Source organism: Kogia breviceps, chromosome 1 (assembly GCF_026419965.1).
Source record: "Kogia breviceps isolate mKogBre1 chromosome 1, mKogBre1 haplotype 1, whole genome shotgun sequence".
Lineage (NCBI taxonomy): Eukaryota > Metazoa > Chordata > Mammalia > Artiodactyla > Physeteridae > Kogia > Kogia breviceps.
In genome coordinates, this window is record NC_081310.1 from 156,483,307 (window position 1) to 156,610,311 (window position 127,005).

The following is a 127,005-nucleotide window of genomic DNA, read 5'->3' on the forward strand; positions in this document are numbered from 1 at the left end:
AACATCCTCTGCTGACTCTTAATGTGCTCAAAGGTCATTTTGAAGGTGGCAGGATTTTCTGCTTGACCCGTTAAGATCCTGGGAGTGAGAGGGGAGGAGGAGGAGGAGGGCGGGAAGGTAGGAGGGGCTTCAGGAGCTGTCTTCTGGGACATTTTCCTGGCCCGCGGCGGGGGGGGGGGGGGGGGGGGGGGGAGAATTAGGTGCTGCTAAGGCTCCTGCCTCCCATCCAATCCTAGCTCTGAGAGCCTCAGGAGACTCTGCACCACGAGGAGTGTGGGGCATTTCCCAGAGAGGGTCATCATGGCCTACAAGAAGGGGTGCTCAAAGTGGGCCCTTGTCAGCAGTGCCAGTGTGGCTCTGGTGTTCACCATCGGGATGATCCTGTACTTCTCGCTGCAGCAGGGCATCCTGCCAGGTAGGAGCCTCCCGGTCATGCCATCTGGTCGGCTTCCCCCATCCCTCATCCTTGCCCCCAGAAAGTTCTGTCCCCATTGACAGCCCTGATGGCCTCCTCCCCACTCCCTACCAAGACTCTCCTCCATCCACAGCTCTACCTGCCCCTCCCATCACCAACCCCACCAAGACTTGATTCCCAACAGACAGTCCCATTAACTTTCCCTTCCTTCTTTACCAGGCTTCAGTTACCTGAGGACCAACGAAACTTGGTCTTCAGCCCAGACCTTCTTCTGTGCCCCCAGATGAACATTCCTTCTTGCAGGGTCACGCAGGCATCTCAAATTCAGCTGACTAAGCTGAGCTTTCCCTCTCCCCTCTGCGCCCTCTCCTGGTGAAGGGTCCTCCATCCACACAGGGACCTGGGAGCAGCCTCCTCTCTTCCTCCTGCCTCATGCCTGTATCTTCAGTCCTGTGCCTCGAGGCTCTTCCTTCCCATCCTCAACCCTCCATCCCTGCCCACCATGACCTCTCAAGCCTCTGTCTCCTGCTGGACCCCTGCAGCAGCCCTCCCCTCCAAACACAGTCTCTGCTGCCAGCCTGCTCACACCAGCCCATGCTCGGTCTGCCACCAAGGAGATCTCTCCTTTTTTTTTTTTTTTTAATTTTTATTTATTTATTTATTTTTGGCTGTGTTGGGTCTTCATTGCTATGCACGGGCTGTCTCTAGCTGTGGCGAACAAGGGTTACTCTTCGTTGCAGTGTATGGGCTTTTCGTCGCAGTCTCATTGCAGTGTCTTCTCTTGTTGCGGAGCACAGGCTCTAGGCACACAGGCTTCAGTAATTGCAGCACGTGGGTTCAGCAGTTGCGGCACGTGGCTCAGCAGTTGTGGCACGCAGGCTTTGTTGCTCTGTGGCATGTGGGATCTCCCCGGATCACGGCTCGAACCCGTGTCCTCTGCATTGGCAGGCAGATTCTTAACCACTATGTAAGGAGATCTTTCTAAACATAAACCTAGTTTGCTGTCTCCAGCACACACCCAACTCCTTTGCTGGCTCCCAAAGCCATTTACAACTGGATCACAGCCCTCTTCCAATCTTGCCCTATTCCATTTCTCTGCATTCTGTACCAGGCCAATGGCCATTCCTCTAGGCAACCATATATTTCCTATGGTCAAACCTTTGCTTATACTGTTCTCTCTGTCTGAAATAACCTAGTCCCCTATTTAGGTCAAATTTACACACCCATCCTTCTAGGTCTCCCTGAAGTGTTCCCTTATCAGTGAACTTCCCAACATCCGCAGGCTGGTTCAGAGCATCATTGTGCTCAGGACCCCACGTATTTCTCTCTCTCCCAGCACTGATGAATCTGGGGTCCACTGTCTCTGCTAGATGGTGTGCTAGACACTCTCCGGGACCCAAGGAGGGTTAGTAGGATGTACGGATGAGGGTCTTGGTCTGGGGCAAGTACTGATGCTGACAGTTCCCTTCGCCTCGATTCCAGGCTGTGAGCAGGATGCGGCCTGCCGCTCCGACGCGGACATGCTGGACTACCTGCTGAGCCTGGGTCAGATCAGCCAACACGATGGCCTGCTGGTCACCTGGTACCATGCTGCCAACAGCCAGAAGGAGATGAGGGCTGCCCTCAGCAGTAAGTCCAGTTGCCAGGACTGAGGCAGGCCGGGGCAGAGGTGGAGGCAATGGAGGGAGAGCGGAGGTGGGGCTAAGACAGCACTACCTATGAGGTGGCATTAGGATGGGTATCGCCGCATTCTTGCCATCCTCCACTTGAGAAAGTGGGGGCTCAGGGGTTAAGTGACTGGCTCAGGTTGTGCAGAGACGTCTGGTTCCAAAGTCACATCCTGCCCATCCTCCCAGGCCTTGTCAGGAGACAGCTTCCCTGCTAAGGAGGCCTTTGTCCTCAAAGTCTAAAGAGCCAGAAGATGTTTGAGTGACAGCGCTACCAAAAACGAGCTGTGGAAGCCTGAGCAAATTGTGTAACTCCTGAGCCTCTGATTCAGAATGATTACGGCAGCCAGTCGGCAAGCACTCCCTGTGGGGACACACACTCACATTCCACGTGGGTCTCCTGGGACTACGAACAGCCTGTTTTGTGGGTGCCATTTGACAGAAGAAAAACGGAGGCTCAGAAAAGTTAGGTGACTTACCTAACTTCACACTAAGGTCACACTGTTTGAAAGTGGCTAAGCCAGCACTGGAGCACCCAGTGGTCACCTCCCACGCTCTAAACCACTGCATTATGCCTGGCCCAGTTCAAAAGGGAAGATCACTCTTCCAGGACCATGGGGAAGCTCGTTAGATCATGTTCATGCATGTGCTTGTAAACTCTAAAGCAGTGACTATTCAAGATAAAAGGAAGGGTCCTCAAATTTGAGCATGCTTCAGAAAACACATTGCTAGCCCCACCCCTAGAGTTTCAGATTCAGTGGTTCTGGGGTGGGGGCCTGAGAATCTGCATTTCTAATAAGTTCCCAGGTGACATTGATGTTGCTAGTCCCAGGATCACACTTTGAGAACCACTGCTCAACCAAAATCCCTCAATTTTAGGAAAGTGAGATCCAGAGGGTCTTGTCCAAGGTCACACAGTAGGTCTGAAGCAGAGCAAGACCTAGGCGCCAGGCCTCTCGCTCTTACTCCTTCAGAGTCACCAGCAGAGAGCTTGGGAATGAGCATCTGGGAAAGGTTTGCTGAATGAATGAATGAGACCTTAGGGTCTGAGACTTCCTGGAGGAGGCAGGCTTGGCGGTCAGCAGAAGAGAGGCCATCACAGGCTGGGTGGAGCCAGTTTGCTGCTGCTTCAGGATCGGGAGGCTAGTGACCAGACTTGGGTGATAAGAGGCCAGAGAACTCCCTGGCAAGAGGGAGGGCTCTTATCTGGCAGATAAGGCCTGAGGGAAAGCAAAGAGCATCTGCCAGCCCCAGGCTCATCCTAGGTCAGCCCTGGGGCAGCAGGTAAGGGATCAGGCCCCACCAAGTTGGGATCTTGGCCAAGAAGAAAGCTAAGGGCCCCAACCAGGCAGTGCCCAACAGCATGGCGCGTGCAGAGGCACCCCTTAGCATAGCTGCAGGGGTGCGGAGGACCCCAGGCCCAGTTTTCTCCCTGAGGGTCCTACTAGGCCCCTGGGGTAGGTCTCTGGGAGGAGGGTGGCTCCACAACTGAGGTGGGGACCCTCGGGGGGAGCCAATGGTAGGGCCAGGGTTAGGCCAGTGAAGTCACCTTGAACGTGACTGGACACCCATGTGGAGGGGAGGGGCCACAGCAAAGGCCTAGGAGGCAGACAGACTGGGTTCAAATTCTACCTTTTATCATTTACCAGAGGAGTGATTTGGGACAGTTTTTTGCTCTGCAAAATGTGGGCTGGTAGGGTGACCATATCATTTATCATCCAAGCCAGGGCACTTTTGATAGTGAAAGAGGTCATTATTAATAATTATGCTGAAACAACAGGAATACACCAGACAATCCCAGGCAAATGGGGACATGTGCTCACCCTAGTTAAGTGAGCTACTCCACATAAATGATAATTAATACTTAGTGAATGCCTAACAAAGGATATTTTATTACTTACTTCTAGTAAATGAGGGGACAGGAAGCACAGAGAGGTCCAGTAACCTGCCCAAGGTCACACAGCTTGCAAGTATTAGAGCTGGGACTGGAAGCTAGCAGCCTTGGGTTCAGGATCTGCACACTCAGCCACAGCGCTCTCCTGCCAGATGTGATGCATAGAGCTCCTGGCGTGTGGGGGAGGGGAAGGAGGGTCTGGTAACTTCCTATGGGCTCCCTCTGGAGGACATCACTCTTTCCCACCTGACTGTGCCCCTGAGGACCAGGACTCCTACTGTGGCTGCAGAAACCTGATCCTTTCCTCATCTCCTGTTCCTTCACACCCCCAACCAAGCAAGTTGGCCCCCCAGATTCAGCATCTGGAAGGCACACAACAGGTGTAAATGACAAGGGAGAAGACTTCGGGAGGAAGCTGGATCCAGGTGGCGATCGCAAGGAGGCAGGTTAGGTCCATCAGTCTTTAGTCCACTTTACTGAGCGTTTGCTGGGCCCCTACTCTGCACCCAGCTCAGGAGGAGGTTTAGAAATGAGTAAGATGTGGCCCTGTGTTCAAGGGGCTCACAGTGTCTCAAGGAAGGCACCTAGTGAAAGTCAAGCAAGGCAGCAGCATCGGAGGTTCACCGGGACTCAGAGACCTGGGTTCCAGCCCTGGCTCCCTCCCAGCGTGCCCCCCCACCACCTTCCCCAGGCCAGAACTGGCTCCCATTAGATGGGGAAGGAGACCCCCTCAGTATCCATTCTCTTGAACTACCCTCTTATCTGCCCAGCTGCCCCCCTCAGGACTGGCTTCTCTGGGCCTTGATGGGCCCCAAACCCTTTGGACCCCTCTTTGCATTCCCAGGTCACCGAAAGTTAAGAAAAGAAAGTGCTTTGTGTTCAAGCCATAAAAATAAAGGCTACCTTCATATAGCCCTTCACAGTTTACAACGTGCCTTTATGCCCATGTCCTGTAGTCACGGCCCAGGGAGGCTCATCCCCATCTTGCCAGTGAGGACTCCAGCGAGTCCAGAGCTCTGGGCAGGAGGTATAATATGAGGATGAAATGGGACAATGCAAAGTGCCTGGCTCAGTGCTGGGGACAGCCTGGCACTCAGCTTCCTCCCCCTCCTGGAAATCCAGACACCTAGATTTTAAAGAAATCTGCAAAAATTCTCTGCGACTTTGGGCAAGCTCTATCACCTTTCTGAACCTGCACTGGTTGATCTTAACTTTTCTATCACCCATTCATTCAGTCTTTTATCATCCAACAAACATTTCTGAAGCTCCTTTTTTAGGTCTAGTATTGTCTTGGCACTGGAAATCCAAGTGACGGGCAACACAGACCTGGACCCTGCTCCCTGACACTGACACTCAGGAAAGCTGGTGCTAAATGAGTAATTACATGGGGGCTGAGCATTCAGAGGAGAAACTGGCAACCTAATGTAGACTGGATGTGTAGTTTAGGGATGGCCTCCTTGATATTTTAAGCCAACACCCATGGATGAGCTGGAGGTGGCCTAGTAAAGTTGTGGAGGGAAGTGTTGCCAAGACAACAGCCATGTGTAAGAACCCAGAGAAGGGAAGATAAGATATTTGAACATCGATACTCAAAGTGTGGGCCACGGACCAGCAGCATGGGCATCACAGGGGAGATGGTTAGACATCTTGGGCCCCACCCCAGACCTACTGAGCAGAACTTGCATTTTAACAGTTCCCGGGTGATTTGTGTGCACGTTAATGTCGGAGAAACAGGAGTGGCTGGAAGCTAGAGATTGAGGGAGAGAGGGACTCGACATGAGATGGGAAAGTTTGCCAGGCCTGGTCATGCAGGACCTCACAGACTGTGGTAAGGCATTTAGCTTGGACTCTTAGGACCACGGGCGGGGACGATTTTGATTTTTTAACAGAAGTGACACGATCAGGTACATGTTTGGAATACTCACCCTAGTGGCCGTGTGCAGAATGGACTTGGAGGGGAGCAGAGCTCAAGTCACGAGGCTGCGAGTGTCAAACACAAGAGGCCCTCTGATGCCAACTGTCTGTGATGGGGCAGGAGCTGAGAGCGACCCCTCCTGCCCTCCACTCCATTCCTTAGACAGAGACCCTGGCCGGCTATTCTGGCCTGCTTCTCACTGAAAGGCCTCAGCTCCCTCCTGGAGCGAACTTTCAGAGCAGGCGTCACACAGCCACCTGATGGAGTTATCTGTGTGCATTTAAAAGTTGAAAATAACGATGCTCGGGGTTGTTAAGTGTGCCGGAGATGGGCCAGCTTACGTATTTCTGGCAGGAACATGAGTCAGAAGAATTTTTCTAGACAGTAATTTGTTAGTATGGGCCTTAAAAACATCCTGCATGGCCCTGACTCAAATTCCTTGTCAGGATAGAAAATAATCAGAAAATCAGAATAAAACATGCATCATTATTTGTTAGTAGCAAAAATTTAGAAACTACTAGGATGTCTCAGGAGTGGGAGAGTGGCTAACTAAAGCAGGGTGAGTGCCCTCAATCTGGGTTTTTGCAGCTTTTTTTTTTTTAATGAAACATAGAAAAGATTGTAAAAAATGTCACAATTGAAAGAAAAAGATTAAAATTATAAATGCAGAATATTCCCAACTGTGTAAAAACTATACATAGATAAAAGTGGAAGAAAATACATCAAAAAGTGAACTATGAGGGAAATGCTTTCCTCAAGTCAGGATAAAAAATAATCAGAAAATCAGAATAGAATATGCATCATTATTTGTTAGTAGCAAAAATTTAGAAATGTGGGCAAATATTTCTCTTTCTGCTTTTCCGTATTTTCCAAATGTTCTATAATAAATGTGTAATACTTTGATGATGAGAAAAATTGCCTTCAAAAAGGAAATGATCTGGGAATTCCCTGGCAGTCCAGTGGTTAGGACACGGCCCTCTCACTGCCGGGGCCCAGGTTCAATCCCTGGTCAGGGAACTAGGATCCCACAAGTTGTGCAGCAAAAAAAAAAAAAAAAAAAAAAAAAGGGGAACCAATCAAGATGGAGGTTGTCCTCTTACACAGGTGACGCTGTGGCCCTGGAGGCAGACGTCACGGTAGAAGGGCTCGGCACAGTCAACGAGACAGGGGTCCCCATCATGGCGCACCCCCCAGCCATCTACAGTGACAACACCCTACAGCAGTGGCTGGAGGCCGTGCTGGCCTCTTCCCAGAAGGGTAAGGACCTCTCTCAGCCTCTCCCCAGCTGCCCAGCCCTCTGGTCTTAAGGCCGCATGTGCAGGGGTCCTTCCACTAGGAAGCTAGTCCAGTGCTCATCAGGAGTTGCTCGTTGCCTTGCCTTGGCTTTCCAGCCCACTGCTCTAGGGTCCTGGGCTTGGGGAAGATCAGGGAGATGAGGGACGAAAAAGTGCAGGGTAAGCTGCAAAGGACCAAACATGTTTGGGCCCTGAATCTGTGGAACTGGATACAACATGCTCAAAAGCCAAATTCCACCTTCCCCTCCCATGTCTCTTTGCCAGTTATAGTCAGAATCCAGGCATCACCCTAATGTCTCTCCCTCATCCCCCACATCCGCTCAGCTGCTGCACCTGTCAATTCTAACCCTGAACCCTACCCCCTGATCCAATCCCAGTCACATCATCTTTCCCCTGGACCTCCTTCCTCACTGGCTTCCTGCTTCCAAACTCAGCCCCTACCTGAGTGAGCTTTCCAAAATGCCAATTGTCATGTCACTCCCCTGCTTGAACCCTCCATGGCTCCCACTGTCCTCAGGACAAAGTGTGATCTCCCTGTCCTGTCTTTCAACATCCTGCTCTAACTTCTCAGCCTCATCTCCTGCTGTTCAGGCTCAGGTGGCTTAGGACCCCCTGAGCCTGCCTGTCCAAGAATCACAGTCCCTTTTCATCCGATGCTTGACAACCCCTGAACCAGCCCCAAGTCCCAAGCCCTTACCCGTCATCTGCTTCCTCCCCTTGGTGATGGGGGACAGGAGCTCATTCCTACAGAGGCAAGTCCTTTCTCTCCAGGTTAGCTCTGCCTGTTTGAAAGCCCTTCTTCACACCCAGCGAGAATCTGGTCCCTGTCTTCCCTCCCTGCCCCCAACACGCATACCATACCTGCTCTCTCTGTCCCAGGAAGTCATGTCTTCTGTTTCCTTCTGCCTTGAGCACGAGGGACCAGTTCCCCAAGCCCTTGGCCCTCTCTCCACAGGCATCAAACTAGACTTCAAGAGCATCAAGGCCGTGGGCCCCTCCCTGGACCTCCTGCGGCAGCTGACCGAGGAGGGGAGAGTTCGGAGGCCTGTGTGGATCAATGCTGACATCCTGAGGGGCCCCAACATGGCCATCCCGATAGAAGTCAATGCTACACAGTGAGTGTTCGCCTCTCTGCCCCAGCTGTGTCCAGTCCTCTTCCATCAACATCTGGCACAGGAGGTGCTCAGGGGACCTTTGCTGAGTTTGCTTCCAGCCACACCATGTAGTCTGACCTCTGAGCCTTCACACGTGCTATTCCCTCTGCCTTGAATGCCTTTCCCCCGTTTCCTGATGGACTTTTGCCCAGTCATTACCTGTCCCAGCAGCTTCCCTGACATCCAAGGCCGCTGAGGGCCTTCACTCACACTTTCTCCTAACAGTCCTGATTTCGCTGGACTATCACTGTCGGATTACAGGTTTGTCACCCTTACTACACTGTTTATTCCTGGACGGCAAGCAGGGCCTAGTCCAGTGACAAGGGCAACACTTGGCCTGCTAGAAAAGTATAAAGCACTGACTCCTTCCCTAGCCCCCCACGAAATCCCAGCACTACCACCAACCGCCCTCACGTAACACCAGCTGCATGGTGTGCTCCAGTTTACAAAGGGCCACTTAAAAGGAGAGCATATATCTGAGTTGATCTTCACATAGCAATGCCAGGTTAGGAGCATTTTTTCTCGCCATTTTGCAGATGAGAAAGCTGACAATAATTGAGGCACAATCTGTTGAATGTTTATTATGTGTCACAGGCACTGTTTTAAGTACTCTAGTTGTAGAATACCACTTAACTCTTACTTGAGAATGAGGTAGGTAATATTATTTTCATTTTATTAATACAGGAAATATCTCACTGAAGTTAAATGACTTGCCTAAATATCTAGTAATTGGCAGAGGAAAGATTCAAAACCAGGCCTGTCTGACTCTAACCTCCATGCTCTTTACCGTCCATCCATCCATCCTTCCGTCTTTCCAGCCAGTCAGCCAACAATCCATCCGTCCAATATTTATCATGATTATCAAACTGAGGTGCATTTGGAAAGCAGCAGTTTGAAAATGTAGTCAGTGGCCCAAGATAAATAATGGTTCACCTTCTTGGAGTGAGGAAAATTACTCAATAATTTGGGGAGAGGGAGAGGGTAACCTTATTTGCCTATTAAAATTTGCATCAAGGCAAAATTTGAATGAAATTTTTAAATAAATATGAAAGTTCAGAGACGCTCACAGCTGGGAGAACCCACATCCCACACCCGGGGCTTTAGATTGCATCCCCCCGTCCAGGTGGGTATGTTTATGAAGGCCTGTCCTGCCCGAAAGGATGCCATCTTTGAGAATCAAAGGGGCTGGGTGAGCTGCCCAAGGTCACAGAATCAGGACCCAAACCCAGACCTCCCTGGCACCAAAGTCCATGCCCTACCGTGGGACTTTGAGCAAGCCATTTCTCTTCTTTAGGACTGTCCCCTTAAATCATAGATGCAAGAGATCCTGCCTCTTCTTAGCACTGTGATGGGAACCCGGGAGATGAGGAAGGGCCTCTAAAAGACCAGCGTCTCTGATTCTCTGCAGGTTCCTGGCCTTGGTCCAGGAGAAGTATTCTAAGGCAACCCTGTCTCCAGGCTGGACCACCCTCTACCTGCCCCTGTTCCCAAACGGGACGTATACCCGAGCCATGGTAGAGAAGATGCAGGGGCTGGTGGAAGGACTGCCACAGAAGGTCACCTTCCCTGTGCGGGCTGTCATGGTGCGGGCTGCCTGGCCCCACTTCAGCTGGCTGCTGGGCCAATCTGAGAGGTGAGGACTCCCAGGGCCCTGCCACAGCTCCCACTCCCTCCAAGCCCGCTCCCAGGCACTGATGCCCCCGGGAGATCCCAGAGGCTCATGGCTAGAAGGGTCTTATTGATCATCTGGTCCAACCTCTGCTGGTGCTCACATGCTCTACAATGTCCCTGCTTTCTGCTTGTATGCCTCCGGTAATGGGGAGCTCACTATCATCTGAGGCAGCCCGTCCATTGGCAGACAACTCTCTGCCCGTTGGAAAGTGTCTACACTGAGACACAATTTGCCTCCCACAGCTTCCTCCCACGGAAGCCAGCTGTTCCCTGGGGCTGCACGGATTGCACCTACAGCCTCTGCCCCAAGATAGCTCTGTAGGGACCGAGGAAGCCCCATCCCCACCCCTGTACTCTGTCCCCAGCTGCCCAGAACCACCTTCCTCAGCCTCTCCCCACTGGAGGCCACCCCCTTCCCCTCTTCATACCTGACCTCTAGCCCCACCCCCTGTGCCCATCTCTTCTGTCCTTGTCTCCTTCCTAAGACAGGACCCAGAAATAGACACTCCAAGTGAGGAGGCAGGGCAGTCTATCTCCCCTCCTCCTCAGCCTCTACTCTCAGTCATCGTTCCCGAGGCCTCTGTGGCTTCTTCTGCCCCCAGGAAGCAGGGTAGTGATCCGCCCCCCCGCCCAGCTCGGGTCCAGCTCTGAGCACAGGAGTGGGGCTAAGGGCTGCTGGGCCCAGGCAGGCACTGAGCTGGCTCTCTGGACCCCAGGTACAGCCTGACGCTGTGGCAGGCCACCTCGGACCCCGTGTCGGTAGACGATCTCCTCTATGTCCGGGACAACACCGCCACCCACCAGGTCTACTATGACCTCTTCGAGCCTCTCCTGTCGCAGTTCAAGCAGCTCGCCAGTAGGGAGGGGTCTGGGCAGCATGGGAAAGGGTGGTGGGGCCGGATTCTGCACAGGGCAGCACTTGGTAGACACGGCAGCAGAGTTAGGTGGGATGGGGCGCTGGAAGGGGAAAATCCTAGGAGGGATCAGAGGAAGGAATCGTTTTAAGCATCAGTTGTATGCCAGACCCCAGTACGGTATGCTAAGCTTTATAGATCTGTGAAGCAGGGATTCCATTTTACAGATAGGGCAACTGAGATTCAGAACAGTTAGGTAATTTATACAAAGTCATTCAGCTTGAACGTGGCACAGCTCCTACTGGAACCAGCAAATTCCAAACCCCGTATGCTTCCCCTTGCAATACAGTTCCTCGAAGGTTTACTCTAGCATTTCAGAGAATGGCCCCTCCACTGTACCTGCTCATCAGTGATGCAGACACTACCTTGTCCAAACACCTCACTCCCCTGACTCCAAACCTGGGAGAGCCTGCAGTTAGGCCATCTCAAAGGGCACCCATCAGACCCAACATTCCTGCCTTGGGAGCCATCTCGGTGAGGGGGAGGAATACCAGCTTTGGGGTCAGACGGACCTGGTGGCTCCATCAGGTTCCAATCCCAGCAACCCTGCCTACTGGCTGTAGGACCTTGGGCAAATCACCTGTAATCTATAAAACAGGGAATTACAGCTGCCAGGAAGCTTGCTGTGAGGCTTAGAGAGGATGTGCGGCACACAGAAGGGCTCTGTGACCAGCGGTCTCTTCATCCTGGCAATTTGCCCCACAGTGAACCCCTCACGGAAGCAAAGCTACTACACGGGAGGCAGCCTGATCCCCCTTCTCCAATTCCCTGGGGATGAGGGTCTGAGCGTGGAGTGGTTGGTTCCTGACATCCAGGGCAACAGGAGCACAGCAACAGTGCGACTCCCAGGTAAGGTCCACCTGCAGCCCCTGTGCTCCTAGCTCAACCACGAGAGTTTCCTACACTTGGGGAAGCTGCCTCGGCTCTCCATTACCATAGCAACATGGCTGCAAGGTAGGGAGTACGGTGCCGTCAAAAGTGCGGGGCTCCGGGCCTTCAGCACCTGTGGGCCCTCAGTCACATCACGCTGCAAGAGAGGCGGGCATGGGCCCCAGGGCTGAGCCGCAGGCAAGGGCCCAGAGCCGAGCTAACAACTCATTGAATCATTCTGACGAGTCCCGGGCACATTCATAAAGCAGCGCTCCCACCTGGAACCCAGATCTGATCGACAGATCCCATTACCCCGCTGCTGCCTCCATTGCCTCTTCCAGACAGAGAAGGCATGATCCTGCTGAAAGTTGGCCTCCAGGAGCCTGCAGCTGGGGACCCCGTGCCCATCGTACGTGCCCGAGATGGCCGTGCCCTGACACTGGAGTTCTGCCTGCTGCAGCTGGCCACGCGCCCCGGACGCTGGGGCATCCATGTGCACATAGCAGAGCCCACAGCCCTCCGGCCATCCCTGGCCACACTGGCCACCCTCTCCACCCTTGGCCACCTGCCTAGGCCTGTGTGGGTCGGGACCACAGTCTCCCACGGGAGTTTCGTGGTCCCTGGCTACGTGACTGGCAGGGAGTTGCTTACAGCTGTGGCCGAGGTTTTCCCCCATGTGACGGTGGCACCAGGCTGGCCCGAGGAAGTGCTGAGCAGTGGCTACAGGGAACAGCTGCTCACAGATATGCTGGAGCTGTGCCAGGGCCTCTGGCAACCCGTGTCCTTCCAGCTGCAGGCTGGGCCGCTGGGCCAGAGCACGGCTGGAGTCGTGGCCAGGCTGTTGGCAGCCTCCCCCCGGGCCACTGTCACAGTGGAACAGAGCCCTGGCTGGGGCAGCTATGCATCTGTGCGGGCAGTGCTGCTGGCAGCCAGGGCCGTGGAGAGGACCCGAGTCTACTACAGGCTACCCCAGAGTTCCTACCAAGACTTGCTGGCGGATGTCGGCAGAAAGTGACCACCCAGGGGTGCTGGGCTGGTGGACCCTTGGGTCCAGGCTTCCCACTGGGGTGGTAGGAAGGAATAAATGCCTCTGCCTTCCTCAGTGCACTGCGTGTGTGTCCTCAGGGCAGGATGGAGTGGGAGTTGGGCGTGAGGTGGCCACTGAAGTTGCCTAGAGGGTCTGGAGGCTGGGGGCCAGATCATTCCGGTTGTCCAAGAGGAACTGCTCACAAGCCTTGAAGGTGGTGTAGAACTCAGAGGAGAGGCCAGTCACATTGGTGGTCACGTACTTGAGAAAGCCTGGGGTGGCCTGGTTATAGTAGGACACCTGCAGGATGGGAAGCCACACTCAGGGAGGCTGGGCCGCGGAAGGGGTGGGAGCTGAGAGGACACGAGGCACGCGGGAGGCAGCCTTGTCGCCTGCTAGGAAGGCAGCAAATACCAGCCAACACCTGGGGCCTTAGAAGACTGCGTGACTGGCGGGTGTGACCTCCTCCAGCTGGTCTCCCCCGACCCCTCACCCCCACCCCGGGTGCTGACAACCCTGGCTTCCCTCTGTCACCACACACTGCTGTCATCACATGTCTCCCCTGTCAGCCAGGAGGCCCTGGAGGACCGGAGCTGGGTCTCCAGAGCCCAGCACGGAATCCCTTTTAAATGAAGGTGCTCTAGGGCCATATGCAAGTTAGAATAAGCCCAAGGATTGCCCTGAGGAGCTCGTCAGTTTAGATGTGTTAACTTAGCTAGCACTGTCCAGGTCCCTACCTGGGGGGAGTCTCAGAGCCACTGTGAGCTGAGGAAGGGGCAATGGGCACCCCCAGCCCAGCCACTCTCAGCCTTCTCCCCTACGCTTCAGTTAACACTGACCGCCCTGCTGAGTTTTCTGGGCCCTGAGAGCCATATAAAGCCTTCCTAGACAATAAGTAAATGAGGAGATAGAATTTTAGATCAGAACCCAGGGCTTCTGCCCTCTGTGTCCAGTGCTTTTTCCAAGACCTTGCAGTGGCCTCGGACTTAGTACAGATGAGGTCTTAATGAAGGCTCATTTTCAGCCCCTGACACTCTTAGGCTCCCCCGAGCTGGAAGAGAGAGACTGCTGGCAGGCAGGGGAGCCTGGGTCTGGAACTGTCTGAGCGAGTTCTGGACACAAGTGTGGCTTTGGGGTGAATCTGGGTGGGAGGGGGGAAAGGAGACACCCAGCCTCACCTTGGTCAACTGGTCCCCCTCGTGCCAGAAGCAGAAGCCTGAGCAGATGGTCTCCCCACGCCTGTACTCCGAGGTCTCGAGGTGCGTGGGCAGCGTAACTGACCTCATCGCAATGACATAGGGGTCCCTGGAATGGAGGAAGGGTGTGGAGGGGACACAGGAGAGGGTGAGGGCCTGGTTCCAGAGCCCTCCTCTGGCACTGACCCAGAGTCTGAGGCACACAGAGCCTGGCTCTGGGCCAAGCTGGAAAGAGGAGATACCTGTGGGTTAGCAGCTCTGAACTCACCATGAGCCAGCGTGATTGCACTGTGGACTTTCTGGGAAAGCCCCTCCACTGCAGACCCTCAGGAAGCAGTGTTGCGCTTTGGGATTTTTGTGCTTCTTCTTTTTGCCTGTCTCTAGCAGAAGTGATGCCGTCTCTCCACCATCCCCACCATGACACACCCGACAGCCTCACCACCCTTCAGCCAACACGGGGCCTTCAGAGGCTGGAGGCCAAGGAGTTGGCCATGTGAGAACTGGCCTGTCTGTGGCCTGGGGCAAGGCGCCCTCACTACCCCAGGGACAGAGACCACCCCGCTTTAGAGCATGAGTGACTAGAGGGGCCATGCATCCCCATGACCTCCATTCTATCCACAGTAAGACCACTGCGGCCAGTAGGAAGCAGAGGGCTGACTCTAGGCTGATGTCCCCTCCCTGGGGAGGAAGACGAGCCCTGCCCACCTCCCACCCCAGAAGGCAGGCACGCACCTGTTGTCACAAGGCTTCCGCCGAGAGGCCAGGATCACAAAATCCTGGGGCTTGGGGTCACCACCGAGGGCGGGGCTGACGATATGGTAGATGGCATCATCCTCGTCCACCTGCTGCACTAGCTCCACGCTCCTGTACAAAACCCACGGGCGTCACACCAGCTCCTCGTGTGACAGCAGGTCTGACCCAGGCCCTCCTATGCTTCAGCTGCCCTGAGCAGATGCTTGGGGGATATTTCACCCCCAACACTGCTCAGCTGGGACCACAGGAGGGCAGAAAAGGCTGGCAAGATAAACACACACACAGGCACACAGACACATACACCCGCAAATGAACACACACACCCGTGGGCACACATGTGCACAGATACATAGATAGACACCCACCGATGCACACACAAAACTATGGGTGTCTGTCTATGTCTGTGCAGATGCACATACCCTACACAGATGTGTGATGATTTAGTAGTTGTACTGAATATTTAGTGAGTGCCCACTGTGTGCCAGACACTGTTCTAAGAGCATTATGGGTACCATCTCACTTAACCCCACATCAGCCCATGCAGTTGGTACTCTTAGTATCCCCATTTTATAGATGAGGGGGCTGAGACTCAGAGAAATAACTCACCTCCGGCCAGAGAGCTAATAAGGAAGCAGGTGTGGGACGTGCTTGGGCGGTTGGGCGCCAGAGCTGTGCCCCTCAGGCCCGGGCACACTGCACACATGTGCCCAGGTAGACACACGTAGGCTTACACCAACACGTGTACACACACAAGGACATCCACGCAGAGACAGACACAACCATGTCCAGACCCGTCGCCTTTTCCCTGCTCTCCCGCCCACCCTGGAAGCTGCCTCGGGAACAGGGCAGCTGTGGGCAGGGTGGAGGAAAGCTGCTAGGGCCTCCCTTCCCCTCAGGACACACCCCCCAATCCCATCAGGCATCAAGATCTGATGGGGCCTTCAAGGCCCACACCAGCCCGCCTCCTCCAAGAAGCCTTCCTACCACACGCCCAACCCCTTCTCCCCAACATCCACCACCAAATCACCTCTCAGGCTTCCAGGATGGCATGGCCAGCAGGCCTGGGGCCAACCTAGACCAGGGCTTTTTAAAGCAACTCAGCCCTTTTTGCAAAGAAACCTTATGCAGAAAGCCTGTGTGTGAACAACTATAAGCAGGCCTGCTTTGGTGAAGAGAGATGGGGAAAGGTAGGGGAAGGCCAATTTGTCAAATATCAACTCACCAAATGACCTGCTTACTGAATTTCCAAATACACAGATCCTCCTTATGGATACACTCAGGAATATAGGCTCCTCTTAATAAGCCATTGGAGAAATGATCAAAGAACCCCCAAAGGAGGGTGTTGGCATAACAGAAAATGACTTGAAAGGGATTTGAAAAAATACCAGTTTCAACTTTAACATTCCCATATTAAACACTGAAATTTTGGCTATTTTCCTAAGCAAAAACTTACATGGAGAGTCAATAAGTTTGGGGAACAAATGCATTTATAGGAATAACATTTATATTCAGTAACTCACTACATTAAAAAATAACATTCCTGTACATTCATGTACATATCCATACGAAGAACTGGCAAACTTGAAAAATTCAGCAAATTGGCCATTCTCTGAGTTACCCTGAGTCTGGGAGGGGCTCCCACCCACCCCCTCCACTTCCAGCTATCACCCCAAGCAGTCCCTGAGCCCCCTCTGGGAAGGCAGAACTCCACAGAACATGCTTTGAAAATCACTGATCTATCCCTGGGTGCAAATCTACAACCCATGCCTCAAGTACCCATTTTAAGAGGAGGGAAACTGAGGCCCAGGAAAGACATAACTTGTCCATGGTCACACAGTTAGTTAGGCCAGGAACAAGACTTAAACCCAGGCCCCCGACTCCAATTCCAGGCTCACTCTCTTCCTTGAGGGCTTGGACTACCCTTGACTCTGACGCTCACCTAACACAAAACCAAGTGCCCCACCCCCATCCTCCCTGCTAAAGGCTGGCAGGGGCTGAGCACAGCGGGGGGACGGCTCAGGAGGAGACACCTGAGGGCCCACCTCTGCACCCCACCCTGCTGCCCTCACCGGTAGTGCTTGTCCCATTCGGGCCTCCGACGGAGGTCTGAGAGCAGCAGGAAGGCCCGGGCGGTGTCCACGTGCACCAGCATCTCCATGTGGAAGGAGAGGAACTTGTCCTCCTCTAGAGTGTACAGGCGGACCTGCATGGGCCAGAGGGCAGCCTCGTTCCCATGCCTCCTCCTCAGCCTATGCTGGGGACGGGGGCTGGAAGCTCAGGGCTGCCCCTGATTGCTGTGTGACTGTGAACAAGCGACTCAACCTCTCTGAGCCTCGGTCACATTCCCATGAAAATGGGAGATTCAGCACAAGTGGATAGGAAGGTGTCTGAAGGAGCAGTGACTGCCTGCATAAGCACAGGATGGAATGGTACTCACTACGAAATGCAACAAACTCAAACAAGCACTCAACACGAGTGAATGCCTTGTGCCAAGAGAAAGAAGTCAGATTGAAAGGTTATATACTGTGTGACTCCCCGTACTGGACATTCTCAAAATAGACAAAACTAAAGGGACAGAAAACTGATCCGTGGTTTCCTGGGGCTGGGGGTGGGAAGAGGCTTGACCACAATGGGGAATGAGAGAAACTGGGGGGAGGATTATGGAAATGTTCTGTATCTTGATTATGGTAGTGATTCTGTAACTTTATGTGTTTTCCAAACTAGTAGAATTATACACTAAAAAGGGGACATTTTACTACATGTAAATTATACCTCAATTTTTTTTTTTTTTTTTTTTTTTTGCAGTACGCGGGCCTCTCACTGTTGTGGCCTCTCCCGCCCCGGAGCACGCTCCGGACGCGCAGGCTCAGCGGCCATGGCTCACCGGCCCAGCCGTCTCGCGGCATGTGGGATCTTCCCGGACCGGGGCACGAACCCGCGTCCCCTGCGTCGGCAGGCGGACTCTCAACCACTGCGCCACCAGGGATGCCCTCAATTTTTTTAATGTGGAAAAAATTTTTTAAAAGAAGATAAAGAAGCAAGGGCCGACACAACAACAGAATGAATCCTCAGAGCCAGGTGCCATCCAGCCCCCTAAAGTCACAGGCCAAAGTGGCAGAGCTCAAGTCCTCCCTCAGCCCGCGCTTGCCCCAGGCCCCCATCCCAGCAGCGCCTCACTGTAGAAGGAGCAGAGAGAGGGAGGACACAGTGGGGGAGGATGAAATGGGGGGCAAGAAGGTGGGTGGGCGGGAGAGGATCCGGAGTGGGGCACCCCCACTCCAGGCCCTGGAGGGACAGGTTTGCTTCTATAACTGGGCTGGTTTCATGACCTCATCCAGCTCCTTTTAGGGGATCTCCCTTTGACTGGAGTGCTTTGAGAGGGTTTTTGTGTCTCACAGTCAGTCACCTCTGGTGGCTCCGAGAAGGAAGGAAAGCTGGGAGGGTGGGGTCACCTACCTGGCTGATCTCTGAGGACAGCACCCAGTTGTCCCTGGCCACGAGCATCTTCAGGGAGGAGACGTTGTTGTAGCTCAGGTACACCTGGACAGAGCACACAGAGAAGCCTCAGCTTCCGCCTTCCTCGGGGTCTCCGTGCCGGGCTGCGCTGGGGCGGGGAGAGGAAACTGGACGTGAAGGAAGGAGCCCTTGGCTTTGGGAAAGGAGGCCAGGGCTTGGCAGACTCCTCCTCCTCCTCTTGGGGCCCCAGCTCCCTCCTGCCAAGCAAGGAGGACACAGGAAAGCCCTTGGCTACCTGCGCCGGTCTTGCGGCAGCAGTATCCTGGCCCCTCTGGGTCTACCTCCAAACCCACTCACAGGAGGGGAGGATCGGGGATCCCGAGAGGCCTGAGAACGGTCCGCTCAGACCAGAAGGCCTCACCTGGTTGCTAGGGTCCCAGGGGACAGAGAGGGGCATCTCCGCCTGCTTACAGGACACGATGTACTTCCTGGGAGAGAGGGAAAACAACAACCTTGTTCCCTTGGGAGCCCATCTCTTTCCACAGACTTCACTGCTGGCTTACCGTGTGCCAGGCCCTGGCCCTGTACTCAGCCCAGCGGCGTGGGAGAGACTCCTGTCCGGCCAGGGAGACTGGATGGGCACACAGAAGACAGCAGCTGAGGACATACACACTCAGAGGCGGGGACGGGCTGGGGGAAAGGTACAGACCCCCAACTCCCTTGCTGAGCGACTTCACTCTGGCTAGAGAGACTTCACCCTTATGCCTCAGTGTCCTCAGCTGTAAAATGGGCTCAGTGGTCACACCTGCCTCCTCCTGGGGTCATCACAGGGAGAACAGTGCTTGGCATATGGTAAACCCTCCATATATGCACATTTTTCTTATTAACATCGGATGGTGAATCCTGGTGCGTTAACAGCCCTTTCAAGCTTGCAACGTGCTTTCACAGCAGAGTCATTCACACCTGGATTTCCTTCTTAAGCAATTGCATCTCCTCTCAGATCCTTTCTTTCTTCATCTGCCAAACGGGCATCAGAGTCAATGGAAGGAACACAAGAAGTAAAACTGGCCACACCTGGCCAGGTTCACATTCTCATTCCACCCATCATTCCTATCTGAGTGCCCGTGGCCACCTAATCCCTCAGTGTCCTCGCCTGTACAAGGGGCCAGTAAGACCACTGTGTCGTGAGGCCAACACCACAGGCTGCCTGGATGTAAAGGCCCAGCCCAGGGGCAGCACCGAAGAAACACAAGTTCCCAGGGCCAGGGAGCAGACAGGGAAGCCCTAGAGCCGCGTCCACTCCCACCGCCCGGCCCCCACTTTCCTGTCCAGGCGGATCTTCTTCCTGGCACTGGCCTCTCGGTACCGCCGCTCGCCATCCTGGGGAGAGGAGCAGAGACAGACAGTGGTGCAGGAGGGACAGACAGCTTGCCCCCGCCCCCATTACTGCCTGCCCCCTTCCCCAAAGGGCCCAAGGAGACCCTCCCTGCAGCCCTAAAGTGAAGTTCAGATCTCACTGGGGCAGCCTGCCCAGGACAGTGCCCCGTCACTGAGCTCCAGCCCCAGCTTCCCCTGAGGCTCCCTGAGTGACTTTGGGAACACCACCTGCCCTCACTGGACCTGCTTCCTCCTCTGTAAAAGGGGATCCCCAGAGGGCACTTACAACGCTAAGAACCCACATTTATTGAGCACTTCCTATGGGCAGGCATGCTTCTGAAGTGTTTTCCATGCAAAACTGCACCTAAGCATTATGACAACCCTCTGAGGTTGGCACTAGTACTATCCCCAATTATTTTATTTCATTTCATTTTATTATTTTAATTGCCTGCACTGTGCAGCTTGCGGGATCTCAGTTCCCCCACCAGGGACTGAACCCGGGCCACGGCAGTGAAAGCCCAGAATCCTAACCACTAGGCCACCAGGGAACTCCCAGTACTATCCCCATTTTACAGAGGAGGAAACTGAGGCACGGAAAGGCTAAGTGGCTCAGCCAAGGTCACAGGGCTAAGGAGTGGGGACAGGAACAGAACCCAGATGGCCTGACCCAGAGCCCACCCTCTGAACCACTACTTCTAACATCTCCCGACTCGTGGACATTAAGTGGCAAAGGCCTGAAAGGGCCTCGTGGACTGTCCACTGTCCCATCGCCTGCCAGGCTCCCTGCTCCTCCGGCCACCACCCATCTTGACTCCCCAACGCCCAGCTCTGGAGCGGGGGTCTTCACAGCCCATGCTCAGTCTTGTAAGGTGGGCAGGCTGGGTGGGTGACCTTCCTGGAGAGAAGGGGCAACCTCTCCAAGGTCACTCCCTGGCCCCCCAGAAGCAAGGCCGAGCCAGACTTGGAGGCACAAGGGAACATTGTTTAGAGCCAGCCTTGAACCCAGGTCCCTGACTCTCATCCCTACGCTTTTTGCTCCCCTGTCACCATGGTCAGAGCAGTCACCACTTACTCAGCCCGGAGCAAGGTCAGTATCTCCCCAACAGCCCTGCGAGGTAGGAACTGCAGATACACCCTCTTTACAGATGGGGAGTGAAAGCTCGCAGAGGGCACCCGCTAGAACGTGGCCAAGGTGGGGTTCCAACCCACCTCTGACCCCAAAGCCAGTGTTCTTACAGCTCTGCAGGCTCACGAATGCCTGTTAACACCCAGCACGTGGTCTGAGTTCTTCCAGGAAGCACAGGGTGCCTTCCTTGCACAAGGAGCATCACCTGGGGGCGGGTTATACCAGGGCACTCGGGACTGGCTATGCCCCAGCAGAAGGACAGAGCTGGGTCCACTCCCCAGTCCTATCACCCTGGGCAGAGAGGAAGGTGGGCTGGTAGTGGGGCACTCACCCCAGGCTGGGGCCGAATCCAGGGCAGCATCTGAGGCTGGTTATCTGCATCCAGGACCACAAAGGTCATGAAGGCACTGTTGATGTGCCGCCGCTGGGTCTCGGCCTCCTGGCGGTAGGCCTCCACACACACGCCCACCTCCATACTGCGGAGAACGGAGGGCTGGTCTCAGCTGGACAGACCTTCCCGAGGCCACCCCCTCCCCAACACGCACGCACACATGCACAGATGCACACACATACTCCTGCAGTTCCTCCCACAGCCCAGATCAGAGTCCGATGGGCAGGAAACCCAGAACTGTTCCCTTTCAACAATGTTTACAGAGTGCCCCCTGCACCCCTGGCCCCATGCTTGTCACCAGGGTCACAGAAATGAATAAACCGGTCCAGTCCAGGTCCTCATGGGCTAATAGGGGATGGGGCAACAAACGTCTATATAAAATACGTCACGTAAGCTGCAAAGGGTGATGGAAAGACATAAGAAAGGAGGTGGAGGGGCGAGAGCCTAATTTGAGAAAATGTTCATCGTACACCTATTCACCAGCACTCTAATAGCCGTAGCCATGCTCCTGACAGCTCAGTCGCTGCTGTTTCTGTATCTCCGACTGTCTTTATGAATTATAAAATAGCAGCCACCTCCATTCCCCCTCACTTAGGAAGGTCTATGATCCCAGAATGTGGACATTATGCAGATGGGGAAATCAAGACCTAGAACAGGGCACTAACTTGCCCAAGGTCACACAACAGTCAGGAAGAGAATCTGAACTAGAAACCAGGCCTCACATCTCCTAGTTCAGGGCTTTCCCCCTGCATGATAGTACAATGTGTGATAGTGAGACTGTGAATAGTAAAATAATAATAATAATTTTTAAAATAATAATAAACAACAGGAATGGCTGACCTTCACTGAATGTTTTCTCTGGCATTCTACCAGTAACCCCTCATTGAATCCTCACAACTCTGAGGTAGTTGTGGTGAGCCCCATTTTACAAGTGAAAGAACTGAGACTCAGAGGGGTTAAGTAACTTGCCCAAAGTCACACAGCTGATAAGCCACGAACCAAATTTGAACCCAGGCAGCCTGGCTCCAGATCCCTCATTTTTAACAACTACACTATCATTGAAAATGACCAAATCTTTGAAATCACCAAAAAAGCTTTCATGGGGGTATCAGAATTCATTGCAAAGGTAAGGGCTCTGGGAACTAACTGCTGTTTTAGGAAAAGGGTAGGAAAGGGTTTGATAAACAAGGGAACACTGGCAAGAGGTGGCCCTGTGACCTGAGCATCCACAGTGTGGCAGGACCAGAGACAGGAGCCAGGGAGAGAGACAGAGACACACCAAGCACATGGTGTGACCTGTGATGGCGGCAGGCACAGGGCTCAGGAGGCCAGAGAAGAAACATCAGAGCTGAATCTTGGTGATGGTAAAGGGACCCAGCAGCCAGGCAGAGTTCAGATCTCATAGACCTCGTCTACAGGGCAAACGGTTCCTGCAGTTTTGCGGTAAGGTCACTTCTCAGGTCAGGAAGAGCCCTCAACCCCAAGAGGCCCCATCTCACCCATCCCAGCCCCACACCTGTGCTTGAAAGCGTTGTTCACGATGGCCTTCAGCACCAGGCGGTCCCCAACCTGGGATGGGCCCCGGAAGTGGAACATCTCAATGGCCTTCAGCGTAGGGTGGGCACGGCACAGCCGGCTAGAAGAGGCAGGGGTCAGTGGGACAGGACAAATGCCTCCAGTGCTTCAGCCACTGGCTTGGGCCAGCCTTCTCCTGCTGTCCCCATCCCCAGACCCAGCCCAGAACCACATGTACCACCCTCTGGCCCACCCACTCCCACCCAACCCAGTGACAGCTCTGCCCAGAGGAAGAGAACTAAAGTCCAATATCACAGCTTAGAATACTGAGGTCTACTTGCGTAGCTGGAAAAAAGCTGAATTTGAGGTGACATAGGAAAGGGCAGGGCTCGTGGTAAACCTTTTCCTTCTAACTTTTACACCCTAGCACCTGCTGTTCCTACTATCTGGAAGCCGTCCCCTTACCCAAAGCTACTCGTCATTCAAGGCCCAGATGAAGTACTCCTCCTCCAGAAAGTCTTCCCTGACTATCCACACTCTGACCCTCCTCTGAGATCTTATTACTCTCATAGCCTGGGCTGCCCAAAATAGCATTGCTTATGTACTGTGTCCACAGGTTAAACACAGAGGAGGGGCCATTGGAGCTGGTCTCTAAAGGGTGAGGAAGAATTTGCCTGGCTGAGGAGAATGTGGGTTGGGGAGGGAACTCATGGCTGAGCGAACAGCAAGTACAAAGTCATGGAGGTATAAGAGTGTCAGTTAGTGAATGTCAGTTATCATGACTATAAAAAAAAGCCCTGATACTTGGAGCAGAACAAGACCCGGACAGGCACAGAAGTTATAGGAAAAGGAGGTAATTATTTCCACCTCTAGGGAGAAGGGAACAGTGAAAGAGGCTTCATGGAGGAGATGGGCAGGATTTTAGCAGACAAAGAATACTGGAGTTGGTTGGCATGGTGGGAAGTCAGCCAGGAGTGAAGGCAGGGGATGGGAGCATGGAGGATTGGAAGGGGAAAGGCAAATGGCTTGATCTGCAAGAAGTGTTAAGATCCAGGAAGCAAGCAAGCAGGGCCAGGGCAAGGGGAGGCCCTGGTGCCAGCCAGGGGGGCTTGGCACTTCCCATGCCATGATGGGAACCACGGAAGGAATGGTGAGCTCACAGAAAATCATTCCTCTCTGCTTCTCTGGGTCTGAAGTCCCCAGGTTACCCTGAAAGAACAGCCAAGCTTCTGAAGCCTTGAATGCCAGTACCAAGCTGGGGTTTCTCCCGCAGAGGGAGCTGGCCGAGGGAAGGAGGAGGAGAAAGGAGGGGAGGCACAGGCAGGGCACTGCCCTCACCTGGCTGCAATGGTGGCCACGTTCTCCATCCAGGCCATGATCTGGCCCCCGAAAGTATTGCCCTGGTGATTGGCGTGTGGGGGCAGGACCAGCTCCACACTCTCCACTCGGGTCTTCTCGGCTGGCACCATGCGGCTACAGTCTCTGCTCTCCAGATCTGACCAGAGAGGCACAGAGCGAGGGAGGCGGGGAGGTGAAAAAGTTCCCAAGGGCAGACCCTCCCCACGGGCAGCCCAGGACCCCCATGCCCACCAGTCCACCCCACGCAGATTCTTTTATTTATTCAGCACCAAGGAGGTGCCGTGCACCTCCCATCTCCCGGCGGGAGAGAGCTCATCAGGGAAGGCCTGTGAAAGAGGTAGCCTTTCACCCAGCTTGCAGGCTGCTCAGAGATGCCACAGGCAGGGAGGAGGGGAGGTTGAAGGCCTGAGCTAAGTTCTGGAGACCAGACAGGCAGGACAGTCACAGGCAGGACAGTCACAGGGAGGCCTTGGCTTAGCTGGAGCTGAGGGCAAGTAAAGCAGCACCAGATGAGGCTGAGTGGTCAGCCAAGGGCCCGGATGCCAGGCTCAGGCATTTGGACTGATGCTTGGGTAGAAGGGCTGTCAAGACAGGAGGGATCTACAGGGGCTGCAGTGGGATGGATGGTTCCCATGGGCCTTGACCACTGTAGGAAGAGCTGGGCCTGCCCAGCCAGGGCTTCCGGGCCCAGCATAAACAACAGCACACGGAATTCAGAGCACAGCTCACTGCCTCACTGGTGTTTGCTACTTCTGCCTGCTCTCTCTCCACTCTGGGCAGCTGAACTACCCTTGGTGGGTCCTAAAATTGCCTCCTTTAGGTTTCAAGGATGACTCTGCATTCTAGTGTTCTGGACATCCGTGAACAAATCCAAGGTCACCCCTCTAGGCCTGTGCCCAGCCTGTGCCCTCTGTCAGAAAACCCTGCCTCACCTCTCCACCTGTCAAAATCCTCCCAGTCCAAAGTGGACCTCTGTGTGCTGGTACAGGACACTCTCCAAGATATGCTTTTAAGGGGAAAGGAGCAAGATACAGAACAGCATGTACTGTATGTTTACTTTTGGGGAAAAAGAGAGGGCAAACTGGTAGGTAGTATGCTTAAATATGCAGAGAATACTTCTGGAAAAATGCCCCCAAATGACGAATAGTAGCTGCCTCTGGAGGGAGCCTTGGTTCTGGGGTAGAGAGAGTCTTGCTTTTTACTCTATCTCTATGCCTACACCTATCTCTAACTACCTACCTACCTAGCTACCTATCTGTTTGTTTTTTGAAAAGTCCTAGAGTTTCAAGGCCAAGCTCAACACTACCTTCCCAAATACCTTGACTCCTAGAGACCCAAATGCATTTAGCGGATTAAAAGGCTTTTCTGGGTCTTCCCTGGTGGCTCAGTGATTGAGAGTCCACCTGCCGATTCAGGGGACACGGGTTCGTGCCCCAGTCCGGGAAGATCCCACATGCCGTGGAGCGGCTAGGCCTGTGAGCCGTGGCCGCTGAGCCTGTGAGTCCGGAGCCTGTGCTCCGCAACGGGAGAGGCCCGCGTACCGCAAAATAAATAAATAAATAAATAAGGGTTTTCTGTATGTCCCAGCTCCATCTTCATGGCTCCCGGGAGCTGGGCGAGATGTCCAAACGCTCCCTTTTCCCCGAAGGAACCTTGAGGCAAGAGGGCCATCCAGGCCTGAGGCCACCCGTGGGTGGACATCCCAAGAAGCCTCCCTTCCTCCCTCTGCTCGGTAAGGGCCCAGGACAGAGGGGGCCATGCAGGACATGGGCTGCCCGCCCCACGCACGGCGCTCACCATCCTGAATGACGCAGTTGGCCAGGAGGTCCTTGATGGTGTCTGTGTAGACCAGCCGCATGCGCCGGCGCTCGGCTGCCACGCTGTGCTCTGTCTTCTCCTCCTCGGTCCGCAGCGTGATCTGCTTCAGCTTCACCTGTGGCAGGGGGTGAGGTGGGGGGGTGCTCAGGACAAGTTTCCTGAAATAGCATGAGAGCCTGTCCCCCAAACAGCCATCTCACGCCTGGGGCTGCTGGATGGTTACAAGTCTTGTCCCCTCTTTGTCCTCATCTTCCATCTCCCTGTTGACTGATACATCACTTTCATCCTCCAGTATCCCCATCCCCATTCTTGGGCAAAGGCACTGTGGATGGGGGGTGTTGATGCAGGACATGGGAGGCAATGGAGAGAACTGGAGGATCCTGGGGTGTGAGGTGCACAGGGAGAGGTGGGGAAAAGCAGAGCGGGGAGGTGCCTGGGGTTCAACCACAGCACGGGGTGGGCCTTCTGGGGATTCCCTGCTGTGCCCCCACCTCTACCCCTCCACCAACCCCCAGAATCACCACGTAGACAGGTACCCAGGTGGTCCGGCAGCATCGGGTGGTCAGGTGTAGCGACCTACCTTGGAGAGCTCCCGGTGGGCCACAAAGGTGGCCAAGGCCTTGCACACGCTCCACTGCTTGTCAGAGCAGAGGTCCTCGGAGGCCACCTGGATGCCCACCTGGAGAGGAAGAGCAAGGTGGACGACTGAGGAGGGAGGAAACAGAGATCACCAACCCGAGGCCCCGCAGGTGGACACAGCAAGTCCCACCCCAGGTCTGGCCTCTGGTGCTTTTGTATCACCTACCAAGTCCAGGGGGCTAGAGACCTGGGGTAGGTTCTGATTCTGCCCCTGGCTCCCTGGGACACCTTGGGCAAGTCACTTCCTTTCTCTGGGCCTCAGTTTCCTCATCTGTAAAATGGGAATGATGAGGCCCTCTTCCAGAGCTCACAGAGCCCCATGCATCCCCAAAGAGTCCTCCCATTAAACCTTCAACAACCCTGCCGCATAGGAATCATGTTCCCATTCTACACATGTGCAGACAGAGGCTGAGGGAGGTAAGCTAATGGACGGAAGTCCAGCGCCCTCCTCCAGACCACTGCCTTCAAGGTCAGGCACAGAGGTTATCTTCCCTGCATTCCTGAGACCACCTGGCTACTGAAGAGACGGTCTGAGACTAGGTGTGAAGACCCAGGAAGCTGGAAGTCAAGGCTAACATTGGAATCTACATGGCTTGGTGACCTGGAGCAAATCCCTTCCCCTCCCTAGCCTCCGTTTTCCCTTCTATGTTATGGATATTGGACATTGCCCTAGGAATCCCCCCAACCCTGCCAGCCATTTCAGAACTGTGCTGCCTCCATCGGGGCACTGTGAGTGTGAGTGTGAGTGTGCCCGAGCTGGCGGCTGAGAATGAAGAGGCGGTAGAAACCCACCCACCCACCTGCTCACCTCCATACTGGAGTTGAAGGCCCGGTTCACCTTGGCCTTGATATTCACCACTTGTCCAACACTGAGGAGAGAAAAGCAGGAGGTAAGCCTCCAAGAAGGGACAGAGGGAGAGAACAGGTGTCTCTGCTGAGAGGAACAGGCAGGAGAACGTCACAGCATATGGAGCATATTCACATCTACCATGTCACTGAGTCCTCAAAGCAAGCTGGCAAGACAGTGTTAGCACCTCATTCTACAGGTGGGGAAGCTGGGGCAAGAGAAGTGACATGATGTCATTCATCTCTCCCTTTCCCCTGCTTCCCCTTGTCCAATGAATGCTCAAACTTCTCTTTGCTCTCAGCTCCTTCCTAAGGAAAGCTCTCCTTGCCCTCCCGGAGCCCCATAAGGTTCACCCTCCTAACACTTCTTCCAACAGATTGACCTCTGTCTCCCCCACAGTCCTTAAGCTCTGCTGGGGCAAGGATCATGTCTGTTTTGCTCACCACTGAATCTTCAAGTCCTTGCACACGGCACAAGGTAAGCCATGAATAGTGGCCTACTGAATTAATGAATTCCACAATTATTGAATGCCTACTAAGCACAAGATAACTATAAACACAGGGTAGGAAGGGAAATAAAAACATGTAAAGAATACCTACTATGTGCCAGGCACTGTGCATGACCTCATTTGAACCTCAGAACAAGTTTGGCAGGTAGGTTTAGGGGGGACTGAGTATCAGAGAGGGTAAGCCATTTGCCTAAGGTCACCCAGCTAAAGATGGACAGAGCCAGGATTCTAGACTGATTCTACTGACCACCCTAGCCCTGCTCTTTCCAACTGCAACTGTCCCTCTGGAATGACTCCCAGGTCCAGATGAACATCAGAATCCCTGAGGGAGCCACTTTGCTGCCCTGTGCTGACTTTTAAATTATTATTTATTTATTTTTGGCTGCGTTGGGTCTTCATTGCAGCGCGCAGGCTTCCTCTAGTTGCGTCCAGAGGGGCTACTACTCTTTGTTGTGGTGCATGGGCTTCTCCTTGTGGTGGCTTCTCTTTGCTGTGGAGCACGGGCTTAGTTGCTCCGTGGCATGTGGGATCTTCCTGGACCAGGACTCAAACCCATGTCCCCTGAATTGGCAGGCAGATTCTTAACCACTGTGCCACCAGGGAAGTCCTGACTTGTTCATTTCTGTTATTATTATTGTTTTTTAGTAGTTCTAATAGTCAGGTAGAGGACTATCATTTTTAGGAGATGCATGCTGACATATGGAGGGATGAAGTGTCATGATGTCCGCAACTTACTTTCAAATAGTTCACACAACACTGATACTGTGGATTCCATTCCACACCATGGCAGTAAAGCAAATATCGCAATAAAGCGAGTCACACAATTTTTTTGGTTTCCTGGTGCATATAAAAGATATGTTTACACTATAATGTAGTGTATTAAGTATGCAAATGCAATATGTCTAAAAAGCAATATACATACCTTAATTAAAAAATACCTTCTTGGGACTTCCCTGGTAGTGCAGTGGTTAAGAATCAGCCTGCCAATTCAGGGGACACAGGTTTGAGTCCTGGTCTGAGAAGATCCCACATGCCACGTAGCAACTAAGCCCGTGCGTCACAACTACTGAGCCTGTGCCCTAGAGCCTGCAGGCCACAACTACTGAGCCCGCATGCCACAACTACTGAACCCCGTGTGCCTAGAGCCCGTGCTCCACAACAAGAGAAGCCACCGCAATGAGAAGACCGCACACCGCAACAAAGAGTAGCCCCGGCTCATGCAACGAGAGAAAGCCTGCGTGAGGCAATGAATCCCCAATGCAGCCAAAAATAAACTTATTTTTTTAAAAAAACAAACTTTCTTGCTAAAAAATGCTAACCATCATCTGAGCCTTCAGCCAGTTGTAATATTTTTGCAACAGTAACATCAAAGATCACTGATCACAGATCACCATAAAAAATATAATAAAAATGAAAAAGTCTGAAATATTGCAAAAATTACCAAAATGTAACACAGAGACACTAAATGAACCAATGTGGTTGGAAAAATGAGGTCACTAGATTTGCTTGATGCAGGATTGCCACAAACCTTCAATTTGTAAAAAAAAATGCAATATATGCAAGGTGCAATAAAATGAGGTATGCCTGTATTTATCCACATACAGATAAAGCAAATTTAGCAAAGTGTTCATTATTGACTCTCAGTAGGGATGATCACAGCACTATTCAACTTTCTATAATTTTGAAAGTTTTCATAATAAAAAAGTAGAAAAAAAAAACTTCCCTCATCCTCCAAGTAAAAATAAGTCTATTTTTGCAGTGCTGAAAAAAGAGAAGGGCTTCCCTGGTGGCGCAGTAGTTGAGAGTCCTCCTGCCGATGCAGGGGACATGGGTTCGTGCCCCAGTCCAGGAAGATCCCACGTGCCGCGGAGCGGCTGGGACCGTGAGCCATGGCCACTGAGCCTGCGCATCCGGAGCCTGTGCTCCGCAACGGGAGAGGCCACAACAGTGAGAGGCCCGCGTACCGCAAAAAAAAAAAAAAAAAAAAAAAGAGAGAGAGAAAGAAGTTTGTGACCCTTCCCCTTCCTCCTTCTCCCCTCCCCCTCTCTAGCCCCCCCCAAAGCCAAGCAGTAACCCATTTGGACTCCCAAGCTTCTCTTCCTTCCGGACTGTCCTCCATCTCACAGCTCAAGCCTAAACTGGCTCCATCCCCAGGGTCAGGGCACAGCCTCCTTGGGGCCCCCTCCAAGCTGCTAATTTCCCAACCCCCCTCCAGAGGCAGCTCCAACAAACAAATGTGACCCCTGTTCAAGCCCTTCCCCAAGACCAATTTACTAGCACAGGACAGAGGAACCTGTTAAATGACACCACAGTGATGCTAACAGCAAAACCCAGATGATGAAGAACTCTAGAGAACAAATAACCAGGTGTCTTCAACAAATAAACTTCGGGCTTCCCTGGTGGCACAGTGGTTAAGAATCCGCCTGCCAGTGCAGGGGACACGGGTTTGAGCCCTGGTCTGGGAAGATCCCACATGCCACGGAGCAACTAAGCCCGTGCACCACAACTACTGAGCCTGTGCTCTAGAGCCCATGAACCACAACTACTGAAGCCCACACACCTAGAGACCGTGCTCAGCAAGACAGAAGCCACTGCAATGAGAAGCCTGCGCACCACAACAAAGAATAGCCCCCGCTCACCGCAACTAGAGAAAGCCCGCGCACAGCAACGAAGAGCCAATGCAGCCAAAAATAAATAAATAAATCTATTTATTTAAAAACACAAACAAACAAACTTCAAGAGAAGACAGATAGAGAGGGAGAGGGAGGGGGGAGGAGAGGGTAGATGGATAGGGTGTTGCGGGGAGATGTAGGACCTATGGGTTAAAAAAAGACATAAGAGGGAAGTCCCTGGTGGTCCAGTGGTTAGGACTCGGCACTTTCATTGCCGGGGCCTGGGTTCGATCCCTGGTCGGGGAACTAAGATCCTGCAAGGCATGGCCAAAAAACAAAAAAAAAAGACTTAAGAGACCTAGCAACCAGTTGCAACCTGATTTGTATCCTGACTTGAGCAACAAAAATAACTGTAAAGCAAAACAAAATAAAAACAAATTCATGAGACATTGTGGGCAACTGAATACTAACTGGATATTTGATGTTAGTGAGAAATCGTTCATTTTCTTTAGGTGTGGTAGTGGTATTGAAATTATGTTTTAAAAAGTTCTTATCCAGGGCTTCCCTGGTGGCACAGTGGTTGAGAGTCTGCCTGCCGATGCAGGGGACAGGGGTTTGTGCCCCTGTCCGGGAAGATCCCACATGCCACGGAGCGGCTGGGCCTGTGAGCCATGGCCGCTGAGCCTGCGCGTCCGGAGCCTGTGCTCCGCAACGGGAGAGGCCACAACAGTGAGAGACCTGTGTACCACAAGAAAACAAATAAATAAATAAAAAGTTCTTATCCATTAGATATACATTTTGAGATATTTTAATTTTTTTAAGAATTTTAATTTTATTTTATTTATTTGTTATTTTTTGGCTATGTTGGGTCTTCATTGTGGTGTGTGGGCTTTCTCTAGTTGCGGTGAACAGCGGTTACTCTTGGTTGTGGCACGCAGGCTTCTCATTGCAGTGGCTCCTCTTGTTGCAGAGCACAGGCTCTAGGCATGCAGGCTTCAGTAGTTGTGGCACGCAGGCTCAGTAGTTGTGGCACACAGGCTTAGTTGCTCCGCGGCATGTGGGATTTTCCCGGACCAGGGCTCAAACCCGTGTCCCCTGCATTGGCAGGTGGATTCTTAACCACTGCGCCACAAGGGAAGTCCTTTGAGATATTTTTAAATGGCAAAAGCAAAAACAAAAACAAAAAAACCTTCCCCAGCTTTCCTCAGGTATGGCCAGGCCTTTCCTGGCCACCAATCATGCTCCAGGCCCCTCCCCAGTTTACCCTCCTTCCCAGGATCCTCTCCAGCTTTTCCTCCCACCCACACCCTCCTCTGCCCACTCACCTCCACTCCACTGGGTCCCGCAGCATGTCCATCCGTCATGTACACACCCCACCCCAGCCTTCTCTATCCCTTGCTCCTCCAAGTGCCAGATCCCATGTTGGCAACAGAGACCCAGAGCTGGCCCGCACACGGCTCCACTGGCCTACAAATTGTCGCTACACACAGTACTGGAGCCAGCTCAAACACCTCCTCCAGGAAGCCACCCTTGACTACCCTCTGTGCCACTCACTATACCCACCCCCAGACATATAGGCAATGAGGCCTGTTTGTTAAGAACAAGGGCTCTGGGGCCAGACTGCCTGGCTCGTAGTATATCCTGGGTTCTCCACCAGCTGTGTGACTTTAAGCAAGTTACTTCACTTCTCTGTGCCTCCGTTTTTTCACCTGTAAAATTGAGGGTACTAATAGCCACGACCTCATAGGGTTGCTCTGAGGACTTAAGTTAATTAAAAAGACATTACAAATAATGCATCAATGTTGGCTCATTGTGACAGAGGTACCATACGAATGCAAGATGTTAATAATAGGGAATCTTGGTGTGGGGTATATGGGAACTCTGTACTATCTACAATGTTTTTGTAAATCAAAAACTATTCTAAAATAAGATATTTAGAAAAAGTATTACAAAGCACCCATATGCAGAGATCATTATTAGCCTGGAATTCACTGCTTTGAATTGAAATTATGTTTCTATATCTGCCTCCCTGCAGTCTGGGAGCTCCTGGGGTACAGGGATTATGTTCCAGTTGACTTTGTGGTCCCCAAACCCAGCATGGGCCCTGGTCCACAAGCAGTGATGAATGACTAAATAAGTGAATACAGGGACTAGGCAAACTTTTTCCTTAACCACAACTCGTGGGGCACCAGGAAGTCCTGAATAAGTCCTTGGCACTTGACGTCCTAGGCACTGATAGTTTAAGAGCAGACCTGGAGGTCAAAGCACTGTATGCAGCCCTGCAGCCTGTCCCGGGAAGAGGGCTCAGCATGCTGCTTGGGTCCCAGCAAAGCTGTGCAGAGACAAAGCTCAGCACAGTGTAATGAAGAGTCTTCTAACCAGTACAGACAGTTAAAAAAAAAAAAAAAAACCCGAAAACCCAGAAAACCAGGAGGTAATGAGTTCCTCACCCCTGGGGCTACATGAGCAGAGGCTGAATGGTCCAAACTTCTGGGTCAGGCTCTGCCAAGGCACCTTATCTAGGGACCTCCCTACTATCTGATGACCAATGATACACAGAGAATGTCCAAGCTCAAAAAGGCATTCACTGATTAAGTCTAACCCCTCCCATTTTGAAGATAAGAAAACTGAGGACCAGAGAAAGAGACTGCCTTCCCCAAAGTCACACAGCACCCCATGATACTGCCTCAGCAGCACGCAACTCCAAGCCTGGCTGAGGGGGCTGCCAGCCACAGGGCAGCTTCTAGTCCACCGCTGTCCCAGAGACCTTGCAGACGGGTCACTGCTCACCAAAGGCTGCCCCCTCTCCATCTGCAGAGGCCCTCAGTCAGCTGAGGCAGGTTCCAGGCAGCACACAGGCTGAGCAGGCAGTAGTTGGGGGAAGGGCTCTGGGCTCGTGGTCGGGAGACCAGAAGGAAGGGCGGGGGGGGCCACTTACCTAATGGTGTGCTCAAAATAGATATCGTCCATGGAGGCTGTGACGCAGGGGCAGCCAGCGTGCCTTTCCGCTGGCGTCAGGAGAAGAAAGCACGCGTTAGCAGCCTCCCCATGACCCAGGCCTCTGATCAAACGTCAGATCGCCTAGCTAAGGCCTGCCTCCTCGCCCGTGCTCCCACTCTTCTTACTTTCCTCACCGTGATTACGACACCCTGACCCTGTCTTACATATCTGGGTTTTGTCCGTCTAGTGCCTCTCCCTCCTGCTAGACCGCATGTCACTTGAGGGCAAGGATTTTTGCCTGTCTTGTTCACTGCTGTGCCCCAGTCCTGGAGCAGCGCCTGGCACGCAGGAGATACTCAATAAGCAGCTGTCAAGCAGCTGTCGAATGAATGAATGATCACGCCATGGTATCCTACTTCCTGACCTCCTAGAGTGCCCGTACCCCTGTCCAGTCAACCTCACCCACCTTTGTCTCCTTGCCTGAGTCATTCTTTCTCTGAAGACTGTGCTCCCAGGCCTTAGTCCTTCTAGAATCCCTTCTCTGCCCCCAGGGCTGGGGCAGAGCCTCTGGTCTGTCCTCCCAGAGCCCTGCTTCCACCTCCCTTTCCCAGCTCCCATCAGACAGTGCTGGAGGGCAGGCAGTCTCCTGTCTGGTCCCCCCCCATCAGACTGTGAACTCCCTGTGGGCTGGAGAATACCGGGGCACCAAAGGCAACGAAATGAGCTCAGTCCAGCTCCACTCAACTCTACTCAATGCCACAGGCTTTGCTCACAGCCAGTCTCGGAGCAGCCACATTGAAGGCCGCGACGTGTCAGAGCAGGGACCTTAGGTCATAGTAGTCAGAGCTCTGGGTGCCTCCGGGCAAGAGGCTGGGCCCGAGCAGAGCATGGAGAACTTGAAGAGGGCATCGCAGGCAGGCGGAGCAGCCCGAGCAAAGGCTGGGATGAGGGAGGGGGGTGGCATTCGGGGACGGCAACCGTCTCTGAAAACCGGGGCCTCTCCCCTGGGTGTGTGGTGCCGGGGCTGGGAGGGCAGCTGTGCCGGGCGCGGCCTCACCGGACAGGCAGGCGGTGGTGTCAATCCACTTGAGCAGCTGCCCGACGCTCAGCTCGCCGCGCTGGTTGGTGTGGCAGGGCAGCACCAGCTGGCTCATCTGCACCTCCGTGGGGTTCCGGTAGCCCTCGTCCTCTGCCATGTTGTTCTCAGTGCGTGAGGCCGACTTCCGGGATGCACGGCTGGAGAACACGGAGGCCAGGCCCTGGGGAACAGACGAGGCGGTCAGCTCACAGCAGGGTCTCCCAGATCTGTCAGTCCCTGAGACCCCAGGGCCACCCACCATAAGACCCCCAACTCCAAGAGTGGCCACAACCTTCCAGCCCAGGGTCTCAGACCCCCAGGGGCTCTCTGGATGCCCTTATGCCCAGCTTCCTTTTGGCCAACAATTCCGTGTTAACATAACCTTGGACCCGAAGGAGGGGGCTGGGAGAGAGGGATACAGCAGAGAATTAATTCAGCTGGTGGGCCAGCTTATTCAAGTTTTGCCTCAGATTCTCCTTCATTCTGGAAAGATTCCCCCTCACTCTTCAGGGAGGCCTAGTGAGCCCTACAGCAGTCAAGCCTGGGGATTTGCTCCTATTTCATCCTATAAGAGCCCCTTCCTTGGGCGCCTCATTCTTCAGATGACATCAGTAGCAGCATCTCTGCCGGGTGCTCATCCGCCATCAGCTCTACTGACTGGGAGGGCTCTGGGCGGTCACTGAGCAGCTGGCTGATCCAGACCAGGGCTGGAACAGCTGCCAGCTGGAGAACCAGCAGAGGAAGTCCTCAAACTCATGAGTTAGAGGAGGAGTTTCTGCCCGGGGCCCAGCTTGTCTCACTTGCCAGGCAGCAGAGGTGGGGCGTGCCTAGCAGTCCCCCGGATGGGGTAGGATGAGGAAGGGGAGCCAAACAGCCATCCTATCTCTCTCGCCTGCTTTCTCTCATCACACTGTGAACAGAGGTGCCTGCGTGAGAAAAATGACAGGAGGGACAGGCATAGGGGTTCCAATTTTCATGGCTAATGCCACTTGGGGTGGTGATAAGTCACCGCTGACATTTATAAAGCGCTTATTAAGTATCAGATACTCGTCTAAGCACTTTACAAGTACTAATTCAAATTTTATCCATACAACAAACCTCTGAAAGAGGTACATTATTATCCTCATTTCAAAGATGAGGAAACTGGGACTCCCCTGGCAGTCCAGTGGTTAAGACTTCACCTTTCAATGCAGGGGGTGAGGGTTCAATCCCTGGTCGGGGGGTGCGGGGGGACGCTCGTGGCCAAAAAACCAAAACATAAAACAGAAGCAATATTGTAACAAATTCAATTAAAAAAAAAAAAAAATGATGAGGAAACTGAAGCCCAAGTAAGTGCCAAGCCCAGTTGTGACCCACAGAGTCTGAGGTCCTACCCGTCACACTACACTGCCTGCAGGACCTCCTGGGGCCCGAGATGAGGAATCTAGGGCCCTGGATGCGGATTCAGCAGCAAAGAGTGCTATGACCCGATGTTGACCCTGCCACTGCTGTAGGATGGGGGCAGTGACGGCTCGGGGCAAGGATGGGTCTCATTCTGGGAGTCTATACCCTTTGAATGACTCCCTTCACAAGGATCCCGTAGCTAATTCAGAAAATTCAAAACACACCGAGTTAACTTGTTTAGGTCACTGACCCCCTAAGAGGCAGAACTGGTATTTGAACCAAGCCAGTCTGACCCAGAACAGCTTGTGGGTTCCCAGACAGACCACTCATTCCCAAGAGTCCCTGGGTACCAGGCTCAGTGCTAGGGACCAAAAGGAGAAAGAGGAGGGCAGGTGCGCCAGGAGCTAGCAGCCTTTGTGGGGGCCTGCGGGTGCCAGGGTGCCAGGCTGTTGCAGGCAGCTCCCAGGCCGCTGCAGTCCAAGCATTAGGACCCGTCACCATGGTAACCACTGCCAAGGCATTTCCAGCCTGGTGTGCATTGGGGGACTGCTTGGATGTGGATGCGGGTGGCTGGCTTTCTGGGTGTGGGAGACGGTAGAGGAAGGAGGCAGGCAGACTCCGTTCACCCACACTCTTCCCAACCCCTCCCATGACTAGAGGTTCTGGGCATAACATTCCAGAAAGAAGCCCTGGAGAAAGCTAGGACAATGGGGGAGGCAAAATGCAGAGGGTAAGAGGGCAGAAGAAAAGCAGAGCATGTGGAGTTTCTGGGCAGTTCTGTATGTGCACACAGAGAAGCCCCCCCAGCACAATGTCCCTGCTTTATAAGCCTATTCTCATCTACTGCCTCACTGGATCCTCACGAGGCAGGCAGAGGGTGAAAACCATTTACCCCATTTTACAGATGAGGAAAATGAGGATGGAAAAAGCCCTAGACCAGCAGTCAGGACACCTGAATTCCAATCCTCTCTGCTTCCCACCTAGCCAATATCCACTCCTACCAGCCTCCTATTTCCTGTTGTGCAAAACAAAAGTTCCATCCATTGGAGTCTACATGCCTGGAGGCAGGATCTTTGCCTTACCCATTTGTTCATTCATTCATTCACTCATTCATTCACTGAGCACCTCCTCTGTATTGGACCCTCCCCCAAACACTGAGCCACAACTACTGAGCCTGCGCATCTGGAGCCTGTGCTCCGCAACGGGAGAGGCCACGACAGTGAGAGGCCCGCGCACCGCGATGAAGAGTGGCCCCCGCTCGCTGCAACTGGAGAAAGCCCTCGCACAGAAACGAAGACCCAACACAACCAAAAATAAATATTTAATTAATTAATTAATTTTTAAAAAAAGAATCCACCTATCAATGCAGGGGACACGGGTTCGATCCCTGGTCTGGGAAGATCCCACATGCCACAGAGCAACTAAGCCCCCGCGCCACAAATACTGAGCCCGTGCTCTAGAGCCCGTGAGCCACAACTACTGAGCCCACGTGCTGCAACTACTGAAGCCCGCGCGCCCAGATCCCGTGCTCCGCAACAAGAGAAGCCACAGCAATAAGAAGCCCACACACCGCAACAAAGTGTAGCCCCCGCTCGCCGCAACTAGAGAAAGCCAGTGCACAGCAGCAAAGACCCAACGCAGCCAAAAATCAATCAATCAATAAATTAAATTTTAAAAAAAGAAGTACCTGGTACACAGTAGGACCTCATCAAAGGTTTGTAAAGGAATGTCTAGAGGCAGACTTGAGTTCAAATCCTAGCCCTGCCCCTCAGGTGCTATGTGATCCTGAGCAAGCCCCTCCCCTCCTGAACCTCATCTGTCACTCACCAGGCAGTCCCCAAGATATCCCACCCTTGATTCCAGGATTCTGGGATCTAATCCTGCAGGGCTCTGGCATGGCCAGCTGAGCTTTCCAATGAGGAAGCTAAGGAGACTGGTTACCTGTCAGGCAGGAAATACTGTACTCCAAGCAGGGCTAAGCTCCCACCCCACTCCCCACCAGTCAAGCTAAGGAACACGCCCCACTGTGCTGTGCTTCCACCTCCCTCAAAGAGAGGAGTGCAGGCCCCTGGGCTGGAGCATGGGCAGGGAGGCAAAGCACAGCCTCTCAGACTCCAACTCCTTCCTTGGGCTCCAAGGCAGTCTGCCACGTCAGGGCAGGCAGGGTCAGGCCTCCTTCTAATCCCATGGTGGGCAGGCATCCAGCCCGGGAGGCAGGGGCATGTGGGGCCCAGGCAGGGTTTTGCCAATAATGCCCCAGAGCCGAGCCATTCCTCTCAGGGCCAGTCATGGGGAGAACAGAGGCCCCGGTCAGAGTTAGGGCCTGGGGCGGCCAGGCGGGCTGAGCCAAGACAGCTGACAGGGAGGACAGAGCCTGCACGAAGGTGGGGAGGGCATCTAAGGGCCAGGGACATGCGCTCTCAGACGGTAGCCATGCCAGGAGCTGGCTTCCAGCCTCAACAGACCCGGCCAGATTTGATAATCCCAGACTAGGTCCCAGCTGGCTACACTGTGGTCTCTGTGTCCCTTCTCCTCAGCCAGAGTCGTGTGACAGAACTGCTGGGTCAGAGCAAGAAAGGCCACTTTGCTCAATCCCTTCACACCTGGGGAAACTGAGGCACACAGAGGGAAAGGCTGGTCCTGGTAAAGCCCCCTAGGCCAGGGTTCCTTCTGGGCAATTTGATAACAGGCCCACACTACAGACTTAATCTGGATTTCCTCCCTCCCCGAAGTAGCCAAGTCTCAGTGACCCAACCTCCTTAAACTCTCAGTCTAGCCCCCCTGCCCCGATGTGCTCAGGCCCCCACACTGCTCACTCACTGGGTTATTTCCACAGCCAGTCCACAGGCCTCCAGTAGCACTCCACCTCCTTCCAGGCCTCTATGCAACACCGGAAGGATCTTTCCAAAACCCAAAGCCACCAACTAGACAACCACAACCTACAGCGTCCTGCCTTGCAGGGAGGCTGGACCCAGTCCTTGCAACTGGGACTTCGTTCTGTGCCTTAGGACCACACAGACTTTTCTGAAGAGCAAGCCTGAGCAGGCATCTCCCCTGCTCAAGACTCCTCGATGGCTTCCTACCGCTCTCAGGATCGAAGCCCTACTCTGTGGCTGTCCCCGCAGCTGCTCTCCCAGCTCCAGACCACCACGCTCGGTTCCTCAGAGCACACTCTCACCCCACCTCCGTTCCTCTGCCACATGGGCACTGCCTCTGCCTGGGATCCCTTCACCTGCGCTACCTGCCGAATGACTGCTTCCTCCTCCTCCCTCTTCAGCACCTCCCCCCGCCTTTACCCCAGGGAGAGTTAGGGCCTCCTTGGCCCCCACAGCCTTACTGTCTCCATAGTCACTGATTCAGAGCCGCCTGCAGCAGCAGACAGGCATTCCCACAGGACAGGGATGGAGTCAGGCCTGGCACAGAGCAGGTGCCAAATAAACGCCTATGGGAGAGGAAAAGGGTGATGACAAGGGCGCCTAGGAGCTGAGACTTGATGATGAGGACCATCTGAGGTACAGGGAGGACTGCAGAACAGCAGAAAGGAGAAGCAGGAAGAGCAGGGACTCCAGTGACGGGAGTGGCCGGGGCAAAGGGAAGCAGGTGGGGAAAGTACTAGGTACCTGTTTGGGTGCAGACAGAGGGAGGGGCCAAGGAGTCCCCAGAAACCACAGAAGACCCCTGGAGAAGGGTGTGGCCTACAATGATTAGCGGGAAAATGTAGAGACCAGCCAGCAGAGACATCTTAGTGCCTTCAAGAACCATCTTGAAGGACTTCCCTGGTGGCGCAGTGGTTAAGAATCCACCTGCCAATGCAGGGGGCACAGGTTTGAGCCTTGGTCTGGGAAGATCCCACATGCCACGGAGCAACTAAGCCTGTGCGTCACAACTACCGAGCCTGCGCCCTAGAGCCCGTGAGCCACAAGTATTGAGCCCACACACCGCAACTACTGAAGCCCGCACACTCTAGGGCCTGCGTGCCACAACTACTGAGCCCACATGCTGCAACTACTGAAGCCCGCACGCCTAGAGCCTGTGCTCCACAACAAGAGAAGCCACCGCAATGAGAAGCCCGCGCACCACAAAAAAGAGTAGTCCCCGCTCACTACAACTAGAGAAGGCCCGCACACAGCAACAAAGACCCAAAGCAACAAAAAAAAAAAAAAAAAAGAATCATCTCAAAGAACAGACCTAGAGCAGAGGAGGCCCACCTACCCCGGAGGAGAGGAGCTGGCCTGGGTGACCGCTCAACTCACCGACCGTGACATGGGGCTGCCCTTGGGCATCAGCCTGGCCTGGACTCAAGTCCGTTTCCACAACTAACTTGTGTGACTTCAGACAGGCTGTTCAGCCTACCTCTGTGGACTACCTATAGTTCCCTCAACTGTAAAAATGGGATTATAATACCTACATCCAGGGTCATGATGGGGATGAAATTAAACAAGATCAAGTGTTCAAAGCTCCTAGCACACGCCTGCCACATGGCTAACATTTATTGAGCACTTAGGTTAGCATTATAAACTGAGTTTGGGCTTCCTACAGAAATATAGCTGGGAGACACCTAAAGAGAGCTCAAACCAGACTGTCTACATAGTACTTTCTCATGTATGAGTTCACCAGAAACTCATGGCAACCCCATGAGGAGGCAAGACCGGTAGCCGGTTTGAGAAGTTCTGTGAGAACTCAGAAAGCCAGCAATAGTGGAGCAGGGATTCAAGTGCAGGGTACAAGACCCTGCACGGCCCTGCCCCGCCCCTGCCCCGCCCCCCTCTCCCGTCTGGCCTCTCCCCAGGGGGTGGGGACTGGAAGGCAGGCAGGCAGCAGGGAGAAGTGCCTTGGCCCACTGCCAGCCAGGCCTCATGAAAACCAGGCACTCCTACAGCGTGAGGGAGCTGCCTAAGCTGGTGCCCTGTCCCCACAAAGGTGGCTCCAGGCTCTCAGAGCAACCAGCCGCCTCCCAGTGATTTTCCTACCAGCAAGGCAGGAGCATCTGTCAACCTCCTAAACATCCCTTCAAGTCTATTCCCTGTCTTCTTCCCAAAAAAGGCTCCGAGGGAGCCTGCACATGTACACAGACTACACACACACACAGGGCTCCATAATGCAAACAGAGCTAAGGAACAAAATAAGGGAGGAGCAATTATGTTAGGAATCCAGGTGCACAAAGATGCTGCCATAGAGAACTGCATTTGGCCTTGAGATTCCCAGTAGACAAGGCTATAAAGGACAGTAGTGAGAACCAAACTCTCGGGTAAAAAGAGGATACACTCGTCCGTGACGCCAGCTTGAGGACCGGGAGAACGTCGGTGGCCTGTTCCATAGGCTTTTGATAGTCATACGTATCAGATCATACCTTCATTCTAGAAGATAAATAATGGTCTCCAGTGCCCTATGCACACATCCTCATTTTACTTCTAGCTACAGGGTGTGTTGGCACTTGACATTTTTCAGGATTTGGGGATGAGGAAGGTAGAGAATTAAACCATTATTTTTTACTAAGCACCTCCTATATGACATTCATTTGGTTAGCACTCATTGAACACCTACTATGTACCAAGTTCTATACTAGGAGCTTCCATATGTATTATTTCAGTAATTCTCATATCTATCCTACAACACACTATTATTCTACCCATTTTACTGATGAGGAAACCAAGGCTGAGAGCCAGTGCATTGCTTCTGAACACTTGAGAAGTGACAGAGTTTAAGACAATCCCAGGGCAGTTCCCTGGCGGCCTAGTGGTTAGGATTCTGGGCTTTCACTGCCGTCACCCGGGTTCAATCCCTGGTCGGGGAACTGAGATTCTGCAAGCCACGCAGCATGACCCAAAAAAACCCACAAACAATCCCAGACCTACCAGCCAAAGCCCACATTTATATCTCTATAGCACTTCCATATGCCTCGGAGATGGAGAAGATGGAAGAAATTCTTCCATCCGAAACTCAGAGAGGGGACGCAAACTACCCCACGTCATACAGCCGGTCAGTGACGGAGGAGAGAACAGAGGCCAGTGCCCTGAGTCCCCACCCAGAGCCCACAGCCTGGGGTAGGCTGCTCAGGCAGTGGGCACTCCCCTTCTGACAGCCAGCTCTTGTGCTCTCCCAGTGTGGACAGAGGGGGATGGGAGGGTCTCCAACCTTCTCATCTTGCCCCTGACCCTAAATCTGTCAAAGAAGGGAAGTGGGGTTGGGGGCATAATTGAAATTCTGAGCTAAGCCTGCCTCCTTTGGAGGTAGAGCTTCATGAGGCATTTCCAGTTCAGTGCCCTCCTATAAAACTGAATATAAGTAGAATTCGTATCAGCTCATCACCCCCAGGAGACGTTGGATGAGTTATTTTACCTTTCTGTGCCTCAGTTTCCTCATCTGTCAAATGGAGCATTTAACTAGAGAGTCTGCAAGACTCTTTTCAACCATGAAAGTGTTTGGCTTATGGGAGGACTTCCTTGACAAGATCCACGAGGCCCCCGGCAGATCGCCGGCCACGCCTCCAGTCTTGATCACACCCGTACCGCCAGCCACACTGGCCGTCTCTCAGTTCCTCATACCCATCAGGCCACTGCACACTTCTGGACTCTTCTCACGGCATCCCCTCTGCCTGGAGCACTCTTCCCTCTCCTCTCCACCTCCGTAAGTCCTTCTCATCCCTCAGCTCCATTCTCTCTCCCTCCATCCTCATGCTCCTGGCCCCGTGGACCTCTGCTCTAAATGCTCTCCATTGTGACAACATTCATTGAATTGTGGGAGTATTTGGTGGACATTGATGCGAAGATCCACCAGGTAGGAGCCCTCTCTCTCTACACCTGGTGTCCACCGGGCCCAGAACAGAGCCTGGCTCACCGCGGACCAAATGAATGAGTTTGTTCAGAGGGTCTCCAATGCCCACTGACATCAGCCTATGTAGGCAGGGAAAATACAGGCCATGAGGTCAGGAGAAGTTCTCCACTAGAGGCCCTGCCCCCTCACACCATTCTTTTTTTTTTTTCCTTTTTTTTTGGCCATGCCACAAGGCATGTGGGACCTTAGTTCCCTGACCAGGAATCGAACCCGTGCCCCCTGCAGTGGATGCGTGGAGTCAAACACTGGACCACCAGAGGAGTCCTTTTTCTCCCTCTTTCCCCCCTCCCTTCACCCCATTCTAGAACAAAGAGTCAACATCACCTGCCTCCATCCACTCCCAGAGGTTAAAAATAGCTTGTCTGAAATCTGATACCTGGGTCATCTGGAGAATTCCTCCTGCCCCACTGAAGAGCCAGCCAGGGGCCAGAGAGGGCAGGGAGGGCATTTCCTGAATGCGTAACCATTCCTATCTCATCTGATCCACAGGAAACATTTGAGGTGTTATCATTGGCAAGGTACACAGGGGATCCAGAGAAGTCCCAAGTCCAAGGTCCCCCAGCTCTAAACCACAGAGCCGGGGCTTAAGTGCAGGCCTCCTGCCTCTATCTACAGGGTAGCTCTTGCCTCATCACCACAAGACTGAAAAGGGCTTAGAGATTGAATACAACTGCCTGCTGGTATGGATGGGGAAACTGAGGCAGTGGGTGCCATCTGTCCAAGGTCTTAAGTGAAAGGGCCTGAAGTGGGGCAGACCTTGAGTAAGTTATTGAGAAGTTGAGGACAATCCCCACCCCATCTCCATCCAAGACCAGTGAGGGTTAAAGGAGATCCTGAAACTGAGGGCACCCGACTAACTGTGAAGTGCTGTCAGGTGTGAGGGAGGCTGGAGACGACGAAGCAGTTGGGCAGGACCAGATTTGTCTTTCCCCCAGCAGCCTTCTCACTCCTGGAAACCGGAGTGTGGAGATGGGAGGAAATGTACGGAAAGTGCCTTGTAAACCACAGTGGCTCAGCCCTCCTTTTATTCCAGCACTTCTTGAGTCTGCGAAGGGCCTGTCCACAGGGACAGGACAGCCCGAGTGGATCCCCACCCGCACAGAGCAAGACAGGGGTTACCTGGGAGACACTGCTACACAGAGCGGGTGCAGCAGGGGCCTGAAAATGAGGCGGAACCTGCAGGGACTGGCTGTGTGGGACTGGGATTCAAAGTAGCCTTATCCTCATTTCTGCGTCTCTGCATTGTTTGGGCACTGTCCCAACAGAGTGTTGCAGAACTATGACCGATGGAACATGAGCAAGTGTTTAAATCTCTGGCCCCAGCTTCCTCGTTTATAAAATTGAAAGGGTAGGTATGCAGGTGAGAATGAAAACAATCGTGCTCCCTTGTTTAATTATTTAATATGTGCCAGGTGTGGTGCTAAGCATTTTCTGTGCCTTTTCTCTTTCAATACTCACACAGCTCTAATAGTCAAATGTTGTTATTATTCCCATTTTACAGATGGGAAAACAGAGGCTCAGAAAGGGTATGGTGCACGCGCGTGTGCACACACACATACACACACACGCGCACACACACACACACACACACACACACAGCCAGTAAAGGGCAGAGTTGGGACTTGAACCCAAGTCTGTTTAACTCAAGGGCTGAGTCTGCTTGGATACTTTGCTGTAACTGCCTCTCTCTTGTCTGACAGGCAGGATAGTTACTGCTGCATCCCAGGCATTAGTGCCAGGCATAGGCCCTTTCTTACCCACACATGCCAGGCAGGGCCCTCAGGGAAGCTCTCCTCCACATCGACCCTCACATCCTCTGCAGGAAACAGTGATGGTATCAGGACCTCCTCCCAGCACACTCCAGGGTCCAGGCACTTGTCCTACTGGATGCTCAAGGCCAGCAGCCTGTGAGGGAGTGAGGTGCCACCACCAGTGCAGAAACTGCAAGCTGTCTGTCAGCTGAAAACTGTACTTTCTAAATCCTTAACTTTGGGGAGTGGGAGAAAACCTCATAGACAGCTAGATAGGCCCCTCTCAGACACAGGCATGTCCAGCCACCCCTGCCCCTCCACCACCGACAGCTGCCTCCCTGCAGCTTCCTTCCTTGGAGCTGTTTGCCACCTCCCACCCCCTACCTCCAGCAGACCCCAGAAAGGGGCAGGAGGGGTCTGCACACAGGCAGTCTGACCCCAAGTGTGACTGGCCCCTCAGGCAAGCCCCTCTGATAGTATCCAGCATGGAACCCACATTCACAGGGAACCGCCTGCCATGCGAGCCCCTGGCAGCAGGGTGAGCCCTTCAGGATCTGTGAAGAATAGGGCCAGCCTCTCTCTTCATCAGAGCCTTCATGCCCTGCCTGCCAGACAGCCAAGGCTGCTGCCTGACACCGCATCTGAGTCACCATGGCTATGGGTGGCCAGGCGATGGGCCAGGTCCGGCCACCCTGCAAGCAAGTCCATTTACCTTGGAGCTGGAACAGTTACAGGGACCACTTGTCCCCTCCAGGAGAGCACGGGGGAGAGGGAGAGAGAAAGAGAAGAGGGGAGGGGGGGGCGGGGGGTTACAGAGAGAGAAAGAGGGAAAGAAGGGAAAGAGCAAAAGGGAATAGAAAAACCATGAGGTCAAAGAATAGACGCTGGTAGGGAACAGAGCAAGTGGAAGAGAGGACACACACACACACACACACACACACACACAGAAGTGAGGGAGGCAGGAAAGGGGCCCCTCCCAAACTCCCCCACTGCTCACATTCCTCAGGCTGGAGCTGCTCTCAGCCCTTCGGGATTCTGGCCACAGCTGGGACTTCCTGCCCCAGGAAGCTGGCAGCCCCGTGGCCCCTTGGAGGCCCCAGTCGCTGCTCCAGTCCCTGAAGTCACCTCCACTGAGGGATGGTGTCTGCCCTCCCCAGCAGGTGGGGCCCCTGCCCCAACCTCTCAGGCAGCACCTACAGGCTCAGTTCCCTGCTTGGTCCCCACACTCAACCAAGGCCCCAGCTGGTCACCGGTCACCAGTTCTCCCGTGCTCTCGCCCAGCTCCCCTCCCCTCATACAACACACCAACTTCTTCCCTCCAAAGTGTTCAAGAAATCATTCTTAAGCAGAACAGAGTGGTGAGAGTGGGTGTGACTTCACCCACAGAACGCATTTCCTTACCCCGCAGGAAGAGTGGGCCTTAGGAGGCCCAGCAAGGGGACACCAACCCTTGAGGGGCTGATTCTAAGGCCCTGAGTCACCAGGTGGGAGGCTGGGACCCAGAGCTGGGCCCAGCCTGCTCCCTGGCAGGGGCTGCTGAGCTGAGCAGATGCGTCAGTGGTTCTCTGCTGGGCACTCACCATGTTCCAGAGCCTTCCTTGGCCTCAAGCTCTCTGGCTGCAAGATGGCCTTATCATTCCTGCCCTAGTCCCACTCCCACCCCCATGTGCCCTAAACTGTCTCAGAGGAATCTGAGCCCACAAGAAAGGCTTGTTGAAGAGGTGATGAGCAGGGCAGACAGAGAAGAAAGAAAAACAGGAAGGCATAGGGGGCTGGCAAGTGAGACACAGCCTGCACTGGAATCCTGGCACTGTCTCTGTCTCCCTGGATAAACTTAGTCACTTACTTAAGCCACTCTGAACCTCACTTTCCACATCTGTAACATGGGAATAATAATATCATAGTGAGTATTCAATCAGATTATATACAAAGTGCTTAGACCAGGATCTGACCTGTAGAAAATGCTTGAAAAGTGCCAGCTCTCCATGTTGTTAAAAAGCCAAGGCATGGGGACTTCCCTGGTGGTCCAGTGGGTAAGTCTCCACTCTCCCAATGGAGGGGGCCCGGGTTCAATCCCTGGTTGGGAACTAGATCCCGCATGCATGTGGCAACTAAGAAGCCCGCATGCCGCAACTAAGAAGCCCACGTGCTGCAACTAAGAAGTCCGCGTGCTGCAACTAAAAGGTCCTGCATGCTGCAACAAAGATCCCGCGTGCTGCAGCTAAGACCCAGCACAGCCTAAATAAATAAAAATAAATCTTTAAAAAAAGAAAAAAAAGCTGAGGCCTTTATATCATTCTTTTACATTCCATACAATACATAAATAGACTCATAGACATAGAAAACAAACTTATGGTTACCAAAGTGGAAAGGGTGGGGGAGGGAGGGATAACTTAGGAATTTGGGATAAACAGATACACACTATTATATATAAAATAGATAAACAACAAGGACCTACTATATAGCACAGGGAACTATATTCAATATCTTGTGATAACCTATAATGGAAAAGAATCTAAAAGAACACACATATATATATATATATACAAACACACACAAGAATACATATATCACTGAGTCACTGCTGTACACCTGAAACTAACACAACATTGTAAATCAACTATACTTCAATTACAAAAAAAAAAAGTCAAGGCATTGTTGAAGGACACAGGAAATCGTCCTAACCAGGAAGGGCCTGCACTGGTCCCTGGGGTAAGAGATCCCCGCCGTGACTGGCCAGGCGGCCCTGGCAGAGCCCATGCCAAGCTTGAGGATGAGGACCCAGGCTTCGGGTGGACAAGAGAGCTGCGGGAAGTTTCCAGTGGTGGCAGACAGGCCTTTCTACCCAGTTCCAGGACAGACACTTCCAGGTAAACACACCAACTGTCTACCACCAGGGTTTCATTTCACCCATGGATCAAGATGTTGAACAGGCTGGAGTCTGTGGTACTCCAAGGAGGCCTCCCATGGATGATCACTCACAGTCTAGCCAGACTCAGCAACTTCTCATCTCCCTGGCCCCTGAAAGGCTCAAGACACCTCACTAAGGAAATGGCTTCTTGGAATAGAAGGCAGCGATCGCAAGAAACCAGCTCAGGTTCACAGGGAACAAGGCATTCCAGGCACAAGGGAAGAGCTCACTGGGGCAGGAATAGACATAGTTTGCTTTTGCACAGATCCAGAACATTGTGGGTGCTCAGTAGACATGAGTTAAATTGAACCTGGGAGCTGTCTCCCATGGAGTCCCACATTTGTCTGCTGTGTTCAACTTTTGGTCAAAGGGCTTGAACGAAGACACACCTGATAATGGATGGCCACCTGAAAGGCTGTAACTTTTTTTTTTTTTTTTTTTTTTTTTTTTGCGGTATGCGGGCCTCTCACTGTTGTGGCCTCTCCCGTTGCGGAGCACAGGCTCCGGACGCGCAGGCCTAGCAGCCATGGCTCACGGGCTTAGTTGCTCTGTGGCACGTGGGATCTTCCCGGACCAGGGCACGAACCCGTGTCTCCTGCATCGGCAGGCGGATTCTCAACCACTGCGCCACCAGGGAAGCCCAGGCTGTAACTTTTAAACATAAAACCAAGCAGATGAAAATGAACATGATTCACACTGTCAGGCTGCATTTAAGTTTTTCTGTTGCCATCACTTTGTTCGATGCTATATGTGTGCTGGCGTGGCTCTAGCTTAATGGTTGTTTATGCAAAAATGGCCTCATGGTTTCCCCTAACCACAAGCACAACAGTGGCAGCTCCTGCTGCATCTAAACGGGGCCCTATGGTTGCTGAAGGCCTCTGCGGAGGTGAGCAGTAGGGACGTGTTTAGGGCAGGAGTGATTGGGTGGCAGGGAAGAGACAGCCTCTAGCTGGGGCACGGCAGGCAGTGTGAGGCCCAGCTCTGTAAGGGGGAGACAGAGGGGACAGGGAGTGGCACAGGACGGACAGCCAGACAGTAGCGGGGACAGCGAGGGGGCCGGGCTCTTGTGGCTTGGGTGACAGCCCTCTGTCTGCAAATGTGAGGGCTGGCGGGGTCACAGGACAGGAGGGTCCTGGTAAGGAATAAAACCAAGACCAAACAGGACTGGACAAGGTTACAAAGATGCTAATTCTGGCCCGGGATCAACATCAACCTTTTTAAAGACCCAGACTCTCCACTCATGAATAGACAATAAACAAAGGAACGAGATTGTTTTAGAGTGAAAAGTGCTATAAGAAGAAAAACAGTGGCACTATTCACAATAGCCAAGACATGGAAGCAACCTAAATGTCCATCAGCAGATGAATGGATAAAGAAGATGTGGTACTGTGCTCACTTCAGCAGCACATATACTAAAATTGGAATGATACAGAGAAGATTAGCATGGCCCCTGCGTGAGGATGACATGCAAATTCGTGAAGCGTTCCACATTTTTCCAACAAAACATTGTGAATCAACTATACTCCAATAAAAATTAATTTTAAAAAAAGAAGATAGGGGCTTCCCTGGTGGCGCAGTGGTTGGGAGTCTGCCTGCCAATGCAGGGGACGCGGGTTCGCGCCCTGGTCTGGGAGGATCCCACATGTCACGGAGAAACTGGGCCCATGAGCCACAATTACTGAGCCTGCGCGTCTGGAGCCTGTGCTCCACAACAAGAGAGGCCGCGATAGTGAGAGGCCCGCGCACCATGATGAGGAGTGGCCCCGCTTGCCGCAACTAGAGAAGGCCCTCGCACAGAAACAAAGACCCAACACAGCCATAAATAAATAAATAAATATATTTTTTTAAAAGAAGATATGGTACATATATACAATGGATGTTAGCCATAAAAAGGGAAAAAAGAGTGCCATTTGCAGCAACATGGATGGACCTAGAGATTACCATACTAAGTGAAGTAAGTCAGACAGAGAAGGACAGATATCATATGATGTCACTTATATGTAGAATCTAAAAAAAAAATGATACAAATGAACTTATTTACAAAACAGAAATAGACTCACAGACATAGAAAACAAACCTATGGTTACCAACAGGGATGGGGGAAGGGGTGGGGATAAACTAGGAGTTTGGGATTAACATATACACACTACTATATATAAAGTAAACAACAAGGTCCTACTGTATAGCACAGGGAACTAAATTCAATATCTTATAATAACTTATAATGGAAAAGAATCTGAAAAAGAATATATATATATGTATAACAATCACTTTGCTGTACACTTGAAAGTAACCCAACATTGTAAATTAACTATACTTCAATTTTTAAAAAAATTTTAGAAAGAAGAAAAACACCATATGTGATAGAGAGAGAAGGTGGTGGACCTGAAGGAACTAATTTAGGTTGAGTAATCAAGGAGACTTGTGGCCAAGATCTGAATGAATGAAAAGCAGGAGAGATTGGGCAAGGTTCTGGGGGCACAGGGTCCCAGGCAGGGGAGCAGAGGGTGCAAAGAGTGCAAGGAGGAACGGGAAGAAGCTTGGCTGCCAGAGGAAGAGCATGGTGGCCAGAGTAGCCAGGGCAGTGTCAGGGAGAAGGGAAGAGACTGGGAAGAGTCCTATGTCACCCAAGTCCTAAGGTCTCAGTGGAGTTTGGATTTTACTCGAGGTGTGATGGGAAAAACTGAAGTCTATGAGTGGGGAGAGAGTGAGCTGACCTGCATTTTTTTTTTTTTTTTTTTTTTTTTGTGGCACGCAGGCCTCTCACTGTTGTGGCCTCTCCCATTGCAGAGCACAGGCTCCAGACGCGCAGGCTCAGCGGCCATGGCTCACGGGCCCAGCTGCTCCGCGGCATGTGGGATCTTCCCGGACCAGGGCATGAACCCGTGTCCCCTGCATCGGCAGGCAGACTCTCAACCACTGCGCCACCAGGGAAGCCCTGACCTGCATTTTAAGATCACTCTGCTGGGGACCTCCCTGGTGGCGCAGTGTTTAAGAATCCACCTGCCAATGCAGGGGACATGGGTTCAAGCCCTGGTCCAGGAAGATCCCACGTGCCGCGGAGCAACTAAGCCCATGCACCACAACTACTGATCCTGCACTCTAGAGCCCTGCAAGCCACAATTACTGAGCCTGCGCCCCCAGAGCCCGTGCTCCGCGACAAGAGAAGCCACAGCAATGCAAAGCCCACGCACTGCAACGAAGAGTAACCCCCACTCGCTGCAACTAGAGAAAGCCCGCGCGGCAACAAAGACCCAACGCAGCCAAAAAATAAACAGAATTAGTAATATAAATAAATAATAAAATATATTTAAAAAATAAAAAAAGATCACTCTGCTGTTGTGTGGGAACGGATTGCAGGGTGAGAGGGAAGAAGCAGCGAGATTCCTCCGTGGGCCCCTGCAGTCCGAAGAGAGATGATGGACCCAGGAGTATTTGGGAGGTGGAGACAGCACAACGTGCTGAAGGCTTCCATGTGTGAGAGTGAGAGAACAGGAAGTCGTGGGGAGGATCCAGACTTTGGACAAATGGCTGGTAGATGGTGGTGATGGTTACTGAGTTGGAAGAGACCAGGGGAGAAATACGTAGGGGTGGAATCAGAAATTTTTGAGATCCTATGAAACACTTAAAGAGAGATGTCAAGGAGGATGAATGTTCAAGTTTGGAGCCCGCTGGAGAAGAGGCTGCACCTGGGGACATGAAAATACTTGGGCTTTTAAGGACTCTGCAACCTTGTGGTGGGTCAAAGGTGGCTGCCAATTCTTTACTACCCCTCCCTAGACCCCAGGTTGGGTCTAATCCCCTCCTCTTGAATCTGGATCCCCCTTAGTGACATTTCAACTGGTGACTTTTTTTTTTTTATATGTGTTGGGTCTTTGTTGCTACACGTGGGCTTTCTTCTAGTTGCGGCAAGCAGGAGCTACTCTTCCTTGCGGTGCGCGGGCTTCTCATTGCAGTGGCTTCTCTTGTTGCGGAGCACGGGCTCTAGACACATGGGCTTCAGTAGTTGCAGCATGCGGGCTCGTAGTTGCAGCGCCCAGGGCTTAGAGCACACAAGGTTCAGTAGTTGTGGCACACGGGCTTAGTTGCTCCATGGCATGTGGGATCTTCCCAGACCAGGGATCGAACTCCTGTCCCCTGCATTGGCAGGTGGATTCTTAACCACTGTGCCACCAGGGAAGTCCTCAACTGGTGACTTCTGAGACCAGATCATGAGAAGCCTGGTAGCTTCCACCCAGGCCTCTTGGAGCTCTTGCTCTGCTGGAGCCCACTGCCAGGTGGGAAGTCTGACTTCCCACTGAGACCTTCCTTCATATGGAAAAGGCCCCATGTGGCTGCTCAGAATGACAGTCCCAGCTAGAACCAACCTTCCAGCCATTCCCACCAAGGGGCCAAATACCAGTGAAGCCATGGTGGACTCCATAGTCCAGCCCATCCACTGGCTGAACACCACCAAGTAACCTCCATCAACACCACATAGAGCAGAAGGGTCAACCAGCCAAGCCCTGCCCAAATCCCTGACCCACAAAAATCTCAAAATAAAGTAAAACAGTTCTTGTTTTAAGCCACTAAGTTTTGGGATGGTTTGTCACACAGTCATAGTAATAGAACAGACATCATCCAAGGAGAGAGCAAAAGAGGTCGGCTGGGAAGGAGGAGCCTGCAAGGGAGCCAGAGAAGGAGCCCTGAGGTGGGAGGAGCACCAGGTCTGGGAGGACCTCCAGGAAGAGGGGCGCCTGCAGGTCCAGGGTCAGAGAAGCTCTAAGGGGGCGGGAGGAAGGGCGAGAGAAGAGCCTATAAGAGTGTCTTAGGAAAGGGATGAGAGGAAAGAAGTGGAAGCAGGGACCACAGAAAACTCTTTCAGATTCTTGTGGGAATGGAGAGCAAAGAAACAAGGGAGTATCTGGGAGGGGACATGGGGACAAGGGAGGGGTTCTGTTTGCCTAGAGGCAGGGGAACAAAGAGCTCATTTGTCTGCTAATGGGACAGAGCCAGTTGTGTGCCTGAAGAGCCGCCTACAGCACGGGGACTGCCCAAGAATTGCTCTCCCAGAAGCTCAGAAAATCCCTTTTTAGAAATCTATGGCTGCCATTTACTGTGCACCTACTATGTGCCAGGGCTAGTTCTTGGAGGTCCTTTAATCCTTAAGTCCGCCCTGAAGCAGGAGCCCTCATTTTATTGTTGAGGAAAAGGAAACTCAGGGAACAGGGAAAGATCCACTCAAAGACACATGACCAGTAAAAGGCAGAGCAGAGACTGGACGTGGGCTCTTCTGACTCCAGAGCCTGACAGGGGTGCTGCAGGGGGACCAGTCCTGGAGGGAGATCAGATCCCCCAGCCCACGGGACTTAACGAGACAGAGCCTGGCACTTGGGAGACCCTCCATCGGTTTCCTCCCTGCTCTCCTGCCTTCCAGCTGATATGGAGAAAGAGCTGGAGGGGAGTGGTCCCTGGCCAGTCCATCCCCCACTGGCTGTGGGGATCTCACCACCACCCACCATCACCATCCCTCCACGCCTCTGCAGGGGGCCTAGCAGGCTCAGAAGTCCCTCCCAGTCTCCTGTTTGCCTCCCTGAGAACCAGTCTGAACAGGGATGAGACACATCTTCTCTCAGTCTTGCTGCCTGAAAGCTCTACTTTTATCTTCCAAAGTAAGGGCAGACGGGTGGGGACCAGGTAATCTCAGTCCCAGGAGGCCCTCAGGGTAGGGGTGGAGGAAGCAAAGCTGTACTTGCCCCTTCCCTTGCCCCAAAGTCATTCAGTCCTTGGGCCCCTTCCTCTCCCCAGGCCCATGTGTCCCACGTACCCCACTGCTCTCAAAGCCTGTAGGCAGGCCGTCCAATCTCTATGTAAATGCATCATGAGACTAACCTCCTTGGCACAAAGCAGGCTCAAATGACAGGGACCATTATTACCCCCGTGTCCACATGTTTCGGATGAGGAAACTGAGTCTGGGAAAAGGTAGCCGCTAGCCGCTAGCCACTATCCCAGAACGAGCCAGAGCCTTCTGACTCCAGACCACCATCCCTCCCACAGCTCTGGGGGAAGTATCCCTAGAGAAGGAGAGGAGCTGGGTCTCTCCACACCCTCCCTAAGGGATCAAATAGAAATTGAGACTCACCTGGTTTGGCTCAGCCCTGGAGTGTGCTGGAAATCTAAGGCTGCTTTAGGAAGACTTGAAGGCCACTCCCCTTCCAGATCTCTGACCGGATTCCAGGCCTGGGATCAGGGCCACACCTGGCTGGGCCGCACCCCCAGGGCGGATCACAGCCTGTTCTAGAGGTGGAGTTCAGCACTGCCACCAGCAGTGAGCATCCCATATTCCAAATGATGGGCCTCCGTGTGGCACCGCAGAGGTGCTGCCAGCCAGCCTGCTGACTCCCTGGACTTTTGAACAACCAGACAAGGTAAAGCACATACAACCACTTTCTAGACTATAAAGTGGGTGTACATGTGAGGAGATAAACTCCTTGAAGACAGGAGCCAGGCCCATGTCTCTCTAGAGTCCCAGGGCCTCACTATATATATATATATTTTCCAGCTCTATTGAGATATGGTTGACAAATAAAAGTTGTACGCATTCAGGTTTGCAAAACACAATGTTTTGATATACGTATATACTGTGAAATGATTACCACAATCAAGCTAATCAATACATCCATCACCTCACAGTTACCCTTTTTTGGGGAGAGTGGTGAGGATGCTTGAAATCCACATTCTTAGCAAATTTCCAGTACATAAGGCATTATTATTAACTACAGTCACCATGCTATATTTTAGGTCTCCAGAACTTATTCATTGGGCTTCCCTGGTGGCGCAGTGGTTGAGAATCCACCTGCCGATTCAGGGGACACGGGTTCGTGCCCCGGTCCAGGAAGATCCCACATGCCGCAGAGCAGCTGGGCCCGTGAGCCATGGCCGCTGAGCCTGCACGTTCGGAGCCTGTGCTCCGCAATGGGAGAGGCCACAACAGTGAGACGCCTGCGTAACGCCAAAAAACAAAAAAACAGAACTTATTCATCTTATAACTGAAAGTTTGTACCCTTTGACCAACATCTCCCTTTTCCCACGCCCCATCACCCCACTATACTTTTTTGGGCACCTACTATGTTCCAGGCATTTATATACATTATATAATGGCTTCGTATCCATGATACCATTTAATCTTCACCAAATCCTGTGAGAGACAACTATCCCTCTTGCGCAGAAAAGGGAACTGAAACCAGGCTATCTGAGGGCCACATTGCTCTAGGTGGTAGAGCTGGGATTTTGCTTTTCTCACTACCACAGTTCTTTCTGCTCATTCACTAGGCTTCCTCTCCAAAAGAGGTGCTTAATACTTAATGTCTACTGCCATTAATTAATTAATGTCTGATTTGCTGAGAGAAGATGATTACTATTGAAGAAGGCCCAAGCAGGATATATGTGTTACACGGGCAAGGGGGCCAGGGAGAGACACCTCAAGGGGTTACTGCCAAATGCTCTCCCTCTTCCTTGCGGAAAGAGCTCTTCCCACATCTCACACACAGGTGCCTCTGCTGGGACCATGCTCCCTAACCTGGCAAAGTTTTCAAGGCTAAGCTACCCCATCATCTCTTCCAGGGAGACTGCCCTGTCCCCTAGGCTATGAGGGGCCACCTCTGGGCTTCCTTCTGTCACAGCCTGGCCACACTGTGCTGTCATCATTGGTTTTTACCACTCTCTGTCTCCCCATCAGCTTGGGGGAACCTGAGGACAGGTCCAGTCTGACTCATCCCTGTGTCCCCAAAATGCCAGACTCTGGTTCTTTCCATCACTGCCCTTGTGCCACCTCCTACCCACAAGGAGGCTGCTTCTGGTAGTGGCAGGAACACACAGGTCTGCAGCCAGGGAGCTGGCAGAGGACCCAGCCGGCAGCACCATCTGTCCCTGGAGGCACAGGACAGAGCAGGCACAAGGCAGAGGTGTCAGTTCCTCGGCTCAGCCAGGTCAGCCCAGGACAAGGCCCAGCTGTAGCTTAGGGTCAGACGAGACTTCGAATTCTCTAACTAGCTCAAAGTGACTCAGTGCCAGAGGCTTGGTTTTCTTAGCTGTAAAGCTAGCTGGATACCAGCAGCCTTGCAGAGCTGTTGGGAAGTTTAAACACACCTGACACTCCGTAGGTGCTCAAGGAAAAGCTAGCATTTACCATCTCATCTGACCCACTGACTCTGTCATTAACCCACTGAGGAAACTGAAGTCCAGATGAGATGGAAATAAAAGAACCAATATTTACTGTGGCCAGTTATGTGCCAGGATCTACACTCCTCCAGTGTCTTTAACAAGATCTGCAGGAACAGACCTGGTTCACAGATGAGGAAACAGGTCTACAGGGAGTGAAGTGTGTGAGTGTCTCTAAGGCAGTTATCTGGACTCTTACCACTGTCCAGCTCGGACCCACCTGGACCAGGCACAGGTGAAGGGCAGGGGTGCAGCCTCCCCTAGGCCCTAGGAGGTAGAGGCAGGAAGTCAGCCCTGAATCTGCATTGTCAGTGTGTGAAGGTGGACAGAGAAGCCTGGCATGGGGTGAGTCTGGGTGTGAGATCGAGGCCACTTTCTCGGTAGCCAAGACAAGGGCTGGAAAAGGGGTCCCAACCTAGCAGGTAGGGGTTCTGAGTCTCTCGCCAGTGGTACAAGCCCAGGCACATCCTCTCCCTTCTCTGTGCCTTGTCTGCATCAGGACACTGATCCTATATTGTGAGGGGTCAGAGGTGGATGGGAAAGCAGTGGGGACCTTCCTGGCGCTGGAGGAGAGGAACTCTGATGCTGTGTTCTCCCGGACTGCTGAGCTCAGTGTACAGGGACTGCACGCCTTGGCACCAAGACTGGGGACCAGAGAGCCCCCAAGGAGTGCACAGTCTGGTGGGCAGAGCAATAGGGCCCACAGCACTCCAAACCCTGCCTCCGGGGTCCAGGCCCCCAGCCTGCAGCGTGTCATAGCCATGTCTCAGCCCCTTCCAGCCGCTCTGCCCTCACTCACTCCACTCCAAGCCACGCCAGCCTTCGTTCGGCAGCTCAGATGCACCAAGCTCCCCCCACCTCGGAGCCCATAACTGAATACTATTCCCGCTGCCTGGAATGCTCTTCCCCCATCTCCTCCCATGGCTGCTTCCTTCTCAGCTGCTGGGTCTCCGCTCAGTTGTCACCTGGTCACAGAGCTCTCTTGTGACCTCTCTCATTATTCTCTAACAGTTCTCTGTTCTCCAGACAGCCTGAGTTTAATCTCAGCAGTGCCACTTACTAGCTGTGTGACCTTGGGCAAGTTACTTAACCTCTCTGTCTCAGTTTCATGTTTAATATGGGCATGGTACCACTATCTACTTCACAGAGTTGTTATAAGGAATATATGAATTAATGCATGCTTGGCACATAGCTAGCATTTATATGACATTTATTATTACTATTCACAGCTCTGTCACAGATTTTCATTGTATGTTTCTTTGACTACCTTTTCACTGTGTCTCCCTCATTAGCTGTCAGCTCCACACAATAGCCTGGGCTCATCACACAGTACTCAGCACTGACACAGGCTAATCCCTGTAGAGGGAACAACTGAGGTCAGTATAACATCCCGAGGAAACACCATTAATTCTGGGAGCAGCAGGATGGGGGTTTGAAGGGGAATGATGGCTGAGACAGGTTTTGAAGGAGGAAGATGAGTCCTCCAGACTAAGAACACCAAGGCTATCTGTCCATGGATGAGACTGGGGTTCAAATGTGGCTCCCGAATAAGCTGAAGCTAAGTGTCTGAGTCTCATCTCCTCCTCCAGGAAGCCTTCTGGGACCCCTTCAGCCCCCTCCTAGCTCCCAATGGCCGCTCATTGGTCACAAGATTTTGTGCTCCTGCTGCATGAGAGGTACATTAGTTTACGTCTAGGGGGTGTCCCTTCCTCCACCACACAGCAGGGTCCTTGAGGGAGCTGGGCCCCTACTTTTCACCGTCAGGACCAACCTCAAGGTGATTCACAAACCCTTCACAAACATCCAGACCCCTAGGATGTCAAGGCTGATGGGGACCCCAGAGAACAACCAGGGAAGGGGAGCACGTGGCCCAAGGTTACATGTCAACAATGGGGTGAAGATGAGATTCTAATCCAGAGGTGGCCAAATGGTATGGCCTAAGCCTCCCCACACTCTGAACTAGACCCTGACTGAGGCTGGCACGGGGGGCTGGGGAGCAGCACCCCCAGCTGTCCTCGGGTTCAAGGTGAAGCAGGGGGATCACCACAGGGGGTCAGGAACAACGGGTAAGTCTGCGGGTGCATGAACACGTGCACAGATGCTCACGTCTGTTTCTGACCTTTGACCACCCTGTTGGCAGCACTACTCAGGTGCAGAGCTTCTCAGGGGGAACTGGGACAAACAGCTCCATCCTCATTCCCAGAGTAAATGAAGTTCCTGGGCCCCCTTGGGAGCTGCCCAGACCAGGCTAGAACTCAGGCAGAGGTTTCCAGCCTCCCAGCCTCCCACAGGGTACCAGTCCAGGAGTGCGGGACTCAGTGCCCAGTACAGACAGACAGTTTGCGTGGGGAAGGAGAAGGGTCTCCACTAAGAGAAACAGGACAGGTGACCCTTCCAGCACCACCACACAGGTACTCAATGCTCCTCCAACCTCCCCCACCCACCCCAGCCTGGCAAGAGGCTCACCACCTCATTCATTCACTCACATATGCCGAGTGCTTGCTGGGTTACCCAGTGATGGGTGAAAGCAAGAACCATCCGACTCCAAAATGCTCACTGTCTGCAGTGCCGTGTGATACTGACAAGGGCCCCCAAACCCTGTAAAGCAGGGCATGTGGGTTATCTGAGGCCCTCCTTTAACCCGGTTTTTTTGTCCCCAGTGAAGAGTTTGGTGGGTGGGTTTGCTTGCTTTTCATTAACAGCAACTTTGGTAACAACCCAGGAAATGGTCTCCTCCTGTATTCCAGGGGCATTTGGAGAATTCAGGAGGAAACAAGGGGAGTCCAAGGAGATCTGCCATGAAGGCAATGATCCAAAGGAGGTGATCAAGGCCAGTTATACAGATAGAGGGCGGGGGTGGAGAAGAGATGTCTTTATTTGCCCCTGCCCCTTTTAAAAGGCTTTTCCCAAAAATGTCTTCAGAGGATGGTAGCTCTACACCCAGCATAGCACGTCTGCCAGTCTGTCCTAAACACTTCTCCATTCCCCAGATCAAAGGCTCCCGACAGGGACCGCTGAGCACTTGGGTCTGTCTGGTGCCTCAGCATCTAATCTCATCTCCAAAGTCCCTGTTAGGAGGTTCCAGGGAAACGTTCTCTGCGAGGTCACCTTGCAGAACACCTTTCCAACAGCCCTCATTTGGTCCTGCACGTGCTCTCCCAAAGAGGTCATTGTCCCCAAGAACCCTAGCTTCAGCCTGTCACACTCACTCACACGCACACCCCTAGCCTGTATCTTCTAGCAGCTCCGTGGCCCTCAAGCCCTGAACTCTAAGAGTTAAACACTACAGAGCCACAGAGCTCAGCCGTCAGGCAGAAACCAGCACAGAACTCCATGGGGAGAGACATACACCCCCAGAATAGAATTCCAGACGCAAAGAACTTGCCGAAGATGATTCCACTCAACATAGCCAGCCCTCTTAACAGCCCCTGGGGCTTGTTTGGGGATTGTTGCTTATAATAAACCAGCCCAGGACTTCTGTGATTTCTCCTTGCAAAGACAGCTAGAAAATGGCCCATGGAAAATGAGAGAGAAGATGCAGGACTTCTGACTTAAAATGGAAACTTCAGTTCTCTTTTGGGATCCCCAGCCTCCAGTGCCCTCCCCTCTACCCCCAACCCGCCCCCAGCCCACCCTCCATACCCTTCGCAGGTGATTTCCGACATTCTGGATCATTGCTGCCGACACCCCGCTAGCTGTTCGCACCCTCCTCGGAGAGACACTGGTCACCTGAGCGACAGCCCAGTCTCCAGCTCCAAATGAAGCTGGTCCGCCTCTCCTTGCACTCCTCCTCCCCGGCTCCCGCCCCTCCTAAGCCAGCTGTTATCAGTTATCACCGTGTCCCGGCCTTTCCTCAGACTGCCCTCAGGCCCCCCTTCCCCTAGCGCCCTGCACAGAGGCTCCTGTGCCAGCCCGCCTGCCTGCCCAGTGCAGAGCACGGAGGGAGGCTGCCAGCTGGGCCACAGCCATGTCAGAGGGCCCTATGCCCGCCCGCTGCGCACCCAGCCGGACACTCACTGCACCTCCAGCCACAGCCAAACTCCGTCACCCCCACTTCCAGCCCCTGACATCCTCCCCACAGGGACTCTGGCTCTGGGGTGGCTCCAGGCCCCAGCCAGTGACACTGGCAAAACAGGCACCGGCTTTCCATCCGTCCACAAGGGGTCAGGCTGGAAGGTGGCAGGAGTCTGGGAAGCTGCCAGCAGCCTCCCAGAGAGATACCAGACCCACCTGCTAGGACTCTTCATCCTTGAGGTGCCTCCCAACGCTCCAGCCCACCAGCACCCAGCAGCTGCTGGCCAGCGATGGGGAACACCCCCTCACTTCCTTAAAATAGGTGGCGTGACTTTTCTAAAAGTGACACCTGCCAAATTCCACCCATCCTCTCCACAGAGTTCATCTCCCTGGGCTCCCACCCCAGCCCCTAGAAGACTAAAAGACTTTCCGTTCTCCCTCTCACTTCTGCAAGGCACATCGTGAGGCAGCTTTGACACTCACATTGGATTTCTCATGACAGGGCAATAAAATCAAATGCTTGGTGTTTTAGAAAAGAAGGAGGGGAGTGGAACGCAGGCAGGGGAGTTGGGAAGGACAAGTGGATGGCGAATACTAATGAGCACCTCACAATAACCCAGCACCCACGGTGTGCCAGGCCTCACCATGTCCTCATTCCAACCCCACCTGAAGGTCGCTTGGGGAGGGTAGGTGAGGTGCCCCAGGTGGCAATGCTATTGAGTGCAGAGCTGTGCTGGAACAGAGGTCAGTCCAATTCTGAGGCCTCTGCCCTTTCCTCTGCCCCTCTAGTTCACTCACCACATCCCTAATAATGTCTCCTCCTGGGCCTAAGACAACTGGTTTCTGGGCCTGTTTCTTTCACTAATGTGCTATGTGACTTTGGGCAAATTTTCTCCTCTCTCTGGACCACCCTGTTCTAGGAGTCAAGGACTCTAATGTCCATCACTGGGAGCTCAGGCCTTACCTTCAAAGAGTTGATGGTCTGTCAGTACTTCAGTGTCTACAAATGCAAAATTAAAGTCACGCCTTAAAAATGACAAGATGGGGCTTCCCTGGTGGCGCAGTGGTTGAGAGTCCGCCTGCTGATGCAGGAGACATGGGTTCGTGCCCTGGTCCGGGAGGGTCCCACATGCCGCGGAGCGGCTGAGCCCGTGAGCCATGGCCGCTGCGCCTGCGCGTCCGGAGCCTGTGCTCCGCGGCGGGAGAGGCCACAACAGTGAGAGGCCCGCATACCGAAAAAAAAAAAAAAAAAAAAAAAAAAATGACAAGATGATCCAAGGATGGCACTGAGGACTGGGGCAAGCTGGGAGGCTTTGTGGAGGAGGTAGTGTGAGAGCCGGACTGAAGACTGAATAGGCTGACGAGAGGGGTGAGGCGGGAGGCCTAATGGGAACAGAACAGGATGCAGTCATAGGCAGTGAGGGCCCTCATCTTGCAGGAAAAAGCTGGGAGTCTATCGTGGAGGACCTTGAATGCCAAGCAACAGGATTTAGGCATCAGGGAGCCTCTGAGATTGAAGAACACTCTCAGTATGATAAAAGCCATGTGAGGTGAAGAGGACAGGTGTCATGAGACCTTTCTGGACAGGTAAGAAAACTGGCCTAGAAAGGGGATAGCTCAACTCACTGGATCCCCAATCTCACTGGGCAAGGCAGGCAGTCAGGACAATTTCAGGGTCTTCACTATGCAGATGAGGTGATAGAAACCCAAAGAGCTTCCGGTCCCCAACCCTACCCTCTCTCCAGAGCTGTCTGGACTCAGACTCACTGGACTCAGTCTAGTGTCCCCGTCTTACAGATGGACACATTGAGACACAGGGATGAAAAGTGAGCCAACCAAAGTCACAGAGCAAGGAAGTTGTCTAGAATCACCACTCCTGGCCTCAAGTCTAGAGTCCTGTCCACCCCACACCACAACAAGGCACAAAATATGAAAGACATCATTCAGTTAGATTGATGAGAAGACTTCCAGCAAGGCTGAATCAAGACACTATCAGTAACTAGATCTTTCTGCAGAGGCCCCTCCAGCCCACAAAGGTCTCCCTCCCCTTTGCTATTTATTACAGAATTGACTCTTGTGTCTCTTTAGCAGCTCTGTTTGGTCTGTTACTCCAATGAATATTTCCAAGGGTGTCTGTCTCCCCTTTCCAACTCACTTGGGAGCCCCCTGAAGGCTGATATCACATCTTACTCATCTCTGTGCCTATCCCTCGAGCCCCCAGACCAGGGCCCTAAATGCAGAAGGCATGAAACACACCTGATGAATCCTAGTCCTGGAAAGGCGAATCCAGAAGAGGTCTTTAAGTGATAGCTAGTCAATGGTTCTCCAACTTCAGCCTGCATCAGAATCACCCAGAGGGCTTTTTTTTTTTTTTGGCCGCTCCGCGAGGCATGTGGGATCTTACTTCCCTGACCAGGGATCAAACCAGCACTCCCTGCGGTGGAAGCGCAGAGTCTTAACCACTGGACTGACAGGGAAGTCCCCAGAGGGCTTATTAAAATACAGATTTCTAGGCCCTACCTCCAGCAGAGCTGCAGTAGAGCCCAAGAATTTGCAACAAGATCCCAAGTGATACTGATACTGCAGGTCCAGGGACCACACTTTGAGAACCAGTGAGCTAGGTCAGTCCTCCCTTTTTAAGCTGGGGAAAATGAGGCCCAGAGGTTTTAAAGGCAGCAGTTGACAGTATATCACTATTCTGCATATCACTATCATCATGATAATCACTGTCATCGTCATCATTGTCATTTTAGCCCTGTCATTATAGCCCTTCTCACCTGCCCAGCACTGTACAAGCACTTCATGTTTGTTACCATCTCTGGGCCTCACTCTAAGAGGACAGTATTATGATTAATATTCTCCTGCAAAGGAAAGAACAGAGACAGAGTCATCTGTCCAAAGTCACACAATTGATAATAGTTAGCACCACAACTTGTGCTCTGATCTAGGTCCAGAGCCCAGAACCTTAACCACCACTCTACATAACCTGCTTACAGCTTATGCTGACCAAGGAATTATCTAGAGGTTTTCAAATCCAGCAGGTTCATTTCCGGTGAGGGATGAGGTTGTGGTGCCCTCAGCCCAAAGCCCTGGTTCTTGAGTGGTCCATGTCTAGAGGAAGAATGCCTCTTAAGCCCCATGAACCCAGAGTATTTTCTCCCTCAAACACTTCTTTTCCCACATTACATCCTTCATCTGGCCCCACCGATGGGGTCTTCCTGGCTGGAGGACAAATATCCGCATTAATTCTTCAGGTCCATGTCCCAGCTCTACCTCCCACTCAGTGACAAAACACAATAAAACAATCTCCATTCCTACTCCACGATCATACTGGGTTGTCACTGTCAGGTGTGGGTCTGCTCCCCTATCAGACTGGGAGCTCACAGGAGCAGAGACCTCATCTGTGCCATCTGTCATCCTCAGCACAGGATCTGCCCAGACCAAGGGTTTAGTGACTAAGTGATGAATGAATGAATGGATGGATGATTGGGTGTAGGGGCAAATGAGGAAATAAATGACCAAACTCCCAGGAATTCCCTCTGCTGGACCTTCTAGCCTTCCCAGATAGGACCACAGACTCTCCAGGAGGGAGGGGACCTCTGACATCATCCACTCCAACTCCTGCTTTCAGCACTGTCCTAGCCAAACCCCACCAGGGGCCAGAATCTGCAGCTCTCCCACCTCCACACACATGCCTAGTGTCCCAGCCTCCATTTACACACCTCTAAGATTGAAGAACTCACTCCATCTAAGGCTGCCTGTATGATTAAAGAGCTCTAATATCCACAAGGATGTTACCATTATCCTTAGCCATGAGGATAAGACCATTACCTCATGACCAAGGCTCTGAGTCACCCAGAACAAGGCTGCTCCCCTAGCCTGTGACAGCTGGCAGAGACATGGGAGCACATGGCCTGTCCTCTACTGGCCCTAGTCTCCCTGTCCAGACTTCTTTTTTTTTTTTAATCTTTAAAAATTTTTTTAAAAATTTTGGCTGCACCACACAGCATGTGGGATCTTAGCTCCATGACCAGGGATTGAACTGAGTCCCCTGCAGTGGAAGCATGGAGTCTGAACCACTGAACCGCCAGGGAAGTCCCAGACTTATTTCTTCTAATCCTCTCAAGTCATGAACAAAGCTTCCCACTGTTCCCTCACACATCTGGATTTTCCTTTGTTCCTGCTATTCCATCTACCCTGACGCCCTCTAATAATTCAACATCCAAACCCTCCACACAGTCAAGGCCCAGCTCAAATGGCATCACCTCCAGGAAGTCTTCTGGGATCCTCCTAAGTGGAAATTACATCCTCCTCCTCTGTGTCTTCACTCCCCACACATAAACACCAAGCCACAGTTCACAGCTCTTTATTTCTCTCTCACATTGCTTTTTCTCTTCAATTGGACTGACTTGTGCTCATTTCTCCTTCTTGACCTTGTACAAGCAGGTAGAAGGGATGGTGTTGGTTCCTCAGAGTATCCTTCCCCCCCCCCTCCCACCAAACACTCAGTTACTGGAACACAGTAGATGCTCAGTAAGTGTCTAGAGAATAAGGGAGTGAGTAATGGAATGGGAAAGAACAAGGGAATGTGTGAGTGAATGGAAGTAAATCCATGTGTAAATGAATGATCAAATGAGTGAATGAAAGAATGTCATCATGCTCTCCTGTTCTCCAAGCTAAGACTCTCAGTTCCTTCTGGCGGCCCCTTGGGCTTGGCATGGCGGAATACAGGAAGTTGTGGGATAAATGGGGAGGGGGCAGAAAGGAGGAACAAAGGAAGTAGGTAGTGATACCAGCAAGAGAGGAAGTAGAGATGACTTCATCGTTGCTTCAAGGCCAGGCCCTCCCATAGAACCACGGTCATTTATGGAGAAGCCGGGCAAGGAGAGCAGTGAGAAGCCCAGCGAATGGTCCAGAGGGGAGAAGATACAGCATGGTGGGGATGGAGAGGAGGGAATGCCTACAAGTCGTGGAGGCCAGATTCAGGATGTGTGAGCAGAGTACTGGACTTGCCCAGCCAGCCCTGAACTCTCTCCTACCTAGTGGCTCGAGTGCGCTCTCCCTCTCTCTCTCTCACCACCTCCTCCTGCAGGAGCTGAACCCCCTCCTTGGCCCAGCTGCTGGGGGTCTGAACCCAGTCCGACTTCCAGGATTGGACCCTTGCCAGGGAGTGGCTCACCCACGGGCTGGTGCTCCCCCCACCCCACACCTGCCCTGAGTGAGTCAACATTGGCTGCACCCTCTGGACTCTGAGTCTTGTGGCCCTAGGCACTGCCAAGGGCCAGCCTCCTCATCCTCGTGAGAGGCCTGCCCATCCCAGCTCAAATCCCAGGATGCCTCACGCCCCAGCCCGCCCACGCAAGAGCCCTGCCAGCCACCCCCTGGCTTATCCGGAGGCCGCTCCTGGGGTGGAGGCAAATCTGCCTGGAGAGGGTGCTGGAGTCGATGAAGAGCCAGCAGCAGGAAGATCTCAAGGAATCCGGCCCCTCCGAGATGGGGAGGTGGGGGCGGGCCTGCGGGCGGCACGAGTCTTACCCAAGTGGTGGGGCGCTCAGGACCCAACAGCTCGCAGAGCCGAGGCCGGGGAGCCTGCTGGGGACGTCGGAGAAGAAGGGCCGTGGGGCGAGGCTCAGCGACTGGGCATCCGAGGTCCCAGAGCAGACCCTGATGGGGGAGGCTGCGGGAGGCTGGAGGGAGGCGCAGGAAGCGGGCAGAGACACAGACAGGAGCGGCCCAGGCCAGTTCCCACACGAGTCTGGTCCCCTCCCTTCCCCTCGCCAGCGCGGGCGAGGCGGCCCCGGGCTGCCTAGCAGAGAGAGGGCCAGGGCTGCAGGACGGGCGCCAGACACTCCGCGCCGCCAGGCGGCAGACGCGGAAACGCCGGTGGCCGGACCTGACAGGCTAGAGGTGGAGCCAGGAGGGCGACGGGGTGCAAAAACTGTCTCCCTGTCATTGCTAAACCAGCCCCTCACAGTCTTGAAAAGTTATACCTGCTAGTCGTTCACACCTTATTGAGCACCTGCTATGTGCCAAACACGGAGCTGGGTGCCGGGATGAGGTTTTGGGCAGGACACAGTGGCCTTGGCCTTATGGACAGTGGTAGAAAAAAATGCGAATGGACAGTTCAGAAGAGAACAAGGAAAGTGAATAAATACCACCGATGATTTCTTCACTCAGAGAGAATCACTGTTCGTATTTTCCGGGTATGTGCTTCCAGCTACACTGGAGCTGAAAGAGGAAAATATGCTGACAGGGAGAGATGGGGACTCCCCTCCCCCTCCCCCATGTGTAAGTACATATGTTATATAATATGATGTGATCACAGGCATGAAGGAGCTGCCTAGAAGAATCTCCATCAGTATTCACATTTGGGATACAGGCTCATTGGCAGACTTGGAAAAGACCTGACAGAGGATTCTGGTGGTCCCTGAAAGACAACTGTCACAGGAGGAGGAACTTGGTCCACACCAGGACAAGAGATTGGGAGGGATCAGTCATTCCAGACACTTCACAGGGGCTGGTGGTTGAACTCACCCTGCCCCAGACTCTCTCAACAAAGAGAGTTGCCATGCTGAGCTCACCACAACCTGGGGCCCAGGCAGTCCTCCGGTGGGGACTCCTGGCTGGGTAACAAGATGGGGGACTTCCCTCATCACTCTGCTCTTGGAGCACCCTAAGGTGTGAGTGTCAGGACAGGAATGGTGGGCACCCCATGCATGGGGCTTTGGCAGCAGCCTGGGCAATAATAACACAGGCCAACCTCTGGCTCTGCTAGCGGCATTAATGCAGGAGCCTCAACTCAGCAGAGGCCCCAGGTGCCAACAACAGCAAATGACTTCAAGACTGCTTTCCAAGTGCAGTGAGACACATTAGGGAACACCCAGATACATATGGGACAGGTGGACTTTGCAGGGAAAGGGAATTCCCACACAGGCAGGATGGCTCTGGGCTGACATAAACTGTGGTTTAATTTTTTTTTTTTTTTTGGTTGTGTTGGGTCTTCATTGCTGTGCTCAAGTTTTCTTTAGTTGCGGTGAGTGGGGGGCTACTCTTCGTTGCAATGTGCGGGCTTCTCGTTGTCGTGGCTTCTCTTGTTGCGGAGCATGGGCTCCAGGTGCGCAGGCTTCAGTAGTTGTGGCACGTGGGCTCAGCAGTTGTGGCTTGTGGGCTCTAGAGCTCAGGCTCAGTAGTTGTAGCACACGGGCTTAGTTGCTCCGCGGCATGTGGGATCTTCCCAGGCCAGGGCTCGAACCCATGTCCCTTGCATTGGCAGGCAGATTCTTAACCACTGAGCCACCAGGGAAGCCCGCGTGGTTTAATTTTAATGAGACATTATTCATAACCAAATGGTGAATCCTGGAGATATTCAGGTTATCTAAAAAAAAAAAAAATGTGACCATATTGGATATACTGTTTTGTAATCTGCTTTTTTTCTTTCAACAATTATCATAAACATCTTTCCATAATTTTTATTGCTACATAGTATTTCTTTCCTTATGGGTCTACTCAAATTTATTGTTTTTAATCACTTTTTAAAAATTTTCTTTTTATTTTTTGGCTGCGTTGGGTCTTCGCTGCTGCGCGCGGGCTGTCTCTAGTTGCGTCGAGTGGGGGCTACTCTTCGTTGCGGCGCACGGGCTTCTCATTGCGGTGGCTTCTCTTGTTGCAGAGCACAGGCTCTAGGCGCGCAGGCTCCAGTAGTCATGGCTCTTGGGCTCTAGCACGCAGGCTCGGTAGTTGTGGCGCACAGGCTTAGTTGCTCTGTGGCATGTGGGATCTTCCCGGACCAGGGCTCGAACCTGCGTCACCTGCATTGCAGGCAGATTCTTAATCACTGCACCACCAGGGAAGTCCCTACACAAATTTATTTAACTAATCTCTTCCTGCTTGCTTTTGTAAGCTTTATTGAAATATCATTACATACAATAAACTGCACATATTTAAAGTATACAACTTGATGAGTTTTGTCATATATGTAATATATATATATTTATGACAACATCACTACAATCAAGGTAATGAACATATTCATCACCCCCGAAGTTTCCTGATGGCCCTTTATAATCTCTCCCTTCTGCCTCGCACTGCCCCTCCCCCACACCCCCCAGGCACCAAATAATCTGCCTCTGTCACTCTAGATTAGTTTGCATTTTCCAGAATTCTGTATAAATGGAATCATATACTATGTGTTCTTTTTTGTCTGGCTTCATTCACTTGGCATAATTATTTTGCAGTGAATATATATTGTTGCACACATCAGTCATTTGTTCCTTTTTATTGTTGAGTAGAATGTTATCTTATGGATGTACCACAATTTGGTTATTCATTTACTTATTGATGGACTTTGAGTTGTCTCTAGGTACTGACTATTATACAGATAAAGCTGGTATGGACATTCATGTTCAAATCTAGGTGTGCACGTATACTTTCATTTCTCTTAGGTATTTACCTAGGAGTGGAATAGCCAGGTCACATGATAGATGTAGGTTTAACATTTTTTTAAACTGCCAAAATTTTTCCGAAACAGTGGTATCATTTCACATTCCCACCAGTAGTGTATGAGAATTCCAGTTCCTCTATATCTTCACCAGCATTGATTTGGTCAGTCAGTTTAATCTTAGTCATTTCAGTGGATTCATAGCAGTGTATCACTGTGGGTTTGAGTTCTATTTTCCTGTTCATTGATGTTGTTAAGGATCTTCTTGTATTTGCCATGATCTTTGTATCTTCTTTGGTAAAATATTCAAATCTTTCCCCCTTTTAAAAAAATTGGATTGCTTGTCTTATTATTGAGTTATAGGAGTTCTTTGTATATCCAAAAGAATTGAAAGTAGGCTCTCCAAAAGATATTTGTACACCCATGTTCACAGCAGCATTATTCACAACAAGCCAAATGTAGAAGCAACCCAAATATCCGTCGACTGATAAATGGATAAACAAGAAGTGGTACATACATACAATGAAATATTAATCAGCCTTAAAAAGGAAGGAAATTCTGACACATGCTACAACATGGATGAACCTTGAAGACACTATGATTAGTGAAATAAGCCAGACACAGAAAGACAAATACTGTATGATTCCACTCTATGAGGTACCTAGAGTAGTCAAATCCATAGAAACAAAGTAGAATGGTGGTTGCCAAGGGCTGGGGAAGGGGGAAATGAGGAGTTGTTCTACTGAGTGTAGTGTTTCAGTTTTGCAAGAAGAAAAGCTCTGGAGATTGGTTGCACAACAATATGAATATAATTAACACTATTGAACTGAACACTTAAAAATTGTGAAGCTGGGGAATTCCCTGGCTGTCCAGTGGTTAGGACTCTGCACTTTCACTGCCAAGGTTGGGGGTTCAATCCCTGGTCAGGGAACTAAGACCACGCAAACAGCGTGGTGTGGCCAAAAAAAACACAAAAAATCATGAAGTTGTAAATTTTGTTATGTATATTTTACCACAGTTAAAAAATGTTTTAAATAAGAGTTCTTCACATATCTAATAAATACAGTCAGCTGCTCCATATGTGTGAATTCTGCACCTAAAGACTCAACCAACGGCAGATCAAAAATATTCAAAAAAAAATTCCAGAAAGTTCCAAAAAGCAAAACTTGAATTTGCTGCCTGCTGGCAACTATTTACGTAGCATTTATATTGTATTAGGTATTATAAGTAATCTAAAGATGATTTAAAGTATATGGGGGGATGTGCCGAAATATAAAATACTATGCCATTTTATATAAGCGTCTTGAGCATCCACAAATCTTGTTATCCACAGGAGTCCTGGAACCAGTCCTCTCAGGATACTGAGGAGGACCATATTGTCAATTGTCTTTTTTTTTTTTTCTCGGTACGCGGGCCTCTCCCTGTTGTGGCCTCTCCCTGTTGTGGCCTCTCCCGTTGCGGAGCACAGGCTCCGGACGCGTAGGCTCAGCGGCCATGGCTCACGGGCACGGCCGCTCCGCGGCATGTGGGATCTTCCCAGGCCGGCGCACGAACCCGCGTCCCCTGCGTCGGCAGGCGGACTCCCAACCACTGCGCCACCAGGGAAGCCCTGTCAATTGTCTTTTATATCGGTCTGTTGCTAAAATTTCACATGTGTTGATGCTCCTCCTTTCCAGCCTTTTCATTATTGTGGGTTTGTACCTTTTTATTTCCTTTACTGGAATTTTAATGGACTCTTGTTAATGAGGGGACATTTTAAAAATAAATTAAAATGGTCAGTCCACCATCTCAAACCCTGAGTTAGTAATAATATTATTAAAATATCCTAAGAGTATGTTTTTGTTGTCTTAAAAAAACATGGCATTACACTGTTGTTTCCATTTGAGCTGACAGCCAACAGAAACTCCTAGCCCTATCTGAATCCCTATTAATCTCTGCATTCTGTTTATAAGGTTGATAGCTGGGCACAGACCATAGGACTTTACTTTTATTTCATCATGTTGGATTTGTCTGGGATCTAGTCCAGGACCTATTTGTCTTTGACTAACCTGTTTGTTTTTTAATAACTCTCAGATGTGCAGAACTGGATTAGTGATAATACTTGGCTCAAGACACCATGGCTATCTTTTATACTTATTTATTATTCATTTATTCTTCATTTGTTCATCCATTTATTTGTTTTTTAATTAATAGACTATTTTTTGAGCAGTTTCAGATTTACAAAAATATTGAGCGAAAAGTACAAAGAATTCCCACCTGCCCCCTCCCTCCCTCAGTTTTTTTCCCCATTATTAATATCCTGCATTAGCAGAACAAGTTGATGAGCTAATACTGATAAATTAGTATTGACTAAATTCCACAGTTTACATTAGGGGGTCACTCTTTGAGTTGTACATTCTGTGGGGTTTGACAAACATCCATTTGTTTGTTTGTTTACTTATTTATTTACTTTAAGACTTCTTGGGAACTTCCCTGGTGGCGCAGTGGCTAAGGCTCCGCACTCCCAATGCAGGGGATCTGGGTTTGATCCCTGGTCAGGGAACTAGATCCCACATGCATGCCACAACTAAGGAGCTGGCAAGCCGCAACTAAGGAGCCCACCTGCCGCAACTAAGACCCAGCTCAACCAAATATATAAATAAAAAGACTTCTTAAGAGCAGTTTTAGGTTTACAACAAAATTGAGAGGGAGGTGCAGAGATTTCCCATATACCCCTATCCCCACACATGCATAGCCCCCTCCATTATCAACATCACTCACCAGAGTGTACCATTCTAGTAATGTACCATTTATACCAAGGATGAACCTACATTGACATATCATAATCACCCAAAGTCCATTGTTTACCTTAGGGTTCACTCTTGGTGTTGTACATTCTATGGGTTTGGACTACATTCTATGGGTTTGGACAAAAGTATGATGACATATATCCATCATTAAAATATCATACAGAATATTTTCACTATCCTAAAAATCCTCTGTGCTCTGCCTATTCATCTCCCTACTCCCCAGACCTGGTAGCCACTGTTTTTTATTGCCTCCATAGTTTTGCTTTTCCTAGAATGTCATATAGTTGGAATCATACAGTACGTAGCCTTTTCAGATTGGCTCCTTTTGCTTAGTAATGTGCATTTAAGGTTCCTCCATGTCTTTCATGACTTGATAGCTTATTTCTTTTCAGTGCTAAATAATATTCCATTGTCTGGATGTACCACAGTTTATTTATCCACTCATCTACTGAGGGACATCTTAGTTGCTTCCAAGTTTTGGCTATTATGAATAAAGCTGCTATAAACATCAATGTGCAGGTTTTTGTGTGAACATAAGTTTTCAGCTCCTTTGAGCAAATACCAAGGAGCATGATTGCTGAATTATGCAGTAAGAGTATGTTTAGTATTGTAAGAAACCAAACTGTCTTCCACAGTGGCTGTACCATTTTGCATTCCCACCAGCAATTGATGAGAGTTCCTGTTGCTCCACATCCTCCCCAATATTTGATGTTGTCAGTGTTTTGGATTTTGCCAAATCCAAAATAGTTTTTGGATTTGCCATTCTAATAGATGTGCAGTAGTATCTTGTTTTAATTTGCATTTCCCTGATGACATATGATGTGGAGATTCTTTTCACATGCCTATTTGCCATCTGTATTTCTTCTTTAGTGAGATGTCTGTTAAGGTCTTTGTCCCATTTTTTAATGAGATTGTTTTCTTATTGTTGAATTTTAAGAACTCTTTGTATATTTTGGATAAGTCCTTTATCAGATGTGTCTTTGGCAATTATTTTCTCCCAGTCTGTGGCTTGTCTTCTAATTCTCACCAATTTATTTTTAATAATATAATCAAGACCTGTGAACATGGGGGATCTTCCCGGACCCAGGGATCAAACCTGGGCATGGGGGATCTTCCCGGACCCAGGGATCAAACCTGTGTCCCCAGCATTGGCAGGTGGATTCTTAACCACTGCACCACCAGGGAAGTCCCTATCGTGAATTTTGTATTTATCATTCCCTTGCTTGGAGGAGGAAGTTTGTTGTTTTTCTATTACAGATTGTTGTTATGAATATTCTCCTACATGACTCCTGGTGCAATACAAGGAGTATATACCTAGGAGTGGTTATATACCTACTAGAATTGCTGGGGTATAGGGTATGAAAATGTCCAAAGTTACAAAATAATAATAACTTGTTTTTCAAAGTGGTTGCATCAATTCGTGTACTCACAAGTGACATGTAAGCAATCCCATGATCCACACTCACTCCAATCATCAGGCTTCTGATTTTGGCCAATCAAATGTTGTAAAATGACATTTTGTTGTTGTCTTGACTTTTGTTTCCATGAGTACTAGTAAGTTGAGCATCTCTTCAGTTGTTTATTGGCCATACATGTTTCCTTCTCTAAGAAATGCCTAACCATATATTTCTTTCCCATTTTTTGATTGGGCTTGTTTCTCTTTCTTACCAATTTTGTATGTTCTTGATACTTATCTTTTAGCTACTATATGTATTGAAAATATGTTCTTGTGTTTGTAGTGCTTTACTTCCTTTAAGATTTCTTTTGAGAAAAAGGAGTTCTGGGTTTTAATATAGTCAAATACATTTAGTGCTTTAAAAAAAATTTTTTTATTTATTATTTTTTTAAATTTATTTAATTAATTAATTTTTTTATATTTTATTTATTTATTACTGCATTGGGTCTTTGTTGCTGCGTGCAGGCTTTCTCTAGTTGCGGCGAGCGGGGGCTACTCTTTGTTGCAGTGCACAGGCTTCTCATTGCAGTGGCTTCTCTTGTTGCGGAGCACAGGCTCTAGGCATGCGGGCTTCAGTAGTTGTGGCATGCAGGCTCAGTAGTTGTGGCTCGCGGGCTCTAGAGCACAGGCTCAGTAGTTGTGGCACACAGGCTTAGTTGCACCACGGCATGTGGGATCTTCCCGGACCAGGGCTCGAACTCATGTCCCCTGCTTTGGCAGACAGATTCTTAACCACTGCACCAGGGAAGTCCCATGGTTAGTGCTTTTGAGGTCTCTTTAAAAAACTACCCCAAAGTCAGAATGATGTTCACTTACATTTTCTTCTCAATGTTTCAAAGTGTTGCTTTGGACCTTTAATTACTTAACTCATTTGAAATTGACTTTTTGGTAAGAAGTTGGGTATGAATTGTTTCATTTTTCCATATCTACAACTAAGTTGTCCACTTCCACTTATTGAATAGCCCCTCTTTCCCCCCTGGGGAAACTGAGGCCAGAGAGATTCAGCAATTTGCCCAAGATCACACAGCTAGTAAGTGTCAAAGCCAGGATTCAAAGCCAGGCAGTCTGGCTCTGGAATCTGCCATAGTTTGAACCACCCTGGTAACTGCCTTTTGCTTCCGTCACGCAGTTTAAATGCAGAGTTCTATGTCAGGCTCTCAATTCTATTTCACTGGTCAATTTGTCCATTCCTGAGCCTACCCACACTGTTTTAACTATTAGAGCTTTATAACAAATACTGATACCTGGTAGGGCAAGTCTACCCACTTTATTTTTCTTCAGAAAGGGCTTGGCTATTTTTTGGATCTTTATCTATATGTATATCTATCTATATCTGTCTATATCTATCTATAGCTATATATATCTATATATCTATATATAGATATCTCAAATTCCATAGAACTCCCTGTTGGAACGTTAGAGTTGCATTAAATATATTTTTATATTAATATATTGATTTGGGGACAACTGATAGCCTTATCAATGTTAAGTCTTCGCATTTAAGTAGTCTTTAATGTCTCTTGGTTAAGTGTTAAAATTTTTTTCCATGTTAGTCTTACATATCTTTTTTTCCTTAGACACTTTATTCCTTAGATATCTCTCTTGCTACTAGGGTCTTTCTTATTACATTTTCTTAACCTGGGGTCCATGGTCACCAAGGCATGCATGGCTGAGCTCCAGGAGCTCTGTGAACCTTCTGAAACTGTGTATGCATTTTGTGGATGTATATAACTTCCATCAGATTCCCAAACAACCATCGCGAAGAGTTCTAAATGCTTCTTTTGTGCCAGGCACTCCCCTGAGCACTTTACAAGTCCCACAACCACCCTGGGAAATAGATGCAGTTATTCCCCCATTTTACAGATAAGGACACTAATTCTCAGAGAGGTTAAGTACTTTGCCTGAAGTCACACAGCTAAGAAATTAACGGCCAGCATTCAAACCCAGGCTGTCTGACCCAAAAGCTATACACTGAACCTCCGTAATCTGTAACTTCCTAAGAGGTTGAGGACTTCTGCTCCAGTCTAAGGTACTTGGTCCCTCTGGGCTCCTGTCTGTCCATCTATAAAATGGGTAGATGAGGGTTACTGCTTCACCTACTTCTCAGGGCTGTTTGGAGAGACAACTGAGGCCATGGATGGGAAAGAGGCTCTGTAAACCGCAAAGTACAGCACATGAGGCAGCAGGGGTAATAGAGAAGGCAGGGGCTCAGGCATCTCTCCCACCACCACTGTCACCTTCCCAGGTGGCCTCTTCCCAGGAGATGGAGGACACCCCGGCTGAGCTGGGGAGGGGCTGTCCTGCCTGAGCACCCACTCTGCACCAGGCCCTCTGTTGAGGCGGGGATGCAGAATCAGATGTGATCCCATGGTGGGGAGGTCCGACCATAACAGGTGATGATAAGTGGTGAAAGCGCAGTGGCAGAGTTAGGCCTGGGGGGTGACATAATCACAGAGAGGTGCCTGGTCTAGCCTGGGGGAGCCAGGGAAAATTTCCTGGTGGAAGTGACTATGAGCTGTCCTTGTACCACCCTGGCCAGGTGCCCTCCTCTAGATGACCATCCCCTGGCTTCCCTTAGGGACCCCTCCACTGGCCCCTTTGGAGCAGCCATGTCAACTTCTGAAGATGCTCATTCATGGTGCCACGTCTCTGCTAGGCCCCCTCAGGGATCTTTGCCACTCTTACCACAAAATCCATAGCCCTCCGTGACCTCTCCATCAGGCACCTGTCCCCACTTCCTGGCCTCACCCTGACACTCTTCACACCCCAACCCCACTGATTTTTTGCAGACTCACCAGCTCTTCCTGCCTCCTGACCTCAGTGCCTACAGCACCCCTCCTCCACTCTCTCCCTGGAGGGCTCATTCTCTTAAGCTGGGTCCCAGCTTAAACGACACCTCCTCCAAAACACCTTTTCTGACCACCCCATTTAAAGAAGGTCTTCCCTGGGCTTTCTAGCCTCTGTTTCAACCCCTAGTTGATTTCTTTCATAGCTCTTATTATAATTTCCAATTATTTTGTCCATTTGTTTTTCTCTCTTCTCTCCCTCCTATTCCTTCCCATTACAAATGCGTCATGAGGGCAGGGGTCATGACTGCCTATTCTTGGTTGTCTCCTCCGTGCCTAGCTACAGCAGGCACTCAATAAATATTTGTTGGGGCTTCCCTAGTGGCGCAGAGGTTGAGAGTCCGCCTGCCGATGCAGGGGACACGGGTTCGTGCCCCGGTCTGGGAAGATCCCACATGCCGCGGAGCGGCTGGGCCCTTGAGCCATGGCCGCTGAGCCTACGCGTCCAGAGCCTGTGCTCCGCAACGGGAGAGGCCACAGCAGTGAGAGGCCCACGTACCACAAAAAAAAATAATAAATAAATAAATAAATAAATAAATATTTGTCGGATGAATGAATGACTTAGTAAACAAATAAATGAGTCAACTGGATCTTAAAAGATCTAGAGCTGTGCTGTCCAATACAATAGCCACGAACCACTTGTGGCTCTTTAAATGTAAATAAATTTAAAATCCAATTCCTCAGTTGCACTAGTTACATTTCAAGTGCTCAGGCTCTACATGTGGCTCATGGCTACTGTATGGGGTATTTCCATCATTTCAGAAAGTTCTGTTGGACCGTGTTGCTCTGGACGACCTTAAAGGCAGAAAAGGTGGACAAGGGCATTTGGAGCAGAGGGCACAGCATGTATCCAAACCTACAGGTGAGAGACAGCATGGTGACACCGTGCTCTGGAATGAAGAGGGGGCACATGGCTCCATCTTTGCACAACCCTGTTTGCTGTTAGAAAGTTTGGCTTAAAGTATAGAAGAATGTCAGGACTGGGAGACTCCTAAGAGACAGCTGGTCCCACACATTTCTCTTGGAAGTGGAGACTGTGGCCCAGAGAGAAGAGACTTACCCAAGGTCACAGAGAAAGTCACATGGATGGGGCAGGAACCCAGGCCTCCTGACTCCCAGTGACTTAGGAGTCAGTTTCCCCTGACCAAGTTCATGGACCCCTCTCCCCTCCTTCCTGGCCCCTCTCCCCCACCACAGCCAGGCCACTGAGTCTGGAGAGCACCCCAGGCCGGTCCTGGTCCTTGGAACTCACACTGGCTGCTTTTATTCCTCCTTTAAACATCACAAACCCTCCCCCTCCCCCCCCACCCAGCATCTGACCCCTAGAAATTTTAGACATCCCAAGGAGAATAGCTGCTTATAACCATTTGCTAATTATGTATATGGATGTCAATTAATTCATTTAGCTAATTACCCACTCGATGGGCACCACGCACCAAAGAACTGTAAAAGACAGGCATATGGTGAGAGGGGGGGCAACGGTGCTCACTCAGCATGCAGGGGTTGGGGAGGGAGGGCACCAAGGCTGCAGCAGCTCCCCTCCCCCAGATGAGAGGAGGGAGGCAGCTTAATGGCTGGGGGGACGGAGCTGCTGCTGCCACTGCCATAAAGCATACTTACGGCTTTCCACTAATAGTGCTGGGAAAACACACGCGCACACTCATGCGCACAGAGAAGCACACGTTCGTATATGCACTTTTCTGTTTACACACACACTTACGTGCTCACAAACGCAGCATGCACATACCCATAAGCACAGTACACATGCACACACGTGGACACACACACACACACACACACACACGGACATGTGGGGTCATGTGGAATCAATGCACAGACATTTTCTTCAAGTCCTACCTTCATTGGAGGCTGGAGGGTGGGAATTCTCTCTTACTGCACCCTACTTTAATGGAAAGCACTGTGCTCAGCCCTTCCACATAAGTTATTTCATTTAATCTTCACATAACCCCATAAAGAATGAGTTATCTTCACTTCACAGATGAGGAAACTGAGGCTCAGAGAAGCCAAGACACTTGCCCAAGGCCACACAGCTGGTAAGTAGCAAAGGTGAGGCTAATCCCTACACCTCCATGATCACATGCAGCAGGGGTCAGGGGAAGGGAAAGGGGGGGTTTCTTTCTTTTTAACATATATTTTTTAAATTTATTTATTAAAATGTATTTATTTATTTAGGCTGCTCCGTGTCTTAGTTGCGGCATGTGGGATCTTTAGTTGTGGCATGCGGGATCTTTCAGCTGTGGCATACGGACTTCTTAGTTCTGGCGTGCATGCTGGATCTAGTTCCCTGACCAGGGACTGAACCCTGGCCCCCTGCATTGGGAGCGCTGAGTCTTACTGGACCACCAGGGAAGTCCCAGGCAAGGGGGGTTTTCATCTGTTTGCAATTGGTGGAAACAGCCAATTGTTTCTTGGGAAACCAACCTTTCAGGGGGACCAACTGCTTAAGGAGTGAGGAGAACATTTGTGCCACAAAGATGAGAAGAAAAATTGAACACTGATGAGAAAGAGCATTGATGGGAGGAGAGGGAGGCACACACTTGGGACTCTACCACAAATGTCATTCTCACTGGGAAAGGGATCTCCTGTCATCCTCGGCTTCGTCCCATGCGTCTGCTCTGAGGCCACCTCTGTGCCAAGCCTGGCATTCGGGACACAAGGTAAAGATCTGAGCTCACAGCTCGGTGAGGTAGACAGAGGGACATAGGCTGTCACCAGAAGAGCAAGCATTCAACCTGGCTGTCTGGATCGAGAGCCCAAACTTTCCCCATGTGCCACGCTCCCTCTTTCTTCCTGCATTCCAGGGGCTGGGCCCCAAAGAGTAAGATGAACCCCTTGACTCACTGCAAAGGACTCTCGCCTCCTCTCTCAGACCTTCTCCCTGAGGTCCTGCCCTGGCCCTTCACACCCATTGTCATCCTCATAATGATGCCAGGGTTTGGCCTACCCCACAAAACAAGAATGAAAGTTTCTCCAATTTTAGGGAAAAACAAGAAAATTCTCCAACACCCCTCTTCCAGCTTCTCCGTTTACCAATTCTCATGTCATTGACCAAAGTAATAATAGGAGACCACAGTTAGGTGATTCATTTATCCACCTATCCGATAAACACTTCAGAGAATTCCTCTGGGCTAGGACTGTATGGTTTCAAACACTCTTTTAAGCCAACAAACAAACAAAAACTTGCAGCTTCTGCAATTTCTATCAGTTAAAAGTCTTTCTGTTAGGGCTTCCCTGGTGGCGCAGTGGTTAAGAATCTGCCTGCCAAGGCAGGGGACACGGGTTCAAGCCCTGGTCTGGGAAGATCCCGCATGTCATGGAGCAACTAAGCCCATGCACCACAACTACTGAGCCTGTGCGCCACAGCTACTGAAGCCCAAGCACCTAGAGCCCGTGCTTTGCAACAAGAGAAGCCACCGCAATAAGAAGCCTGAGCACCGCAACAAAGAGGAGCCCCTGCTCGCTGCAACTAGAGAAAACCCGCATGCAGCAACGAAGACCCAACACAGCCAAAAATAAATAAATAAAATAATTTTTTTTTAATGGTTAAAATAAAGTCTTTCTGGGGCTTCCCTGTTAGCGCAGTGGTTAAGAGTCCGCCTGCCGATGCAGGGGACACAGGTTTGTGCTCCGGTCCGGGAGGATCCCGCAGGCCGTGTAGCAGCTGGGCCCGTGGGTCATGGCCGCTGGGCCTGCACGTCCGGAGCCTGTGCTCCACAGCAGGAGGGGGTATATTGCCTCGGATACAGAGAAGGCAAGGAGTACTGCAGCTTCAGGCACAGCTTGATTCAGGGGTTCAAGCAACATCATTAGGACCTGCCTCTCTTTGTCTCTGGTTCTTAGTCTCTCCCGTGTGTGTTGGCTTTGTTCTAAAGCTACACTTGGTGATAAGCTTCTCTTCCTCTCAGATTCTAGTCCACCAGGAAAGAGAAGCTTTTCCAAGAGCTCTTACAGAAGCACTGGGATTGGCTGTGCTTGGATGGGCTCAGGCACATGCCCATCTTTGAACCAGTCTCCACAGCCAGGGGCAATGCCATGCTCAGATTGGCTGGATCCAGGGGTGGAGCTCCAGCCAAACCTCTTGAACAGAGTAGGGACAGGTAGAGCCCCAAATGTTGTCAAAAGAAGGGGGAATGGACAGAGGACTAGGAGGCAAGCTACCAATACCCACTACAATGTCGGATCCCTTGGTGAGGGAGGGCCGGAGGGAGAGCCTGGAAACCGTTACAGTTCACTCCCTCCCCGAGCATCTAAAAAAATCACACAAATTCCACACCTCAAAAACTGGCTTCTTGTCGAAAACCCTCGCTGTGTCTACATATTCTTTCTGATAACATAACTCTGGCCTAAGTATGCTACAACAACTCTCGTGCCACTCACTGTGGAAACCTGTACAAAATCCTCTTACATTACCCTGGAGAGTGCCATGCTGAAGGGTCCAGACTGGTTTCTCCGCCATCTTCCTGAGGGGACGGGAGAGCTCTTTCTGTCTCGTTTAATCGGCCTCCCCACCCTCTCCCTCTCAAGGATCATCTTTCCGTCTTCCTAGGGAGTATTTGGAGATACAAGTCATCCATATGCTGTGTAGCAAATCACACCAAACTTAGTGACCCAAGACAATACTTTATTATGCTCCCAAATTCTCTGGGTTAAGATTTCGGGACGCTGGGCCATTCACACTTGGGTCTCCCACGTGGCTGCAGTCATCTGAAGGCTTGACCAGGCCCAAGGATTCACTTTGGAGGTGACCTGCTCCCGCGGCTGGCCGGGAGTGCTGGCTCTTGTCCCAGGGCCTCAGCTCTGCCCCATGTGGGCTTCTCCACAGGCTGCTCAAGTGTTCTCACGGCCTGGCAGCTGGCTTCCCCAGAGCAGAAGAGCCAAGATCCCAAGGCAGAAGTTGCAGTGCCTGTTGTGATCCAGTCTCAGGAGCCACATGGTCACTTTCATCTTATTCTGTTGGCCACGTGGGGCCAGCCCAGATTCAGTGTGGAAATATCCGCACAGGAGGTATGGGTCAGCAGGCCATCTTGGAGGCTGGCTACCACAGGATGCTTCACTGGACGCCTGTCCACCCCCAGGCAGTCTGCACTGCCTGCTCCCTGAGTTTGGGTCCCGCCCCGATGCACCCCTCCCTCTACAACCAGCACCCTGAGTCCCTGGACCACGAGACTGTGGTGTCTAGTAATGTGTACTCAGGCAGCAGAGGCACACGGGCCAGAGCAGGAAATGTCTCCAAAGCCCACACGGGCCAGAGCAGGAAATGTCTCCAAAGCCCACGTCAGGCATCGCTATCATGACACTCATCAGCCACTCCCCTTGGCGTTCCTCTCTCAGGCCATGCTCCTCTTACAAGCCCACTGGGCTCCTGGGGACAGGGAGGGGAGCCCCGTCATCACCTGCTGCCCTGTGGGGACCAGAAGCCCCAGGAGGGCCAGAAGGAAGACTCAATTTACTGCTGGGGAGGCAAGATTGGGGAACGGGGTCGGGGGGGGGCCTTCTACCTTCCCCTACTTGTTGGCAAGATGATCCCCCTCCCATCCCCCCAACAACCACCGGAAAAAAGAGAAAATCTGCCCCAGAGGCTGCCTGCATTCCACCTGAGGAGATCCCAAACAAGAACTTCCCAGAATGTGATCCAGAGAACCTGTGAGCAGAATACAGGGTTGCTTTATGCCACTTAGTTATGGGATAGTTTGATACGCAGCGTCAAACAGCCCACTCCCCCTGTCTCCGAAGACACTGCAGTTTAAAGCAGTGATTCTGCCCCAGGCTAACCAGGTCCACGGATGTCAGGCTCCCTGCAATCCTATCAATCAGATGGAGCACCCCTCCTCCCACGCAATGTGGAACAAGCAAGAGGAGTGGAGAGGGAGGCCAAGAGTGTTCTTCCAACACACCTTCAACCTCAGCTGCAAGGCTAAGTGCAGACAGGAGGAGATACTCCTGCAGCCCACGCCCACACACCTGGGCCTTGTTTTTCTCCACCCCTGTGCCCAGCTACCCATGCACAACCCCAATTCCTGTTGCTTTTTCAAGCAATTGAGCCCTTCCTCCTCTCCCCTCCACCCCTGCCCCAGGCCTCGTCTGCAAGTACGCAGGGCCTGGCTAAACCAGAGCCTTCCATGCAGCTTCTGCTCTTGACAACACAAGGAACCAGCAGAAGCTGGGACATTACAGCTTGTTCCTGAGCTTACTGAATGAAAGTGGCAGATGACCCCAGGAACCAGCCCTGGCAGTGGGGTGAGGGGGATAGGCTGGGGTGGGGGGTGGAGGGCTCACAGGTTGGTGGGGAGGGGGTAGGAATTTTCTATTCCTTGAGTTTGACCACACCTGGAAGGAATAGCATCAAACTATTTTTAAGCCCCAAAGGGGATTTCTTGGGAGGTCACCGGGATAGCCCACGGAGCAGTAGAATCTTGGCAGGGGCCTTGGGAACCAGAACATAAGCCAAACTTTTAAGAATGAGAATGTCTGGGGAACGGGATCGTGGAAGACATATTTCCTCCATATTGTTTGGATTTCTTTCTCAGTAATCATGTATAATCAACAAACATAACACTTCCATTTAGAGAGAGAAAAGCTTTGAAGCAAAAGGAGTGGGATGCCCAGAGCCCCACAACATGTGCCCGACTCAGCCCCCATCACAGGGCCTTGGGGCACCTCCACTGCCTGATTGCTCAAGATCCCCCAGCTCAGACCTACAGTCAAACGCTAGAATCTGGACCTGTTCGGGGTCTGGGCCCAGCCTCACCTGCCCTGACCTGGCCCAGGATGGCAGCCAGAACCTCGGGGCCCCACCAGCACCTCACATGCACAGACCTGGGCCCCGATGCTGATCTTCTGCCTGCTGACAGATGATCCTGCCCTTCCCACGAGCTGTGACTCCTGAGCCCATCCGTCAGCTGCCCAGCCAGTGCAATCAGAGTTTAATGATGTCATGACAGGAGTGATTACAATTGTTAATTACCTTTCAGCCATCAGCCGCTTCTGCAGGCCCTCAGCCATGTGGTGGCTACCACGGCCACCCTGTGCCTGCACAAACCTCTCCTGGCCTCACCAACCACCCTGCTGTGTTCCCAAAGGCCCTGGGATGTGGGGATGGGCATTTCAGAGGAGGACTTCAAGGCACCAATGTGTCCCCCAGACCCTGGCACTCCGAAGGCCTGAGTGCCTTCCTCTCTGGTTTAATTTATCAGGGTCCTGAAGGGAAACACTGACCACATCACTATCTGCTTACGGTCAAGGGTTCCTCGCTGCCGCAGCATTAAGTCTAAACCCCTTAGCTTGGCATTTAAAATGTTCCACGAAGGAAGTTTCCTGCCTTCCTCTAGTTCCACCTCCCATTACTCAGCTCCACACACCCCACTCATAGAACTGCCAGCCACGCCGCATACTTTGCCAACCCCAGGCCTTTGCCCACGCTGTCCCTTCCACCCGGAAAGTCCTTCACCCATGGCTCCATGCATTTAATTCCTACCTGTTCTTCCATGCCTGCCTCATGCTAACTCTGCAGGATATGGTCCAGATCCTCCCTCCTGCCCCAGGTCCCAACCCCAAGTAATTTTGGCCTCCTGGGATCTTCAGAAGCACTTCACCTGACCCTCCTTTCCCACACATCAACTCCCCGGTGTAAGAGAGGTATGTGTCCATGCCCTGTCTCTCCCACAGCAGTGAGTGCCTCAGGGCAGGGCCTCAGCACCCAGCACAGGGCCTGGCGTGGAGTAAGGGCTCAGAATCAATGGATGGGTCTTAGAGCTGGCCCAGGAGGGAGGAAATAAAAATGGCCCAGAGAAGGAGGCAGCATGTGCCACTGCTTCCTCTTCAGGGGTGCTGTGCCCAAGTACAGGCCCTCACCACCTAACACAGGAGTAATGGGCCCCTCACTGGTCTCCCCATAGCCCACCTCCACCTCCAGCAGCCAAAGCAAGCCTTCAGCTGTGAATCAGGTTCTGCTACTCCTTGGCTTAAACAACCCCTCGAGGATAAGTCCCTTAGTTTAGCCTTCAAGGATCTTCATGGCCATAGCAGATACTTTTAGTGCTGCCTGAACAGCTCACTGCCACCCCTCTCCTCTGAAGACTACACCTCCACACACAGGCCAAGGCCATTTCCACCATGTGTGTCCCTCATACCCTTTCCCCCAGTCACGGGTGACACGGCCCCACTGGACCTACCTGGTCCACACCTCCCCAGAGCCCAAGTCTGGTTAACCTGCTGCAAGAAAGAAGCTGAGAGAACTCACCTTTGTCCTGTTTTCGGCAGGTCTGCTTCCTCAGTGACCTCTAGTGAGGAGAGGCAGGGGCACTGGTTTGGGAGTCCAGCAGACTGGGTGTCAGTCTTTGCTTGGCCACTTGTGTGCCAGATGCCTGGGCAAATCTGTCAACTGCCCTGCTGTGGAAAATTGGGGTGACAGTTCCTGGGGAGGATGAGCGGGCCTTGCACACCATGCCAGAAGGTATCCACCTCAAAAGACCCGTGCTAGTCATCCTATTTTCCCTTCTAGAGGAGTCAGTGGGACAGCATCTTCTCCAATCTGAAGAGCAGTGATAGCTACCCCTTGATGAGTGCCTTCTGCATACCAGGCACATGCTAAAGAAAAAAAAATAGCAATAAACACGTTAAAGAAAAAAAAAAAAGAATGAGTGCCAAGTGGAACAGTTTTACCACTGAGCTGGTCACCCAATCTGGCACAGAGTCCAGGCTCTGAGGGATTGCGACTTTGGTGAAGGAGAAACGAATCAGGTATTTTTTGGTTTTTTAAAAAATAAATTTATTTATTTATTTTTGGCTGTGTTGGGTCTTCGTTGTTGCACACGGGCTTTCTCTAGTTGTGGCGAGCAGGGGCTACTCTTCGTTGCAGTGCACGGGCTTCTCATTGTGGTGGCCTCTCTTGTTGTGGAGCACAGGCTCTAGGTGAACGGGCTTCAGTAGTTGTGGCACGTGGGCTCAGTAGTTGTGGCTTGCGGGCTCTAGAGCACAGGCTCAGTAGTTGTGGCACAGGGACTTTTGTTGCTCTGTGGCATGTGGGATCTTCCCGGACCAGGGCTCGAACCCGTGTCGCCTGCGTTGGCAGGCAGATTCTTAACCACTGCGCCACCAGGGAAGTCCAGGAATCAGGTTTTTTAAAGCCAAATACCAAGCACTGCTTGCCCTGCTTGAGGAAAGCAAAGCCTCTGAGCTGCCTGCAGCATGGGCTTGTCAGCAGGCATTTGCTGCGTGTGAGGGGCCCATCTCAGGCTCATGGCATCTGCTGTGCACGGGGCATACCGGGTCCGGGTTATGTGGCCCAGTAGGTCTGCCCCACTGTCAGCAGGCCAGGTGGCCAAGGCAGGGTTTATCACCCTGAACACAGCTCTTCGTGCATTATCACTGATCCTCAGTGATAACCCCACTAAACACAGCTTCTTATCCCTATATTAAAATGGGAAATTGAGGCCCAGAGAGGTCAGGGATTCCCCCCCAAGGTCACAGGGGGGCTTAGATTTGAACCTAGATCTGTCTGGCTGCAAAGTACATAACTGTCACATAAAGCCACAGAAATGCCAGCTCTGTAGGGATGACGAGCAGACAGTAGGCAGGCTAAGCTCAGAATCCTCAGAAGTTTGAGGAAGAGGAGCAGGCAGGGAGGAACCAAGCCAGAATGCTGGAGCCAGGGTTCCCTCCCAGGCCCCTGGGTCGCTGGGAGGCTGCACCAGGCTGGCCCAGGGAGAAATGTTGGATTTTGCTCCCGGACTGCACCAGCCTCCTGCCTCGCCTCAGCACGCCCAGCATCAGGGGTGATTTTTCAACCCAGACTTTCCAACCACACCCCTCCCCGGGCGGCCAGATGCTCAGACCTGCACAGCCCACCGCCAGCCACCCCTGCCTCCCTCCTGGAGCGGCTGGAATCCCGCAGTCGCTCTGCAGACACCTGGTGGAAACAGCTCCTTACGGGATGGGGTAAATGCGCTAGAACATTAGCTTAATAAATCAAGCGCTTCCGGAGCCCAGCAGCAGCCGCCAGGCAAGGCGGGCCCCCGCCCTCCCCACCATCCCCCTCCACCCCACCCCCGCCCGCCCCCATCCCCCTCCACACCACACCACCGCCCTCCACCCACACCCCCTGCCCCAGGCGCCCACCCCTGCAGGGTTGGAAGAAGAGGAACTGAGAAGTCTGGGTGAGCAGAGGGCTTGGGAGCTTGGCGGTCCTGGGTTTGAATTCCGAGGCTGCCACTTGGTAGCCTGCAACCCAGAGCCAGGGAGGGCCTCCTGGAGCCTCAGTGTCATCATCTGGACAATGAGGCAGTAACGGGGCCCTATTGATGGAGGGCTTCTATGAGCGGTGCCCTCCATAACTCACTGCAGCGGCGTGAGATCCAAGAGGCCATTTCATTTTTCAGAATGGTGAGATTTAGAGCACGTGGCCGGGTTATTTCCAGTCCTGCCAACCCTCTGCCCAAGGTCACTACCAACCCCCTGGCACCCACCTCTGCCCACAGAGGGTACTCTACAATGAAGAGAGACCTGCAAGGTAGCCAGGTCCTGCAGGGTGGCTGGACATGCAGAGCAACAGGCATCATCTCCTGGGTGCCCAGCAGCCTGGCCACCCTACCAACTCCACCCCCTCCCAGACAAGGAAACCCCAACCAATGGTATAGGGACTGCCAGGGATCAGGAGCCCCAGGTTTCCTGTAGCCTGCTGCCCCTGTGTCCCTGCTACACACCAAGGCCTTCGCAGTCTCTGCTCCCCACCACTATACTGGGGCCGTCCAAGGGTTGGCCCCAGCTGCCTTCCCTTCTAGTCCTAGCTCAGATGTTAACCCACTTCGGGCCTTCGGAGAATCCCTCCCCTCCCTGGACCTCAGTTTCCTTCTCCGTGCAAGGCTTAGCCTAGAGGATCCTAAGAAGGCTCCTCCTTGCCACTCCCCTCTCCTCCCCGCTGGTCTAGGCAGGGAAGGCAACACCAGAGCTCCTTAGCAAGGAAAAACCACTGTCTAGAGAGCTAATTCCTCCTGCTCTCTGTGGGGTGGAGAGAGGGCTAGAGCCAAAAAAAAAAAAAAAAAAAATTCAATTACTAGGCCATCTATTTGTCAACTCCTCCCTCCCCATTGACTTAATTTTCTCCAGCCAGACCCAGAGTCAGAGGAGGCAAGAGTGAGCCCGCAGGCCCAACAAGGGAGGGAGAAAAGAGAACTGCACCTGCAACAGGGAGGGGGAAGAGGAAGCCCGCAAATGGACACAGGGATGGGCCTAGTGGATGCACATCAAGCCAGGAAGCCTCATTTGGGCCAAGAACAAACAAGCAGCAACAGAGATGAGGAATAATATTCCTGTGTGTCTAGCCCTGCCCAGGGACTCAGAGCAGCATTGCTTCCTCCAGGGAGTCTTCCCAGATCTCCCAGTCTGGGTTAGGAGCCCCCCTGGGCTCCCACACCCCTTTGGTTCCCCCAACACCATGCTGATATGGTCTGTTAACTTTCATTTATACAACAAATATCTGTGGAGCATAGTACATTCCGGGCTAACTGCTGGGGATAGAGCAGAAAACAGAAACTACTCTACCAGGAAAGACTGATAATAAAATAAGTATAAACCCATTTGGATTATCTATTGCTGTGTAACAAATCATATCAAACTTTCCTGGCTTAAAATAACAGCAATCGTTGTCTTCCCTCTTGTGATTTCTGTGGGCAAGGAATTTGGAAAGGGTACAGCTGGGCTGTTCTGGATCAGGGTCCCCCATGTGATGTAGTTAGACAGCAGCTGAAGATGGAACAGCAGAGGGCTGAGCATCTGGGGGATAGCCAAGCACCCGTCTCTGGACTTCTCCACATGATCCCTCCACATAAAGAGTTTGGGCTTCCTCACAGCATGGCAGTTTTAGGGCAGTCACGGTAGCTGGCTTGCACCACAATGAATTCTCCAAGAGAACAAAGCAGACATGCTTGGCATTTTTATGACCTAGGCTTAGTCATAAAAATAGTGTCACTTTTTTTTTTTTTTTAAGATTTTAAATTTATTTATTTGTTTATTTTTGGCTGCGTTGTTGGTCTTCGTTGCCACGCACGGGCTTTCTCTAGTTGTGGCGAGCGGGGGCTACTCTTCATTGCGGTGCGCGGTCTTCTCCTTGCGGTGGCTTCTCTTGTTGCGGAGCATGCGCTCTACACACGTGGGCTTCAGTAGTGGGCTCAGTAGTTGCAGCATGCAAGCTCTAGAGCGCAGGCTCAGTAGTTGTAGCACACAGGCGTAGTTGCTCCGTGGCATATGGGATCTTCCCGGACCAGGGATCAAACCCGTGTCCCCTGCATTGGCAGGAGGATTCTTAACCACTGCGCCACCAGCGAAGTCCCCAATAATGTCACTTCTGCCACACTCTGTTGGTCAAGGCAGTCATCAAGATCCACGCAGCTTCAAGGAAAGGACACACAGACCCCATCGCTTGATTTGATATTAGGAGGGTCAAAGTCATATTAAGGGCTTCCCCGGTGGCGCAGTGGTTGAGAATCCGCCTGCTGATGCAGGGGACACGGGTTCGTGCCCCAGTCCAGGAAGATCTCACATGCCGCGGAGCGGCTGGGCCCGTGGGCCATGGCCGCTGAGCCTGCGAGTCCGGAGCCTGTGCTCCGCAGTGGGAGAGGCCACAACAGTGAGAGGCCCGCGTACCACAAAAAAAAAAAAAAAAAAAAAAAGTCATATTAAAAGAGGAGCATATGGGAGGGGATTATATTATTGGAATCATTTTTGGAAAATACAATCTGCTACAAAACCCTCTTCGAATTAAATAAGATCACCTCCCACCCTCCATTCACCCTTGGAAGTTAACTCCTCCACATTTCACATTTCTGCACATTACCCAGGGACTGTCTTGTATTTCCATGATCACCCGATTCCAAATTCTTGCTTTGGCTGTATTTGCTCAATTTTTGGACTATCTCACTGGCCTGTGGGTGCAGACTTTTGTCATAAGCCATGAAACTTGGCCAGAAACTCACCCCCTGCCTCCATTTCCACAAAACACTCAGCTACAACAAATGAGAACGTGGTGGGCTTTGCTAAGGGTTAAGGAGACAAAGGAGTAGTTCCAGTGACTTGAAATTGAATATTAGACATCCCTGCTCATAACTGAGATTTATGCTTGGGACTCTTCGCTCTACAGACCTCACCCTATCTCTTATCTCCTCTCCACTCTTTTTTTGTTTTGTTTTTTTTTTGGCTGCCACACTGCGCAGCTTGCAGGATCTTAGTTCCCAGACCAGGGACTGAACCTGGGTCACAGCAGTAAAAGCCCAGAATCCTAACCACTAGGCCACCAGGGAATTCCTTTCTCCTCTCCCCTCTTCTCTCTTCCTCAGCCCTTCCTCACAACTCCATCCCCCTCCCAAATTTTCCCCAGGTAAGTTAAGCGGTTCTCCAAGACCACTTGCCCTAAACTTGGCCCCAGGCATCCTTTTGGAGGCCCAAAGGGCCTTCCATTTTCAGAGCTGCCTTCCCTAGAAGGTAGCTGTGGATTCCATGATGCAGTGATGAAGTTTTCATCCATTACCCAAGCCAGGACCATCAAGCGGGACAGGGGCTCTAACAGGGAAGGACTTTATATGCAGCACTTCATTTAATCTTTGGAATAAGTCTCTTCTGCCTAGTCTGCTTCCCTCACTGCACCATGAGTCCTTAGAAGCAAGAGCAGCACGAGTCATTGGGGTGCTTGGAGCCCAAACAGGGTAAGCACTCAGGGAAGACTTATGAAATGACAGCAATTGGATGGCAATGCCACCTGGGACCAAGGGCAATGGTTTGCCAGAGCTCAGGCCCTTCATGCCAACCTGACCTCCCCATCCCCAGAGGACAGACCTGCTCCGAGGCAGGTGCTATAGGCTATCCTCAAGGCTGGTTGTGGAGCCCCTGACAGGAAGACAGACCAGGAAACCCAGAAGAAACATGTGCGAAGGACACAAGTAATTTCCAGAAGGAGAAGCCCAAATGGCCGACAAGTGCGTGAAGAGCTGCTTATACTCACTAACAATGCAAGAAACACAAATGAAAGTGTTGGCACCTTACATTCATCATACAGGCAAACATTAGAATGATGGGTAATACCAAGTGCCGGCAGGCATGCAGGAAGTAGATGCTCTCACATGCTGCTGGTGGGTCATCCTAGAAAGCAGCCTAACAATAGTTAGTAAACTTAAGTAGGCATGTGTCCTGTAAGGTAGCAACTGCACCCCTGGTGCACCCCCGGGTATGCCAGGGAAATGCTCACACAGGTCCACAAGGGACTCATCCATGATGTATACAAGGGTGTTTGTCAAGGAATTATTTATAAGAGGGAGAAATTCAAGGCAATGTAGGTGTCCATCACCAGGGGGTAATGAATGAGTAAAATGGGGTGGATGTATGCTCAGAAAGCTATAGAGTAACAGGAGGCAACAAAGAGCCCTTCAAACATGTAGTGTTGAGTATGTAGGGGGGGGGATGAAAGATACAGAATGAGACCTCTGGCACCCAAAACAATTCTACAAATTTTACAAAGATACATATATATTTAGGGTCATATATGGAATTCACTGGAGTGGATGCTCATGGAAAGAAGAGACTGGGGGAGGGGACTGAGAAGAGAGGGTGATAAGAAGGGAAAAACCCAACACATGTTCTGTATTTACTGTGAGCCAGGCCCAGTACTCAGAGCCGTGTATGTATCATCTCATTTTATCTTTGGAATATTCTATGAGATAGGTACTATTAATAGCACCATTTTTTTCAGATGGGAAAACTGAGGCTTAGTGAGATCCTTATATTGTCCAAGGTCACACCGCTGTGGAAGTGAGTAGAAGGGCCAGGTTTGGACCCCAGGCCTTGGCCATAGTGTTCACCTCCTCCCTGCCCTGCCTGCCTTCACCCCAGTCCACGCTCTGCTGAACTCTGAATTCAGCTCTGTGAGCCTGGCCCTGCTCCTCCACCTGGTGCTGTGGCCTTGGGGTGTGCACTAGGCTGCTGGCATTCAAACTCCAGCTTCCTTCAGACCCTGCCTTTCTTCTGTGTGTCTCCATACCCTGGGACTCCCACTCCCCCCAGCTCTGGCCCCTCCAAATCCAGCCTCACATGAGCCAGCAAACAACACCCCTCGCCCCCCTCCCCCAGGAATGGATTCATTCCTCCAGGAAGAGCTCAGGTCAGCACTCTCTAGAAGCCAATGGCTCCAACTGCCTGTACACTGAGTCCAGCTCTATCTGGGTGTTCAAAGCCCTCCACAGTCGGACCCCGCTCACCTGGGAGCCTCATCCCCCATTATTCCCCTACATGCTTCTGACACTGGCTCCACATCGGACCAAGCTTCTGACCTGGATGTGCCATGGCCTTTCACACCCACCTTGAATGTCTTCACTCAGCCCTTCTCTGCCAGTGGGACCCCACAATCTGTAGGAACCATCTTCTCCTGGTAAGCCTTCCTGGGGCCTCCTGATGGCTTAGTGGACTAGAGTGATGGCAGACCAACAGGGCTTAGAGAGAGACCACAGGGCCCTGCCTCTCACCAACTGTGTCCTCCCTCTATCTCTTTTGTAATAACAACAACAAAACATTTCTCAGAGCTTTTTTCAGACATAACAAATATGTGCTCTGGCTGCTTTCTTTTTTATTTTTAAAAATTGATGTGTAACTTACATGTACAGATTTTAACTTCAAAAAATTCAATGAGTTTTGACAAATACCTGCATCAGTTTGATAGTCAGTTTCCCTCCCTGAGTCACAGTTTCCCCATCTACAAAATGGGGTAATGTCAACCTTATAGAGTTGTAGTAAGAGGGAACAGTAATATGACAAGTGGCCAGCACAGTGCCTGGCACACAGCAGGCAGTCAGTAAATGTCTGTTACTACTATTCTTCAGAAGCACCTTGTACCCAGTCTTCAACCACAAAAACTTAAATGAGCATCTACTCTGTGCCCTGGGGATGTATGACCTAGAGACCCAGGGGAAATCGGAAATGGAGGCTACCAGCCTCCTGTGGATTATTAAACTCTACTGAGATGGGTGCCGTGATTAAAAAAAAAAAAAAAAGCACAAGGGACAATGGGGTTTGAAAGGAGGAACCCAGTTCAGTTTTGGGGATCAAACAGGGCTTCCCAGATGGAGTAATGCCTGAGTGGCATCTTGAAAAAGTTAACAGTTGGACTTCCCTGGCGGTCCAGCGGTTAAGACTCCACGCTTCCACTGCAAGGGGCACGGGTTTGATCCCTGGTCAGGGAACTAGGATCCTGCATGCCATATGGCCAAAAAAAGAAAAAGTTAACAGTTGAACGAAGATAGGATTCCAGGCAGAGCCAATGGTATGAGCACTGCTCTGATGGTTGGACAGAACACAGTGTACTGGGGGGACTGCAAATAACTCAATGGGCTGGAGTAATGAGAGTGTGAGGGTTGGGCTGAGATGAGCGGGAGAGGCCAGCAAAGGCCTTGAATGCCACACAAAGGAGAGGGCTTGCCCCTCAGGACACCCAGGAGCCAACAAAGAGGTTAAGAGCAGGGCCACTAGGTGTGTATTCTAGAAAGTCCTCACTGTGCCTTCTTCATTCTGCCTTGACCCTGTTTATTCTTTATCTACCTCGGTCTACAAGCTTCTTGAAAGCAAGAACCATATCTGATTTTTCTTTAGATCCTTTCTAGAATGAGGCAGGTAAATAAAAATAGTCATTTCTGCATTCCCAGGGCCTGGTTTCAAGAGGGAGGGTGTTTGCAACGTGCAGTCCAGCCCAGGGCTCAGAAGCCTCTTGGGGCTCCCCAGAGACTGCACGTGGAAATCACGGCTCCTTAGGCCAGCACACAAGGACCACCTGGATCTGGCTTTCTCTCCAGCCACATCTCTCCCCACTGCCCTCTCCCCTTACATTTCAGCTACACCATCTTCAGTTTCATTAAGCGTCATGCTCTCTCAAGACTTGTGCTTGCCTGGGACTTCCCTGGTGGTCCGGTGGGTAAGACTCCACATTCCCAGTGCAGGGGGCCTGCGTTCAATCCCTCGTCAGGGAACTACATCCCACATGCATGCCGCAACTAAGAGTCCACACGCTGCAACTGAGACCCAGCACAGCCAAAATAAATAAATAATTTTTTTAAAACAATGACTTGTGCTTGCCCATGCTGTTGCTTGTTCATGCCTCTCCCTGGACTGTCCTCTCCCTTTGCCTCTGCGTATCTGACCAATTCCTACTTCTCCCTTGGGACTTAGCACAAGCGTCACCTCCTTCAGGGAGCTTTCCCTGATTTCCCCCCAGGTTGGGTGAGGGGGTTCTCTTAAGACCCCGACAGTCATTATACCACTGTGCTTCTGTGTGCTCTCTGCAGGGAAGGGTGGTCTTGTTCACCTCAGTAACCCCAAGGCCTGGCAGGACCTGACACTGACAGCTTGTGCAAGCCCAAGGAGCAGGGCAGGCTTCGGAAGTCACATGCAGTATCGCTAGGACACAAAAGATGCTCAAAATGAGGCTGTCAAGGTGGGAAGGCTCAGATCACAGAGGGTCTCACCAGCCTGGGGTTGATCCCCAGGGCAACGGAAGGCAGGGCATGGACTAAAGCAGGGGAGGATGTGCTTTGTGGCTCAGAAGGCTTAGTGCAGGGGATAGTGTGGAGGAAGGCTCAGAGGGGCCAGTTTAGAGCTCCCTGTAGACCAGCAGGCCGGTAGATTAAGGTGGTGGCTGAGGGACGGGGAGAGAGAACAACTGGGAAAAAGGACCAGACTTGGTGCCTGATTGTTCGTGGGTGACAAGGGAGAGGAAGGAATGGAGATGACTCCTGGTGCAGCTCCCCTCATCTCTAGGGAGAGAGGAAGGAGGCTAGCAGCCAGCTCTGACACCAGTCACCTTGGACACAAATAACCCCCAGGGACCCTGCCCCCACTGCACTGAGCTTCAGCCTCTGACAGTGCCCCCCCTCACCCTATTTTCCCAAGGGGTTGACTGGACCCTCTGCTGGCTCCTTGCCCACCGTTCCCTCCCGCAGTCTGCTCTGTGCCTGCCTGGAGGGGAGGGGCGGTGCAGAGGCCCTGATGGGAGGGAGGACAGTGCAGCTGAGGAAACCAGCCCAGCAGACCCCCAACTGAGGAGAAAGGGAGAGCCAAGAAGAGAGGGTGTGACAGACAAAAGAGGAGGAGGAGCAGTACAGCGGCACCAAACACGGGGTGGGTGGGGGATGGAAACAAGATGCCTTCCTGATCCTCTTGCCCACCCCCATTTTAGAGATGGGGAAACTGAGGCCCAGAGATGGCAACAGTTTAGGAGCCTAGAACTCAAGTTTCAGCAAACCCACACTCTTCTGTTGGAATCCCTCAGCCTGGAGCAGCCACCTCCACCCTAGTCTAGGTATAGAGCACCACAGCCAACCCCTCAAGTGGAGGGCTGGCCAGCTAGCTGAGCCTATGATTCAGTCCCCCTGAAGTCCCCATGGTATAGAGGGCTGGACTGAAAGACAGCAGGCTTGAGTTCTCACTCTGCTGTAGGACTGATTTATCATCTGTAAAATACCCTATACTGCTTCTGATAAACCTCTCTACAAGGAGCCACTGAGGGATGAAGGAAGACTTTGTGAATCCAAAGAAGCCACAGAACCCCAGGAAGATTGGGCAAAAACCCATGTCCCTTAGCAAGTCGCTCCCCTCTCTTGGACTCACTTTCCCCAACTGCTCAAAAGGGTGCTAGATTCATTGATCTTAAAGGTCCAATTCATCACTGGAAACCGGTAGGATGCACCCACTGTCTGCCAAAGTTTTAAATTCTAGAGCCAACATAAAACCTCACGACCGCAGAACTGGCGCTTGGAAACCCTCTTCAGGCCTGTCACGGGTCACCGGGGGAATCACTGCCACCCCTGCCCAGGTACTACTGGCTCCGTCCTCAAGGCCCCTCGCTACCCGGCTGCAAACCAACCTACTGCGGTGGCCCCTAGGGGGCAGTGTTGCCCCGAACTTGGGCCGCCGCGGCTGCTGCCCCCGCCCCAACGGGCGCCGGGAGAATACTCGAGTTCTGGGAATGTTTGACACCCCCCCAGCACACACACCGCCCCCCGCTGCCAGCTCCAGCCCCGGTGCGGACTAGCTGCTGGCTCTCCCACCTCTCCCAGCAGAATCCACTTCGCAAGGACAGGGGTTTTATTTTTGTTTTCTCGCAGGAGTCGGGGGGTGGGGGGGCGCAGGTATTGGTCTCAGGCTGCTCGCACGGACTAGGATGTCTCTGTGCTCAGAGATCCGAAGGAGAAATTTGTGGGGAGAGGGGGCTTGTTCTCCCAAGAACCTGTCAGCTGCTTCCCCCGTCAACCACGTATCCCTTTGATAAGGGGTTGGCGGGCATCCACCTCCTCCCCCAGATCCCTCTGCAAGGATCCCCCAACCCCGCCAGGAAGCAGCCCGAGGCGGAGGGTCGGGGCTGCAGGGTCCGATGTGCCCGACCCCACCACTAGCTTCGCCTTCCCCAGCTCAAGCCCAGGGCCAGGGGCCGGGACACAGCCCGCGTCTGAGGGGCTGGGTTTGGGGGGTGACTTCTGCTGCTAAGTACCCCCACCCCCCAGCCCCAGCTGTGAGCAGCAAAGTCAGGGTCTGGAGTGAACACGGTAAAGGGAAAACGCAGGGAAAACCCCATTCAAGTTTGGTCCAACGGCTTAATGGAGGGGGGGGAGTAGGAAGAATTTAAAAGCCCCGAACCCACGAAGCAGACTTTTTAAAAAATTATAATTGAAAACATCTCGAAGTAAGGGCCGCCAGGAGCGGGCGAGCTCCCACCCCCCGCCCCATCCCCCTCTCCTGCTCCCCGGAGTCCGATGAAGTCATGATAAGTAGGCTGCAAAAAAAAAAGTGGGGGGGTGGCTTGGAGGGGCTGGGGGCACCGGGGTCCCAGGCTGGGGCCCCGCGCGGACACAGTTTGGATACTATGGTTACGCGATCCGACCCAAACAGCGAAGGCGGACAACAATAGCCGCCGCCAGAGGAGGAAATTCCTTCCGGGGTGGACGTGCGGGGGGAGGGGCGCCTGGCTGGAACGCCGAGGCGGCGGCTCGGCCAATCAGCGCGCGGCCGCCGGCGGTTTCAAGGTGCCCCGCGCCGCGCGCCCCCACCCCCTCCCACCCCCCCTTCCACCCCCACTCCCCCCGCGCGCTCCGCTCGGGCGCTGGAATTGCTGAGACGTTTCCCTGCACGCGCCCGGGTAACCCTGCGGGGGCTGCTGCCCAGGCCGACCCCCTCCCCAGCCCTTCTCCCCGCCCCCCTCCCGGAGCCCACCGCCCCGGGAAGGCTGAGCGTTCCGCTGCTTGAGTTGCTTGCAGCTGAGGGAGGTGGGGGAAAAAATCCCTCCAAACTACCCCTTTCTGTGGGGTTGGTTCCTGCACAAGCCTGTTTTCTATTTTAAAGCATAGAAAAGAAAAAATGAGAGAGGGAGAAAGGAGAGAGAGAGAACGGGGAGAGCGAAGATCCACCCCAACTCAAGAAGCCTGGGAGGCTCTGACCCCTGCCTGCCTGGCCGCAGGGGCTGTTACATAAGTTGGGTTATTGATATTGGCGGCCCTGGCCGGGCATCTGGCATGCAGAGGTCCAAGGGCAAAGCTGGCATTTATAAAAGCCCCCCTTCAGTTACTGTTACCTGCTTTATACTGGACCAGAGGAACCAGGGGCTCCTCTCGGCTGGCGTCTGGGTTATTTATGTGGTGCCCATGAGGTGACCGTGCCCGCTTCTCCCCCCACCTACCAGGGGGATTCTGTGCCCAAGTCCCCCTCCTTTAGAAGCCCCAGGCTGGCTCCCGAGCCTCTTTCCCGGCTGCCAGGCCCTCCGCGGTGCCTCCTGCTCTCCTGCCAGCTACCCAAAGCCGGTATCCTGGGCACTACGAGCACCGAGCTGGTCCCCTTCCTTTTTAAAACTGAACCAGGTTTTTGCTTTCTGGTGCCTCCTGAGCTCGGAGCAGCACTCGGATGAGGAGAGGATGCCTTCTTATTCATTGCCTACTGAGAGATTCACTTCTCTGGAAGGCTCTAACGCTTAAAAAGTATGTGCCTCTCTCCACTGTCTCTCTCCCTCTCTTCATATATAATGGGGATAGCCCTAATTCTCCAGATCCTCGCGTGTCTCTTTATAAATAAATAATGAGATTTTATTAATTATGCACGTATAGTATCTGCAAACAGATTGCTCTGTCTCTTGATGCTTAATAATATTTTTTTTTAAAAAGGAAAAACCCTCCACACTGAAGCTGGGTATTTTGGTGTGTGTGTGTTTTTTTTCTTTCTCCCTGCAAGCAAAAACTTCAAGGGGCCATATGTCCTCCAAGGAGGGGAGAGGAAGGCAGAAGTTGGGGAGTGCATGGGGTAAGAAAGGGAGGGATTAAAGGGGGTCCCTTTGCAGATTTTCAAGGCAGCTGAAGGCGAATTTCAAGTAGCCGGCTCATGTTTGTGATTGAGCTGCTGGTCTGAAAACATACCAAGGTTCGCCTGGGCGTTTGTGTGCTAGGCTGGATGGGCAGCTGTTAATAGTAAACAGGAAACCAGCAAGAAGAGAGCTGGCTGCAGCCCAGTCCCTCTCCCAATTCCGTGCCCCACCTCAGAGCCCCCAAACCCCTGAGCTCTCAAAACACATTGGGTTTCTGCGCACTTGTGCATCAGTTTTTTCCTGGGTGCCCAACACAATTCCTGGCACATAGTAAGGGCTCAACAAATATTTGCACGTTGAACAAATGGAGCTTGGAGAACATACCCAGGTGGGGAATGGTTGCACAGTGGCCAGGGGCTAGGTCCTTGGGCAGTATGCCTTGAAGGCATAAAAGTTGGGGTTTTAGTCCTCAGACAATGGGGGAGGGGCTTGCCCCTCCAGATTTCTGGTCCAGGAAGTGACAGAGCAGAGCTGAGCATTAAAAAACGAATCTGAGCGAGGGAGACCAGAGAGAGGTGCAAAGATACAGGCGATATTAGGCGGAGTCAGTATGGCTAGAGAGAAGAGGATACAGGGGTAGCCTCCTACCTTTAGCACATGGAGATGAGGGACTGGGAGGGGTCAGAGGTGAGCTTTGATTCAAAAGATTCTGGTTCCAGTTCTGAATAGCAAGTCTGTATAGAAATAGAGATTTGAAGGGTGCCGAGATGAAATGCAAGGACTGCTATAGAAGAGTCACCTTAGACTAAAATTTTAAAAACCGAAAAAAATAGAGACCCCCAAAGGAGGCACGTATAATTAATTGCCCATTAGGTGGTTTGTCCAGGGAATTATCATTTGGGACACACGCAGAGACCCCAAGAGGGTCAGGGGCTAGTCGGGGGTCCCACAGCAAGACCACGGCCCAGCTATCATATCACTCCACAATTTTTGTCTCCTTCTCAAGTAATTTGCACTACATGCACCTCATAGAAGAGAAACAGTTTTCTTACCCAGCCCAGGGCAGACCAAGCTTCGCGACAAAAGGGTTAATTAAACTGGGTATGTGTTGCGCAAGTTCAAAAATATTTTATTTTCAAGGGAGAAGTTCTGGATGCCATTTCTCCTGCCTGTGAGAGGTCTATATATCACCAAGGAGTTAAAACATAAAAATAAAATTGTGCTGGCTGAGGTTACCACAAAGCTATCAAGCTGGGTCTTGTTCCCGGAGTCCTGGCATCTGCTGTGTAATTTGGGGAGCACTGACTCTCCCAACCGTAGGTGGGGGCGGCTGTCTGACTCCTCTCTTTGTATCCTCCTAATTAAAAGGGACCAGGATCCCTTACCACATGTGTGAAAGGACGTCTCTTGCGCCAAGAAAAGGCGAGGAGATGCAGATGCTATGGGCACTTGAGATTTGGGGATGGGGTACCCGGATCCGGCATGAACCCACCCCACCACTTCCCACCCATACCCCTGGACCGGGTGTGTCATGACTTGCTGTGTGACCTGGAGCAAGGCTCTCAGTTTTCCCACAAATTAAGTTGAGGAAGGGAGAGGAGGTTGGTTGAAGATCAAGGCTCCTTCTCACTCTCTACTTCTAAGATACGGGTCCAACAGGACCTCAGGGCTATCTTCCCTCGTGGTCTGTTGGGATGGAACCTCTGCCCCCATGCAGTCAACATGCCTGTATCCTGCCCTCAGTCCCAGTTGTGGGCCAGGTCCAAAAACACAAACCGCCTTTAGACCACAAAGGTTCCCAAGTTGTAGACATGCCCAAGCTCCAATAGACAGTGTCTCCCACATGCAAATGCAGCAAAACCCTAGGCTCAGACACCATCTAGGCTGATAGGTCACCAAGCCCAGGTCACCTGGGATGCACATAAGCCCTCTACAACATCACAGGCTAGTGTTTGACCAGCCGCTGCTTGAATGCCTCGCATGACAAGGAATGCACTATCACTTATGAACCCTAGCACAGTGTACCACTTACTGCTCCTGGCCACCACGAGGTCCTGCTAGTATTTCAAAGCCAGCACGTACCAGGACTGAACTCTTGATGTTGTCCTCGACAGACCTGGTCCTCTTCCACTTCCTCCCACGTATCCTGGCACAGGCAACTGGCACCACAAAACTAAAAACTTAGGACTTCTTCCTGATTTCTCGTTCTCCCTCCAATTAGTCAGTCCCCAAGTCCTGCCATTCAGCCTCCTTACTGTCTCTCCAGTCAGTCCCACCTCCTAATCCCCACTGCCTCCTCATCACTCACCTGTATGGTAGCAGCTGCTTCCTAGCTGGTCTCCCTGTCTCCTGTTTAGTCCCATCCAAATTACCCTCCATGCTGCCTACCAGCGGGCTCTTTCTAAACCCTTAACCTGAATATGACACTCCTCTGCTTATAAATAAATGATGACTTGAGTTGCCCATATGACCAAACTCCAAAATTCCTTAGCACAGTATTCAAGGCCTTTCTCGATGTGGTACAGACACAATGCGATCCTATAGCCCACTCCTCCCGGCAAATTTACCTCACAACGCAGCCACACCGAATGGCGCCCCGTTCCCTGAACACACTTTGTTCTTTCATGCCGGTGTCTTTGTCCATGCAGTGCCCTCCACCTAGGACACCCCTCTCGGCATTGAAGAAAGACATGAAAAGTACAGGGTCCCTGCCCTAGAGGAACCCACATTCTAGAGCTGCACTATCCGCTATGATAACCACTCACCATACGGACCGATTGAGCCTATGAAACGTGTCTAATTCAAACAGAGGTGAGCAGTAAGTGCAAAATACACACCAGATTTCAAAGATGTATTACAAAAATAATAATAGTAATGTAAGGTAGCTTGTTAATAATTTGTTTATGTTGATTCCATGTTTATCATATTTTTGATATTTGGGGATTAATAAAATATATTAGTAAAAGTAGTTCCATCTGTTTCTTTTTACTTTTTACAACATGGCTACTAAAGAATTTAAAAGTACCGGTGTGCCTCCCATTTGTGACTTGAGGGGTATGTCTGCGAGACAATGCAGCCAGGGGTACAGACGTGGAAACCAGTGGTTCGAATGATGATGCTGGGGAGTGACGACAGGAGGAAACACAGAATGCTAGAGGCCAAGGTGAAGGCAGCACCCCCGCCCATTTGATGGTGGTGAGTTTAGGCTTGCCAGCACAGCCGTGTCTTCAGACAGCACCTGGTCCAGCTGGCACACAAGGACAAGTGCTGGCAGAAGCAAGTGCAGAAAGGGAGGTAAGGAGTACATTCACAGCTCACTCAGCTCCCACCCAGGCACTTTGTCTGGAAGCCATCCCTGACCCCCCCCTGTCCCGTGCCCCAGCCTGGGTGAGTGCTCCTGAGGGCTCCCACAGCCCCTCTGCTTCCTTCCCGGTCACAGCACTGAGCAGTCTGCGCTGTCATCACCTTTGATGCATGTGACCATCTGCCCACCCTCCCCGCTCAGGCCTGAGGGTGGGCGGCACCTCACGTCCTCACAGTGGTGTCCCAGGGCTTGGCACGGGGTGGGGGGACCTCAGTGAATGTTTGTTGAAAGTTGAATGAATTCCTCCGTTCGACAAACGTCCATTGACCCTGAGCGACCTTTCCAACTACATCCTTCCACAACCCCACACATCCTGAAACGTGCCTTCCACCAACCAACTGTATGAACCCACGTTGCTGCCCAGAACAGGGATGGTGCTGGGTTTCACTGAGCACCGGCCGTGGTTACAGTACTTATGTAGGTTATCCTGTTTCATTTTCTCTATAATCCTGTGAGATAGATTCCCTATATCCCCATTTTTGTACAGGTGAGGAACTTGAAGCTTAGAGAAGTGAGGTGAGTTGCCCAAGACCAAGGTCACTCGGTGGGTCTGGATGGAGCTGACTTCCACAAATCCACCCTCCAATCCCCAGGCCTATGGCCTAAGACAGGGCTCATGCAGGGTTTTCCTGGGACTCTCCCAGTAGACTGCTCTCCACCCTCTCCCTTTACTTGCTTTCTCCTCCTTCTCCCTCTGTGTCTCCAGCCTGTGAGAAGGCTGCGTTTAATGCAGACACCAGCAGTAGGGCGGGCCCCTACCCCACACCCTGTGCAGGGGAAGTGCCTCCCCCAAAGGCTGCCCAGGGCTGAGCACCCCACCCCCAGCTGAGAAAGGGAGGAGGGAGAGAAAGAGAAACCCACCGGGGCCTCTGGGGCACAGCCCTGAGGAGCCCCGGTGTTTGGTTTCAATTAGGAGGACAAATTCCAGGAAGCCAGGCCAGTGCTGGGGGCAGGGGGGGGGTTGCTCAGAGCAGGGCTCAGAATGAGGAGGCCCCTGGAATCTGGCCGCAGGAAGAGGCTCCCTTAGGGTGAGGGGCCCGCTGGGGAAGAAGCCTGGCCCCCCAGGGCCCGGTTGAGGTCCCAGTTCATGGCTACCAACTTGCAGTGTGCTGTCAGGGGTGTGGAGAACATGGATCAGGTGCCTGGCACACAGTAGGCTCTCGTGGGCCCAGGAAGTGGGAGCCAGCAGTGCTTCTGTTCATGCTTACACTGTTCTACACGTTCCACCTCTGGGTGTGGGGAAGGGTGTCCGGTGGTTGATGATGCAATCTGCTGCGTGGCAAGCTGAGGGCTGGGCCCTGGGACCCCCAGATGACTGAAGCTGAGAGCTCGTACACAGTCCAGGAGCGACAGGTACAAATAACTGCCGTGCCACATGGCCAACATCAGAACAGAACCAAAAGCAAGGCTCTGGAGGCTCAGAGGAGAATGGAAGATCCAAGACGGAAGTAGCCTCATCTGTCCTGTTTATGCTGGTGTCCCCGGCCCCTAGCATCATGTCTGGCACAGAGAAAGCACCCAATAGATAGTCATTGAATTCATGGATGAACTCTTCTGGGAAATTTCAGGGAAAGCTTCTTAGAAGAGGAGTGCATCTAAGCAGGGTTTTAAGAAATGAATCAAAGCTTGGAGTCCAAGAAAGGGAAAAAGGGCATTCCAAGCAAAGGAAATAGTTGATGCAGAGATGAGGCAGCAGGGAGCACGTGGCAAAGTGTTCATTGATTCACTCATTCAACAAATATTGGGGCTTCCCTGGTGGCACAGTGGTTAAGAATCCACCTGCCAATTCAAGGGACATGGGTTCGAGCCCTAGTCCAAGAAGATCCCACATGCCATGGAGCAGCTAAGCCTGTGAGCCACAACTACTGAGCCTGTGCTCTAGAGCCCGTAAGCCACAACTACTGAGCCCGTGTGACACAACTACTGAAGCCCGCACACCTAGAGGCCATGTTCCACAACAAAGAGAAGCCACTGCAATGAGAAGCCCGCGCACCACAAGAGTGGTCCCTGCTCGCTGCAACTAGAGAAAGCCCGCGCTCAACAACAAAGACCCAACGCAGCCATAAATAAATATGTGACTCTTTAAAAAAACAAAACAAAACAAATATTGATGTGGATGGACCTAGAGTCTGTCATACAGAGTGAAGTAAGTGAGAAAGAGAAAAACAAATACCGTATGCTAACACACATATATGGAATCTAAAATAAATAAATAAACAAACAAACAAATAAATAATGGTTCTGAAGAACCTAGGGACAGGACAGGAATAAAGACACAGACGTAGAGAAGGGACTTGAGGACACGGGGAGGGGGAAGGGTAAGCTGGGACGAAGTGAGAGAGTGGCATGGACATATATACACTACCAAATGTAAAATAGATAGCTAGTGGGAAGCAGTCGCATAGCACAGGGAGATCAGCTCAGTGCTTTGTGACCACCTAGAGGGGTGGGATAGGGAGGGTGGGAGGGAGACTCAAGAGGGAGGAGATATGGGGATATATGTATATGTGTATAGCTGATTCACTTTGTGATACAACAGAAACTAACACACCATTGTAAAGCAATTATACTCCAATAAAGATGTTAAAAAAAAAACAAATATTGGGCTTCCCTGGTGGCGCAGTCGTTGGGAATCTGCCTGCCAATGCAGAGGACACGGGTTCGAGCCCTGGTCTGGGAAGATCCCACATGCCGCGGAGCAACTAAGCCCGTGAGCCACAACTACTGAGCCTGCGCGTCTGGAGCCTGTGCTCTGCAACGGGAGAGGCCGGGGCAGTGAGAGGCCCGCGCACTGCGATGAAGAGTGGACCCCGCTCACCGCAACTGGTGAAAGCCCTTGCACAGAAATGAAGACCCAACACAGCCATAAATAAATAAATAAATTTATAAAAAAAAACAAAACAAAACAAATATTGATGGTGTGCCTGTGAGGGTCCAGGCACTGTGCTCTGCAGATAGCTGTGGCCATACTGGAAGGGGATGACCTGTAGGAGGAGGCAGGGGCCAGACTGCAGTGGTAGGAGTGGGGGTGGGCTTGTGTGTTTTGTAAGGGAGTCAGGACTCTGCCCTGTAAGGTATTGGGGGGGGCGCTGAGGGGGTTGATATCTTCTGAAAGAAATCATGGTAATATAGGACTAGAGCATGGGAGGGGTCCTACCATGCAGATGAGGAGCCTGAGGCTCTGAGCTATGTTGGCACTTGCTCAGGGACAGCTAGGTAGGCAGTAGCAGAGCCAGGGCTCAGCCTCCTCTACCAGGTCTCTCAGCTCTCTCCCAGTCCAGCCCCACCCTCAGTCAAAATCCTGGGTCTCTGGCTCCAGTTGGCTAACTCCCTTTCCGGATACCTCTCTGGACCGAAGGGCTTGGACTAAGGTAGAGTCTTCCAAAGTGTGGGTCAGGTCCACCCAGTGTGATGGGGGTTGAGGTCACGGAGGACCCAGACCTGGCCACAGACCATGGCACTTCAGCTCGTTTCAGGAAGTTACTCCTTTTTGATTCTTGCTCCTGACTAAGTCAAGGAGAAGGAGAAAAGCCCATTTTGAGGCTGGAATGTCTTTAACGCCTCTCTGATGCTTGCTAATCTCCCTTCATAGCAAAGAGAGAGGCTACCTAGCAAGCAAAAGTTATCTAAGCTAGAACTGCTTTGTTTTCATTGAATTAATTCTTGTATTTACCTTCTGTTTTTGGAAAGCCAAAACAGAGTACAAATAGTTTCTTTTGTTAAAGTTTGGTACAAGTGAGTTAATTTAAGCAGATGAGGTAAGAAGATACAGCAAAAATCATGGAGGTGGTACTAATGACCAGGCTTCAGGGACATCCTGGCTGGGGCACCTCTGACTCTTCAGTTCTGACATCAGCCATTATTCTAGGAAACTTAGAGTTTAGGTGCTGCAGCATGCAGGATCACGGACCAGGGATCGAAACCGCGCCCCCTGCAGTGGAAGAGTGCAGTCTTAACCACTGGACCACCAGGGAAGTCCCCTGTTCATCTTTTTTACTTTTTATTTTTTATTTATGTGTATATATATATATATATATATATTTATTTATTTATTTATTTGGCTGCATCAGGTCTTGGTTGCAGCACGCGGGATCTTTCGTTGCAGCGTGCAGGCTCTTCATTGAGGTGCACAGGTTTCTCTCTAGTTGTGGTGCACGGGCTCCAGATCGCAGGTCAGTAGTTGTGGCATGCGGCATGTGGGATCTTAGTTCCCTGACCAGGGATTGAACCCGCATTCCCCGCACTGGAAGGCAGATTCTCAACCGCTGGACCACCAGGGAAGTCCCCATCTTTTTTAAAAAGGGGGAGAATGGGACTTTCCTGCAGGTCCAGTGGTTAAGACTCTATACCCCCAATGCAGGGGGCACAGGTTCGATTACTGGTCAGGGAATTAAGATCCCACATGACATGTGTGCGGCCATAAAAAAATTAAAAATATAAAAAGGAGAAGGTAGGAATTTCACTGGGCATTTCACAATGGAATTAACTCTATTTTCCGAGGAATTTCCCTCAGCACACTTCAATGCCAGCTGCAACACTCTGACCAGGCCCTCTGTGAAGGTGGGGATGAGGAAGGTAGCCAATCCTGAGCCATTGTCAATGTCCTTCTCATGATTCTGGGGGTGGTCTAAGGAGGGAACTGTTTTTCTGTGTGTCCCATCTACCTGACTGATTCCTACTCCCCTGCTGGGGAGCCCTTTCTCAATCCCCCCAGTATCCCCCAACCTGAGTCAGGGCCTCCTGTGGGATTCCAGCTTCCTTAGCATCCCAGGCACCCTAAGTCATTATTGCCTGTGTGTGTGCCTACTGTCCCATAGATGGGGAGACAGTGCCTATGTTGTCTCTACATCCCAGCGCCCAGCACAAGGTCTGTAAAAGCAGATGCTCAATAAAGCTTTGCTGAATTGAAGAGGGTACTTTTTAGTGTGCATGGTGCTGACGTTAGTTTCAATCTCTCTGGGACCTTTCATGGGATTACTTTTCCTTTGTTGAGTCTCCTGAAGGGAAAGCTGCCTGTGAAGAGTAGTGAGAGGCAGGGGAAAGGTCAAGATCTAACATCAGATAGATGTGCGTTCAAATCCTGCTTTGCTGTTCAACTGATTTAGCTGAACCAGCATATTGCTAAAGGGGATCCTAATCCCCACCACAGAGGAAGATAGAGCATGATGAACACAGGAAACAATGTGAGAAGAGCAACATCCACGGGTCAGGGACACACTTGCTTTTTAAAACATGGAAGTGTTAGAACTGTACAAAGTGCAGAAAGCCCAGATATCTGGGGGAACTCATTCTGCCCAAGGGACTGAAGCAGGGAAAGGTCTCTACTTGAGGGGACTTTTGACTTGGGCTTTGAAGGATGAATACGAGTTCCCCATAAACAGAGGAAATTGAGATGAAAAGGCAGAGTGTCACATAGGGAGAGCACACCCAGCCTCTACATGGAACTACAGCAAGAAGAATTTTAGTTAAGAAGAAGAAAGGACTTCTCACTCCAGAGCTTGGGGACAATTCTAGTCCAGATTTGACTAAAGGTGTAAAGTGGCCCAAGAAGGGTAAAGGGTCCCTTCATCATAAGTCAAAGGCCAACTTGTCCATCCCCCTATGGCTAAGCCACCCAATTACTTTGTCCCTAAACCTGCTTCCTTTGTGCTAGAAGGGAGTCCCTCCTTAAGTGAGGAAGGGAAGAAGAAGGAGGCTCCCCTCTGATTCCTGGGTTTATAGCCAACAGTCTGGGCCCAGGGCCAAGCAGCCCCCTTCCCTCCCTCTCCAAAAGGCTGATCCCCACATTGCCTAGCTCCTTCATTTCTCCCTGCAGCCTTGATCCAGGGCAGTGATACCAAATTGGAAAATAAGCCCCCTCTCCTGGGCCAGGGAGGGACAGAAGGAGGCAGGGCCCATTTTCTAGGTCAGAACGCCTTGTCCTTGCCCTTCCTCCCCCAGCCCATGTTTTTCAGAACTAGACCTTGGGGAGAAAGGGAGAGGGGAGAGTGCGGATGCTTTTGTGTGTGTGACTGAGTGTGTATGTCTGTGTGGAGAGAGGGAGAGGGAAGGAGAGAGAACAGAGCCTGGGAGTGTGTGTGTGGCTGTGCGGCTGTGTGACTGCGTGACTACATGCAAGAGAGACAGGGGTGTGTGTGTGTGACTCCAGCAGCAAGCTGTACCTTAAAGGCACAGACCCTGCCTCTGCCCTGCTCCACTCCACCTCCACCCCAGCCAGAAACACCTCCCACCACCATCAGCTGCGAACCAGAGCTGGCCAGTCCCCAGTGACTCCTGCCGGAGAGAAGAGAAGCAAGCCCCACTCCTTGGCTGAGCCTTTGAGAGCTCAAAATCAGGTCCTAGAGGAGGAAGAAGAGAGGGGCTTTATCCCTAAGGATAGGAGGGCCTCCCAGAGGACGGGGGCTGGTGTGGGCAGGAGGCCCAGCTCTGGGCCAAGACTGCCCGGTTGAGGGTCCCAGCTCTTCACTTACTAAGGGTGGGGTGGGTGGAAGGAGGCCACAACCTCCACACTCTCTCATAGGGCGGGGACTCGGAACAGAGCTGTGCAGCAGTCCCGGATGGAGACCATAGGCGTATGGGTGGTGGCAGGACACCCTCGAGGGCAGGCGAGAAGGCCCCCTCTCAGGTCAGGCCACCTTCCTGCCATCTTGGCAGCTGGAGCGTGCAGAACCAAGAGCAGGGGTGTTTGTTTTCTTCCCACAGCAACCTGCCCCTCCCCCCATGCTCACACAGGGTTTTGGCTCCAAGGCAGGAGGTGATGGGTGAAGCATTGAGAGGCTAAGACCTGGTTTCTCATTCTGCCTTGGCCTTGGACTCCCTGCCTGACCCTGGACAGGTCCCCTACCCTCTCTGGGCAGCCGCTGCCTGCTCTGTGTAATGCAGACATTGGGTTCAGAGAGTCTACCAGCTCTTCTGGCTCTGACATTTCCTGGTTCTGGGTCCTATGACGGGCATCATGCGATGAGAACATGTCTCCGTTGGAAGAGGATCAGAAATTACTCAGCTTTGAATCCTCCCGGCCCTATCCCAGAGCCACAAAAAAGTAGGGTGCGCTTAAGTGTCCATGAAAGTTTCCTGGTCCACCTCCTCCATTTCACAGGGGAGGAAACTGAGGCTGGGAGGTGGAGGATGAAGGTAATGATTTGCCCGAGATGTACAGCGACTGGGAGCCCAAGCCAGGACTGGAGTCCTGGTCCCCTGGTCAAAGGGGGTTCCTCCAGCTACTCCGCAGAGCCCGAGTCGCCAAAGAGGCAGCAGGAGCCGGGAGGTCGGGAGGTCGGGAGGAGGAGGAGCAGCTGGGGGTGCGCCCAGCCGCCCCGGCCCCGCGGGCCCCTTCCGGCCCCTCCCCCAGCCTGCGCACCGTCCTGCCACCTGCTCCCCCGCCCGCTGGGAGGGGCTGCCTCCCCCCCCCCGTCCCCATGGCAACGCGAGCCCCGGGCCGGCCGCCCTGGCCTCCTTGCCGCTGCGCAGCCCATCTGGCCCCAAGCCCAACCCAGCTGGGTCGCCTGAGGCCTCGGCTGCCCGGGGACCCTCACAACACCCCAGGGGCCGGAGACCAGGGCTGGAACGCCAGCACTCATACTACCCATGCCAGCACCTGGCCTGGCTGCTGGGTTCATCCTGATGGGTCAGAAGCCACCCTGCCCTGCAGGACCTCACATTCCAGAGAGACCCCTCCCCAACATATCCACCCAGTGTGGCAGGAGACAGCCACGGGATTAGAGGACGGCCTTCTGGAGCCAGTCACCCTGGGCTCCAATCCCCAAGTAGTGTGACCCTAAGCAATTTACTGAACATTTTCCCCATCTGAAAAATGGAGGTGATCATAGAACCTGCCTCAGAGGGTGGTGTTGAGGGTTAAATGGTTCAATAAAGAAAAATACATGGAGTTAGCACTCAATAACTATCAGCTGTTATTACTGCAGGTGGCAAGTGCAGCAAGAGAGAGCTGGAGCCCAGGGTAAGGGGCCTAACCCAGCCTGGGGTGGGGGGTGGGGATGGGCGGCATGGGTGGCTTCCCAGAGGAGGCCGTGCTGGTTGGAATCTTAGGAAGTAGCAGTTATTAGCCAGAAAGCAAAAGGGAAGAGGCACCAGCAGCAGCAAAGACAGGGAGGTGAAAAATAGCAAAGGGGAGAGTGGGGGATGGGGGACGGGGGACTTATGAAGCCCCTCAGTGTTGCTAGAGTATAGAAGAGCTTGGCTTTTAGTCTTAAGGGCACTAAGACAGGAGCCACTGAGGAGTCTGAACAGAGGCATGACATGTCTCTTGTTTTCTTAGACATCACTCTGGCTGCCATACATTCAGTGGCTTGGAGGGGCCAGTGGTCCTTTTGAGAGATGGTGAGGCCTGAACAAGGGGAGATGCAAGGTCAATGGAAGGTGAGGACCGATTCATGGCTGTTAAGGAAGTAGACATGGCAGGATGGTGACCTGTGGACCGATGTGGCTAGACAAGGCAGAGTTAAGGATGGCCATGGACACTCAGGCAGTTGCTTTGGGCACTGGGAAGGCAGCAGGGCCAGAAGAGGGGCAGGTCTGGGGTTGGGGAGGAAGATGATAGGCTGTGAGTGTGGAACAAGGGCGCAGGAGGTACTGCCCAGCTTGAGAACATTTGACTTGGGAGACAAGACACCTGGGCTGGAGAGACCAGCATGGGAGACGTCAGTGCCTGGATGGTGACAAAGAGGCAGCAGGGGGTAAGGACCCCCACCAGGCCACATCCTCTTGCACAGAGAAGAGGACTTTTGCTTCATGATTGAATTCTAAGCTTTGTTTCCCTGGGACCAAGTAGAATCTGACCAAAAGAAATTCAGAATTTTGACCCAAATTCTATGTGTGCCATTATCTCTTTCTGAGGTTGTGGGGTTTGGGAGGGGCAAGAGAGTCCAAGGAGATAGCCTGTTGTGCTGAGCTGTCCCAGCTCTGTCTTATAGCAGCTGTGAGGTCTTAGGCAAGTCTCCTTGCCAGCTGGGTTTCCTCCTAGCTACCTCCCTTGCAGGGTTATTGTGAGAATTAAACAGGTTTCTGGACACAAAGCTCCCGGCATGGCCTCTGGCCATCCTTGTTAAACATGCAAATTCCAGGAACTTCTCTAAGACCCAGGAATATGAATTTCCATGGGGAAGGGGGGTGGGTCTGGGAATCGGCAGGCAAAACTGGCCCATCATTGGATCACAGCTTCTAACTACCACCCCGGGACTTCCTTGGCAATGGTCCCTCCATAGGGCAGTCCACCCCTAACACTTGGGGCCTGGGGCAAGAGCTCAAATGGCAGGCCACCTGCCAGGTTCCTCCTTCTCTCCCCACCTGCTTCCTCCCTTCTGCAAGAGTCCTTGTGTTCAGACCTGGGGACTCAGCCCCATGTCCAAGCTCTCAGGGGCACCTCCCCTCCACCCCCGCAAACAGGTTCCTTGTCCACCCCTCAGGCCTAGGATTGCATACACCTGCATCACAGTCCACTGGGAGGACAGACCCAGGTCATGGGAGTGGGCTCAGGATGCTTCGGGCAGGGAATTCCAGATCCCATGTGGGCATGTCCCCTTGGCCCCAAGTGCACCTCACCTTGCAGGGAGGAGTGGGGCTGGAGAAAGGCAGAGGGGAGCCCTATATAACAGAGTTCAGAGCAGAGGCCCAGCTGCCCAGGTCTGTGGGCTCCCCTGCCTCAGTTTCTATCAGCCTTTCCTACCAAGGCCCTCTGGCCAGCCCAGTGGTTCCCAACAGCCAGATCATGGAGGCTACAGTCATTTGTCCATCTGCCTGCTCCCTGCCCAGCTGAGGTCACCTCAGACTTTGCTTCCAGCCTCTGCTGACCCTGAGAAGTATGGGGTTCTGAGGCCTCCCACATAGCTACCTTGTGGGCCATCACAACCTGTACATGACCCATCCCTGGCTTGTCATGGGAGGTTCTATTATTGTTCTCCTTTATTTAAAAAAAATTTTTTTTCTTTTAATGTTTATTTATTTGGCTGCATCAGGCTTTAGTTGTGGCACAAGGTATCTTCGTGGTGGCCTGCCGGATCTTTTCAAGTTGCAGTGCATGGGCTCTTCGTTGCGGTGCACAGGCTTCTCTAGTTGTGGCACAAGGGCTCTAAAGCTCATGGGCTCAGTAGTTATGGCGCGCGGGCTTAGTTGTCCCACAGCGTGTGGGATCTTAGTTCCCCACCCAGGGATCAAACCCTCATCCCCTGCATTGGAAGGTGGATGCTTAACCACTGGATCACCAGGGAAGTCCCTGTTCTCCTTTAAAAATGAGGAAACAGAGGCTCAGAGAAGGCAAAGGAGCAATTAGTATTATAAAGCACCTACTGAATGCCAAGCGTGAGGTAGGTGTTTGAAAGACATGACCACCCAATGCCCCTGTCAGAATTATCCCCAATTTACAGGAGAGGACACTGTGGCTCGGGAAAGAGAGGTAACCAGCTCGGGGTCACCCAGTTGGTAGGAGGCAGAGGGAGAATTCAGACTCAGACTGGTCAGACCCCTGAGCCCAGACCCCAGGGATACATAGTAGGCCTTCAGTAAGTCTTGTCAAGAGGAGCTAAGGTTGATTGGAAACCTGGGCCTGCAGTCTCCTGTGAGGGCCACGGAATGTGAGGAATGTCCACCCCCACGTCCAGGCCCTGGGCAAAGTGACCTTTGGGGAGATAAAGTCGAATTCCAGTACTCAGGAGACCAGCAGAGGCAGAGCTGGGAGAGCTGGGGTGGTACTGCCAGGGACCAGGGCCAGCTGCAGCCGGGCACCAGCCCCTTGAGCCAGTAGTTACAACTGGGGCATGTGATTGGGGACACTGCTATACCCCTGCTCTTACCTCAGTTGGAATCTCCTTTCTCCCACTTTGCCAATGACACCTCAGTCACTATGCCTCTAACCCTGTCCCCAACTGTCACCTAAGCATTTCTACTTGGAGGGCCCTGGGGGATCTCAGCCATAACTGTCCATAACTAAACTCACTGTGCTCCTTGACTTCTTCCCACCATCCTCCCTGGGAGTGCCACCTCCCTGCCCCAACTTGGTTGCTCAGATGTCAGAGTGCTAGCCTTGCCTCTTCCTTCTCCTCACTTCATCCAAACTCAATCTGCTAATATCTCTACCCTCTCCTTACTGACTCTGGCCTCCAGTCTCAGACCCTCCAACCCATCCCCCTGTGGCAGTCAGTGCAGAGTTGCCAGATACAGAAAATAAAAATATAGGACTCTCAGTTAACTTAGAATTTCAGATGAACAATGAATAATCTTTTTAGTATAAGTATGTCGCAAATATTGCATGGGACCTGTTTATACTAGAAACAAACTATTTGTTGCTTAGCTGAAATTCTGAAATTTACCAGGCATCTTGTATTTTACCTGGCAACCCTAAGCCAGCGTGTACTTCACCACTTAAAACTCTCCAGTTGTGTCCTGGGGGCAGAGAATGGAGAAAACTCCCATGTTTGGAGCATTTTTTCCCCACTGGTCCTTCTCTTCCAACCTTCAGCTACCTTTCAATTTTCAGAAGTCACCTCCTCCAGGAAGCCTTCCAAAGAGTTGTAGACTGGGTTCGGGGCTGCCCTGTGCAATTACAGGCCCCCATACTTCCCTTATCAGAGCCCTAAGTGTACTGCTGTCTCCCATCAGTAAGAGGTCCATGAGACCAGCACCTTGTCCTTTTGTTCACAGTGTTCCCCAGCCCCTAGCACCATGTGTGGCCCCAAGAATAACTGCTGTGGAACCCTGACTAAGCCCACTGGCTTCTCTGGGCCTCAGTCTCTCTAGCCAGATGAAACAAATTCCTCTAAAACGGCCTGTGAGGCTCCTCCCAGCTCTGATGCCTGCCCATTTCGGCTACCCTGCACTTTGACCCTGGAGATCATGGGCAGGGGTGGCATAGGGGGCAACTCTGAACTCAGCTGGGAAGACCTGAAGACCAGCCCCAGCTCTGCCTGTTTGCTGCCTCAGGCAAGTTCCCCACCCTCTCTCAGCCTGACTTTTCTCCTCTGCCAGGCTCTATGGAGGAGGGGGCGTGGAGATCACACCGCCTGCCTGTAGGGTTGTTAGGAGGTTGAAATCAGAGAGGTCAGAGAGGTAAGGCCTGCAGCACAGAGCCAAAGCCGGCACTTTGGAGGCCCTCAAAGAACACCAGGTTCCTGCCTGCTCTTCCCATTCAACTGGAAGGCCTAAATGCCCAGGAGGGACTCAGGCAGTGGGGGCCCTGCAAGAGCTCCAGGGGGAGGAGGGAGGGAGAAGCTGGGCTGGGAGCAGTCAGGCAAGACTTTAAATCTGGTCTTCAATTTATTTATTTATTTATTTTTAAAGGGCCTGAGCATCTTCCCTGAAAGACTCAGAAATCAATCCAGCCCAGCAGAGGGGGACAAGCTGAAGTCAATCTCCCACTCCTTTGTGGGTAGGGGGTAATTTTTCAGCCTACGTGGAAGGCGGGGAACATATGGGTGTAGGGGGAGCAGACTTGGGAGACCTGGGTCCAGGGAGACACCAAGGTGGGGTGTTTTCGCAGCCTTAGAGCTCCCACAATCTCCTCTGGACTCCCCAGGCCACCCCAAATAAACATGCAGCTTGAGTGAGAACAGGGCGCCCACTGGCTTCAAGACAAGCTCATCTCCCACTGCCATTCCAGTCCCCTTTTGAGCGGGGGACCCATGAGGTGGGGAATTCCTAGCAGGCCCCGGGGCCACCCAGCTCTAGGACCTGCTCTTCTAGTGCTTGGACAGGGCCTTCCCAAGGACACTTTGGGGCAAGGAGGGGGACGCTCCCTTCCAGGACAGTCTGGAGTTCTGGGGGGTGAGACAGCAGTGAATAACTCAAGAGCTATGAGCCCCCATGAAATGAATTCTTGCCTCTGAACAGGAATCTTAAGACAAGGCTCTCTCATGCCACCTCCTCCTCCTCCCACTTCTTTTCCTCTGCCCATCTCTCCCAGCCTCTGCTGAACTAGCTTCCTATGGCCCATCAATCAGTCCTGATCTGATCTCAAGACCAAAGAGGCAAGAGGAGACAGGGAGAGAGGAAGAAAGGAAGGGAAGGAGGGAGTTGGCCTCCAGGGAACCCCAGTCAGCGCAGCTCACCATTGCCGCCATGGTCTCCTAGGGCTCCAACCCCCCAACATGGCAGAACCTATTGTACAGGGGAGCAAACTCAGCCTTCAAGAGCCTCGACATTGTGACAGACACACAGCTGATAAGGAGCCAGCCTTCAGCCTAGGTTTCCAAGGTGAAGCCCAGGTGCTTCAACTGACCCCAAGGAAGAAGAGAGGCTCCCACATCCTGAGGCTGTGAGGCTTAGGTCTTTCGGGTCTGAAGCCAGTCTGAGCAGGCAGGAGGGCTGGACTGGCCAGTCCCTGTCCCAAACAGGCTCGGTGACCGGAGGCAAGTTACTTCACATTTCGGAAGATCCCTTTGTCCAGTTAAAATCTGTCCTGGAGTGACCTTTGCCCTCAAGGGAAAGGGGAGAGGTTCCTGGCCTTTGGAACTGGACTTGATTTCAAATCCTGGTTCTGCTCTTTCCTAGTTGAGTGGCCAGGGACAAGTCACTGCCCTCCTTGACCATCACTTCCCACCCCTGTGAGATGGAGTGATGAGGCCATTACATGGGGTTTTTGGAACATTGGGAGAGCACAGTGCTCAGCACCTTTGAGGGCTCCACAGCTGGTGGGAGAGGGGTGGAGAGAATCCAGTGAGAAAGCCTAGTGACTGTGATCTGTGGGACCCAGGCCTACCAAGTTCCCACCTCCTTGCTATGGGACCAGGCAAGTGGCATTCCCCCCACAAGAGGCCAAAGTGCTCTTGGACCTGGGAGGGCAGACTAGAGACTCATTTGTCTGACCTTTCACACTCTTGGACCCTCAGAGAACCTATGCAGTCCTGGCTAATACACATCCATCCGGCTCTGTTCTTCCCCATGCTGGCCCAGGCTCTAGTCCCACCCTACCCCCAGAACAAAAGGGACATTTGACATTCTTTGTCCTGTACAGACTCATTCTCTGAGTGTAGGACCTACCAGGCCTTGCAGCTGGGACCTGCCGCCTCCCCACTTCCGCCAAGTATCCCCCCTCCCCCCCCCAGTCCTGGCCCAGCTCTCCCAAGAGTCTAGAGGAGAGGGAAGGAGGGAGGGAGGGTCCTTAAAGGAGCAGTCTGCTCTCAGAAAGTATTCCCCACCCCCACCATCAGAACTGGCAGGAAGGAAACCAAGTGGGGGAGGGGGACAGGAGAGGTGTCCAAGGAGATTACTGGCACGTGACTTGTTTGGGATTGGATAGGGGGCTAAACTGGGGCTAAAACCTACTCTTCTGGCTCCCACCAAGGGCTCTTTTCATTAAACAGTTTTTTTAGTATCTTTTAAAGGAAATGGTCCCAACCCTGCCTTGATTTGCTGTGTGACCTTGGGTGAGTTCCTTTCCCTCTCTGGGCCTTGGTCTCCCTTGTATAAAAGAAGAGAAGGAACTGGAGGATTTCTCACATGAGAGATTTCCTTAGCCAGACCCTGGCCAGGTGCTGGAATACCAAAGACAAGTCATGCCCCCAGAATCTAGTCCTAGGATTTCACCGAAAAAAGTCACAAAATGACTTTTAAGGTAAAAGCAATATGTTTCCATGAAAGTAGGACCACCCACCCCTCCATCCCCACTGCCAAATGGTAGAGGAGAACTAGCCTCCCTTCCCTCAAATTGATACAGTCCTGTAAACCTCCAAAGCTACCCCCGCCCCTTCATCTATCAATAGGCTTGAGAGACAAACAACAGAATAGTGTTGTCCTTTTACAGAAAGTAAGGCAGACAGAGGATAGGCCCAGACCCACCCTGGGAGCTGGTGTCTGGAAGTGATGCCTGAGCGCGGAGCCCAGTGGAGAGAGATGGGCGATGGATATTCTGGTCGAGGGACCCAATGGGAGAGGCACTGACACAACTTGCTGCGGTTCCTTTGGCTGGAGCTTGGGGTTTTCCAGAGGAGAGCAGAAAGAGGAGGCTGGAGGGTCTTGGCTGCCTGGCTTAGGAGTTTGTCCTCTGGGTGCTGAGTAGCTAAGGGGGGATTTTATGCCAGGAGGTATTTGCTCACCGCTGCTGTAATAAAGGGAATGAATGGTGGGAGCCCAGACCGAGACCAAGGGACAGCTGCACACACAGGTACCTTCTGACAAAGGGGCCCGAGGAGCCTCAACACGCCATGGGGGAGGAGGAATGGAGCAATTCCTCCCGGGAAAGAGGGGAAGTGAGTGGGGAGATGAAGCAGGGGAGAGGAAATGAAAGATTAAGCGCATAAAGGCCATAAAGCTCAGAAACGTCCAGGTTGGATGGATTCCCAGTTTATAGATACATTTATGTTCTAGGATGCCCAGCCAGGCCTGATACCCCTGCAAGAGCAGCCACCCAGGGAGGCAAGGGGACACGGGGCTGGAGGAGACCCCTCATGCCGCTGTGCTCCTCTCTTGCCCCCTCCCCTTCACCTACCTCCAGCTCTTCCAGGCTGGCTGACAGCCCAGCTGGAAGCAATTGTGGGAGCCTCCAGCCTGGAGAGCTGCATCCCACAAAGGGCCCTGGGAAATAGCAGCCCGCACCCCAGACGGCCTGCAGCCCCCTCCCCCCTACAGCCCCCTGCCCGGAAATTTAAAACAACTGCTCTACACAGTCTTAAATCCTCCAGGAAGGAGCTGGAGTTGGCAGGAGGGAAGCATGAGGCTGGCCAGCGCCCTGCCTGGAACTCCCTCTCTCTCTGCTCCCACCCTGAATTCCTCCGAAAGACTACCTCCCACCTGCCCCCCCCCCCACCAAGTCTTGCCATGGGCTTCCCAGGTCCCGGGCTTCCTATGCTGGTGTTCATTGCAGGGTACCACGGCTGCAGCCTGTCGGAATGACCAAGTAAGCTGTGAGCACCCAGAGAACAGAATGGTCCTGAGCCTGCTTGTCCCCAGCACCGGGTCTGCACAGTGTATACATGCAGAATGAACAGATGAAGCCACCATGTGACCTTGAGCCATTGGTTGGCTCTTTGGGACTCAATTTCCTCATCCGTCAGATGGGCACGATAACTTTTTAACCCGGTCTACTTTCCAGAGTTGTGAGAGTTAAGTGAGAATCTTTGTGCAAGTATTTTATGAACCGCAAAGCTGATGAGTCACAATGATTCAATTCTTGCCTTCCTGGCCTCAATTTGCTCATCTGTAAAATGCGGGCCTGAGTTAAGTGCTAGCTAGGGTCTCTCCCAGCTTTGATATGATATTTTGAGACTTTCGCCAGTGATGAGGATGCCCAAACTTTCTTAGGTTCCTTAAATATCAGCTGGGTGGTAGGGGAAGGGAAGAGGGTGAGGTGACAGGGAAAGAGCCCTGCCTAGGGTTTAGAAGGGCACTATTTTAGTTCCAGCTTGGGCCCTGACTTACTGTATGATCTTCTCTGGGCCTTAGTTTTACTCCTCTGTAAAATGGGTGTGAGTGGACACAGGATGCCTGAAGTGACCTCTAGCACTCAAGTTCTATGATCACAGGACATTATCCAGAGGACAGTGGGGAGCTACTGGTGGGCTTTGATTAGGACAGTGGCATATACTAAGAGTCATAGTTCAGAGCACTCACTCTGGCAGTGGTATGGTTTATGTGTAGAAGGGTGAGGAGTCTGGAGTCTGAAGACCTGGAAGGGGGCCTTTGCACAGGCAGCAGAAGATAGCAGCCTCCATGCCTTTCCTCATGCCATGCCCCAGGCCTGGGCTGCCCTGCCTCTTCCCAATATCTCCTGCTTTTTATTTTATTTATTTATTTTTTTATTTTTTTGTGTGTGTGTGGTACGCGGGCCTCTCACTGTTGTGGCCTCTCCCATTGTGGAGCGCAGGCTCCGGACGCACAGGCTCAGCGGCCATGGCTCACGGGCCCAGCCGCTCCGCGGCATGTGGGATCTTCCCAGACCGGGGCACGAACCCATGTCCCCTGCATCGGCAGGCGGACTCTCAACCACTGCGCCACCAGGGAAGCCCTCTCCTGCTTTTTAAAACTCACCCATCTTTAAGACACAGTTCAAGGACCACCTTGTCTATGAGGGCTTCTCAGATGATCTCTGATGCAGTTAATGAACTCCTCCTCTGCCATCCAGTTTCCTAGCTTTGTGTACCTTCATCGTGGGATGAGTTTGAATTATTGGTGTGTGTGCGTTTGTGTACATGCATGTGTGTGCACTCTTGCCTGGGCTGTGGGCTCCTGAGGTCAGGGTGGGTGCCCCGTCCCTTCCCATATCATCCCCAGCACCCATCACCTGGCTTGGCCCAGAGGAGCTGCTCAGTACATGCAGAGGACTGAGGATGCCAGAACATCCTACTCCTTGAGTCCACCTACAGGGTAGGAGACTGGGCTTCAGCCCCAGCTTAACTGCTAACAGCCCTGTGACCATGGGCCAGTCACTTCTCCTCTCTGGATAAAGGTCCCTTTTGGCCACATGGGAATTATCTCCATTGTTCATTCTCAAGTCAGGACTCTGAAGGGAGGGACCATCCTTGGGCTTCTTCCCTGGCACCTCCCCTCACTCAGCATTTCCTTTTCTGTGCCCTGGATTACAGTGAGCTGTTACAAGTATGACTCCCACTGGAACGTGAGCTCACTGAGAACCTCACCCCTGGGTCCTTCACAGTGCTCTCTGCTCGCTTAGGGGGTGCTCAACAAGTCTGTATAAATGTCCACTCCTTGGTCCCAAGAGAGGGTGCATAGTAGGATCTCCATAAACAGTGATGTGAGATCAAATGTGCACCTTTGCAAGAGGCCAGGAGCCTTCACTGCCCAAGCCCCGCCGCAGCCCTGCCTCTGTCCACCCACCCTCCTGCCCAGCCGTCCACCTGAGAGGTGTGGGGAAAGGGTGCTGCTGTCAGGAGATGGATCTTTAGCCAGCACTGCTCTGCCCCAGGCAAGCCCTGCTCAAAACTCAGCCAGAAATCCCCTCCCACTCCCCCGCCCCCATGGGCTGGGACAGACCTCAGCCAGCAGGCCTCCCAGCTTTGATCAATACAGGGCAAGCAGCCAAGACGGCTGCAGGCTCCATCCTCCCAGGAGGCCCCAAGCTCAGCCGGGGTCACATGGGGGAGGGGGCTGCAGCCTGGCTCAGGGACTCTGGGGGGTGGGGCGGGGAAGGGCAGGGGAGAGCAGGAAAGGCAGGCATCACTCACAGAATCATTCATTCCTTCACCCACTCACTCCTCTGCCCACATATGTTCAGTCCACAAGTATTTAGTGAGCATCAACTATGCACCAGGTACTGTCATCGGCACATGGGGACACTGTGAGGACAAGACAGCAGCTTTTGTGGAAATGAATGTTCTAGTGGGGAAGAGAGACAACAGATGAATGAACAAAAATAAGAGGTAGTTTCAAAAGGTGATAAAAATAAAATAGGGTAAGGTGACAGATCGAGGCAGCATTGCCCATGTTGGCCAGGGAGGATGCTTAGCTGAAACTGGAATGCTGACGAGATGCCCGCCAGGTGGCTCAGATCAGACTCCCGAAAGCAGATGCTGAGATGGAGATTTGCATGCAGTCCGCTTGTTGGGTTCGTCAAGGCTGGACACCTATGGGCCAGGGAGGGAGGCAGTGCAGAGTTAAGGGAGAAGCTGGGTTACGCTGCAGTCACAGCAAAGGCCTCCGCTCACCCCATGGATCAAGGAGCAAGGATAGCCTTTAAGAGTTGTCCCGGCTTCAGGCAACCAGGACGGGCCTTTGTACCCTCACACTGGCCAGCCATTGGGTAGCTGCCCCCAGGAAGGGACAAGACCTTGAGCAAGCCAGCTGTCTTCAGCGGAGAGTCATTACCGGAGTTTCAACTGACAGCTGCTGCCACCAACACTCTCAACAGCTGGGGGAATGAGGACCTCAGCCCCGAAGGGAGACATGGGGGGCACACCTCAGTATCCATTGGCGGGCCAAGATCTGGAGGAAGAGCATTCCAGACAGCGGGCACAAGTGCAAACTCCCTGAGGCGGAAGCGAGCTTAGCCTGACTGAGGCACAGAAAGAAGTCCAGCGTGGCCAGAGTGTGCCTGAGTGAAGGGGGCGTCTCAGGACAGCAGTCAGAGAGGCAGGCAAAGGCCAGTCCAGAAGGGCCTTGTGAACCGTGGGACTTTATCCTAAGTGTAAAGGGTCACCCCGGGAGGGCTTTAAGAAGAGAGCGATCTGATAATCACCTATTAACACTACCCAGGCTTCTGGGTGGAGAAGGGGAGGGCAGGGAGGTGGGCGGGGAGAGCAGTGGGAAGCTGTGGGAGGGTCCAGGTGAGAGCCGCTGGTGGTTTAACTATGACGCGCAGAAGTAAGCTACTCGCCAGGACTGGACAGTGCTGGGAAACTTCCAGAAACCTCTGGGGGGCGGGGGGGGTGGTTCTGAGCAACAGAAGTGTTGCAACTCAGAAGTGTTGCTGTTGGAACAAGATAAAGCCACTACTCATCCATTCGTTTATCTAAAATATGTATTGATTGGGGCATTTGCTCTTTGCTGGGGACTGTGCTAGGAGTTGGGGTTACAGCAGTGAAAATTACAGCAATGGTTCTGACCTCACGATGCTTACCGTCTGTGGGGGGGGTGGGGGGGGGATGAGTAGAAGCCAAACAAGGAACTAATTGCTGTTGGGATCAGGGCTCTGAAGAAAAATCTGGATTTCCTCCTGTAAGCAATGGGGAGACACTGATGAACACTGATGCTTTAAAATTTTTTATGTCTTGTGTTTTTTTTTTTTAGTCTACTTACAAACAGTAGATTGTCCACATCTTAAGTGCACTTCTTAATGAATTATAACCACCACTCAGATCAAGATTCAGAACATTTCCAGTGCCCAGAAGGCTCTTTCATGTGCCTCCCAGCCATATCACCTACAGAGTAACCACTATTTTGATCTGTCACCACATATTCATTTTGTCCGTTTTGGAACTCCATATAAATGGAATCATATAGTATGTACTTGTTTGTGCCTGGCTTCTTTTGCCCAACATCATGTCCAAGGGATTCATAAGTGTTGCTACATGTAGCAATTGCCTGTTCTTTCTCATGGCTATATAATATTTCACTCTCTCTCTATGTACATATATATACACACACACTATATTTTATTTATCTATTCTACTGTTAATAGACACTTGGGTCATTTCCAGTTTTTGATTATTATAAATAATTCTATGAATATTCTTTTTTAAAAAAATAAATTTATTTCTGGCTGCGGTGGGTCTTTGTTACTGCACGCGGGCTTTCTCTAGTTGTGGTGAGTGGGGGCTACTCTTTGTTGCGGTGTGTGAGCTTCTCATCGCGGTAGCTTCTCTTGTTGCGGAGCACGAGCTCTAGGCACGCGAGCTTCAGGAGCTGTGGCACTCAGGCTCAGTAGTTGTGGCACGAGATTAGTTGCTCCGAGGCATGTGGGATCTGCCTGGACCAGGGCTCGAACCCATGTCCCCTTCATTGGCAGGCAGATTCTTAACCACTGCGCCACCAGGGAAGTCCTAGTGCTGGTTGTTTTTTTTTAATACCCCTTTTCTTCTAATGAATTGTCATGGCCTTTTTGTCATAAATCAAGTGTTCATGTATGTATAAGCCTATTTCTGAGTTCTCTGTTCTGTATCATTGGTCTGCTTGTCTATTCTGTGCCAATACTATATTGCGTTAACTATTAAAGTTTTATAATGAGTTTTTATGTATGGTAGTCTAAGTCCTCAAGTTTTGTTCTTCTCCAAAATTGCACTGTCTGTTTAGGTTCTTTGCATTTTCATATAAATTTTAGAATCAGTGTTAAATTTTTAAAACCTGTTAAATTTTTTATTGGAATTACATTGAATCTACAGGTCAGTTTGAGAAGAATCAGCACCTTAACAATACTGAAATCCCCAACTATTCACCTGACAACTCTCTATTCCTTTAAACTCCATCTGACCCTCGGGCCAACTTAGATGCTGCTCCTTCTGAACTTTCATTGTACTTTCTATATATTTAGGTATACTGATATTGTGTATAAACTTAGTAGACTGCAGAGTAAACTGATTAGATGTCTGTATCTTCCTTAACAGGTGATCCCTTTTTTTTTTTGGCCGCGCAACATGACTTGTGGGATCGTAGTTCCCTGACCAGAGATTGAACCCAGGCCTTCAGTGGTGAGAGCATGGAGTCCTAATCACTGGACCACCACAGAATTCCCCAAGAGGTGACCTCTTGGGCAACCAAGTCATCTTTGTATCCTAATGCTTAGTAAAATGCATAGTATATGGTAAGTGTTTAATATAAGGTTAAACACCTTATATTGAATGAATGCATGAATGAATGGATGGGTAGAATCCAAGTCACTTTACATCTCAGAGGTTGTCACTTTAATCTCTGCCATTGCCTTCACTCCTAATTCTGCAGTCTGACCAGTTCATCAAAGTAAGGAATGAAGTTGGAGACAGAGCAGGTGGACAGCTCAACCATTCAATGCCACAGCTAAAGACAGAACTCAAACTGTATACCCTACTGTCACTGAGTTAGTGAGACCATCTCCATATATGGACCTCATATTAAAAATGGGGTGATTCCCTGGCACGTTCCATGGCAGTTCTTAGCAATAAAGCTGCTTATCATTGATATGAGAATTATTTCTATTTGAATACCTCATAGGAATAGGAATGAAACATTCACTGTCCCCTTGCTGTAGTCCTATCACCACAATAAAAGAAAAAAAAGTACTAAGTCTTCCAATCTATGAACATGGTATATCCCTCCATTTATTTAGGTCTTCTTTTACTTTCTGAAGCACTAATTTAAAGTTTCAGAGTAAAGGCTTTGCACATATTTTATTGCATTTATTCTTAGGTATTTGATGCTTTTTGATGTTATTATAAATTATATTTTCAAATTTCATTTTCTAATTGTTGCTACTGTAGAAAAATATATTTTTGTATATTGTCCTGTATCTAGAAACTTTGCTAATTTTTTAAAATAAATTTATAAATTTATTTATTTATTTACTTATTTATGGCTGCCTTGGGTTTTCACTGCTGTGTGTGGGCTTTCTCTAGTTGTGTCGAGTGGGGACTACTCTTCGTTGCAGTATGCAGGCTTCTCATGGCAGTGGCTTCTCTTGTTGTGGAGCATGGGCTCTAGGCCCGCAGGCCTCAGTAGTTGTGGTGCATGGGCTCAGTAGTTGTGGTGCATGGGCTTAGTTGCTCTGCGGCATGTGGGATCTTCCCGGACCAGGAATCGAACCCGTGTCCCCTGCACTGACAGGCTGATTCTTAACCACCGTGCCACCAGGGAAGACCTCCCTTTTGGTGTTTTTTAAAATGCTTATTGAATTCACTGAAATACAAAAAGTACCTTAAGAAGCTAACTCCCCAGGGTGAAGCAAAGTCCATGTGAGTAGCTGGGCAGAAGACTTAGTAACACCCAGGCCTCCCAGGGATGGTTACACCATGCACATGTGAAGCCACTAGCAGGAATGCAGAAACCTCCCTTTTTACATGGATCTCTGAAAAGGAGACGATAACTTGCTTAGCAAATGGACTATTCTTCTAGAAGCACTAGGGTAGGGTAGTGGCCACATATCTTACTCTGCCTGTTCAGCTTTCATTCCCCTACTTTGGCGGCAAAGCCTGCTTTTCCTTTTGGAGGAACTCGCTCCATCATCCTCTTGGTTCTGATGAGGCTGACCTCACGCTGCCTGACTGATCAGAGCATTCTGTGGCCTTTCAGCACACGGATGGGGGCCTGAGGTGGTCACCTGATCCACAGCAGACCAATGGGAGGAAAATCTGGAATGCTTGGCAGAGCTACCAGAAGGGAATGCTGCTTTTTTGTGGGACTTACCAAGCTGGAACCATCAATGGCCATCTTGGAGGCTTTTTAGGGAGAGCCTGTCTGAGAATGAAGCTGACACCAAAGGAAGCAAAGCCAAGAGTTAGAAACACATGCTAATGGTGGTGTTTGAGGGCCTGGACCCAGCCAAGCCTGCTGCCAGAGCCACCCCTGGGCTTTTCAGCTACATGAGCCAAAAAATTCCCTGCTTTGCTTAAGCCACTTTGAGTTAGGTTGTTGTCAAATCCAGATTAAGTCACTAGGTGTGGGAATCTTTTTATTTCTCAAAAGTCACATTAGGAAAAAACAATTAAACTGGTGATACTGGGGGTCACCACAGAGAGTCCCAGGGTGCCTGTGGGACAGGGCTGGGCAGAAGATTTACTTTCTTCATATCTGTCCAGTTTTATGCCTTTAATTTTTTGACAATTAGAATGTATTTTCTGTTTATCTTTGTTTTTGTTTTTTGGCCACATTGCACGGGTTGCGGGATCTTAGTTCCCTGACCAGGGTTTGAACCCGGGACCCCAGCAGTGGAAGCATAGAGTCCTAACCACTGGACTGCCAGGGAATTCCCTGTATTTTCTGTTTAAAAAATTCAATTGTTTACATTCAAGCCATATAGCTTGTTGTTGAAAGAACAACAGTAATAGCTTACTCACTTAGCTAAACACATTTCCTTATTTCAAAGTTATATTATGCCATTTTAGAAAATTTGAAAATACCAAAATATTGTAAAGAAGAAGAATCAAAGCATCTGTAACCCTGCTATGGTTGGCATTTTAAGATATTCCTTTTTGGTCTTTAATTACTTTTGTTTTGTTGTTATTCAGTCTTATTTAATCCCTATAGCAACCCAATGAGATAAGAACCACAAGTGCCCCATTTTGCAGAGGATAAAACTGACCCTTAGAGAGGATAAGTGACTTGCTCACTTATTCAGAGCTACTAACTGGTGGATACATAACACACAGACACACACCTCACACACACATAATTTGGGGAAAAAATTGTCTCATACTATATAAGTAGTTTAGATTTTATGTTTTTCACTTAAAGTTATATTATAAATGTTCCACATGACATTGACTATTTCTTTAAAACATGATCGTTAATGGCTGCAAAATATTCTCTGGTATGGCTGAAGCATTATTACTTTTATCTCATCATAACCTCTGGCTATTACAACTGTTTCAATGTTTCTTTCTTATTCATTTTGTTGTGATAAACTCTCTAATATGTGAAAGCTAGCTTCTCTGGTTATCTGTTCAAGTTAATCCCCAGAAGCAGACTTACTGGGTCAAGGAACAGGAATTGTCTGCCACCCTGCTCTCCAGAAGGGCTGTTCCCAGGGACAGTCCCAGCAGCAGCTGTGAGCATGTCCGGGCCACCACATCCTCACTAGCACGAGTCACAATTTTACTCACCTGCCCACCGCCCCCCCCCATTTCCATGACATAACAAGTGTCCACATTTGCACTTACCCTTCTTGTGTAGAATGTGAAAGGTCTCGGATACCAACAGGACAGTAGGCTTCAGAATTTCCTATTACTTTTGTCTTTATCACCTGTAGTTTGGTCACAGGTCCTCACTCCAAGCCTCTCCTCTAAGTTGGAAATAGAAGACTCTCTCTTGATTAAGAAAATCCGAACATGATTAAACAAATGGAAGAAGTAGTTGGGAATATACAAGACCATGAAGAGATCAAGTTGCTAGCAAAGTATGCGCTCAGGAATAAACACCTCTAAATTAAATTCCATATAGAATCAAGATTTTAACATAGGGACTACCCTGGTGGTGCAGTAGATAAGACTCCACTCTCCCAATGCAGGGGGCCTGGGTTCGGTCCCTGGTCAGGGAACTAGATCCCACATGCATGCCGCAACTAAGAGTTCACATGCCACAACTAAGGAGCCCATGTGCTGCAACTAAGGAGCTGGTGAGCTGCAACTAAGGAGACTGCAAGCCGCAACTAAGGAGCCCGCCTGCCGCAACTAAGACCTGGTGCAACCAAATAAATAAATAAATATTTTTTAAAAAGATTTTAACATAAATGATGAAATCGAAAAAGTGCTAGAGGAAAACATGGATGAATTATTTCATAACCTAGGGAAGGCAAAGACCTTCAGGCATGACACTAACCTAGAAGCTGTTAGAGAAAAAAAAAAAAAATAAATTTGAGAACATAAAAAAATTAAAATGTCCACGTGGCAAAAACTCTGTAAACAAAGTCAAAAGACAATTAATATACATTATATATATATAATATATATATGCACTATTATAACTTATTTATAAACAAAAGTCTAATTTCATTAAAATATAAATAATTTTAATAATTTAATGACTAACAGACATAAAAGTAAATAAAGGATATGAACAAGCTGTTTGCATAAAAACAAAAACAAATGGTTAATAAACACAGTAAAAAGATGAGCCTCTTACTTATAATTCAATTAATTAATGCAAATTTAAACAATGAGCTACCAGATTGTCAAGATTGTCAATGAGATCCCAATGAGATATCAGATCGTCAAGATGAAAAAGATGGCTAGAATGTTGACAAGGAGGAAAGCTAACTGGAATGTTCATACACACTTAGCGACTATATAAATGGGCATAGTAATTTTGGAGGGTAATTTGTTCCCCTATGCTATGCAATACCATGAAGCTGTTAAAAAGAATGAGATGTCCGTATATGTAATACGAAAAGATGTCTAGGATATATTGCTAAGAGAAAAAAGCAAGCTACAGAATAGTATATATAACATGAATTTATTTGTTAGAAATAGAAAGGATATACACATAATTTGTGTTTAGAGGTTTATAGAAATATTTGGCAGGATACACAAGAAACTTCTACCTATTAGCTGTTACAGTTAACTGAGGGGGTTTAGGTGGGAGGAAAGGACAATGAGGGCTTTTACTTTTCACTTTTTCTGTACTATTTGAACTTTTTTTTTTTTTTTTTTCTTTTGTGGTACGCGGGCCTCACTGTTGGGGCCTCTCCCGTTGCGGAGCACAGGCTCCGGACGCGCAGGCCCAGCGGCCATGGCTCACGGGCCCAGCCGCTCCGCGGCATGTGGGATCCTCCCAGACTGGGGCACGAACCCGTGTTCCCTGCATCGGCAGGCGGACTCTCAACCACTGCGCCACCAGGGAAGCCCCTATTTGAACTATTTTTTACATCACACATATGTTTTGTTTAAAATATGTAAAACATGCATACTGGAATATTATTTCCCAAATTAAATCCTCAATGGCTTCCTTTTTCCTGTAGAATCAAGTACGACCCTCCTAGCTAACTCCACCATTACTCTTCACCGTGTCCCCTATGCACCATGCTGCTTTACACCTCTGTGATTTTGCTATGCTGATCGCTTGTCTCCCGTTCCCTGTACCCCCATCATCTGCCTGGAAACTCCTCCTCATCCTTTAAGACCCACCCAAGCACTTCCTCCTCTAGGGAGTCTTTCCAGATTTCGCATAATAAAATACTCACTTCCTTGTGATACATTACACATCCCTTTATTTTAGCTCTTATAATTTCCTATTAAACTTTATATTTGTGTCTGTCAGCTTTATTACACACGGGTACCTCATATCTAAGCTTAGTTCATGTTTAGAGACTGAAAAGATGAACACACCACTTGGAGTGTCTCTATTCCAAGACTCTTAAGTCTTTACTTGCTGTTCTCTCCCTGCCTTTTCGTCATGGTTCCCTAAAAGTGATACCTGGTCAGTGACCATCAGTACTATCTCTGCTGAAGAAAGCTTAATGTATATGCAAAGCGCACACACACACACACACACACACACACACACACACACACACACATATATACACACACACAGAAGTTCATATATTTTAATTACAGTGTGATTCCATCCTGTGCCCATAAATTCATGAAGCCCCCCATCCAGGGCTGACACCTTGGTCTAAGCAGGCCCTCTCTCAGTTGTGGTACATTAAGGACCCTCTTTTAGCCTGGGAGCACACCCAGCCAGGGCTGTTGATGAGTCATAGGTATGTCTTTGCTGTTCTCAGGCAGGAGTATGGGTGAGAAAGGCAAGAGTGTGTGAACCCCTCCCTTTAGGAACCCAAGTGCTCTCTTGGATTCAGGGAGGACAATGAGTGGGGGAGGGCCCCCTCAGAAGAGATGCCTCAGCTCTCCAACTTTACCAAGGGACATTTCAAGAAACACCACAGGAATATGTTTTGTTATTTGCTCTATGACAGTATTTGAGTTTGCTCTCTGTGATGTCACATGTTGCAACCATTAGCATTTTTTTAATCTTAAGCAATAGAAATAGACAAACGTGAGCCTGAAAGGAGTCCACTGGTAGGCTATGATGTGGCATGCAGGTGGACCGTCAGGCCTTGGAGAGGACACCGTGGGTATAGTTCTGGAGATCCCGGCAGCAGGAGCCAGCAGACAGCCTTCCGAGGTGTGTATCAGACATCTCTCTGCCTGGCTCACATCCTCTCGGG

General features: G+C 51.4%; 2 protein-coding genes and 1 non-coding gene across 6 annotated transcripts; 2 read left to right on the top strand and 1 right to left on the bottom strand.

Moving 5' to 3' along the window:
* Positions 1–300: 300 nt before the first annotated feature.
* FAM151A (family with sequence similarity 151 member A) lies at positions 301–12,810 on the top strand. The gene is made up of 8 exons (XM_059063585.2): positions 301–415; positions 1,898–2,044; positions 6,996–7,148; positions 8,142–8,301; positions 9,749–9,973; positions 10,728–10,867; positions 11,631–11,774; positions 12,137–12,810. Exons 1-8 carry the CDS (start codon positions 301–303, stop codon positions 12,808–12,810), a joined length of 1,758 nt encoding a protein of 585 aa, XP_058919568.2.
* ACOT11 (acyl-CoA thioesterase 11) lies at positions 11,042–59,304 on the bottom strand. Of its 4 annotated transcripts, none has more exons than XM_067007170.1 (17): positions 59,158–59,272; positions 34,417–34,618; positions 33,358–33,427; positions 27,261–27,321; positions 26,394–26,492; positions 25,793–25,928; positions 23,975–24,131; positions 22,638–22,757; positions 21,062–21,206; positions 19,548–19,607; positions 18,649–18,711; positions 18,228–18,311; positions 16,841–16,974; positions 14,751–14,882; positions 14,287–14,398; positions 14,001–14,127; positions 11,042–13,122 (listed from the first exon to the last, which is right to left on the bottom strand). In XM_067007170.1, the coding sequence occupies exons 1-17, from the start codon at positions 59,188–59,190 to the stop codon at positions 13,109–13,111; spliced, it is 1,749 nt and encodes a 582-aa protein (XP_066863271.1). In that variant the 5' UTR covers positions 59,191–59,272; the 3' UTR covers positions 11,042–13,108. The 4 variants fall into 4 exon arrangements, 3 of the variants coding, with proteins under 3 accessions (XP_066863271.1, XP_066863285.1, XP_066863279.1); XR_010835366.1 differs by having other exon boundaries at positions 11,108–13,122; positions 14,287–14,488; XM_067007184.1 differs by lacking the exon at positions 14,287–14,398 and having other exon boundaries at positions 59,158–59,304.
* Positions 48,705–48,811, top strand: LOC131747454 (U6 spliceosomal RNA). Its single transcript, XR_009332914.1, has one exon. It is a non-coding gene; the product is annotated as a U6 spliceosomal RNA (small nuclear RNA).
* Positions 59,305–127,005: the final 67,701 nt, after the last annotated feature.

What these genes read in the sequence shown, in the direction of transcription:
- ACOT11 (XM_067007184.1), bottom strand. Translation starts at nt 59,190, where the DNA reads ATGATCCAGAATGTCGGAAATCACCTGCGAAGG. An exon ending in CCTTCAACTCCAGTATGGAG is followed by an intron (nt 26,493 to 27,260) that starts GTGAGCAGGTGG and finishes CTTCCTCTCCAG; the next exon opens with GTGGGCATCCAGGTGGCCTC. An exon ending in GGATTCGGCCCCAGCCTGGG is followed by an intron (nt 19,608 to 21,061) that starts GTGAGTGCCCCA and finishes TCCTCTCCCCAG; the next exon opens with GATGGCGAGCGGCGGTACCG.
- FAM151A (XM_059063585.2), top strand. Translation starts at nt 301, where the DNA reads ATGGCCTACAAGAAGGGGTGCTCAAAGTGGGCCCTTGTCAGCAGTGCC. An exon ending in GATGAGGGCTGCCCTCAGCA is followed by an intron (nt 2,045 to 6,995) that starts GTAAGTCCAGTT and finishes CCTCTTACACAG; the next exon opens with GTGACGCTGTGGCCCTGGAG. An exon ending in CTGCTGGGCCAATCTGAGAG is followed by an intron (nt 9,974 to 10,727) that starts GTGAGGACTCCC and finishes TCTGGACCCCAG; the next exon opens with GTACAGCCTGACGCTGTGGC.